Below are 121,896 nucleotides of genomic sequence, written 5' to 3' on the forward strand. Positions count from 1 at the left end.
TTACTATTCCTTGACCGCCAACACACTTAAGATATTTGGAAGTCCTCCATTGGACTCAGAGGCCTTCAGGTTGTCAGGGGCCTGGGTCTCTTCCCTCTGCCACAACTGCTCATCTTTGAGGGATTTTTTACTCATGACCTTGCTCATTAGTAAGTATTCATTCATAAGCTTGCTTCTAAAGTGTCATTATAGAATTCAACTTGCTCATGTCCTGGGGACAGTCTGACTCTAGGGCTTCTGTTATGATAGTTTGGACATTTCATAACTTTTTCTTTTATAGCTACATGATTGCAAGAACTCTCCTTAATCTGGCAGTTTTAAAACTGTAAATTAATATCAGGCATGGTGACTCATACCTATGATCCCAGCACTCAGGAAGCTGAGACAGGAGGATCACTACAAACTCAAAGCAAGCCTGGGCTGCAGAGTGAGACCCTGCCCCAGAAAAGAAACAAACAAGCTGAATGTGGTGGCACACTCCTTTAACCTCAGCAGAGGTAAGAGGATTGGTGTGAGTTTAACCTGTGTTAGAGTGAGACCCTATCTCAAAAAATAAAAATAAATAACATAAACATTCAAGAAAAAATCCTATAGAGTACATCCATTACTTTACATAGAAACTGCATTTGAGTCTAGCCACATTTATTTGGTATTACTTTTATCAGCAAGTAGCACCTGAAGACTGTAGCCTTTTCTTTTTGTAACCTCAGGGGGAGACCATTTCTAAAGCCTCACTTCTAACTCTACAATTGCATCTTCTTTACAACTTACCAAACTGTAACCTTCTTCCACAGTTGTGAGTCATTTGAACGGTGAGACAGTCTCATCCCACAGGCTCAGGACCTCTTTCATGTGCCTCCTAAGCAGCACCTCTGTGCCCTTTCCTGGGTCAGCTCTTCCTGCTAGCTTCCCAGCACCCTGAGCATCCTACCCTAGTCTTGTGCACTGATTGTGATAGCATCCACATGGCAGTGAGAGTCCCAGTCCATTGTAGCTGTGAGCTGGTAACAAAGGAAAACTATAGACTTCAGTGTATCTAAGGGACTGTGGAATGCCACCAATTTAAGGGTAAGAGCAGCTGCCTCGGAGGGCCCCAGGAAGGATATAGACAGAGAGGTTTGAAGGGTCTGCTGACTGCAGGTCTCTTCCCTTTAAGGTAGGTGGTTAAGTGGACTCAGTCCATTTTCCTCTGGAGACCTGCCTTTTTAACCCCCTCCCCTGCCCCACTACCACCATTGAACCATGGGTTTTTTTTCCCCCTCTGTTAGACTTCTGAGCTGATGGCTAACAGGAACTTTGTGATTTCAGGGCAAAGACGGCACTGCAGCAGTACCTGGCATGATGGAGCATCCCTGGGCACCTGCGAGCATCCCACATCCTTGTCTAAGGAAGTTCAGGAACTAGCCTCATTTGATTCCTTCTATTTGCACAAGTCACCTTGGACTGCAGGGAGCTGTTTTGCAAGAGCAATTTAGTAGGCTTAGAACTCAAATTCATCTTGAGAACTTTTTTCGAGGTAGTAATTTCCTCAGAGGACTGTTGTGTTTTGTTTTGTTTTTCTGAGCTACCTGGACTCTTTATTAGAACAATCATTTTCTTTTGGACCTACAATTTTTTGCCTATGCTGCAGCCACTTTGTGAGTGAGAATGAAGGGTATGTGTGTGTATGGGTGTGTGTGCGTGTGTAACATGAGTCAGAATGAATATATGTGTGGGTGAGGGATACCTCAGATTTTTCTTTTCTTATTTTGTGTGAAAATCTCTTTTCTACAGATTTTCCAGGGTTTAAGCATTGCTTGCTGTATAAAAAACTTTACTGAATTATATACAGTTTGAATGAAATGTTATTTTAAAAACAAAACAATTGTTTAGTGTTCCATAAAGGTTATGTTGAATTTTTGGTCAGATGAATATTTGTAAGTAAAAAAATATATGCATTTCTGAACCTCAACTTACATAGATTTTCTTTATAAAAAAAAAGAAAAGAAAAGAAAAAGAAAAAAAAAAAGTTGGCTATAGTTGGCCTGAATAACAGGCACTCTCCATGGTGCTGTGCAAACTAGTAAGCTAGCATCTTACTGCCGTAAATATTAGCAGGTACAAAGCCTTTTCTCTGCCTAATTTAAGAAGTTCTCAGGCTCCCAAGTCAGAGGGACAAGGTGGAATGGAGTGAAGTAAGATAACACATTCATCCAGAGGTGTTTGAAACATCAAAAGAAGTAAAAGCCTAGCTGTGACCTCGGTGGGCTACCTTTGACAGGAACTGGGGACAAGGAGCCTCCCAACTTCCCTCAGTCCTATCATTGATATGGCAATATCTCCAGGATTTAGAAACAGACTTGGAGCCTTGTGCTCAGCGTGAAAGGAAGTCTCCACTTCTTGAAACAAAGTCAGATTACTTTGCTTCCTCAACAGCATGGAGCACTGTGAAAGTAGAGTGTTCTACAGACATCTGTAGACAGACAAGAACAGGATAGTCTAGACAGCTGTCTATCTCTTAGTATCTCAGCAAATTATGTGCAGTAGCTCAGGATTGATGGTTGGTCATCTTTCATAAAATGAGATCTACAATCTTCTCCTGAAGGTTAAGAGAGGGGAAGGGAATCCTCCAAGCATGGCTGAGGATGAATGACTTCTTTTGACAGTGAGTACTGCTTAACCCTTCTACCTATGGCACCTGCTCCAATTTCTGATCCCTTCAAGGTGAACTCAACAGAGGTTGTTCTCAGCTGTTTGGAGATAGACCTGGTCTGCCTTTTCCTTAGGCTAGAATGAGACCAGAGGCATGGCAGCTGGCGCATGAGGTCTGTGTTTCAGAACATTGTGGTGAGTGTGTATCACTGACAGAGGCCCCATGCCCACCCACCAGTCACTCCTGATGGGGCTGCTCATATTGGAGCTGCCCTATCACCAACCTGCACCTTCCTCAGAAGACTTAAATATGATTGATTGAAAATGAATGTTTTAAATATGTTTGATGCAATGTTTTCTGTCCTTCAACACAACCACCCAAAATGCAAATGCAGAGACTTACAAGTTTTTGTTTTCAGATTGCTGATTTTTAAGTCTGTTACTCTAGGAACTTGGGTTTTATATAGATATCAGAGTGCTACTGTGAGAAAAATAGTTTAGAGAAAACCTATTTGTTGGGAATTAAGCCTTATTTAGGGCCCGCTCAGTCATTTCTAGTGCTGAGAAAATACCCTCAATTAGCATGTGTAACACAAAACGCTATGGTGTTGGTATAAAAAGGTACTGGGTAAATATGAAGAAACTAATAATGCATTGCTGAGACAATCTTGACCCCAATAGCATTAGAAAGAAGGCCCAATAATAACACTTTCACCCTTATAACCTGTGCATAAAGCTTGCCTGTGGGCATAAACAGTGGTCACATAAAAAGTGCTTTATGGTAATTAACTTTTCTGATTCAAATGAAGGGAAATGTATTTATTAAGACAAAGCCATTTGCTGCTTTATACAGGTGCAGTGTTCAGTCTGTAAGGAAGTGGGAAGAATGGAACATGGTCTTATGTCTACACCCAAGTTCTTAACTAAGCTTCTCGCTCTCTAATACTGCATTCTGTTTCTCCTCTTGTGCCCTGATTGTAACCCAAAATTTATGAACTAGAAAAGAATGTCCAATTTAATAAGTTGCTTTTTTTTTTTCCTTAAGCACTTTATTCAGAACAATACATGTTCTTCTGGTAGTGTTTGGATAAAATGATTTTAACAGATGCTAATAAAAGCCAGAAAACCATGGCAAATTCTAAAAAAAAAAAAAAAAAAAAAAAGAGTCTGTTTTCCAAATGTCTGGAACATTAGGAAATGGTGGAAGATAATGTGCACTGGCTTTTAAGCCTGTGATTCTCGGAAAATGAAGGGCTGGGAAGTGGCTTTGTTTGCATTGCAAAGTGGAGGTCAGTGCCCCAGGGCAGTTATGGCTCCCAGGCATCTGCAGCAGTCGGAGGGCTCCTTCCTGGCTGCCTGAAGGCCAGCAGACCCCTTTGAGTGTTCACTCCACGTCACCAACCCCTGCCCTGCCATATCCCTCTCCTCCTCTCAGCTTTGTGTCCCTTCACTCCCTACTGTCCCTCTGCAAGCGCACACAGGAGGTGTTCCTCGCTGACTTACTGTGTGCTGCCTTCTCTAGAGCCTGAGGGCAAGTGAGGGGCTGGCGGGGAAAGTGATCCTAGTGATTCTCAGAGGCCTCCTAAGGTAAGAATAGGAAGTGGGCTGGGCAGACCCCACTTTTCCCTAAGAAGATTTATTAATAAGGAGAGGAAGAGGTCATCCCACCCACCCCCAACCCCCATCTCAGTGGAAGGCAGGTAGAATGGGGTTCCTACACTGTGCCACCACGTATAGGGCTGCTGCCCAGTCCTGCCCCCTTGCACTGACATTCCCAATCACTAAGCAGAGAGGTACTTAAGTTGTTGCTCCAAGAAGGGAAGTGTTGGCCGTCCCTTTTTGCAGACCCAGATTTCTGGCTCCAGTGTTGCCAGGCAGCTCGCCTCTCACTGAGTGCAGGCCAGTTCTCGAGTGGAGTCACCACTTTGACTCTTCGTGTCAGGTTGTAGGACAAGTCTGAAAGTGCAGATACCTATCCAGAAGCCAGAGGGAGGGTCTCTACCAATGTGTGCTGTCCTCTGAGAGTGGGCTAGACTTACAGCCACTCTCAGGACCCCCTTCCCACCCTCTATTCCTTGTGCCATGAACCTGGATTCTTACAAAATAGAGGCTCTGCATTGCTAAGCCCACATCCTCCCTGAGCCACAAGTGACCGGAGGAAGCGGCATGCAGGCCATCCTCCACACTGCATTCTCCCTCCCCAGCCCTCATCCTGTGAGCTCCTTTGCCAACACAAGTACACCTCACTCAAGCAAGCTCCCCCACATGCTTTTCCTTCTCTCTCTCACTTTTGGAGGACCTGGTTTCCCATCTTTTCTCTTGCCTGAGATGAGAGACCCGTGGTATTCTGGCTTCTGCAGAGGAGCGGCAGCTGACAGTGTACAGCCTCCTTCAGGGCCATACTCGACACCTGTAGTGTGGAGGCCCAGGCTGGCAGCTGTCTGCCAGCCGTGGTGTGGGAGTCCATGCCCAAAGGGAATCTCATGGGCCCATCAGAGAGCTGGGTGCTTGGGGTTTAAAATGGTGGATCCTGCTTTTCTGAGAACTTCAGAGTCCAGAGGTGACTTGGGTCATGGAGCCTCAAACAGTAGACATCTGTGACACACCACAGTTCCCACCTCCAGGGAACCTGGTTCCTCCTTTATCATTGGAGTCAGCCCAGTGCTCAGACAGAGTGGCAGGATAGTGGAATGGAGTGCCCATGTAAAGAAACCTGAAGTCACAGGAATGTCCAGCAAGCAAAAAATAAGTACAGAGAGCACAGCCTTCTGAGAGAGGAGCATCCCTGGGCTTGCTGACAAATAAGGCCAGAGTAAATGGGTTTGAAGAGTTGGCTATTCTAAGTTGCATTTGCTGAAATCTTGCATCCCTCATAGAAATGACCACGGAGGAGCAGCTGAAGCAGAAACCTAGTAAGAGCTGAAGGCAGCCTGGACCCACAGCAATTAGCACTTAAGTCTTAGCGGGGAGGGGACTGCCAACATTTTAGATGAACTTGGCTCCACATGTAACCTGCAAGCCTCACTATGAACGTGCTCTGGGGTGTGGAGAGCTACAAACAGGTTGATCTGGCAGCATTAAGTATGGTGAGCAACACTGAAAGCCAGTTCATGCCTGTCCCCAAAACTGCAGTGTCACAGCTGTTCCAAATTACTATCATACCATCAGAAAAACAGTGATTTATTGTTGGAGAGGTCCAGTGTTCTCTGAAGTGACATAATGTTTCAAGACAGCACAATGATTCACACCCATTTAATACTTTGTAATGTCCAACGGAGGGACGGTTATTCGCTGTAAGTCCTTCAGTAAGTCAGGAAAGAATGTGCTGGTACTCAGAAGTTCTACTCTGAGGTTCCTTCTGTGCAGACAGAAGCACACAGTTCATCTTGCCTGTGGCCTTGCTCCTGGCCGTACACTCAGAAGAGCAACTCAGCTTCTCAGTCCTGTCCAGAGAGGTGAGGCACCTCTGTGGGGCCCACTTCCTCCTCTTCAGCACCTGCGGAATGACAGATGTACTGCAAGACTGAAAAGGCCATGACCTGGGCCTCCTGTGTCTACAAAACATAGGCTGAGAAAGAGCTGGTGGCTGAAGGTCAGGCTGGGTGTGTTAGCAACAAGGAGTTACAGAATTAGAGCTGGGAACACTTGCTGAGCCACCTAAGAAAGGGTTAAACACAGGCTAGAACTTTCATTTTCACAACAGATCTGTGAGGAGGAAGATTATGGAAGTATTACGTTTTGGAGATATAATCAGCCTGTTCTCTTTATGCATGAAGAAACTCAGGCCCAGCAAAGGTAAGTAACTTTCCAAAAGTTGGTTAGCTAGTAAATACTGTAGCCAGAATTTGAACTCAGGATTTTTCTCCAGAGCACTTTGGTAACAAAGTGCATGCTACTCCCCAAAGGTGCCATGATCGAGACGGCAGTGTCGGGCCGGCCTGGTGGTGAACACCAAGATCCCAGCCCCGGGGAACAGAGGCAAGAATACTGGGAAAGGCCGAGCAGCTGGGCCCAGGGAGTCTGCTTCACAGCAGGGCCTGGAGGAGCATCTGTGTTTAGTCCCAGCTGGTATCGGGGCTCAGGCCCTTTTGCTGTTTATCACCCAAAGCCCCAAAGTCAGGCGGGAGGTTTCTCAGCACTCCCTAGGATGCCCAGTGAGTTCCTAGCCAGTTCACCCTCCTGTCCAAGTCACACCTCTGTGCCCCCAATCACGCCTCCATGCGGATGGACATACACCAACACCATGGACACACAGGACTCTCTGAAGTGAGCTCTGGAAAGCTCAACCTGGCAGTGCTGCCCAACACCAAGAGCTCCCAGCAGGGGGGACCTGGACATCACGAGACAACCCAACAAGGCCGCCTTCCCCAGGGTTTCCTGAGTCACAACCCCGCTGTGCACCGTTGGTGCCGCAGCTAGCAACAGAAGGGTCCGGCACAGAACAGCTCCCTCCTCACCTTACCCGTCACCTGGCCACTTACCCTGACACGGCTGGGTTTTAGACTTCGAGACCATGGACATACCAAACATTTAGGCAGATAAATTGGTAAAAATCTAGACATTTAGACATGTAAGTTTTACTGTTTTAGAACTGTATGCAGCCTTCTTTCATGAATCCAACCCTCATATCCTTTGATTTTTTTTTTTTTTTTTTTTTTGCCTGCAATAGTGATCGTCCAGCTCTTCCCCTCTATGCTGGCTGGGGCTGGTTTCTCCTCTGGCCGGGCAACAGGCTGTTAGCATGGACTGTGGACTCCTTGGGGTTCTCACACAGACTTGGAGTAGGAGATGGTTTGGCACATCTTCCCCAGAGGCTGTGAACGCTCTCACGGCAGGGAAATCCTGAACCCTCGTCACCACTGTGTGCTGAGGGTTAGAGGCACAAGGAGCTCCAGAAAGAAGGCCCTTATATGCAAAGGCTTCTCAGCAAACCTGCTAAGGGAAAGGCCAGGGGCAGGGGCAGGACACACGGACACCAGGAAAGGACAGCTGGCTCTAAAGTAGGGTACAGAAAGTTCCTGACATTTCCTAGTTGTCTCCAGAGGGAAGCGCAAAGTGGCTTTATGATGAAAAGTGACTAAGCAGCCATAAAAATAATGAGAACTTAGCAGCGCTGAAGTTACCTGATGACCATTTGCACAATAGGACTTTATTAATTACCTAATTATTTGAGTTATAAAGAGTTATAAATTCCTCTCACACACTCAAGCGCATAATCAAATTCCTTTTCAGCCAGACCTAAAAGATCAAATCTGCTGGAGCGCTTACCACGTGGGACTTGTGTGTCTTCCCATGAGAACTGGAGGCCGGGGAACAGCAAGGCCAGCTCTCTCGCGGCGTCTTCTCTGCCGCGGCTTCCGTGCACAGCATTGAAAGGCATTTCTGTGCCATACTGGGCACGGAGACTGGAAAGATTGGCGCGATGTTAAAACAATTGCTTTGTTTGATAAGAAATGTCCTGTTCTCTGGCAACAGGATTGCCAGCTGCCAGTCCACACTGCATTTCTGTGAAGTTGCTTTCTGTTTGTGGAGTAACCATGAAGAGCAGCCGTGCCAGCAGGAACTGCTGGCGTTCTGTCATGGTGGTGGGGGCACACGGCCAGGCGCCTTAGGTACAGGATCTTAGTGCATGTCTCTCCAGCCTAACAGGGAGACGACTGCTCCTATTTTACCCACGTGAGTGATGGTATAAACACCACAGCTGCCATATTGCCCGTATTACCATCAAGGGCTAGCACCATGCCATGTGCTTGATATAGCTTGACAAGGGTAAACCTCATTGTAACCAATGACACTGATACTGCTATAAGTTGATTACTTCTCTAAATGCCTCTCCTCATGGTTATGACTGTCCCCATTTTACAGCTGAGAGAACCAGAGCTAGAAGCAACTTTCTGGCACACGTGAAGACTTTTGGTCTGCCCCGTCCAGCTTTCACTCGCCCAGCTGCCCGTGTTTGAATGTCCTTGGCCCTTACACCTACAGTGTGCCCTGTAGTTCCCTGGCAGCTTAATAAGTTTGCTGAAGTCTGAGTGTCTTGGCTTGGAAGCAAGGATGTGGGAAGAACCAGGATAAGAGTGAGAGCAGTGGGCTGTCTATGAGAGGCACTGAGACAACAGCCTTTCCAAGTTGAGGCTTTTAAAATTTCGGGAGATAGAAGCACTATGCCAAGGTGGCATAGCGGGATCTGAAGAACAAAGCAGGATGGACCATTTCTGGAGGTTCTGGGAAAAAGGGGTATGTCTGGGCACAGACTGCATGAACTAAGATGCAGAATAAGAGGCAGTGGGAGATCGAGTCTTTCATCCTTCAGTGTCTCTAAACCACTGGGCGGATGCTCTGCTGCCGCTCTGCTCTTAGATGGGACCCAGCGTATGAACCATAACGCAGGTGGGTCTGGGTTTCCCTGGCAATATGGGACTAGTCATTACTTGCCTGCCCGAACCCGGTCCCTGGGCAGCAGGGGCCTCTTTAAGTGACCACATCTGTTCTAATAGGTGGTACTGATAACTCCAGACTAGCTGTTCACAGGGCCATTGAGCAGTGCGCTGAACAGGAAGGTCAGACTCCAGAGACCCGTGGGACACCCCGTCGAGGTGGGGTTGAGTCTACACTAGTCAGTGCCACAGAGTCTGACTCAACAGGCTTGAGTGGGCTCGGGGATCTATTCTGGAAGCTCGCTGTGCCCCTCTGCCTAACAGAAGTGAATGCCTGTGGCCAACTCCAGTAGTACCCTTTAGAGGAGGGGAAGGGGAAGCCTTGGGATTATATCAGAGCACAAAGACGTCAAAATTTCCCAAATATGAGATGCCCCCTGGGCACCAGAGTGCCTGCGATGTCACTCAAATTCTGGGCCACTGTGTGGGGTATCAGCTTTGCTCTAGTGACATCACCTTTCAGGCTGCTCCCTTCTGGCCACATTGGGGTCACAGGGCCCCATGAGGGCTTGCCAGGCAGAGACCACATCTTCAGGGCCTTCGGTCCTGGTGAGGATCAGTAGACGGCTTGGCCCACTGCACATGTGGTGCACCAGCTTCTCAAATGTATCCTGGGCACAAGGAGGAAAAACAATGACTTGGATCAGGAGCCACTGGGGCTTGAGGAGGGTCAGTAAATCCAGAAGTCCCACAGGAGAGTCAGTGAGCAGCCCTGCAGCTTGCTGGAGAGCCTATGGACACTAGCCTGGCCACCTCTGCCAGTTGGGAAGCTCCAGGGAGGGGCATGGGCTGATGACCAGCCACACCCAGGGAGCCCAAGAAGGTGACTAAATTGACTCAGCTCAAGTTGGACCTGAGTGAGATGGGCATTCACATTTAAAATATAATTTATTCACTGGGTATGGTGGCACATGCCTTTAATCCCAGCACTTGAGATGCAGAGGTAGGATGATTACTGTAAATTCGAGGACACCCTGAGACTACAAGGTGAATTCCAGGTCAGCCTGGGCGAGAGCGAGACCTTGCCTTGGAAAATATATATTATTCGTAAAGTTTTGGTTACCATTATGCCTTTATAGATTTTACATTATTTTTCAAGGTAGGGTCTCACTCTCACCCAGGCTGACCTGGAATTAACTATGTAGTCTCAGGGTGGCCTCAAACTCATGGCAATCCTCCTACCTCTGCTTCCTAAGTGCTGGGATTCAGGCATGTGGCACCACGTCGGGCTTTACTCACATTTATATCCCCCATGTATACACTCTTTAGTTATTAAATGCTAAGACCCGAGTATCAGAAAGAACTGGTGATTCTGGCCTTTCTGAGTTTGGGTCACTTTACTTAAAATAATTCTTTTAGCTGGACATGGTGGCACACACCTTTAATCCCAGCACTGGGGAGGCAGAGGTAGGTGGATTGCCATGAGTTCAAGATTACCCTGAGACAACACAGTGAATTCCAGGTCAGCCTGAGCTACAGTGAGACCCTACCTCAGAAAACCAAAGGGGAAAAAAAAAGGTAATTCTTTCTAAGTCCATCCATTTTCCTGCAAATTTCATAGCTAAAGCCAGTGTAAATGAGCTGAAAGAGGGGTGAAGGGAAAGCAAACAGAAGGAGAAAGGATATTAGGGAGAAAGGGTGCTGGGAATAGGAAGGACGTGAATCAACAAAAACAGTGTATTTGAAAATGCCAAAATGAATGGTAACCAAATCTGTATGCCAACTAAAAAATAATAAGATAATATAACCGGGTATGGGTGGCACATGCCTTTAATCCCAGCCCTTGGGAGGCAGAGGTAGGAGGATTGTCATGAGTTTGAGGCCACCCTGAGACTACATAGGGAATTCCAGGTCAGCCTGGGCTACAGTGAAACCCTACCTCAAAAAAGCAAAGAAATAAGAAAATGTATGAATGCTGGCTAGCTAAAGGAAGGAATATAGTTGAGGCTCCCTCTCTTCATTCTTTTTATTTTATTTTTTGAGGTAGGGTCTCACTCTAGCCCAGGCTGACCTGGAATTCACTATGTAGTCTCAGGGTGGCCTTGAACTCACGGCGATCCTCCTTCCTCTACCTCCCGAGTGCTGGGATTAAAGGCATGCGCCACCATGCCCAGCTCCCTCTCTTCATTCTGTACAAGCCTTTATCCTCTTTCTTTAAATAAGAATACTCTGGTTTTCCTTTGGGGAAGAGCCCTACTCCATTTCATTTGGTTCTAGCTTGACAACCATGATGTTTATCCCCCAACACACCTCTAGCCCCTTGGGAAGTGGCATTCTGCTCAACTACAATCTCAAGTAGGGGACTCGTAAGCAGAAGCGAGTGGGAAAAGCACTTGAACCTGAAGTGGCAGTTAGCTAGCAGTCTTAAGTGGTACGCCTGAGGCATTGGCTTCTTAGGGCCCTCGAGCTTTCTGGTTTTGCTTCCCTCTAAGCCCTTCTTGTTAAATTATTCCTTCCGTTTCTTTCCTGAGTTCTTATGTCATGGAGCACTGTTCTGCTAAAAATCTTTCCTTAAAGTGAAAATCTTTTTCTTTACCACCATTGAACTTGACTTGATTCAGGCTACCATTCGTTCTGACAGCAAATTCATGACCTCATATTGTTCTTCAAAATACTCTTCTTTTCCTGAAAACACCTGTCAATCTATCAGCAGTGCTGGAGGAAAGAGAACTGAGCAGACGAGCGCACCTCCCCAGCTCTGTGTTGGTAGAAAAGTTTCATTTCTGCCTCTGTCATGGTTCTTTCTTCATTTGTTAGGATGTCAAATCCTGCTTCCTGGATCTGTAGAATATATGTAAGAATTCTGCAAGAGTGAATCAAGCCCAGATTTACATTTAACTAAAAGATTAAAAACATGGCTGGAGAGATAGCTTAGCAGTTAAGGAGCTTGCCTGCAAAGCCTAAGAACACATGTTCAACTCTCCAGGTCCCACATAAGCCAGATGCACAAGGTGATGCCAACATGCAAAGCTGCACATGCCCACGGGGTGCAGCATGGTCTGGAGTTGTTACAGGGGCTGGGGGCCCTGGTATGCCACTTCTCTCTCTCTCTCTCTCTCTCTCTCTCTGTCTCTGACTTTCTCCTCTCTCATTCTCTCATACAGGCATATGCTACCATGCCCAACAAAACATTAAAATTAAAAACAGACAACACTGGGCTGGAGAGATGGCTTAGCAGTTAAGGCACTTAACCTAAGGACCCAGGTTTGAGTCTCCAGAACTCATGTAAACCAGATACACATGGTGAAGCATGCATCTGTTGTTCATTTGCAGCAGCTAAAGGTCCTGGCACGCCCATCCTCTTCCTCCCCCACCCCAATAAATCAATCAATAAAATATTTTTAAAAGGCAACATTAAAATCACTGGAGATCCACATCCTCACAGTATCTATCTCAGACTTGACATTTCATTCCTTTGAATGGAATGGATTACAACTCTATATGCCTCCTTCCTCAGCGCATGACATCTGCCCCATCCCGTTTACCACAGTGGATGGAAGGAGGGGCATTGCAGGGTAAGCATCTCTCTTACCTTCATAATAATCTCATCTGTCTTTCCATGGACCACTGCATCCGGCTTAATGATTGCCAGGGTACAGGTCTGCTCTGATGACACTGGAATTAAACCAGGGGAAGCACTGTCAGATGCTGAACCTCGAGGCTCTTAGGAGGCCATGTGCAGACTCAGGACAGCCTCAGCATACCTAGTGCCAAGAACAGGTTTGAGTTCCTGGTTTCCCTCCCCTGGCCTTGTAGACTTGGTCTCTAGTGAGTGAACCAATGTGGCCTCAGGCTTTAGTTAGCAACCTCAGCCTGGTTTCAAGGGACACAACCTGACTCAGTAAATCCTGGGTAGGGGACACATAGGCAGGGGGGCTCTTGAAAGACTGGAAACAAAACCCCAGAAATAGGGTTGGAGAGATGGCTTAGAAGTTGAGGAGCTCGCCTACAAAGCCAAAAGGCCCAGGTTTGATTCCCCAGGATCCACGTAAGCTAGATGCACAAGATGCGCATGTGTTTGGAATTTGTTTGCAGTGGCTGGAGGACTTAGCATGACTATTCTATCTGCCTCTTTCTCTCTTTCAAATAAATAAAAATAAATATTTAAAGAAAAAACAACTGGGCATAGTGGCACACACCTTTAATTCCAGCTCTCAGGAGGCAGAGGTAAGAAGATCCCTGTGAGTCTGAGGCCACCCTGAGACTACATAGTGAATTCCAGGTCAGCCTGGGCTATAGTGAGACCCTACCTCAGAACAAAAGAAGAGGAAAGAAAAAACAACCAGATGAGCCCTTCTGGAGACAAGGGTGGGCAAGGGCACTGGAACTGAGGTAATGTTTTCAGCCTGTAACTGTTGTCTGCTATGCTTTCTGTTGGTGTCTTTTTTTGTTTTCAAGCAGAGAGAGACAGAGAAAATGCGAACTGTAGGGACTCCAAGCTAGTGCAAACAAACTCCAGACATATGTGCCTCCTTGTGCATCTGGGTTTACGGGGGTACTGGGGAATCAAACCTGGGCCATTAGGCTTTGCAGGCAAGCACCTTACCCACTGAACCATCTCTCCAGCCCATCTCTTGGTGTCTTTGTTTCTGGTTTTTTCTTTACCTTTCCTGCCATGTGACCAGTAACGGCTACCCCAAGCTCTGTGCCTGACTTTTCATACTTCTCAGCTTTAGCACAGGCTGCCAAGCTTATGTGTGTGGTTTTACTTATTTGCAAGGAGAGAGAGACTATGAATGAATATGGGTGTGCCAGGGCCTCTTGCCACTGTAATTGAACTCCAGATGCATGCACCACTTTGTACATCTGGCGTTATATGGATACTGGGGCATCGAACCCAGGATGTCAGGTTTTGCAAATAGGCACCTTTAGCCATTAAATCATCTCTCCAGCCCCCAAATTGCAGTCTCAGCACTCTCTCCTTCTCTCACCCCCACCCCAGTTCAAGTTCTGAAAGAAGGTCCAACTCAGCAGCTCAGGGCTTTGGGTTTTAGTTTTAGCTTTAGACTTGGCTGTTAGAGATGGAAAAAGGCTCCTCATATGCTAGGAGAGCACTCTACCACTGAGCTGCACCTCCACCCCCAGTGACAGGTTTAGTCTGAGGTTCCAGTCATAGCTCACTGGCTCATCCATTCACCAGTCACCTTTGGGTCAGTATCCACCAGTCTAGTCAACTTCCCTAGACTATACCTTCAGCCTTGTTAGGATTCAACTCCAATAGTCCTTATTATGCACATATAAAAAAAAAACAGCGTTTTGGGCAGGAGATATGGCTTAGTGGTTAAGGTATTTGCCTGGGAAGCCTAATAACCTGGGTTTGGTTCCCCAATACCCATGTAAAGCCAGATGCACAAGGTGGTGAAAGGCAGGATGGAAAATTTTAAAGTAAACTTAGTGAAGAAACAGCTAGGGGACAGCCTGAACTGTATATTCAGGAAGGAGTAAATCAAAAATAGGTTAAAAGATAGGCTGCGGGTGGCCCAAGATATGGGTTGATCGGGTCAACCTAAACTTTATGTCCTGGGAAGAGAAAAAACAAAAATACAGTTTTGAGAAAAACCAAAATAATAAAATAGTTTCCCAAGACAGCCTGACCAAGGACTTAAACTCTGGTTATGCACAAATAAGATATGTAGACATAACTGTACAAGCTTTGCAAATACCCTTGCGAAACCCCCCCACCCCTCCCTTCCTTGCTAAAAACCCTATAAAAAGAAACACCCAATAGGGCTCGGGGTCGACTCCTCTGTCTCCTGCATGAGATACGTGTCAGCCCCAGAGCCCTGGTCATCCCGAATAAAGCCTCATGCTTTTGCAGCAAGTGTGGTCTCCCGTGTGTCTTTGGGTGCGTGCTATCTCAAGACTTGAGTGAAGGTCTCCCTCTGGGGGTCTTTCAGTGGCACATGCATCTGAGGTTTGTTTGTGGTGGCCAGAGACCCTGGTGTGCTGATTCTCCCTCTATCTGCCTCTCTCTCTCTCTCCTTCTCTCTCTCTCTTTCAAATGAATAAATAAAACAGTTAAAACTATTTATAAAAAAAGAAAAGCAGTCATATAAAACTAATTAATAAAAAAAGAAAAACAGCAACAGCCTTTTATTTCATGTGATAATGATTTTAAAACCTCCTCTTTTTTTCATTTTTATTTGTTTGAGAGCAACAGAGAAAGAGGCAGATAGAAAGAGAGAGAATGGGTGCACCAGGGCCTCCAGCTACTGCAAATGAACTGCAGATGCATGTGCCCCTTTGTGCATCTGGCCAATGTGGGACCTGGGGAATCGAGCCTTGAACCGGAGTTCTTAGGCCTCACAGGCAAGCGCTTAACCAATAAACCATCTCTCCAGCCCAAACCTCCTCTTACCAGCACATCCCCTTAATTCAGCCCTGGTTCCCCTGGCATCTCAGTTGCCACCTTCCTGGCAGCAGCAGCAGCCTGTCTTATCTTCACACAGTAGGCCACACTGCTGTTCTCATAGGAGGGCTTGGAAGAGCGGTAGTGTTAGTGCATGTGAAACCTGTGATTGACAGCTGAGGAATGTGGGGGAAACAGAAGGCTACGGGGACAGATCTGAAGTTTCAGAAAGAGGCAATGAAAGAAGTGAGCTCTCTGGCATCAGTGCATTATGTCCCAGTGTCACTACCCTGCATTTTGCCTACCGAATCCTTTCCTGGTGCTCAGTGATTTCATGATGGAAACACTTGTTATTTTGAACAGCAACAGACAGCTCTTAAATGTACCCAAGATGCTTTTAAAGGGCACAAGGGCGACAGATTCAAGGCAGTTTGTTAGAAGCCAGGTGATTGCAAACAAACATTTTAGTGATCAATCTTCCCAGAGTTTCGGTTGCTCAAGAAAGTGATTGTTCACGTTTGAAATGCACATGGCATCCGTGTGTTCCTTGCTCACTGGTTCTGCACTCACCTATGTCTTCATCTTCACCAGCCTTTTCTTGGGAAAAACACTCAGCTCTGTCAGAAAGAGCCTCGTCTTTAATCTAGGACAGATTGGTCATGAATAGAAAATAGTTAGCTAGGGCTGGCGTGATGGCCCAGGGAGTAAGTGCTTGCCACAGAAGCATGAGGACCTGAGATTGTACCCTCAGAACCCACGTAAACCAGCAAGCAGCTGATGGGAGGAAAGGTTTATTTCGGCTTACAGTCTCAAAGAGAAGCTTCACTGTGGCAGGGAAAGGATGGTAGAGTAGAGGTTGGACATCCAACCTTGCCACAGTGACTGGCAGGAAGCAGCAAGAGAGTGAGCTGAGCTCCAACTGGCTTTAACACTCCTGAGCCTACCCCCAGCAACATGCGTCCAGCAAGGCTCAACCTCCAAAGTTGCCAGCAGCTGGAACGAGCATTCGGAACACCTGGGTCTATGGGGGACATCTAATTCAAACCACCACACAACGATCAAGAATAGACAGTTGTCACTGGATGATAAGTAAGGACAAATAAAGGGACAGGTCATTTTTCCCAGAGAAGACACAAAATTGGAAACACTTGCACTTTTGCTTCTTAAAGAAAATCGCTTGTATTTTTAGAAAAACGCATGATCTAAGGATTCTTTGAAAAATGGACTTGCTGTTCAAATTGATATGAAAACTTGAAAGTGAATCATGTTGAGATGTTCTTGGCAAGTGTGCAAAGCATCTGGAAATATCTCTTGTCTACCTATTGATTATTTTTAAGCTACTGTTGTAGTCTGTTTTACAGTGCTGGGATGAACATCCAAACCAGACAGTTTTATGGGAAGAACAAGATTCATTTCCACTTACAGATCCAAGGAAGTGCCATAGATGGTGGAAGAAACTGGCTGCCTAACACACAGAGAAAAACCACAGCCAGCAAAACACCAGCACACACACCAAAAAGCAGCAAGGACCCCAGCAGAGCTCACACCTCTCTGCGCACCTGTGGGCTGGACTTCAGATCTGCCCCCAGTGACACCTCCTCCTGCCAGGCAGCTGGAGACCCAAGTGCAAACCTGTTTGTTTGTTTTAGCCCAGGCTCACCTGGAATTCCCAGGTTAGTCTTAGGGTGGCCTCCAACTCACTGCAATCTTCCTCCTGAGTGCTGGGATTAAAGGTGTGCACCACCATGCACACCAAGTTACAAGCTTTAATAAAATACCTATAGGGTATATAGGTATAGAGTCTATAGGGGACATACATTCAGACCACCACAATTACCAATTATTTATGGAGAACTTTCAGTATGGGTTATTATGGAAACCATTCATCAAAATCATAAGCTACACTGATCCTGATTCTCATAGTAATGACAGAGCTTCATTTCTAAATGAAAGAAATGAACCCTCTGGGATCCCAAGTAAAACCTTTAGGAACTCGAGTGCTTGGGTCACCTGGACAGAGAGTTCCCCCTGAGGCTTGGAGGACACTCTTTCCATTCACTCGCTAAAGTCGTGTAAGTGTCCCCCAGAGGCCCATATGTTAAATACCTGGCTCTGTATTACTCTCCTCATTGCTCTCACCAAATAAATACCTGAGGAAGGAACTTAAGGAAGGAAAGGGTTTATGCTGCCTATGGCTTTGAGGAGATGCACTCCATCCTGGAGGGGAAGGCACAGCAGGAGCAGTAGGAGGCCAGCTGGTTACATGGACAGACAGGAAGCAGAGAGTGAACAGGAAGTGGGGCCAGGCTATAAAAACTCAACAAGGTCAGTCCCCAGTAACCCACTTCCTACAGCAAGTCTCTATGGCCTAGAGGTCTCCCAAACCTCCCCAAACACCACCATCATCTTGGGACCAAGTGTTTAAACACATGAAGCTATGGAGGGTATTTTCCATTCAAACTACAGCAGTCCTCAACGTGGCAAGGTGGTTGAACTGTTAAGAAATGAAGCCAAGAAGTCTTCAATCCCTGGGTGAGTAAGGGATCGTGGGACAAGGGTATTTGTTGTCTTGCTTGTCTTCCCAGCGTCCATGAAGTGAGTAGCCTCCGTCCCCGCAGGTTCCCATTATGTGTGTTGCCTCACCACAGGCTCAGATACAATGGGCCCAGCTGACCATGGCCTGAAACTTCCAAAACTGTGAGCCAAAAATAAACCTTTCCATTTCTTAAGTGGATTGTCTCAAGTATTTGTTACAGAATAGAAGCTGCCTAAACCATCACTACTCAATTCTGGATTATTAATCTCCATGGAATCACTGAGTCATGTGCAAAAAGGAAATGGATAAAAGAAGATAAAGGGCTCTGGATTTTTAAAAAGGCTTCAAAGCGGGCTGGAGAGATGGCTTAGCGGTTAAGCGCTTGCCTGTGAAGCCTAAGGACCCCGGTTCGAGGCTCGGTTCCCCAGGTCCCACGTTAGCCAGATGCACAAGGGGGTGCACGCATCTGGAGTTCGTTTGCAGAGGCTGGAAGCCCTGGCGCACCCATTCTCTCTCTCTCCCTCTATCTGTCTTTCTCTCTGTGTCTGTCGCTCTCAAATAAATAAATAAATAAAATTAAAAAAAAAAAAAAAAGGCTTCAAAGCACAGGCATCACTGTGAGTACCGGGGATTCTCCTAAGAGCCTGCATGAAGATCAGGCTGATGTGGACATGTATGAAGGTTTCTAACAGCTCCAGGAAAAGCAGGAGGGGAAGGTTTGCTTTGGGCGCACTTGTGGCTCAGCTCCTTGTAGAAGCGACCTCCATTTACCACTTTCCGTTCTCTGCCTTCAGCCAGCACCTTCTTTTCAGCCTCCAGCTGCTCAAGGATCGTCTTCTGAAGCAGTGGGGCATTTGCACCCCTGACCACGGCCACCAGCTCTCCACCCTGAAATGTGTTGCAAACATATGAAATCCTTTCCTCTCCACAGCTGTCGTTCTCTTCTAGGCGACAAAAGTGCTTAAGGGCTGGAGAGACTACTTAGAAGTTAAGGCACTTGCCTGCAAAGCCAAAGAACCCAGGTTCAATTCTCCAGTACCCCATAAACCAGATGCACAAGGTGGTGCATGGGTCTGGAGTTCATTTACAGTGGCTGGAGGCCCTGGCATGCCCATTCTCTCTCTCAAATAAATAACTAAATAAATAATTTTTTAAAGTTTTTTAAAAAAGTGTTTAAGGACTACAGAGATGGCAGTTAATGTGCTTGCCTGCAAAACCTAAGGACCCATGTTCTGTCTCTCTCCAGATCCCACATAAGCCAGATGCACAAAGGTGAGGCAAGCACAAGGTCGCACATGTGCACTAGGTGGAGCAAGTGTCTAGAGTTTGACTGTAGTGGCTGAAGCCCTGGCACACCAATTTCCCACCCCACCTTCCCCCGCACACACACTCACTAGCTCTTAAAAAATGTGTTTAAGTCTGTGCCCAAGGTTAAGGTCCACTGACCGAAGCCCACAGCTTCCACCATCCATTTCCAGGCCCTCACTTCTCCTGACCCTGGGAGTCTTTCCCTACCAAGACACTTTGAGCTCTTAGTTCCAAAATGAGTTCTCTCTGATCTCTACCTTCTACCCCATAGTCCTCTCATCAATACTTCCTTCAGGGCAACCAACAGTTGGTTTAGGAGGAACCATACACAGAAAATTACATGTGTGTTCCTTTAATCCCAGCAATTGGGAGGCAGAGGTAAATGGATCACTCTAAGTTCAAGGCCACTCTGAGAGTACATAGTGAATTCCAGGTCAGCCTGCGCTAGAAAGAGAGACCCTACTTAGAAGAAGAAGAAGGAAAGAAGGAAAGAAAGAAGGAAGGAAGGAAGGAGGAGAAGAAGATTGTATGTCAAGTATGGTTTATAATAGATGGCTTATTTTCTTAACAAATGTTTATTGTGTACTTGGTTGTGCCAAGCACCAAGGCAGAAGCAAAGAATATAATCACTAAACTGATAAGCATTACTGCCCTCAATGAACGAAGCATGCAGTAGTCATGCCAAATATGCAGTAAGGTAATTGAGAACTTATTCCTTATCTCTGTGTGGATGTGTGTGGAGGTCACAGGACAACCTCAGGGTGTTTATCCTCTCTTTTCTCCCTTCTAAGATTTTACTTTTCTGCTGCTTCTAGTGAGTTTCTGGATTCTTCCGGCCCTGCCTCCTGTTGCCATAGGCATGCTAGGATTACAGACATGTGTGCCACATTGCATCCAGCTTTACAACTTGATGCTCGTGCTGAGGAAGAATGAACTTGGGTCTGTAGGCTTTGCAAACAAGCACCTTTAACTGCTGAGCCAACTCCCAGCTGCTAATAGAATTTTTACAAGTGTGGAACATAGGACATGAATTCCCAATACTGGCTTTATAGTAAGGGAAAACTTCACAGTGGATGTGATGTGTCAGGGAGGCCTGGGGATGGAGAAACTGCTCAGTGGTTAAGGCACTTGGTTACAAAGCCTGACAGCCTGGGTTCAAGTCCCTAGTACTTATATAAAGCCAGATGTACAAAGTGGCTCATGCGTCTGGAGTTTAGTAGTGGCAAGAGGTCCTGATGTATCCATTCTCTCTTTCTCTATCTTTCTGTCTTCTTTCTGTGTCCCACTTTCTCTCCTTGCAAATAAAATATTTAAGGTGGACCTGATATTTCTGCTTTATCTTTTCCAGAAGTCTCTGCCTATTACTCACAGGGGAGTGAATATGGAGGTAGAAATCCTGGGTATGTCCATCCCTCTGTGGAACATCATAGGCTGGAGACTGTGGTCTGAGTTCCCTTACAGCTGACTATAATTTAACAATCAATCCACTGTGGTAATACTCCAACTGAGCTCTCATGTCAAGCATGGCTGGGTAGGTATGCCCATCTCTGATCTTCCCACTAACCTTTCCCTTCCCCTTAGCCATAAAGCCATCATAGATATTCAGTCTCCCTTCCAAATGCCAAAGGTCAAACAATGTTCTGCCGGTAGTTTCTAAGGTGTAACACACATGGTGCTGAAGCCAAAAGGCTGAAGTGTTTTAAGTTAAGCACCTCTGGCCTGGCTGTCAGGAGACCTGGGGGAGCAGGTCCCATGTCTCTGCCTGTACAGTGAGGAGGCCGGGCTGGGCTGGGGCAGCATACCAAATAGCTGCCTCCCAGATGTGGCAGAGATTCTCAACCTGGCAAGCCAGGTATGAACCATCAGGCCCTGTGGGGCTTCATGCCAGCCACAGGTGTCACACCCCAAATCTCCCAAGTTCACTTTCACAACATGAAACCTCTTGGCTTTGCTCAATAGGCTCGCTCATTTCTGACTGCATATAAACACATCTTCACATTGTATGGTTGAAAAGGTAAATTCAGAGCTTTTCTAAGCCATAAAGGATTATTCACTTGCTGAAAGTTCCCCTTGATGAAGGGTGGAAATCTTGAAATCCCGTGCATCTGAAGTATGTCTAAGCCAAGAAGGATTACATGCATTTAAGAGACTTCTGTTCTTTCCCAGGCAAAGCCAACCAGGAAGTCTTTGCCAGCCACCAGTGACCACTGGGAGCTGTGTCTTATACCTCCTGGGAAGCAGGGCCCATAGGCAGGACAGTGCATATCCACTCTTTAGGGAAGTTTCTTGGTGACTCCCAGAGACACCACCAGCGGGATGCTCTAAAAGACAGTACCAGTGAGATGCATCTATTTGAACACCATTAATTAGCAACCATCGAACAGTTCTATATCTGAAAATATACTTACTGCATAAAACAGAAAGGTTGGTTCACACTTCCCTCGGTATTTTTCAAGGACATCAAGACAATCTGCCTCGGCCTGAAGAAAACATGTGGGCACCCCGAGTGTAATGACTGCACAGCCCCAGGAACTCAAGACCCCCACAATCCAGCTCCCAAGATGAAGCCCAATTCACCCTCCTGCCAGTTTTTCTTTATCTAGTCTGACAGTCCTCCCAACAAACTGGTAAGGAAGAAGTGAGTTTCTCCTGCTCCCTCCCAGCTACTCCGTGGGTCCAAGGAAGTGCCACCATCTAACGTCCTTCTGAGCCAGCAAGTGGCTACAACAGACCTGCAGATCCACAGACATCACCTTCATTGTCGAATAAGCACACCTCATGGGGAAAAAACAATCGCCCAGGCAAAGAGTTCTACGATCCTCTCTCCTCCTCTCTCCCTCTCCCCCTCCCTTCCTTCTCCATCTCTCTCCCTTTCTCCTTCCCTCCCTTTATGCCTTCCTTCTTGGTATGTGTACAGTGTATGGGGGTTGTGTACATGTGTACATGTATGCAGATGCATGTGCATGTAGGTGCGTGCATCTCATGAACACACATGGAGGACAGAGGAGGAAGTAGTGTGGCCTCCTGTATCTCTCTTCCACCTCACTTTTCTGAGACCCTCACTGAACCTGGAGCTGCTTTTCTGGGTTAGACTGACTGACCACCAAGCCTTAGCAGTCCTCCTGTCTCTCCTCGCTCAGCATTGATGTTACAGGCATGTACAGCCATGCCTGGCCTTTGATGAGTGCTGGAGATTGAACTCAGGTCCTCATGCTTGCCCAGAAAGCACTCTTATTTGCTGAGTCACCTCCCCTCCTCCTCTATACACTTCCCACAGGAGCATCAAAACTGACTCCCAAGCAAGGGAGTGCTTGAAGCCTAGTCTCCTGAAAGATGGTGTTGTCATCACTGTCTAGGAACCTCATGCCCAGGCAATATGTCAGCAGTGTCCCTGACATACTTATTCCCATTTCCATACTTTTTAATCCAAACAAATGTTTGCTAAAAGTTGCCTTTTATGAAGCAAAGGATGAAAAACGAGAGGTTGTGCTCTCGTCATGACATTTCAGTCAAGAGCAAGGAGCACATGCATTTTGCATCTTAGTAACATCTGCTTCTTCCTGTCACACAGCTCAGGCCAAGGGACTTTAGGACATGGTGAGGTTGGAACCTTGGCATCTTGAGGAACTATAATGCATCAGGACAGTGGCAGCCAGAATCTACAGGTGATGCCTTTCAATGCCCTGCAAAGGGCAGCACACATTTCCTGTTCTGTTTTCAAATTTGAATTCCTTTACGGTGTGACTTGTTGCTGAGAGGAAACCTCACCAAAGCAAAGTGCAGCAAGTCCAGGCCGACCTCAGTCCTCATCTTCTGGAAGAGACTCACCACAGGTCTGCAGGGGCCACACCAGCCTTGATAGACGTCCACAACTGTGGGAGCCAAGAAGCAGGAACCTTCAGCAGGTGCCTACACCCTCCCAGGTGGTCTGTTCCCACGCCTCCACACCCCCTCAAATGGACACTGGACGAGGAATGAGCAAGGAAGTATAACTATCCCTTGTAATCGATGCAGAATTCTGGCTCGAAATAGAATGAAGACGCTGGGTGGATGGCACCTGCCTGCAACCCCAGCACTTGGGAGGTGGGGGGGGGGGTCAGGAGCACAGGTTCAATTTCATTTACATAACAGGTTTAAGGCCAGCTTACCTGAGACTTTGGGGTGGGGGGGGGAGAGAAGTGAGAGAGAGAGAGAGAGAGAGAGAGAGAGGGAGGGAGAGAGAGAGAGGGAGGGGGAAGGAAGGAAGGGAGTGATGGAAAGACAGGGAAATTAAGTATGGCAGGAATTTTTAAAAAAAATATTTTTATTAACTTGAGAGAGATACAGAGACAGAGAGAGAGAGAGAATGAATGGGAGTGCCAGGGCCTCTAACCACTGCAAACGAACTCCAGATGCATGCACCACCATGTGCATATGGCTGACATGGGTTCTGGGGAATCAAACCTGGGTACTTAGGCTTTCACAGGCAAGTACCTTAACTGTAAATCCCTCTCCAGCTCAGAAAATTATTTTTTTAAGTGGCTCTTTACCTTGGGGGGCAGTGGTCGGGGTCAGCACAAAAATGTATTCAATGAATATTTCAATTGAACTGAACTCAAACTAGTCTAAAAGGAGATGGTCACTGAGGTGACCAGGCAGCATCCAGTTGATGAGTATCTACTTAATAGTGAACACAGCTTCAGCCTTTCCCCAGAATGAATTAAAAGCCACCTCCTTGAGTAAAACAGTGCTCCCTTTACTTTGTAAAATCAACATCTTTCTCCTGGGAGGCAAACCTGATAGACAGCTAGATGCTAACTTTGATTCCTTTTTCTGTTTGGGTCCTGTTGGCAGAAGGTGTCAGGATTTTGCGGTGTCCTCCCACCCCAGACAGACTGACACAAACTACAGAGGCTTGTGAGGAAGCTGAACAGGCTAAGCTCACATGCACCCGGGTACAAGTCAGACCTGCCCAGTCCAATAAGTGGCCATGTTTTAGAGAAGCGGTCTCTGCCAGAGCGTTAGTCTGATCCTCACAGTGGTATTTCTGTTCACAGCTGAGGAGCACTGCCTGGAAAGACAGTGTAAACTAACTCATGAGTTATTGGGCTTGTGGGTTTTCATGGCATGTAACCTATGAAAGTACTTTCCCCAGAGTCACATTTTCTACCGTGACAGTGGAGTGTTCAGCACTCAGTGGTAGAAAGAATGTAAGAGCCAAAGGAAGGGCAGGACTGCTTACAATGCCACCTTCAGACAAAGTGACCTTGATATTCATGACCTCACAGTGGCTGACACTACCTACACAAGACCTTCATAATAGGAGGAAAAAAAATGACATCAGGACTGGAGAGATGGCTTAGTGGTTAAGCGCTTGCCTGTGAAGCCTAAGGACTCCGGTTCAAGGCTCGATTCCCCAGGACATATGTTAGCCAGATACACAAGGGGGCGCATGCGTCTGGAGTTTGATTGTAGTGGCTGGAGGCCCTGGCACACCCATTTTTTCTCTCTATCTGCCTCTTTGTCACTTTCAAATAAATAAATAAATAATTTAAAAAATGACATCAAAAATAGGAGAGGCTAATTGGAAAGAAGGGATTCAATGGTGGGGGGACTGGGGAGAGGGGAAAGGGTGGTGAGGGAAAGGGATTATGATCATGGTATACTATCTGCATTTATGGAAGTTAATAAAAAGTTAAAAATAAATAAATCGTTACATCTGTGCTCCTGGGAAGGAGCAAGATATGCTAATTCAGGAGTGTTGGTTGGTCCCACTGAGTAGCACAGTTTTGGAGAACGTGAGACCCAAAGTGGGTCCTGGAGGAACAAGGAAGGAAGCACAGGACAAGAGTGGAAGAGGGGAAGAAAGGAAGATCCACAGCACTTCAACAGGAAGCAGAGCTGGGCAGGGTGGCCCGCACCTTTAATCCTCATACATGGAAAACCAAATGAATAAATAAAGTAGAAACACTGGCAATGAAAGCCAAGGGAGTGTGAGAAGGATTCATCCTTTGAGACTTGCAAAGAAAAAGACCTGGGCAAGGCTGTGGAGAGATAGCTGGAGGGAGTGAGGAAAGCTAATGCCATTCTAGACAGGCTGGTGTTCCCATGACAACCAGAAAACCTATGGCAAGTGATCACACAGGCGGCACCAGACACCCCCAGGGAGAGCAGGGGCAGGAGAGAGGGCTTCGAACCTCCTATTTAAAGATGAGGCTTTGGAGTTCTTTAAGAACAAAACTTCAAGCCAGGCATGGTGGTGCATGCCTTTAATCCCAGCACTGGGAGACAGAGGTAGGAGGATGGCCGTGAGTTCAAGGACACCCTGAGGCTACACAGTAAATTCCAGGTCAGCCTGAGCCAGAGTGAGACCCTATCTGGAAAAAGCAAACAACAACAACAACAAAAGAACAAACCGTCGGACTTCCGGTTAAGATGGCGGCGTAGGTACCACACCAAAGCAGCCTAGGGGGGAAAAAAGACCAAAAAAACTCAGCAAAATACACACTTTTACTAAAAAGTGAGGTGTATAAGAAATTGAAGTGGCAGCGGAGAAGTAGGAGAGATCCAGAGCATCCAGAGCCTGCACAGGCGGGAAAAGCGGCTCCGGCAGCTCAGCCAACCGCCGCGCCCGCGGCGCACCAGAAAGCCGCCAGGCTCGGCTCCAGCCACAGGAAAAGCCAGGTGCAGGATTTTCCCCTCACACCGCGCTCTCCGCAACTCGGGAAACGTGAGGGGAGAGCGGCAGCGAGCAGCGGAGGAGTAGACCGCGAGGTAGAAGAACACGTGGAGCAGCGAGACAACCAGAGCAGCTGCGGCTCCTTCCCCTCCCCCACCGCCTGAGCCCAGCTCCAGCGAACACAGCAGCGGCCCGGGATCCAGCCACGCCAACTTGGGCTGACAGCAGGACCCAAACAGGAGCGGAGTTCGGGAGCAACATCAGTGGCTCCAGCACCGGTGCCAGCGGCCCCAGCAGCAGCAGACCCGGGAGCGGCAGCAGCGGCAGACTCGGCAGCAGCAGGTTCAGGGGGAGCAGTGGCAGTGGACACAGCAGCAGCAGCTTCAGCAGCAATGGTGGCTCCAGCAGTGGCAGCTACAGCAGCAGCAGAGGCAGCAGCAGCAGCGGGTCCAGCAGCAACACCTTCAGCAGCAGTGGCTACAGTCCCAGCAGAGGCAGCTTGAGCAGCAGCAGTTCCAGCAGCAGGGGTGCTGATCTGCAGGGCCACACTTGCCAGGCTCGGTTGGCCCCACAGGAAAAGCCAGTGCCCAGCTCCAGAAATCAGAACAGCAGCCAGACGGCCCAGGCAGCAACTTGACTGAGACCAAAATCATCCAAGGTAACTGGGATTGCACCAGGGAAGGGTCTCACTTGGTCGCAAGCTGACTTGGATCCCTCAACAGACCAGAAATCTTAACCTCTTTGTTGATAGAGGATCTGGTCGTTATAATAACTACTCTTGCATACATACTTGGGGCTGTTTTTGATTGAATGTGTACAGTGTTTAGTTAAATTTTAGAATCTACCTGTATTTTATTCCACTCAGCCTGCTTGAATACTCCTATAGCAGGGAAACTCAACCCCTAAGAACATCTTTGTAGATAATCTGAGAGTCTTAAGAGCCACACCTAACACCTTAAGGTCCTACCCTGAAAATATATTACATCAAATCAATTGATACAGCTAAGAATACACAGCTAGCTAGAAAATCCAAGCATTAACTTAATCCAAGATGCAAAAATATATACATTATAACACAAGAAACACTAAAAAGCAAGACGATATAAACCCACCTAAAAGTATTAATGCATCAGAAATGTCCTCCAGTGAGAGAGAGTTAGAGGAAATGCCTGAGAAAGAGTTCAAAAGAATGATTGTAAATATGTTCAAAGAAGTCAGAGAACAAATCAAAGGAGTCAAAGAGGAACTTAAAGAGGAAATCAAAGGAATCAAAGAAGACGCAGGACACCAATTTCATGAAATAAAGAAGGCAATACAAGACATAAATAAGGAAATAGAAATAATAAAGAAAAACCAGTCAGAATTACTAGCAATGAAAAATACAGTTAATGAAATAAAAAACTCTGTAGAAAATCTCACCAGTAGGATGGATGAGGGAGAGGACAGAATATCTAAGCTAGAAGACCAGGTGGCAGACCTAATGCAGTCCAACAAAGAGAAAGACAAACTTATAGAAAAGTATGAGTGGGAATTTCAAGATATTCGGGACACTATGAAAAGATCCAATATAAGAATTCAGGGCATAGTAGAAGGAGAAGAACTCCACTCCAGAGGCATAGTAGGCATCTTCAACAAAATCATAGAAGAAAATTTCCCCCAAATTGGGAAAGAGGTGCCAATGCAGATACAGGAAGCCTTTAGAACCCCAGCCAGACAAAACCCAGAAAGAACCTCTCCTCGCCATATTATAATCAAACTTCCAAACACACACACCAAAGAAAAAATATTGAAAGCAGTTAGAGAGAAAAATCAAGTTACCTACAAAAGCAAGCCCATCAGGATTACAGCAGATTATTCAGCACAAACTTTTAAAGCCAGAAGGGCTTGGAGTGATGTATTCCAAGTTCTGAAAGATAACAACACCAACCAAGGTTACTTTATCCTGCAAAGTTATCCATTCAAATAGATGGAGAAATAAAGACATTCCATGACAAAAGCAGGTTAAAGGAGTATTTTAAGACAAAACCAGCTCTACAGAAAATACTTGATAGAATCCTCCATGCTGAAGAAAAGGAAAAGCACACATATAAGGAACCTAGAAAAAACAAGCTATACTCAAATACCAGTTAACAGAAGAGAGCGCAGGTAGAACCAGAAACACACACACACACACAAAAATGGCAAACAAAAACACACACCTTTCAATAATATCTCTTAATATCAACGGCCTCAATGCCCCAACAAAAAGACATAGATTTGCAGACTGGGTTAAAAAGCAGGATCCTACAATTTGTTGTCTCCAAGAAACTCACCTTTCTACAAAGGATAGACATTATCTTAGGGTGAAAGGTTGGAAGATGGTGTTTCAAGCAAATGGGCCTAGAAAACAAGCAGGGGTTGCTATCCTAATATCAGACAGGGTAGACTTTAGTCTGACGTTAGTCAAGAAAGATAAGGAAGGTCACTTTATATTGATTAAGGGCACATTCCAACAGGAGGACATTACAATCCTAAACATATATGCACCTAACATGGGGGCTCCCAAATTCGTCAAACACTATTAGAACTAAGGTCACAGATAACACCAAACACAGTGGTGGTGGGTGACTTTAACACCCCACTCTCATCAATTGACAGGTCATCCCGGGAAAGAATAAACAGAGAGGCATCTGGACTAAATGAGGTCATAGAAGGAATGGACTTAACAGATATATACAGGACATTTCATCCAAAGGCTGCAGAATATACATTCTTTTCAGCAGCACATGGAACATTCTCTAAAATAGACCATATATTAGGACACAAAGCAAATCTTAACAAATTCAGGAAAATTGAAATAATTCCTTGCATTCTATCTGACCACAATGGAATTAAACTACAAATCAGTAGCAAGAAAGGCTATAGAGCATACACAAAATCATGGAAACTAAACAATACACTACTAAATGATGAGTGGGTCAATGAAGAAATCAAAAAGGAAATCAAAAAATTTATAGAGTCAAATGATAATGAGAACACAACATACCAAAATCTCTGGGACACAATGAAGGCAGTTCTAAGAGGTAAATTTATAGCCTTGAGTGCCTATATTAAGAAATTAGAAAGGTCGCAAGTAAACGACCTAATGCTTCGCCTTAAAGCCTTGGAAAAAGAAGAACAAGGCAAACCAAAAATCAGTAGACGGGAAGAAATAATAAAGATTAGGGCAGAAATTAATGAAATAGAAATAAAAAGAACAATCCAAAGAATTAATGACACAAAGAGTTGGTTCTTTGAAAGGATAAACAAGATTGATAAACCCTTAGCAAATCTGACCAAAAGAAAGAGAGAAGAGACACAAATTAATAAAATCAGAGATGAACAAGGTAACATCACAACAGATTCCAGAGAAATTCAAAAAATTATAGGGACATACTATAAAAGCATATACTCCACAAAGTATGAAAATCTGAAAGAAATGGATGATTTCCTTGATCTATATGACCTACCTAAATTAAATCAAAATGAGATTAATCACTTAAATAGACCTATAACAAACATGGAGATCCGAACAGTTATCAATAATCTCCCAACTAAAAAAAGCCCAGGCCCGGACGGATTCACTGCTGAATTTTACCAGACTTTTAAGGAAGAGCTAACACCATTGCTTCTTAAGCTTTTCCAGGAAATAGAAAAAGAAGGAATTCTACCAAACTCCTTCTATGAGGCCAGCATCACCCTGATACCAAAACCAGGCAAAGATAGAACAAAAAAAGAAAATTACAGACCAATCTCCCTCATGAACATAGATGCAAAAATTCTCAACAAAATATTGGCAAACAGAATACAAGAATATATCAAAAAGATCATTCACCCTGACCAAGTAGGCTTTATCCCAGAGATGCAGGGATGGTTCAACATATGCAAATCTATAAATGTAATACATTACATAAATGGGTTGAAGGACAAAAATCACATGATCATCTCATTAGACGCAGAGAAAGCATTTGACAAAATCCAACATCCCTTCATGATAAAAGTCCTACAGAGACTGGGAATAGAAGGAACATATCTCAATATAATAAAGGCTATTTATGATAAGCCTACAGCCAACATATTACTAAATGGGGAAAAACTGGAAGCTTTTCCACTAAAATCAGGAACAAGACAAGGGTGTCCACTGTCCCCACTTTTATTTAATATAGTTTTGGAAGTCTTAGCCATAGCAATAAGGCAAAAGACACAAATAAAAGGGATACAAATTGGAAAGGAAGAAATCAAGTTATCATTATTTGCAGATGACATGATTCTATACATAAAGGACCCTAAAGAACAAACCGTCAACACACTGCAGGTGTGTGGGCGAAGACAAGACAACACGCTAGGTCAACGCAGGAAAATGTCTCTTAAAAACTTAGCATGTTGCGGGCTGGAGAGATGGCTTAGTGGTTAAGCGCTTGCCTGTGAAGCCTAAGGACCCCGGTTCGAGGCTCGGTTCCCCAGATCCCACCTTAGCCAGATGCACAAGGGGGCGCACGCGTCTGGAGTTCGTTTGCAGAGGCTGGAAGCCCTGGCGCGCCCATTCTCTCTCTCTCCCTCGATCTGTCTTTCTCTCTGTGTCTGTCGCTCTCAAATAAATAAATTAAAAAAAAATAAAATAAAAAATAAAAAAAACTTAGCATGTTGTGCAGCTCCTCCGAGGAAAGTAAGTTCAAGCCCTAAAGGGAAACACTAGGGACAATTAATTTAAAATATCTCTGCAGTGTTTGAATTGATGACTCTCCCATCATTGCTATGGGCTTCTCGTCCCCTCTCCTCTGGACTCTGGGGAGGAGTGGTCGCAACAAAGAGTACTTCCCATGGTCGTGGGGGAGAGGGGCCCTGAAGAGAAAGGGCATAAAGAGGTTGACCTTGGGGCTGAGGTGATGGCTCAGCAGTTAAAGGCACTTGCTTGTAAAGCCTGAAGACCCCAGTTCAGTTCCCCAGTGCCCATGTAAAGCCAGACACACAAAGAGGTGGGTGTGTCTGGAGTTCATTTGCAGTGGCAAGAGGTCCTAGGGCACCTGTATCCCCTCTTTCTTTCTATGTCAAATACATAAGTAAAAATTACAAAAAAAAAAAAAAGAGGTTGACTCTGAAAGTCGGAACCCATAACAGAAGACACTAAGAAGTTGTGCGAATTGGAAGGCAAATGAAAACAAGTCAGCAGAAGTTGACACTTCCAGGATGGTGGTTGAGTTTGGAAGCCTCTCCCCCCGCCCCACTCTCTCTCTCTCTCCGTGTGTGTGTATGTGTGTGTGTGTGTGTGTGTTTCTCTTAAAGCAGATTTGGCAAGTCAGTTTTCAGGAGATATTAGCCATGATCATGCATGTGCTTAGCAGGGTAGCTGGCACATGGCACATTCTGAAATCACAGGACAATGGTTCCATCATTGCTGCTAAAGAAAGAACCACTTTTTTTTCCCAGCCTAGAGCTGTATTCTAGTTGCCTGGATCAGACACATGGGCACAACAGGGAAGCCTGGGCACCATCAAAAAGATTTTATAATCCCTTAAATAGGAGTGTGTGCCAACTCGCACCCACACAAACTGCATTGATGTGACTAGCGTTTACTCACTGTAAACTTGGCCCCAGGCTTGGGAAAGTTTGCTACAGGTGCCAGATGAAAAGCCGTCCCATTGTGTTAGGTCTTGGGGTGGCTGAAGTATGCTGGGGTGCCGGCAAAGAGAAAGGCTGTGTGGCATTCCAGGGAGCAAGAACAATGTGGACAAAGTGAAGAAGCGGGGAAACTCATGAGGCATTCAGGCAGCCATATTTCTACAGAGAACTGAACAGCAGGTTAGAGTGCAGAGATATGCAGAGAAAGAGGAGGAAGGAGTGGAGGGGGAGGGGGTAGCTTGTAAGATGGCTACCAGAACGCAGCCTCCTGGCACTCACATCATTACGGAAGCCCCAGTTCTGGAGAGTGGCATGGACTTCTAATGAGCAGACTAAAGCATGGATGTCACCTCTGAGATAACAAAAGGCTGGTTTCATCCTTTCTCTCTTCCAGAGCTCTGTAGAATGTCATGCTGTGAGGAGCCATGTGGAGAATCTGATGGCAAGAGACTGTCTCTGACCAACACTGGTCGAGGACTTGAATCCTGGCCACAGCCACCTGACTGAGCTCAGGCAGCCAACATCTATACAAAGGTGCTGGGAAGCAAATCCACCCCAAAGTGAAAATCCCTCCGTGGCTTCGTATCTGCACCCCACTGAAGCCCCTGAGCCACAGGACCCCAGCTAGGCACCAGAGAGCCCTGACCCACAGAAACTACAGGGTATTTGCCATTTTAAGGCACTACTGTGTGGGTAAACAGTTTTGTAGCAATGGGTAGTTAATACAAGGAGGTTGGGGATGAGGAGGCCTTCGGACAGTGGCTGTGCGACCTTGCCGCCCAGCCCCCTGTGATGCCTGGCTCTCCTGCCAGCCTGGGAGTGCCAATGAAACACCATTTTCCTTCTAACAACACATTCTCCCTTTTGTGACCCAAGTAGTTATTAGTTTCTGCGACTGAACATCAAACAACTCTGAGTAGAGCAATGAGCTCTAAAGCAAGAGAACTCTTGGCTATTGCCTGATGATACTGACTTACTTGCTGAATAGAGGTTACTGATGCCTAACCTAATAGAACTATGATAGTTCTATAGTTCAATAATAGTTCCCCCTCATTCTCAAGGGATATGCTCTAAGATCCCAATGGGAGGCTGAGTCTGTGGGTCGTACCAAACGTTATACTAATGCTTCAGTATTGGGACAACCAAGCTGATAAGTGAGCTGGTCTGCAAGACCAAGAATCAGGAGGCCCACAGGGCTTGGGCACATTGGACAGAAGAATAATGAATGATTCCTTAGCTGAAGAGATGGCTTAGTTGTCAAAGCATTTGCCTGTGAAGCCCAAGGGCCCAGGTTCAATTCCCCAGGCCCCATGTAAGCCACATGCCCAAGGTGGTACATGTGTCTGGAGTTCATTAACAGTGGCAGAAGCTCCTAGTATGCCCTGTCTCTTTCTCTCTCTCTCTCTAATAAATAAATAAATAAATAAGTAGAATGATTCCTGTCCCAGGTAGGATGACATGAGATTTCAGCATACTCTTCAGAATAAGTTGAAAAACTTGTGGTTTGGGGAATTTTTCCATTTCACATATTCAAACTGTGGTCAAATTCAGGCAACTGAGTCTAGAAGAGTTAAAGCACAGACAAGGGAGTCCCATTTAACACAGACATGGAGAGATGGCCTGGTTCTTTGTGAGGCTCTAGGTTGTAAGAAAACAGTGATCATGGTATCCCTTCTTGTCAGGGTTCAACACTTCAGGTAGTCATTTTGAAAACAATGAATCTGAAAAAAATATTTTAAATTACCAGTGAGTCCTTTGGAACTGAGCATTTCTTCCCAAAGTTCCTGGGTGCTGATGTTCACCTAAAGCCAAAGAGACCAAATGTAGACTCGTAGACAGCAAAGACAGGGCTCCTCCCCCAGCACTCTTCTCTCTGAAATAGTCACAATCTAATTTATGCTGTTCTTTCTACTCAATATTTTCTCCTTTCTTTCTTTTTAAAATTTTTATTTGAGGGCTGGAGGGATGGCTTAGCAGTTAAGGCATGTGCCTGCAAAGCCAAGGGACCCAAGTTCGATTCCCCAGAACCCATGTTAGCCAGATGCACAAGGGGGCATACACATCTGGAGTTCGTTTGCAGTGGCTGGAGGCCCTGGTGGGCCCATTCTCTCGCTCTCTCTCAAATAAATATAAAATATTTTTTAAAATATTTATTTGAAAGAGAGATGATGGGCCCACCAGGGCCTCCAGCCACTGCAAATGAACTCCAGACACATGTACCACCTTGTGTATCTGGCTAACATGGGTGCTGGGGAATTGAACTTGGGTCCCTTGGCTTTGCAGGCAAGTGCTTTAACCACTAAGCCATTCCTCCAGCCCTTTAGTTTCATATATATATATATATATTAAGTAGAAAGACAGAAGGAGGGGTAATAGGCACAGCTGGGCTACTTGCTACTGCAAACAACCTCCAGATGCATGCAGCACTTTGTACATCTGGCTTTATGTAGGTGCTGGGGAACTGAACTGAGGCCACCAGGCTTTGCAAACAAGTTCCTTTAACCCGTGAGCAACCTCCTCAACTTTCACCTTTCTTTCTGATTCCCTTTACAGGAAAAAGACCCCATGAACCTAAAAATCATGTTGTGGTGGTTTGATTCAGGTATCCTCCATTAAGTTAGGTGTTCTGAACGCAAAGCTCCCAGCTGATAGAGATTCGGAAATTAACGCCTTCTGGAGGGAGTGTATTGTTGGAGGCAGGCTTAAGGGTAGCATTGTTAGTTTCCCCTTGCTGGCATTTGGCACACTCTCCTGTTCCTGTTGTCCATCTAAGTTGGCCAGGAAGTGAGGTCCAGCCTCTGCTCAAGCCATTGCTTTCCCTTGCCATTGTGGTGGAGCTTTCCCTTGAGCCTGTACGCCAAAATAAACCTCTTAATTTTTCCCCACAAGCTGCTCTTGGTCGGGTGGTTTCTGCCAGCAATGTGAACCTGACTGCAACAGTGAAGTTGGTACCAGAAGTGAGGCCATTTGCTCTTAGAGCCCTGGCTGTGTGGCTTGGCCTTTTGGAGCTGATTTTCAAGAGGATTTGAAACCTTAGCCTAAGAGACATCTTGTGGTGCTGTAAGTACAGCTTGATGGGCTATTCTTGTCAGAGTTGAAAGACCTGAATGCAGTAAGAACTATGGACTGTGAGGTTTGGCTTATGAGGGTGAGTGTCAGTGGCTTCATTAGTCTGGAATGACTTTCTAGTATTTCTTTTTGTCCACAACTGTCTGGAATATTCTGGAAACTGTATGCCAATCATTTTAAAAATGGTCCCTCAGTCAGAGGTGTCTGCTCTTTCCTCTGATTAGGCCCGAGGGGGTATGTCTTTGGTTTAATTTGAAGTGCTAGAGTAGTTGCAGAGATTCCCTTTTTATTACTTTTCAGTCAGGTGATATACACTGACCCAATGGTGATTAACGTTCACTTTGATCACAAGATCAAGGTGGTTGGGACAGGGTCCTTCATTGAAGATTATTTTCTTTTTAAAAACTTTTATTTATTTATTTATTTATTTATTTATTTATTTATTTATTTATTTATTTATTTGAGAGAGGAAGAGAGAAACAGGCAGATAGAGGGAGAAGAGGGAATGGGCGTTTCAGGACCTTTAGCTGCTGCAAACAAACTCCAGAAACATACAAGCACACATGTCTATGTGCATCTGGCTTATGTGGTTCCTGGGATTAGAACCTGGGTCCTTTGACTTTGCAGGCAAGTGCCTTAACCGCTAAGCCATCCCTCCATCCCTGAAAATTATTTTCTTTTCCTTTGTAATTAGTACGTTTTCAAGGAAGGTGTTACTGTTGGATTGTGAACGATCTCCCACAGCCTCATGTGTTTGAATATTCAGTCCCAAGCTTGGGGTGCTACTTGGAAAGTTTATGGACCCACTGGGACATGAGGCAGAGCTGGTGGACATAACCCTTGCAGGACAGGTATTGACACCCCTCCTGATTTTCCCTGAAACAAGGTAAGCCGTAAGCTCCCACCACCACAGATGGAGCCACTCACTGGCCTGCCTTCCCCAGCATGATGGACCATGGACCATACCCTCTGAACAGTGAGCCAAAATAAACTCCTCCTCCCTGAAGCTGCTTCTGTCAGATCCACTTTGAGGATATACACAGGAGACCATGAAAATGACAACTTGTTCTGGATACAAGGTCTTTGTTCCTTTAACTTAGGATGCATTACCTGCAATAAGGGCCAGAAGCTGACATCTACAAATCGTCTATTACATATCTCTCTTCTTAAGGAAGCATATATGTGGGGGGGGGGGCTGTACCCATCCTTTAATGAGAGAGTTGGACTGATGTTATACTATGCCCACAGCTGCTATTCCGATGCAAGTGATAGGAGAGATTAGAAGACACTCCCACCCATTGCCCTGCTCAAGGCTCGGCTTATGTCACTGGCAACTCTGTACTCCACTGCCCGCTCTGTCCTGGAGTGAGCCACACCAACTCTAGGGCCAAGGAATCTCACCCCTACTTGCATATCATAGTATGGGAAATACTTGAACTTCCTTAAACTCCATGTTTGGAGGGAATGAACAGAGAATGTATGGTCCATTTGACCAGCATCTCTCTTGATGTCCTGTGTCTCACAGTCAGAATCTGAAATAACCATGCCAGAGAGAGAACAGGGTTCCTGGACTGGCAGCTCCTAGACATCTCTCTCTCTCTCTCTCTCTGTTTCTCTCTCTCTCCTCATTTATTTATGAGAGAGAGAGAGAAAGAGAGAATGGGCATACCAGGGTCTCCTGTCCCTGTAATTGAACTCCAGAGGCATTTACCAATTTGTGTGTCTGGCTTTGTGTGAGCACTGGGGAATTGAACCCCAGGCCAGCACACTTTGCAAACGTGTCCCCCATAAACTCATAGGATTTGAATGCTCGGTCCCCAACTGATGGCAATTTGGGAGGTGGAGCCTTACTGGAGAAGGTGTGTTGTTGAGAATGGGCTTAGAGGTGTTATAACCAGCTCCCCCTTGCCAGAGTTCAGCTCACTCTCCTACTGCTGTTTTCCACCTGCTGTGGCAGAGGTGATGTCCAGCCTCTGCTCATGCCATACTTTCCCCTGCCAGCATGGAGCTTCCCCTTGAGACTATAAGCCAAAATAACAACATTCCTCCTGTCAGCTGCTTTTGGTCAGACGCTCTGACCCACCAATGAGAAGGTAACTACAAGAACAAGCAAGCACCTTTAACCTCTGAGCCATCTCTCCAGCCCATGAGTGCTGCTTGCAAGGCATTTACTTTCTAGGAAGTAACACATAGATGCCACTTCCCTGCCTCCTTCGGCAAAATGGGACTAGTACTTCCTTTGAGAACCGCGTGGCACAGAGAGCTCTGAAGAATGACAGAAATACTAATATTGCTAACAAGTGTTATTATTCCCAACGAGGATATGGGGCATAAATAAATACATGAAATGCTAAGCATAAGGGCCCAGAATTTCAGACACCAGCAAGAACATCCAGGCCAACCCAGAACCATGTGCAGGTTATATATTAGCCTTCCTGCTCCATACACAGAAGTTGAGAGGCTAACACAGCAATCATGGGCGGGTCAGGTGCTCAGGATCCACTGCAGGTAGAAGATTCCCCAAGTCCAGAGTCTTCGAATAGCAAGGCTAGACGACCGCTCATGTGTGCTCACTCCACATGTGGGCATGTGTAGCCCAGACGTGTTGTGTGATAGATTTAAAGCCACAAAACTGACTAAAAGGAAACTCCAAAACCGTATTCTGTGTCTGTAGCCTAAGCATGTGCCTTGCTGGGTCATCTTATCCGCCCCTTATCCATGATGACACATTTTACAATTTGTTTTTAAATGCATTCATGTGGCAGATCACTGAAATGATCTCCTGATGAAAAAGTATTTTCTCCCAATGTCAGGGACCATGCTAGTATGTTTTTGTTGTTGTTGTTTGCTTTTTAAATCACTTTTCAGCCACTTACTATTTCCTATCCAGGGTCAAGAAAGTGGGTGCACACGTAAAGCCAGCGGCATGTATGTGAAATTCATTTTCAGTGGCAGGAGGTCCTGGCATGCCCATACTCTCTGTCTCTCTTCTCCCCTGTCATCCCCCCTCAAATAAAGAAATAAAAATATTTTTTAAAGGCAAAAAAAAAAAGTGGGTGCAATGGTATAATTCCAGCACTTAAGAGGTGGAGGAAGGAGGATGAAGAGTTCAAAGTTACCTTCAGTTATATAGTGAATCCAAAGCCAGTCTAGTCAGCACAAGACCCTGTCTAGAAATACCAAGAGATGAGGGGAGGAAAAGAAGGAGGAGGAGAAGGAGAAAGAGGAGAAGGAGAAGCAAAAGAAAGAAGAAGAGGAAGAGGAGGGGAAAGAGAAGAGGAGAGGGCGAGAAGTCAGGCTCTCGATATAACCAATGCTCTTCACATAATATACTTAAGGCGCATTGTTATTAGTGGATATTTACAAAAAACAGTGGTTGGAAATCTGGGTGCCACAGAGCACACAGATTCATGCCCAAGTACAAAAGGGTCTTTATCTTTATCTTTATCTAGGTGAACCGAGCTGCAATTTCGATTCAATGAAAAAGATGAGTCACAAGGAATTGTACCGTTCCTCTTGGTTTTGTAGTTTTATTTTATGCATGTTTGGATCTTATGTTTATATAAGTTCTAGAAGTATAAAACAATTGCCTAATTTTGTTTGCGTATATTGAAGTATAAAAACTTCGTCATGACTAGATGTTCAAGATAATTTCTTCTTACTTTAAGACAGAAGTGCACAACAATCAAGGTCATACATAATGTTGGCAAAGGAGAATATTCTGCACCCCACTCCCTTTCAAGCCACCCTCCCTGGCCCCCAGCCCCAACCAAGTGTGGAAGCTAGAGCCCCTTGAGGCATACCTGCAAGGCAGTTTCCTTCTTCTTGCTACCCATAGCTCTGCAAAAGGAGATCAAACTGTTACCACGGGCCTCTCCACAACCTCTCAGCAAGCCCGGAGCCCCCCCACATCTTTTTCAGGTGCTTCTCTGCTAGGCCATGAATGCATATACAGATACAAAGTGAACGCTCCCCTTCCCCCCCCACACGCACGCGCACGCAGACGGCCGGGCGGGGACCGGGCGGTGGGAGCCGAGCCAGCAGCCCCCGCCAGCCCCGCGTTCCTCTGGGGATCTGCGGTGTCCCTTGTCCACCCATAAAGAGAGACGATCCTGCGGTCCCTACTGTTCCCAAGCACTACCTGGAATCCCAGCCTCTACCTGCGACCTCCGACAGATGCAGATTCTCCTGCGCGCTCAGGGAGTCTCCGGTGGACCAAGCTGTGACCCGGCTACGGTCGTCCTAGCAACGGCTCCCAGCCGAGGGGGAGGGGAGCCCGCGGCCAGCAAGCCCCGCCCACTCGGCGCCCCGCCCCCACGCGTAGGACGGGCTGCGGGGACGCGCTCCTTGGCCGGGGCGAAGGTCGCTGTAGGCGGTGAGGCGGGGCAGGGTCTCTCGGTGTTTCGCATCGTGGGTGCAATTCCCGAGTCCCGCCGTCCTTGCCGGGGCCGCCGCGAAGCCTTTCTTCCCTTACACAGTCGCGGGGCGCGAAGAGCAGCAGCTCCCGGGTGCGTGGAGACCGCGTCTCGAGCCAGGCGCCGGCGGGAGGGACGCGGACCCGCCTCCGGCTCACCTCTGGAGCTGGGCGAGGGGAGAAGGACAGGGCTCGGCTCAGCGGGTTAAGGCGCTTGCTTGCAAAGCTTGCCGGCTGGGCTTCAATTCCCCAAGGACCCATGTAATGCCGGGTGCGCAAAGTGGCACAGGTACCCATGCATTGTCTTTTTATGTTTGATGATACAGATCTGTGATTTTATTGCCTCATCAAAAGCCAGTTCTCTTTCGCAAAGACGTCATGTTTCTGGTTAGACGTTTACCGAAGAATGTGCTCTTTATTTAATTCGTTTTGCTGTAATGCAAGATTTTCTAAGTTTATGGGTTACTGAAATTTTTCCTCCTGCAAGACATGTCTTTGCCACAAGGTGGTGGTTTGCTCAAAGGAATCCCTTCTGAGACCCAAGCTAGCCATCAAGGGTACCTTCCAAATGCTTCAGAGCTGACTGGCTCATGAGGAACCAGAACGAAACTACTCAATTGAAGAGCAAATCATAAATCTAAAGGGAACTGTGTCTTTCTCTACTTCCAGCTTATCGTCTTAGTTGATAAGGAGATACAAGCACATCTCTGTCTGACCTGACTCCTCTCTCTCAGTAATGTGTTCTGGTCCATAAGTAACATGCCCTTCCCGTGGCTTGCTCTGAGGAAGGCGGCAGGAGGCAGAACTGAGAGCTTTCCAATCAGACAGGCAGTTGGGCTGGAAGCTGCTTGACCACCTGCTGTCTGCCTGCGTGAGCCATGTCCTTCCTCAGACTCAGTTTCCAGTCTTCAATGGGGAATATAATTTCTGCCATTCGGAATGTTATGGAGAAGATACTGTGCTTCAGAGCTTCTGGACATTAACACAAGTGTTGCTGGGGCTGAGGTATTATGTCCCTCTCATGGTATAAAATATTGCTGGGGGCTGGACAGAGATGGCTTAGCGGTTGAGGCGTTTGTCTGCAAAGCCAAAGGATCCCCGTTCGATTCTCCAGGACCCATGTAAGCCAGATGCACAAGGGGGCACATGCATCTGGAGTTCTTTTGTAGTGGCTGGAGGCCTCAGAGCGCCCTTTCACTCTTCCCTCCTCTTTCTGTCTCTCTTTCTGCCTCTTTTTCTCTCTCTCAAATAAATAAATAATAAATATTGCTGGGCTGCAGCTCCACAATTAAGGACTACAGTGGCTGTCCTACCCCGCACAGTCTCTTGCACCCTGGTGAAACCACCTGATGCGTTTTCTTCAGTCAGGTTGGAAGTAATAAGTATTGCTTAAAAAAAAAAACACTTTTTGGAATGAAGAGATGGCTCAGCAGTTAGCCTGAAAAGCCTAAGGACCCATGTTTGATTCCCCAGTACCCACATAAAGCCAGATGCACAAGGTGACATGCATCTGGAATGTGGCTGGAGGCCCTGGTTCACCTATTCTCTCTCTTGCTCTTGCTCTCGCTCTCCCTCTCCCGCTCTCTCTCTCTCTCTCTCTGCTTGCAAATAAATAAAAATTAAAGAAAACTTTGTAATTTTTAAAAGTACATTTGACAATGTCATTTATGTATATACTGTATTTTGATCACGTTCACATTTCTTGTTTCCTTTTTTTTTTTTTTTGAGGTGGATTATCACCATGTAGCTCAGGTTGGACTTGAACACACAAGCCTTCCGACTGTCTCTAAATGCCATGCTTAACTTAAAGAAGTATAATGGATCAAAATTTTATGTTATGTTTATTGCATTTGTGTCCTAAGAAACAAGCAATTAATCTTATTGTCTTCTAGGAGTTATAATGTTAGGAGTCTTAAAAACATAATGAAGTTGGGCGTGGTAGTGCACGACTTTAGTCCCAGCACGTGGGAGGCAGAGGTAGGTGGATTGCCGTGAGTTCGAGGCCATCCTGAGACCACATAGTGAATTCCAGGTCAGCCTGGTCTAGAGTGAGACCCTACCTCGAAAAACAAAAACAAACAAAAAAACATAATGAAAGGAATTAGAAAGTTACCGCTACACTCAGTGCTATGGTCCATCTTGAATTTCTTTGATCCCTACCAAGTTCCTTCCTTTATTCTTCCCTCTCTTTTCTTTCCCTCATTCCTTCCTCCCTCCCTCTCTTTCCCTTCCTTCCTTCCTTCTTTCCCTCCCTCCCTGCCTCCTTTTCTTCCTCCCTTCTTCCCTCCCTCCCTTCCTTCCTGTCTGTGAAACAGAGCCATCCTCTGCTGCTCAGCCTGGTCAAATTTGTGAGCCCTGGTGATCCTTTTACCTCAGCCTATCAAGTAGCTGCGATGGCAAATGTAAATCACCCTGCCCAGCTTAAATTCATTTTTCAGTTGAAAATTTTGCTGAGATAATTGTAGATTCATACAGTTGTAGCAAATAGCACAGAGAAATTCTCTCTATGTTCTGCCCAGTTTCTCTCAATGGTAACATTTTGCAAACTGAAAGTACAGTAATGCAATTTACTCATCTTAGTTATCCCCGATTTTGTTTGCTGGTTGTGTGTGAACCCTGTGTTGCCCTTTATAGCCACACCCGTCTCCCTCCTGTGTTTCTCCTCTGGCCTCTTCCTTAACTTATGATGGCTGCTGTTTTCCTCTTTATTAGTCATTAGAAAAAGTTATATAAAAATTATACAAATGATATCATACAGCATGTAATCTTTTGGGATGAGCTTGTTCCCTCTGTGTAATTCCCTTGGAATTTGAAATACCCCCTAGATATTCATCCAAGTTGTTGCATTATCAGTAGTTTAATTCCCCTTGTATGACTATGACTCCACATTCCATGGTGTCCATGTTCCACAGTTTGTTTCAAATGAACTTTTTTTTTTAAATATTTTTTGTTCATTTTTTATTTATTTATTTGAGAGCGACAGAGAGACAAAGAGGCAGAGAGAGAGAGAGAGAATGGGCGCGCCAGGGCTTCCAGCCTCTGCAAACGAACTCCAGACGCGTGCGCCCCCTTGTGCATCTGGCTAACGTGGGACCTGGGGAACCGAGCCTCGAACCAGGGTCCTTAGGCTTCACAGGCAAGCGCTTAACCGCTAAGCCATCTCTCCAGCCCTCAAATGAACTTTTTGTGTGGGATGTGAGGTGATGGTCAAGGCTCATCTCTTTTCTCCAGAGGTACCTGTGGCTGTGCAAGCGCCAGTTGTTGAAGACAGTTGCTTTTACTACATTGCTCATTTTCATCTTTGTCAGAAATCAATTGGAGCCTGGTGTGGAGGCACACGCCTTTAATCCCAGCACTCAGGAGGCCAAGGTAGGAGGATCACCAGAAGTTCGAGGCCAGCCTGAGACTACAAAGCAAATTCCAGCTCAGCCTGAGCTAGAGTGAAATCCTACTGAAAAAAAAGAAAGAAAGAAAGAAATCATTTGGCCATACAAGTGTGTTTCTTTTAGAATTCTTTAGTTTACTTAATTGTATGATAATCAAGTTTACTTTCAAATAACATAAACTCTGCCGTCCAACTTTTATTTTTATTTATTTATTTATCTTTAATTTATTTGTTTTTTGGAGGTAGGGTCTCACTCTAGTGCAGGCTGACATGGAATTCACTATGTAATCTCAGGGTGGCCTTGAACTCACAGGCAATCCTCCTATCTCTGCCTCCCGAGTGCTGGGATTAAAGGCTTGCGCCACCACGCTTGGCTCTATTTTTTAACAGTGTATAAAATAATGAGCATCATTATGGTATTTTTATAATCTATTTTGCTTTTTGTCCCAGAATTTGTTTATTCTGATTTCTTTGATTTTTATATCAATATCAATATCAGAATCAACCTGTTAATATTCTTGAAAAATCCTGCTCAATTTGGTGAGGATTGTGTTGATTCTAAAGATTAATTTGTGGGGAATTAATGTTTGATTAATATTGCATCATCCAAACTGCAAATATGGTGTATTTTTCCAGTTTTTCTTGTTTTTATTTTATCTCCCACCCCCAGTGCTGGGATGGAGCCCAGGGGCTGCACGCGCCAGACAAGTCCTCTGCCGTTGAGTTACATTAGGGCTCAGGAGAGGGCTCAGCAGTTAACTTAAAAAGGCTCGCAAAGCCGGGCGTGGTGGCGCACGCCTTTAATCCCAGCACTTGGGAGGCAGAGGTAGGAGGATAGCTGTGAGTTCAAGGCCACCCTGAGACTCCATAGTGAATTCCAGGTTAGTCTGGGCCAGAGTGAGACCCTACCTCAAAAAAACAAACAAAAAAAAAGCTTGCAAAGCATGCCAGCCAGGGTTCGATTCCCCAGCCACCCACATAGGGCTGGAAGGGCATCTGTTTGTAGCTGCAAGAGGTCCTGGTGTGTGTGTGTGTGCACATGTGTACACACACAATTTTAAAAATCAAGTCCACTGAGTTATATCCCCAGACATTCAGTTATTTTTTAAATTTCAACAATGTTTTTTAAATTTAGTATTAAATAGAAATTTTGTATGGCCACATCATGTGTTGGCACCATCATATCCCTCCTCCATGCCCCCCTCAGTGGAGTTGCTGGTATTCACCAGGGACTTGTGGATTATGAGTTGTGAGAGCAACCGTCAATCATTGTGGGTGGGGTAACGCCTCTGGATATTCCCTCCCACCCTGGGGCTCCTAAAATCTTTCAGACTGCTCTTCCTCAAACTTCCCTGAGCCTTGGCTGGGTGTGCTTTAAGTCTACTTTAGAATTGAACTCTCAGCGGTTTCTGGATTTCTGCTTTGGTGCATTTTGAATGTCCTCCATGTCTGTCTGCATCACCCTGGACCAGGCTGTCAGGCTTGCCGTGGGAGCAAAACACTCGCTCATCCCTTCAGCCGCTCTGTGGTTTCACCTGGGCCCTGGCTGCTGTGCGAGGGGTGGTTCAAATCCTGCTTGGGAGTCAGCTCTCAATTCTTGTCTTCAACGATGTTCATTGTTGAAGAATCAGAAGTCATTTGAATTTGAACCCAGGCTGTCAGACAAATGCCTTTAAGTGCTGAGCCATTTCTCTAGCCCCTGGCTAATGCTTTTGCTTTGAGTAAGAAACCGTCCTTCATCTATGACCCAGAAGCTTCCTGTCTCCTGCTGGCATCTATGAAACTATGAGGCTAACTTATTAGTTTGCAAGTAGGATGAAATCTCCGACACTTCATAATGTTTCGGGGTGGGAATCTCACTGTTCGGCCCACCCTTGCTGGGTACTCCTGCTCTTAAGTGATCAATCCTCTTGTCTTGGCCACGCAAGTAACTGTGGCTACAGGCTTGAGCCACAGCGTTCGGCTCCCACTTCACCGCTCTTGACACCTCTAGAGGCTAATGCACTTTGCCTCTTGCCTGTGTGGCTCCTCTGGAGATTAGAGAGCATGACCTTTAACCAACTCTTACAACTCCTCATCCACCTAGGGGGCCTGACAAGCTTATGAGGCAGAGCTGTAATTCAGTCAAGCCACAGAGTCCTCATTACCAAGGACGGCATCCATCCAGTGCCTTCCCCAAGCTTCCTAAGTGCTCCTGAATGGCTGCCTCTGAGTTGAAGGCTTCATGCTAAACAGACTTCTGGGAATCTCTAAACTTCACTAATCATCTCAAAGATTATGTGCATTTTGAAATACTATATACCTTACTTAGATTTGTTTTACCGTAGAAGTAATGTTTCAAAACTTTTTTTTTTTTGTCAATGGGAGAGACGCTATTGGATTTCAGAAAATTGGTCTAAATTGAACTAAATAGGCCTTGAATGTCAAGTTAAACATCCTAGCAACTTTTTTTGTGTGACTTGGTATATCAAGTGCTAAGAGTCCTGAAGACATAAATGGTGATTGTATTTTTCCCATTTCACTGCGAGTACTAAGAAGAGGTGCAGGAAGCCCATCCCCGGCTGTGGGCTGAAGTGTCATCTGTCTAGAGACTAGGGTCTCTTGCTTCTTGCTCATGTGGCCGGAAGTGACTCTCAGCCCAGCTCAGATTCTTATCTGCTTCCACAAAGTGCTCATTAAGGATCTTCTTTTCCAATGAAGAAATATATCTGATGCTTTAAAAATATTGCTTAACAATAAAGGAGAATTCTAATGTGCTCTCGAAGGCCCAGGGAAGATTGCAGAAAAGGTATGGAAAGACTGTAAGAGCCACGGGGTGGGAAGTCACACGGTGTGGGACACTGTCCCTCCAACACAAACTAACTGGTGCGTTCATGACCCCACAGTGATTACTGATATCCCACTGAGGAGGGCTCCCTGTGGAGTGGGGGCGGGGGAGAGGGACAAAAGACAATATCGTGATGAGACGGAAGAATACAACTAATTTGCAGTGTGTTCATAAAGTTTCCCATAAAATTCTCACAAAAGGTATTGCTCGGTCTCAGCACTGTCATTTTCTCTTCTTTTCTTATCTTTTCAAGGTAGGGTCTCAGTGTAGCCCAGGCTGAATTCACTATGTAGTCGTAGGTGGCCTCGAACTCACAGCGATCCTCTTACCTCAGCTTCCCAAATGCTGGGATTAAAGGCGTGCGCCACCACGCCCGGTAGCACTATCATTTTCATCAACTCTGTGTTATGGAAGTTGTAAGTTTTTCAAAAGACTCATGCTCGTCTTTACCTGACTCCCAAGGCTTGGAAAAAATAAACAGACAATATACTTTTAGTTCAGAAGATATCAAATTTGCCATCCAAAGCCTCCCTCTGGCCCCAGTACCGCACTAGTATGGGCCAGAGACATCAGCAGTATCCATCCGCCCGCCATCCTCCAGTCCCGCACCAGGTCCCTTTACTTGGTTATGTCTACTGAATCAATACCAGCAAATTCCCAAGGAGCCAAAGCCCCAGGTTATCACCTCTCTCACTGGATGTTAACACCCTAGGAGTCCATGAAAAATGGGAGACCAGCTGAGAGAGAAGCAGGAGGCTCAGATGTGGTTGCACCTGCACTAACAATTGTCAGCCTGTGACTGGGCCCACATCTTCCCCATAGCTCTGCTGCAGACCCCAGAGGAGGCCTGGAGGCTCCTGGGCCTGCCGTTGTCTGCCCTGGCCCCTGCTGTAAGTCATTTAGTTACCAGCTTACCACTTCAAACCTAGTGGTCATTATTAAAACGTAAGTCCACCTTAGTGGCTGGGTCTGGGTCATGCGCCAAGTATGTTCCAATTTTTAAGCCTCTTAGAGAAACACTGACCTTTTTTTTTTTATTGTTTCTATAGCTTTACCTTTCAAGAATATCACGTAGTTGGAATCATCCAGTATGTAGCCTTTTAAAGACTGGCATCTTCCACGTGATAAGACTTGAGAAGTTCATAACTATTTTAGCACTGAGTAACATTTCACTGTCTAGATGCGTCTGTTTACTCACTGGCCTCGTGAAGGGCATCTTCATTGGTTCTAAGCTGTGGACATTATGGATAACACTACCAAAAACATCCATGTGTACAGTTTTGAGTGGTCATAAGTTTTCATCTTCTTCAGGTAAATACCAAGGAGTACAATTTCTGGATCACATGGGAAGAGTACTTTCAGCTTTGTAAGAAACTGCCAAACCGTCTCCCAAAAGCAGCTGCTCCATTTTGCATTCCAGCCAGCAAGAAACGAGAAATCCTGTTTTCCACACCCACTGGTGTTACCGGTGTTTTGGAGCTCAGTCACTCTGAAGGTGTGCAGTGGCACCTCGCTGCTGTTTTACTTTTCATTGACCTGATGACACATGATGCAGACAATTTATTTGGCTTCGGAGGCGCCCCTAGTGATGCTTGTGGATGCAGACGTGCCCTTTTCCTTGCCCTTCTGTGAATGCTACGAGGTGCTCTGGCCCATTCGCACACATCCTCCTGTGACTGTTTTCCCCTTTCCCCATGCCACGAGGCTTGGGGATTCTGGGAAACACATCACCCTTGAAAACGCTGCTACAGAGGCACACCTCCTACTGGTGCTTGGGTCCACCTAACCTTCCCAGAGTTCTGTCATTTCCTCTGCTCTTTTTCAGCACGTCCCAAATCCAATCAGGAAGCAGCTGGTCGCCCCGTGGTGGTTATGCCACTGGTGCACCGTGGAACACCATTTTCTTGGCAGTGGGAACACCGCTGGATGGGCATGGATGATTTTTCTTCCCCAGAAGCCTGCACAACACCTTCTGGCATGATGACTGCTAGCCAGTAGGGACAAAGTTTCTAGTTCGGTTCCAGCTTGATTTCTCTTTATCCTGCACCCAGAGAGTATGGAATCTTCAGCAATAGGGTCTTACTGTTCAGTTCTGGTACTCAACCAAGAGCACCCGCCATGGCCTGTGTTGTTCTGGGGACCTCCGGAGCATTCCCGACCAATAATTCACAGGGAGGCATCCCACACCTAGCTCTATTATTTTCATTGACTAAATAACTCTTGGGTCCTAAGAGCAGATCATGTATTCATGCACGGTATCTTTATTAATTCTTCTATTTTAAATTATATTTTAAATCATTCACAAGGTATTAGGTTTTCATATGGCTTTTTCGTATCTCCTAAATTTTGTTTAATCTCCCTCCACTTCCGTCTTACTCTTCCCTACTTCATCTCTGCTTAATTCTTTCTTTCTCCAGTACTACCCTTAGTACCTAACCCTTTTCAATCTCCTGGTCACTCTATGTACTCCAAGTGAAACATCTATATCTGGAGTGTTGAATTTAGGGTCCAACACAAGTGAGAACATGCAGCATGTCTTCTTGTACCTGGGTTACCTCACTCAGAATAGTATTTTCTGGGCTGGAGAAATGGCTTAGTGGTTAAGGCACCTGTCTACAAAGCCAAAGGACCCAGGTCAATACCTCAGGACTCACATAAGCCATATGCATGGGGGAGGGGGGCATGCATCTGGAGCTCATTTGCAGTGGCTGGAGGCCCTGGAGTGCCCATTCTCTCTCTCTTTTCCTGCCTATTTCTCTCTCAGATAAAGTAAAAAAAAAAAATTAAAAAGAATAATATTTCCCAGTTCTATTCATTTCCCTACAAATTTCATAATGTCATTTTTCTTTATAGCTGAACAAAATTCCATTTTGCACATGTGCCACATTTTCATTACCCATTTATTGGCTGATGGACATCTAGGCTGGTTCCATTTCCTAGCTATTGTGAATAGAGCAGTGATGAACATGGATGTGCAAATTTCTTTGTAGTATAATGTAGAAGCTTTAGGCATATGCCTAGGAGTGGTATAGGTTATAGGGAAAGGTCACTTTTAGCTTTTTGAGGAATTACCATACAAATAAGCACCAAAAATCAGTAGACTATCTACATATGACAAACATACTGAGAAAGAAATCAAGGAAACAATCCTGTTCATATTATTCTCAAAAATATAAAATACCTCAGAATAAGCCATGCCAAAAAAGTGAAGGACTTCTACAAAGAAAATTTTAGAACATGGAAGAAAGAAATTGATGATCTGGGAACATGGCTCAGTGTTTTCAAAGCCTGCCAGCCACTGTGCAATTCCCCAGCACCCACTCAAAGCGAGATGCAAAATGGTACATGTATCTGTGATTTCCAATGACTTATGGCAATGGCAGACGGAGCCAACAGAATCCAAAGCTCAGGGACCTGCTAGTCTTACGTTCATTTGCAGTCTGGCAATTTGTTTGCAGTGGCAAAAGACCCTGTCTCAAAGAAGGTGGAGCACAGACATCTCAAAACTGTCCTCTACCCTCCACACACATGCTGTGGCACACTCATTTCCCCACATACACACAAACACAAATCGATCATTTATCTATTATCCACTAACACTTAAAAAAAGAAGTTGAAGAAAGACACTAGAAGGTAGAAAGGTTTCCATACTCATGGATTGCAAGAATTAGTATCATGAGGCTGGAGAAATACTTAGTGGTTAAGGTGCTTGCTTACAAAGCATAACAACCCGGGTTCTATTCCCCAGTACCCACACAAACCAGATGCACAACATTTGGAGTTCATTTGCAGAGGCTGGAAGCTTGGGTGCACCCATCTTTCTTTGTCTGTCTGTCTCTCTGCTTGCAAACAAATAAATAAAATATATTTAAACAAAGAGAATCAGTATTGTGACAATGGCCATTCTACCAAAAGCCATCTACTAATTCAAAGTAATCCCAATCAAAATTCTGGCATTTTGTACAGAAATAGAAAAATATCTTAAAATTCAAATGGAAACACAAATGTCCCTAAATAGCCAAAGCAAGCTTAAGCAAAAAGAACACTGCTAGAGGCAGTCCCATACCAGATTTCCAGTTATACTACAGAGCCATAAGAACAAAAGCAGCATGGTACTGGCACAAAGACAGACACAGATCAATAGATAAGAATAGAGGAGTGATTAAGGTGCTTGTCTGCAAAGCCTAATGACCCAGTTCAGTTCACCAGGGCCCACTTAGAGCCAGATGCACAAGGTGGCACATGTCTCTGGAGTTCATTTGCAATGGCTAGAAGCCCTGATGCTTCAATTCTCTCCCCCCCTCTCTCTCTCTTTCTCTCTCTTCCCCCCCCCCTCACCCCCAGGCATGGTGGGACACACATCTTTAATGACAGCACTTGGGAGACAGGGGTCGGAAGATTGCTGTGAGTTCAAGGCCAGCCTGAGACTACATAGCAATTTCCAGGTCAGCCTGAGCTAGACAGACACTCTGCCTCAATAAAATAAAATAAAATAAAATAAAATAAAATAAAATAAAATAAAAACAGAAGAAGAGGAGGAGGAGAAGGAAGAGGAAGAAAGAAGGACAACAACAACAGAGGACTCAAGAGTTGAAAAATACCACTATGGCTATATGATATAACCTACACATAACCTATGTCAAATATGGCATTTTAAATAATATTAGAATAGAAGAACAACAGAATAGAAAGAATAGAATAGAATATAACAGAATAGGATAATAGAACAAAAAAGTAGAACAGAACAGAACATAATGGAATAGTCGGAGGGCATCACACACTGTGAAGTTAAATATTGTTCCATGAACCTTGTGCACGTGTGAGTGTGTGTTCTGGTTTGTGATGCAAAGCTTGTGCATTCCTATGGAAGAAATGCCAAGGAAGACAAAAACCTTAGAAACAAACACATACATGTATACATACACTATGATCATAATCTACCACTCCGCTTTCCCCTCTCTAATCAGTCCTCCACTTAATCTCTTCTTTCCAACTAGATTCCCCACCAGTGAGAGCTCAGGACCCCAGAGCTGCTTTATCTCCAGGGACCACACTGGGGCTTGATGTCTAGAGGGAAGCTGGGCGGTGAGGACCTGGCTGATGTCCAGCTCTGGAGTTCCCAGGCCGCTCGAGATTGCTCCCTCAGCCACTACGCACCAGCATTCAGCAAGCCTTGGGACAGAGGCAAACACAGTTCCCACTGTAGGGATGAAGAATATTTGCTTTGCCACCAATTAGGGAAGTCCCACAGGGTCAACCCAGCAGCTTTGACCTTTGTTCTGCTGGGGGGGGGGGGTGGAATTGGTTCCTGACCCACTGGCTGGCTTTGGACCTCAGGGCATGGAATCCAGTCTGGGCTTTTTCTGGGTCTTGGCCAGAAGTCTGGAGAGCCATGCTGCAGCACACCTGAAGATCCATGCAGACCTGCTGGGACATTCGGAAGGACTTTAGCTCAGGAGTGACTAAGTACACAAGCTCTGTCTGCCTGGCTGGTAGACAGGCTGTCATCAACTGTCACTTGTCCCCTCTGTACCTTGAGTTAGGTGCTCTCTTCCTCTGAACTCCCATCATCCTCTGTGCTTCTCGCTCCCTTTGGTGGGCATTCATTTTGCTGGAGGCAATACCCAGCAAACCCCAATGCCCAACACGCAGTGGATGTGGTCAGAATTTACAATATGAAAAAGTCCAAACCCAGAGCTTGCTTTGCTGCTTAGCTGCCTTGTTCTCTAAAGGGTCTGTTTGCTAGAAACTGTGTTTTGTGTTTTTTGTTTGTTTGTTTTTGAGGTAGGTCTCCCAGGCTGACCTGGAATTCACTATGTAGACTCAGGGTGGCCTTGAACTCACAGCAATCCTCCTACCTATGGCTCCCAAGTGCTGGGATTAAACAAACGCATTTACCACCATGCCCGGCTTCTAGAAACTAAGTTTTATTTCAGGATTCAAAGAACTGAGAAGGTAGCCCAAATGAGATAGTCCATTCCTGGTCACTCCGGAAGGCTTTAATAGTACTGTTGGAGAATCCCAGGAATCTGGATAGAAATGCCATGCTGCGGAAGTTCCTTTTCTGGGGAGACATATTATGAAAGATTTCTGTATGAAAGCAAAATAAAGACACCCTTAGACTGCTATGTAGATGTTGTCTCAGCTGTGTCAGTGAAGGCCCAGGAAAGAGGGTATCTCCTGATAGAAACGCGAGGGCCAGCCAGACAGACAGAATGCTTTCCCCAGGGCCTGTGGTAAACAAAAAGAGGAGGAAAAGCCAGTTCCAGGGCAAGATCCAGCCAGTCAAGGTTAACTTCTGTCTCTCAAGCCCCCCCCCCCAAAAAATACTTTTTATCTCTCTACTGCCAAGATAAGATACCTCCTGGTCTGCTTTCCTACCCCAGGCCTCTTAGGGACCACCTGAGCCCTGAGAGTAGCAGAGGGGAGGGCGGATGTGAGGAGTGGGGGATAAACGGCTGTCACATGATGGGATTTATTTTATTTTATTTGCTGCTATGACAAAATATCTGACAAGAAGCAACCTTTTTATTTTCTTTTCTTTTTTGGGGTAGGATCTCCCTCTAGCCGAGGCTGACCTGGAATTCACTGTGTAGCCTCAGAGTGGCCTCGAACTCACGGCGATCCTCCTGGCAATGTCCAGCCGCTGCTCATGCCATGTTTTCCTCTGCCATCATGCAGCTTCCCCTTGAGACTGTCAGCCTACATTACAAATAAAACCTGTCTTCCTCTGCTTTGGGTTGGGTGCTTTGTCTCAGCAAAGAGAAGTTAACTACCACAGAAAGAATCAAAACAAGATGCTACTTCCTTGCCAGTAGATGGCTATAATAAGAAAAAAAAGACCCATAAGGCTGGAGAGATGCCTTAGTGGTTAAGGTGCTTGCCTGAATAGCCTAAGGACCCACGTTCAGTTCCCCCAAATCCACATAACCCAGGTGCGCAGGCGGTGCACTCACACAGGTGACACCTGTGCACTAGGTGGCAGAAGCCTCTGGAGTTCGCTTGCAGTGTCCGGAGGCCCTGGAGCACCAACTCCCTCTCTCCTCTCTCCTCTCTCATAAAGTAGATTGAAAAGAAAAACTAAACACAACAAAAGGACACACAGGGCTGGAGAGATGGCTTAGTGGTTAAGTCAATTGCCTGCGAAGCCTAAGGATCCAGGTTTGACTCCTCAGAACCCACCCTTAAGCCAGATGTACAAGGGGTTTATGCGTCTAGAGTTTGTTTGCAGTGGCTGGAGGCCCTGGTGAGCCCATTCTCTCTCCCTCTCTCTCTCTCTCTCCCTCTCTCCCGCCGGCCCTCTCTCTCTCTCTCTCTCTCTCTCTCTCTCTCTCTCACACACACACACACACACACACACACATACACACACATAAATAAATAATAAAAGTTTAAAAGACACATAATAACAAGTGTTGGCAAGAATGTGGAGACCATTGTGGGGACGTAAAATAGCACAGCTGCTGTGGAAAAGTTTAGTGTTTTGCCAAAAAAATGTTACCCATGTGATCTGGCAATTCCACTCTGAAGTATAGCCAAGAAAAATGAAAACGTATTGTTACATAAAGATCCCTATGACAATGTTCACAGTCGCTTTATTCACAAGAGCCCTCAAGGCTGAACCCTAAATGTCCATCGACAGATGAATGGCCCAAACAAACTGTACACGCTGCTGCACCCGCATGCAAGAGGAGCTCTTTGGGTCAGGGAGGGCCCGAGGGGCTGTTACACTGGGCCGCTTACAGGCACCGTGAAAACTGTTCACAAGAGGGACCACCCGTTGTCTGACTCCACTTACAGGAAATGTCCTGAATCCATGGAGACTGAAAAGTAGATTACAGGTTTCCAGAGACTGGGGGAAGGGATCGAGTACTCACACACATTTTTTTTTTTTAAATTTGTGCACTGTGTGTGTGTGTGTGGGGGGGTGAGTAGTGATAAAATTGTTGTAGAGTTAGATCATAACTGCAGTGGTACAACTTTGTGAATGTACCAAAACCTCCCGAACTGTACACTTGAAAAATGGGGGCGGGGTAGGGTAATGCGGCTAATATATCAATTCTTTTAAGATAGGGAGAAAATGACGCCAATGGAGTGGAAGTAGGCCAACAGAAACATCGAAGTGGTGGGTGACGGTCGCCTATCCAAAAGAACTTTGGGGCCTGGAAGGATGCACCCAGACATCTGGGGTCCCCGGAAAGGCTTCTGAGGATCTGGCTGTGGGTGGGGTGGCTGACCTATGAGTGCAGAAGCTTCGAAGTTTGCCCCGGCCAGGGCACTTAAGCTGGTTCCCATTCAAGCTGTCCGGGTCAGTGCTCTTGGCTCCGGGGCTGCCCGCTGCCCTGCCCTGCCCTGCGGGGGAGCGCGGCGGGGCCGGCGGGCCGGCGAGGATGCCCGTGGGGGCGGCGGGGCCCTGCGCTCTATTTTTAGCAGGCGCTGGAAGGAATGCGCGGCGCGGGGCGCTCGGGATGCGCGCCGGCTGCGCGGTCGCTTTAAGGCGGCGCCGGGGCGGGGACGGGCGGAGCGGCCCGCGGGGCTCGCTGGCGCGGAGCCGCCAGTCGACGGCGCGGGGCCCGGCGGGCGGGCGCGGCGCTGCCTCCTCCTCCCCTCCCTCCTCCTCCTCCTCCTCCGGGCGAGTGTGGAGGAGGCGGCCCGAGGGCCGGAGCCGAGCCCGGGCTGGAGCGCGCGGTGAGTGGTCCCCGGCCGCCTTGGAGGGAGGAGGCCCGGGAGGACGCTTTGTTCCGGGGCTTGGAGGTGTGGCCGTCCCCGGGCTCCGCCGCGCTCTCCACGCACCCGGGGCGCCCTGGGACTGGCTGTGCGTGGCCTCTCGCCTCCATCACGGGTCCGGCGTAACGCTGAGCCGTGCAGACATCGCTCACGACCGAGACGGCAGGGGCGAGGGCCCGCTCACCTCTCCGGAGACCCTTGGATGGTAATGACCCCGGGGGTTTTCCACCGCTGCCCTGGAAGGGCCCCGGCGGGGAGGCGGGCGGCGAGATGGGGGTGCTCTTTCTCCACCACCCCCTTTAAAATGGCGTTAACGGGGACAGGGGGCGGGAGGGGGGTGTTGGTACACCCACGTGAATAAAGAAAAGCAGCCTGCTTCATAAACAAGTCTTTGCTGAGCCCCCCCCCCACCACCCCGGGATGGGGAGCCGGGGCTCTGATCCCCATGGGGGCACTTAGGGGGTGCTGCGCTCACACACCACTGACGCGGGCGGGTGCCCAGCATGTGTCAGGCGCAGTGCCAACTCCTGGCCCGCGGGGAAGGCAGGGGCACGGAATTGAGTGACAGCCCAGCGTGGTCAGCAGGAGTTCTCCGGGGCTCCCTCCTCTAGAGTGGAAGGTCAGGGAGGTGATGCTGGAAGCTGCGTGGATCTCGGACACCCAGATAGACTGTAGAGCAGAGGTGCTTGTTGGCTTGGGGCAAAGTGCAGGCTGGAGGGGTGGGGGGGGGGGCAAAGACCACTTCACCTGGGCTCTGGTCGGTGCTCTGTGATAGCCCCAGCTGGTGGGAACCTCCTGGGACTACTACAGTGGGTTTTACACCTCCAGGACTCACAAACTGTCCTAGACCAGACTAGAGATGGATGCGGTTCAGAATTCAGATTGAGACGTGAAGTTCTGCTATAGTAACAGCGAGGAGTTCAAAGACCAAACGACACAGATTTGCTCATCATTCGACAGGTCGCCTCCGGAAAAGGTTTTATTATTATCCCGGTATGCAGATGGGTTTCGCGAGTGTCAACAACTTGCCCAAGACCCTATCTAAAGTCCATGCTTTTGCCCATGTGTTCTAGCTCCTGGTTGTGAAGACCTGGCAGTGCTGGGCTCCGAGGCTGGTGCAAGCCCGCACTGGTGGGTTGAAGTATGAGCTGGTGACTGAATATTAATAACTGGCACATGTCAAGGCTTAGCGGTGAACAATGCGCTTTCACTGGGGCCGTTCTTACAGCTTCTCCTGCTTTTCCCAGAGAAGAAACTCGAGCTGCTAACATTCCATAAACCTCCTAATTTCCTGTAAATTGCACATCCCTGCTGACTGGAGCTGAAAATGTTTTGGGCCATGGTCTTTACCCATGGGTCTTTTCACGCTGCCCAGTAGGCAGTTAGCATCTCTCTATGGTGTGTGGCGTAGTTTGGCTGTTTTCTGCCAGGGTAGGAGGCATGGGGCTCTGATGCCCCTGGGGTTTCAACATCAAGTCTTTTGGGGTGTGTGTATGCACGGGGTGAGGGGGTGAGCAAGCCTAGTGCTCAGGTGCAAATTGCCATCCCAAGATGTGACCTTGACATTTCTTTATGTTAGAGGGGAGGCCCAGAGGTCTTGTGGAGAGGGAGATCACTGTTTTCTATGGCTGTCAGTTAGCTTTACATAAAGGAGTTTCCATTTTCCACTCTCATGTTTTCAGCTAGAACATGACACTTTTGTGATAGGTGTAACTTTTATTATTAGCTTTAGTCACAGACATTTCTAATTTTGTTATAAAGTGACAAGTCACTTTCCCTCAGGGTTGATCTCTGAGCACCAGCTATCATCTGAACTGGGAAGGACTCCGATAAATTGAGCCCTGTGAGTGACTGGTCTAACACCAGTCAATTCCCCCCCCCCCCCCGTGTGTGTGTGTATGTGTGTGTGTGTGTGTGTGTGTGTGTGAGATTTTTTTTTTTTTTTCAGTGCTGAGGACAGACCCTAGGGCTCATCTACTGAGCTAATCCCCAGGCCCCTAACACCAGTCAGAATCACACACATGCTGACCAGCCTTCTGGAACTAGTGATTTCTCTCAGGGCCCCCATTCCGTGTTCCATACCTGTTGTACTCTTCTGCTGTGAAATGTCCCAAGTGGGGTGCCTCCCTGAAAGTACCTGGAAGCATTCCACTCTCCATGAGCATTGTTTAGTTTGCACAAAACAAACTTGGGTGAGCTAAGTGGGAAATAGGTTCTTGAGCAAATCCGGGATGATCTCAAGTACCTGAATGGTACGCACCAACTTCTAGAGGCTTTGTTCCTGCCTATGCTGGAAAGGCATGAAGCAGCTGTGAGGCATGGTTCCATTTGTCTCAAGATGGGAAAAATGCAAGAGTTGCTTTGAGCTCCTTATGACCTGGAACATCTAATAAATACCCATTGTCTAGGTGTGAAAAATCAGAGAATTTTGATTTTTACTTATTTATTTTTAAAATTTTTGTTTATTTTTATTTATTTATTTGATAGTGACAGACAGAGAGAGGAAGAGGAAGAGGCAGAAAGAGAGAATGGGCGCACTAGGGCCTCCAGCCACTGCAAACAAACTCCAGATGTGTGTGCCCCCTTGTGCATCTGGCTAACGTGGGTCCTGGAGAATCGAGCCTCGAACCAGGGTCCTTAGGCTTCACAGGCAAGCGCTTAACCGCTAAGCCATCTCTCCAGCCCGAATTTTGATTTAAAAAAATATTTTATTTTTAATTAATTAATTTTTAAACTTTTTTGTTTATTTTTATTTATTTATTTGAGAGTGACAGAGAGAGAAAGAGGCAGATAGATAGAAAATGGGCAGGGCCTCCAGCCACTGCAAAAGAACTCCAGATGCATGCAACCCCTTGTGTATCTGGCTTACATGGGACCTGGGGAATTGAGCCTTGAACTGGGGTCCTTAGGCTTCATAGGCAAGCACTTAACAGCTAAGCCATCTCTCCAGCCCTAATTTATGTATTTATTATAGAGGAAGGGGGTAGAATAGGCACACTAGGGCCTCTAACTATTACGGATGATTTCCAGGTGCGTGTGTCATATGTTCACTGGCGTATGTAGGTCCTGGGGAATCAAATCTGGGTCTTTAGGCTTCACGGGTAAGGCCTTGACTGCTAAGCCATCTCTCTAGCTTTAAAAAAAAATTTTCCCCAGATCTTGTTTTTAATGTATTTTTCTCTTTCCCTTTTACCTTCCCCCACTCCCCTTCTGTTTTTTGAGGTAGGGTTTCAACTCTAGTCCATGCTGATCTGGAACTCACTATGCAGTCTCAAGGTGGCTTGGAACTCTCAGCGGTCTTTCTACCTCTGCCTTCCAAGTGCTAGGATTAAAGGCGTGGACCACCATGCCTGACCCTTTTACCTTTTTTTGTCTTCCTTCCTTCCCCTTTTCTACTGAATTCCTTCTTTCCATCTAGTCTTTTCATTTTGATGTCTTCTCCCCCTTCTCTTTCTCTCTTTTGCCTTCCTCCATCATTCATGATGAAACGCTGATGGTCCCAATAATACGCAGGCCTTATGCAGAATAACTGTCCGTGAGGTAAAAAAGAAACAAAAAATTGCAATGGCCACTTCATGTCCGGAAAACAGTGTTGCAAATCACCAGAAGAATTTTGTTGCTGGACTCTGAGACCTTGTCCTCACAGCCTTGGATAATGCCTCTGGGCCTAAGTAGGGATGCTTTCGGTTGCAGGCAACAAAACTCAACAATAGCTGAAGCAGCATTCCAATATCCCAGAGACGTTCTCAGCTCTTCTGAGATCACTGTATTTTTACGCATTGTTACATGAGACAAGTAGCCAAGAAGGCTGAGGCTCTGGAGTTCAGGGTAATACATAGATTTTTTAATTTGAAAGCGACAGACAGACAGATAGAGAAAAAAGGGAGTGGGGGGAGGCGTGAGAATGGGCATTCCAGGGCCTCCAGCCACTGTAAATGAACTCCAGATGCATGCACCACCTTGTGTATCTGGTTTACGTGGGTCCTGGGGAATGGAGCCTTGAACTGGGGTCCTTACACTTCACAGGCAAGCACTTAGCCACTAAGCCATCTCTCCAGCCCCTCAGGGTAATGGTTTTGATGATCTTGAGACACAGGTTTTTAAATATACAAGTGAGAAATCTAATTGATATATAGGACTGGAGAGATTGATTGCTCAGTGGTTAAAATTGCCTCCAGGTATTTGACATGCAAAGTTAAGCTTGGTTACCTTTCTTATGACAAAAGACCTGGCAAAAGCAAACTAAGGAAGGAGGGGTTTATTTGGGTTCACAGTTTGGGGTACAGTCTACCATGGCAGCAAGAACCACACTGGCTAGAGAGATGGCTTAGCAGTTAAGGCATTTGCTTGTGAAGCTTAAGGACCCAGGTTTGATTCTCCAGTTCCCACGTAAGACAGATGTACAAGGTGGCCCAAGCAGCTGCAGTTTGTTTGCAGTGGCTAGAGGTACTGACACAGCCATTCTCTCTTGCTCTTTCTCTGTCTCAAATTAAAAAAAAAAAAAATTTTAAAGAAGGCAAAGAAATAGCAATCAATGTTGGTGATCTACTCCCTTTCTCTCTCTCTCTTTTAAAATATTTTTATTTATTTGCAAACAGAGAGGTAGAAGAAATACAGAGAGAATGGGTACAACAGGGTCTCCAGCCGCTGCAAATGAACTCCAGATGTATGTGCCACTTTGTTCATCTGCCTTTATGTGGGTACTGGCGAATCAAACCTGGGTCACTAGGCTTTGCAGGAAGCCATTTCTTGGGTTTATTTTCTCTTTGTTGTCAGTCCAAAACCCCGTCCCATGGGATGGTGCCACCCACATTCAGGTCAGGGCTTCCCTCCTTAATTAAACTTCTCTGAAAACATCCTCACAGACATGTCCAGAGGTCTGCTTTCTGTGTCATTCTGAATTGGGTCAAGGTGACAGGATTAACCATCACAGCATATAGCTCAGAGGAGTCATGGATTTTTGAAAATGAGTCCTGAATCCCAGGCTAACCATCCTTGGTCTAATGCTCCATTGCTTCATTAATATTTTAAAAAATATTTTTACTTACTTATTTGTGAGGAGAGAGAGAGAGAGAGAGAGAGAGACAGACAGACAGACAGACAGACAGACAGCACAGGCATGCCAGGGCCTCCCGCCACTGCAAATGATCTCCATATGCATGTGCCACTTGTGCATCTGGTTTTCCAGGCACTGGGAAATCAAACCCAGACCATCAGCCTTCGCAAGCAAATACCTTTAACCACTGAGCCACCTCTCCAGCCATCTATATGAGGATTTTCTGGGTGGCCCTGTTGTGCCAGGCACACCATGGTGCTGCTCCAAAGCAGCCTGCGAGGGCAGAGGTAGTGGTGGTAGTCCACACAGAGACCGAGGTGGTTACTGTTGCCCGGGCTGAGAGAAGACTTGTGCAATCTGCAGGCTGCCTAAGGGGCTCTGAAAAATGGGGGATGGCATTGCCAGTGCCAAGACAAAGGCCAGGTTGAACTCCTTGGTACCTGCTGTGAAGTCCATGGTGCTCTCTCCTGCCCTCCGGGTAGAATTCTTATTCCTTGAGCGTATCACCCACCTGGCCCTGCTTAGCCTCCTCCCTCCCCAGACGTCTTTTAGCTGCTCAGTGATCTAAGGCAGCTTTCTGCAAGCAGCTCTCTCATGGGAGTCATGGAGCAGCCTTGTGAATTTAGTTTCTCTTCTTTCTTGTTTCTTCAAGATTTAGAGAGGCTTTATTATCAAGAAAGTACAGTAAGTTACCTTCCATGTGGAAGGTAGGAGAGGGTAAAGAGACCAACTGGGAGAAGGGGGCCCCCCGCTCGGCTGGGCTGAGACAAGGGGGGTTCTTACCAGAGCAGGGACCTGGAAGTTCAGGAAAGATGGACAGCCACAGAGAGTGTGACTTTAGTTTCCAATGTCCCTGTCGTTGTCCTTTAACATTCCTCGCAGTTTCATTAGATGGACCTGCTGATGGCCAGATGGCTAAAAGACAATACGGGTCACCCCCAGCTGCTGCGGTGACGCTCTCAGTCGCTCTCTGTCTGGAGAGCTTGTGGCACGAGGCCACTTCAATAGATAAATGTCACCATTCACATTTGAGTTGTTCTGCTATGAGATTTGGGAGAGCATGAGGGATGAGGGTAGTTCATATCATGGAGGGGTGGCCTCTGAACTCAGTCCTGTCCTCTGTGACTGTCTTCTATAGGGCCAAGGTGGGACCTGGGCCATGCAAGCCCAGGCTCCATATGTGGCTTCTCTGGACAGTTCTCAGACTTGTCATGGTCATCAGATATATGCTGGGAGACCAGACAGGGTCGCAAGCATAAAAACGTTATCGGATCCTAGCCACCTCACATACCAGAATCCAGACCCAGCAGGGGCCCTCCAGTTATTTGGCCTAGGGTCACAGCCAGCAGAGCAATTTCTTACCATGATGGGAGAGGTGGTTTAAGGTGTGAGACAGACAGCATCTCCCACATGCATAGTTACATACTTATTAATGTGTTATAAAAAATATGGCGGCTCGGGAGGTGGCTCAGTGGTTTTAGGTGCTTGCTTGCAAAGTCTACCAGCTCAGGTTCAATTCCTCAGCACCCATGTAAGTCCAGATGCAAAAAGAAGTGCCAAAAAGTGGTTCGAGCATCTGGTGTTCATTTGTAGTAGCAAGAGATTTTAGCATACCACCCCCCCAACATGTGCAAATAAATACATAAAATATTTTAAGCTGGGCATGTTGGTGCACCCATATAATCCTAGAATTTGGGAGGCTGAGGTAGGAGGATTGCTATGCATTTGAGCCAGCCTGGAGCTACAGAGTGAGTTCCAGATTGGTCTGGGCTAGAGTGAAACCTTACCTCAAAAAACCAAAATAAATAAATAAAATATTTTTAAACACTCACACATGGGCATTATAGCAGTCCAGATTTTAAATGACAATTTAGCTGGGCATGGTGGTACACACCTTTAATCCCAACACTGGGGAGGCTGAGGTAGGAGAATTGCCAAGAGTTTGAGGCCAGTCTGAGGCTATAGAGTGAGTTCCAAGTCAGTCTGAGGCAGACTGAGCCACTACCTCAAATAAAATAAAATAAGAGTCTATTGAATTTCGATTAAAGTTTAATAAAAAGTTTAGAGCCAGACATGGTAGGCTATGCCTGTAATCAAAGTGCTTTTGAGGTGGAGGAAGATCGGGAGTTCAAGGTCATCCTCAGCTACATAGCAAGTTTGAGGCTATCTTGAGCTGCATGAGACCTTGTCTTACAAATAAAAAGAATGAATAAAGAAACATAGTGATTTTAAAAAATATTTTCAACATTTATTTAAAAATTTTTTTTAATTATTTAAACAAGTTGATTCTCAACTAGAAAGGCTTGTAGTTCATCACTCTTTTTTATTTAGTTATTTACTTATTTATTTGAGAGCAACAGACACAGAGAGAAAGACAGACAGAGAGAGAGAGAGAGAATGGGCGCGCCAGGGCTTCCAGCCTCTGCAAACGAACTCCAGACGCGTGCGCCCCCTCGTGCATCTGGCTAATGTGGGACCTGGGGAACCGAGCCTTGAACCGAGGTCCTTAGGCTTCACAGGCAAGCGCTTAACCGCTAAGCCATCTCTCCAGCCCTCAACATTTATTTTAGAGAGAGAGGTGCATCAGGGTCACCTACCACTGCAACTTAGTGACAGATACATGCAACCTTCTGTGCCTCTGGCTTTACATGAATGCTGAGGAATTGAACCCAGGCTGTCAGACTTTGCAAGCAAATGCCTTTAACTATTGAGCTATCTCTTCAGTCCATGTTTTTTTTTTTTTAATATAGTAAATTTGAGGTAAAGATTAAGCTATAACAATATAATAGCAATGTAGCTATTATAATACTAAGCTATAACAAGATTAACAATATATAGTAGCAGTATTTCAGTAGACACATAGGGCCCCAATGGGAAATTACCTGCTCAGCACAGGCTGGAAGGATCTCCACAGAGGAGTCCCTTGTTTCTCAGCAGCTGCTAGCGGTACAGCCTGGGCTTCAGCTGGACCCTTCTAGAAACAGGGCACATGCTGCTCTTCAACCAGTTCACTCCATTGGGGAATCTGTACATCTTTGCAAAGTTCTTTGCTTTCTCCCCTTGTGGTGGTTTGATTCAGGTGTTCCCCATAAACTTAGGTGGTCTCAATGCTAGGTTCCCAGATGATGGAGGTTTGGGAATTAATGCCTCCTGGAGGCAATGTTGGTGGCGGGCTTATGGGTGTTATAGCCAGTTTCCCCTTGCCAGTGTTTGGCACACTCTCCAGTTGCTATGGTCCACCTTATGTTGGCCAGGGGGTGATGTCCACCCTCTGTTCATGCCACCGTTTTCCCCTGCCATTGTGGAGCTTCCCCTCTAGCCTGTAAGCCAAAATAAACCTCCTTTTCCCACAAGCTGCTCTTGATTGGGTGATTTCTACCAGCAATGCGAACCTGATTGCAGTAAAGTGGTACCGAGGAGTGGAATTGCTGCTAGACACCTGGCTGTGTGCCTTTGGCCTTTTGGAGCTGATTTTCAAGAGGAAAGTGGAAGGAGTTGAAACCTTGGCCTAAGAGACACCTTGCAGTGCTGTAAGTACAGCTTGATGGACTATTCTGGTCAGAGTTGAAAGACCTGAATGCAATAAGAACTATGGACTGGGAGGTTTGGCTTATGAGGGCGAGAAAGAGCTTTGCCTGGACTGGGCTAGCAGTTTGTGTGGGAAGCTTGCTGTTGTGCCCAGGTACTGAGAAGTTGTGCAGGGTTGCTTTGCATAGAAATGAATTGGTTTGAACAGAGGGATATGGCACAGAAAAAAAATGAAATCTTTGGGCCTAAACTGCTGCCCATTCAGCTGCAATTGAGAGATTACAACCTTTGAGATTGGGCCAGCTGACCTGCTCTGGGGCAACAGGAAGAATGTAGACTCTTTTGAAGGGGCTTGAGTGCTCAAGGAGTGTCCTGTTCTTCCAAGTCTGCTTTATTCCCCCTGGATTAACAAATTGGCACCCTTTTGTGGAGTATAAGAAATGCAGGAAAGAAAAGATCATGAGTTGAGTTTGCAACATGGCCTTGTGTTTTGGAAATTGCCATGGGCAGTGTGAAGCAGGTTTTCTGGTTGCCTGCATGGAGACCCCATGGGACCATGAGGATGAACCGTGGGTTGCAGTGGAGACCCAGTGGAGATGCTGGGGCCATGAGATGGCTGCTTAGGAAAGCTGCCAGACCCCGATGAAGTTTTCCAGGACTGTGAGTAGCCTAGCTGGAGTGATGGAATTGGGTTCCAGAGATTTGTTGTTGGTTAGAATGATTGAACTTGGAGATTTGTCATTGAGTTAGAGTTTGATGTTTGCCCTGTTTAATTCTTGTATTGGCTGAATGTTTCTTTGCTATGCCCAATGCCATCTTTTGCAGTATGAATGTTATTTCTGTGTCATTATGGGGTTTTTTTTGAGGTTATTTTTTGGTATTATGGCTCAGTTAAAAGATCTTGGCCTATGGGGATGTATGAACATCATTGGAATTGATAAAAAACTATGGGGACTTCAAATTTTTTTGTTTATTTATTTGAGAGTGAGAGGCAGAGAGAGAGAGAGAATGGATGTGTCAGGGCCTCCCAGCCACTGCAAACAAAATCCAGATCCATGTGCCACCTTGTACATCTTGCTTTTGTGGGTCCTAGGGAACCGAGCCTCAAACTGGGGTCCTTAGGTTTCACAGGTGAGCCCTTAACCGCTAAGCCATCTCTCCAGCTTACTATGGGGACTTTTACAGTTGGACTCAACCATACATGGTGTAAAATGCAAATGCATTATCAGTTTATGGGGCCAGGGGCAGAATGTGGTGGTTTGATTCAGGTGCCCCCCATAAACTTAGGTGTTCTCAATGCTAGGTTCCCAGCTGATGGAGATTTGGGAATTAGCACCTCCAGGAGGCAGTGTATTGTTGGGGGCCGGCTTATGGATATTATAGCCAGTGTCCCCTTGTCGGTGTTTGACACACTCTCCAGTTGCTATTTTCCACCTTGTGTTGACCAAGGGGTGATGTCTACACTCTGCTCATGCCATCTTTTTCCCCTGCCATCATGGAGCTTCCCTTCAAACCTGTAAACCAAAATAAACCTCTCTTTTCCACAAGCTTGGTTGGGTGATTTCTACCAGCAATGCGAACCTGACTGCAATACCCCTTATCCTGTTCCACACAAATTGTTGACAATCTTGCTTTTCCTAGAATGAGCAACTTTGCGCTCTTCAACTGCTCAGTCATGTGCTTTAATGATATCTTCTCAGACTGGAGAGATGGCTTAGTTAAGGCGCATGCCTGTGAAGCCTAAGGACCCAGGTTCGATTCTCCAGGTCCCACATAAGCCGGATGTACATGGTGGCACATACATCTTGAGTTCGTTTGCAGTAGAGGCCCTGGAATGCCCCTTCTCTCCCCTGTCTAATAAATAAATAAATAAACTTAATATAGTCTTTAAAAATGAAAAAAATAAAGATATCTTCTCTGTATGGCTATCCTTCCATCTGTCCATCCATCCATCCATCCATCTTTCCTTCAGCAAGGACCTGTGGGCTTGCCCTGTCCTGTACACTGTATATATCCACTCTCTCCGAGCCTCACAGCAGTGTGGCTGGGTGCCCTTAGCCTTCTAATGGACATGGAAACGGAGGTTCAGGAAGGTTGAAGTCTCCACAGGGATGATCTGGGAGGAGCAGTTCTAGGAAGGAGTCTGAGCAAGTGCTGTGACAAATGCTCCTTCTGCTGCACCTGCTGTCTCAGATCTGGAAGACCCAAGCAGCATGGTCCCCGCTGTGACACACACTTACACGTAATTGGCGCTGTGGGGCAGGGACCAGAGGACAAGCCACCTGCGCGTGAAGACAGCGTAGGAAGCCGACTCATGAAGGCGAGTGCTAACTGGCAATGGGAAGAGAGGGCTGGTAGCCATTCAGCCTACTCCATTAACCTTCTAGTTGCCCATGAATCCCTAAATACTTGATTTATTTTCTAAATTTTGAAATAATATAAATAACTTAATAAACACCATGCAACCATAACCCAGAATGAACAGATGAACACGTAGGGCAGGACATGAAAACAGATCTCTTGTTGGGCAAAGTGGCACACAACTTTAATCCCAGGACATACTTGAGAAGCAGAGCTAGGAGGATTACTGTGGGTTCAAGGCCAGCCTGAGACTACATAAGCTCCCGATCAGCCTGGGCTAGAGCGAGACCCTACCTCAAAAAACAAACAAAATCAGATCTCTTGTTATTTGGTCTGCCTAGTTTGGGTCCATTCGGAGTCTGTGGTGGGCTTCGGGACCGTACCCTGAGTTTCTGTGGCTCTCTTTGCTAATGCACTGAAAATGCCAACAAGGCCTCCACTGAGGGTATTGATAGAAGTTCCTTTTGCTGTCATGACTGTGCTGGAAAGTAGGATGAAAATGCATTTTTGGCTTTGACCTTTTTCAAAGACATTCATCCACCCTCACAAACACCTGCCTTGATCATTGGAATTTCAGAGCATGGTTTAGTCACAGCTGCTCCAACCAAACTGTGGTTTAAATGGAAAGTGGAAGGCGTACTTGGAAAAGACAGAGAAGCTGTGATTCGCTTTCTATACTTTGCCGATAATGATGTGTTAAGCTGCCCGGCTTAATCAGTTATTGACAAAGCACATTGTATACTCTAAAATATAGGACTAAGCCAGGTGTGGTGGTGCATGCCTATAATTCCGGCACTCAGAAGGTGGAAGCAGGAGGGTCAGGAGGTCAAGGTCATACCCAGCAACATAGTGCTTTAAGGCCAGCTTGTGTACTACATGAAACTCTTGTCTCAGAAACAAAACAAAACGAAAACCCTCGTTTAAAGCAAGAAGTTAAATCCAGTGAGGGTATTTTTTTTTTTTGGTCCCCAACTCTACCTCTTCCTTCCTTTCTCCCTTCTTCCCTCCCTCCTTTCCTTCCTTCCTTTTTTTAAAATTTTTATTTATTTATTTATTTATTTGAGAGCGACAGACACAGAGAGAAAGACAGATAGAGGGAGAGAGAGAGAATGGGCGCGCCAGGGCTTCCAGCCTCTGCAAACGAACTCCAGACGCGTGCGCCCCCTTGTGCATCTGGCTAACGTGGGACCTGGGGAACTGAGCCTTGAACCGGGGTCCTTAGGCTTCACAGGCAAGCGCTTAACCGCTAAGCCATCTCTCCAGCCCTCCTTCCTTTCTTTTATTTGTGTGTGTGTGTGGGCGGGGGGGTGTTGAGGTAGGGTCTCACTCTAGCCCAGGTTGACCAGACCAGGAATTCGCTGTGTAATCTCAGGCTGGCCTCAACCTCATAGCGATACTCCTACCTAGGCCTCCCATTAAAGGTGTGTACTACCTACCATGCCTGACTAAGACATCATTTATTTATTTATTTATTTGAGAAAAAGAGAGAGAGAATGAATATATGGGCATGCCAAAGTCTCTCGCCACTGCACACAAACTCCAGATGCATGCTTCATTTTGTGCACCTGGCTTTACATGGGTACTGGAGAACTGAACCTGGCCCTCAGGCTTTGCAAACAAGCACCTTTAACATCTGAGCCATCTCTCAAGCCCCTAGTTTTCCTTTCAAACTGGCCCCAGGTGCTTGGTAGAGGTCTCCTGTCTGCCAAGTAGGCACAACTAGCTCCCTGGCTGCAGAGGATGGAAGCTTCTGGTGACAACTGGAAGCAGTTTCTCACCCAACTGTTTGCAGCCTTCTTTCCACCCACTGACTGGCTCCCAAGCTGGAGCCTGGCATGATCCTGTGCGAACGCACCTTAGGTTTGAGTTAGAACAGTGAACAGAGTGCTGCCTTTTAAAGCTGCCTAGCCAAGACTCAAAATACTTCTGGAAAGGCCCTCCTTATCCGGCAGATCTTTTTTTCCAGTGAGTCCCTACTGGGGGTGAAAATTTGAACTAGTTTTATATTATGCCATAGGGTCCTGAAGTAGTCCCCAAGTCCTCATTATGAAGTGAAGATGAGGTGGTTTTTTTCGGTGTGGGGGGAGAAGGGTCTTTGATTGTCAGTAAGGAATCGTGCTGAATGCCTTGTCCACCGATGGAAATGCGGCAAAAGTCAGCAGGGCTGGGAGCGGAGACCTTGGAAGGACCTGCTTTGCTAGGCTCTCGCTATAGCAGTGGCACCAATCCAAGTAGTTATGCACGCTGTGAAGCCAACTTCTGCCTTATTTACACAAATATCCGGGTGTGTTGTATTTACAGTCCCACTTTCGAAAGAAAAGTTGGGAGTTGCAAGAATCTTCAGCACGTATTTTCGATTGCCCATAGAACTGAGGCTAAAAGTGTCTGTAGGCCTGTGGAGCTGTGTGGAGATTGCTGGAATCTCCAGTAGTTGTGAGGGAGGCTGGGAGGCATACCCACCCCTTTAGGAGCTGATTATTCTGAGAGAAATAGGGAAATTGCCTCCCCAAAAGCATTATATTCATTTCAAAAACAAAACTAATTTTGACCCGGTTTTTTACTTTTTTTTTCCTGCATTTTATCCTTTAGAATTCCCCTTTTAGATTACCCACCAATTCACCTCTTCATATTTTTAACTCCACTGGAAACAGAGGCCCGAAGGAGGAGGTAGAGGCGAGCACATCTTTCTCAGACTGTGCCATTCTCTCACAAGTCAGCCTGGAAACTCAAAATAGCCTCTCTCCAGTTCTTCTCTCAATGTCTGCTTTATTGGAACTGGAGATGAGGGAAGAGGGTGGAGGCACTGTCCCAAAGCCTTAGGGGCATATATATATATTTTAAAAAACTTGTGTGGGATATATCTTCTCAGCCATCCCTCCACACCCACATTCCTCAGGTTGAGATTCTTGGCAAAGAGGTGGAAAGCCTGGCACTCCTCACACCAAGTCTTCCTGCTGAGGAAGTCGGGTGTCTCCGAGGTCAGGTGCCCTGGTGGCAGCTAAGGCCAGCTGGCCTCCTGTCTACCCCACTCACCGACCCCGCCGCCCCACCCACCGTTGGTAGACAGCGGCTTGAGTCCACTTATCTGGGGCTGGGTGGGTGTTTCCTGCATGTTTGAGATTTTATGGAGGAAATCAAAATAAAGACACAAAGCCTTTGTTTTATTTCGGAACTCCAGCTAGGGATGGCTAGATGGGAAGGGGCTAAGGGGCTGGCCACCTCTACAAAATAACCGTTCTGTTAGAACAGCTCCCAGGGATTTTTCTATTTAGAGTTGGTGTGTGTGAATAGGACAGAGGAACAGAGGGCGGGGAGAGTGCCTTTGTGGGGGTGGAGTGTGGTGGGAGAGGGTGAGGTGGCCTGCACCTCGGATGCCCGGTGTTCAGGCAGGGGTCTGGGGCCACCAAGCTGGGCTGCACAGCTGACAACCACCCGGGGGCAGGAGCTTCGAAACCCTCTGGTCCCTCTTCATGGAGGAAGCCTCTGGTCCAGTTTCAGCTCATTCTCTGGCCACTCCTTGTGTGAGCCCCCCATTTCTGCAAATCTCTGCTCCAGCTGCCCCTGGTCCACCCACCTTTCTTCATTCCAGTGAGTCAGGACTTCCTTCCACTTATGAGGGGAGGTGGGCTCCTCAGTATTTCCTAATTCTTCCCAAAGACTTTGTGTTAGAAGTGCTTTGAGGAGGGCCAGAGAGATGGCTTTGCTGTTAAGGCATTTGTCTGCAAAGCCACAGGACCAAGGTTCAATTCCCCAGGACCCATGTAAGCCACATGCACAAGGAGGTGCATGCGTCTGGAGTTGGTGTGCAGTGGCTGGAGGCCCTGGTGTGCCCATTCTCTCCCTCTCTCTTTCTCTTTCTTTCTCTCTCTCTCTCTCTCTCTCTCTTTGTGTGTGTGTGTCTTTCTCAAATAAATAAATAAAAGAAGTGCTTTGAGGATAGCATCTTTCTTTTTCCTTTTAAAGTTGCCTATGGGGCTGGAGAGATTGTTCAGTGGTTAAAGGCACTTACTTGCAAAGCTTGACTCCCTGGGTTTGATTCCCCAGTAGCCACATAAAGGCAGCTGCACAAAGAAGCCCATGTGTCTGGAGTTCCTTTGCAGTGGCAGGAAGCCCTGGCACACCCATGCTTACTCTCTCCCCTCCCCCTCTCTCTTGTCAATAAATAAATATGTAAAATTACCCAAGTGCCAGGTGTTGTGGCATGTGTCTGTAATCCCAGGGCTGGGGTTGCTCCCTGGCACCTGTTGGTTAGCTCGTGTAGCTGACTTGGAGAGCTCTGGGCTTAGTGAGAGACCCTGTCTCCAAAATAAGGGGGGGAGCAGTTGAGGAAGACATTCCATGTTGACCTCTGGCCTCCACATGCACGTACGTGTATACCCACTCACAATCATGTGCCCACATATGAACACATACAAGTGCAAAAAATTGCCCAAGTATTAAAAACCAGCACGCAGTGTTTCTGAGGACTTGAGGGTGGGTACTATGCTGGCTGGCCGGCTTCAGGGATCAGCTGACTCGCTTGCCCCACATATGTACAATAACCTTGATTTCTTCATTCCCTAAGCCTCGCCAAAGGCTCAGAAGAAAGGAGGTTGCCCGGGCCTTAGAGCGAAACAGAAGTTAAAGTTGAGCATCAGACATCCTCCTCTGGCTTGGTCTCGCTCCTGGAGAATTCCCCCCTGGCTGTCTCTCTCCTCAGACCTGGTTTAGTGCCATTTTCCAAGGATCAATTTTCCTGGACACTTTCCCCAGACCTTCTGAAAAGTCCACGTTTCCATCACTTTGGACAGCAGAGCAGAGATGACAGTATATTCTAGAATATGCTGTGGGTTTTAACTTTTACATCTGGAAAGGTCTATTAAAGATCACCTCTAAATCAGGATTATGCATACTAGATCTATAATAAGAACTGGGAAGCTATGGGATTCTTACCGTCAGTAGGGCCAGGGCTAGCTCCGATTTTTAACTCAGACCATCTCTCCTAATGACCAGAACAAACCTAGCTGTTATTTTTTTTTTAATTTTTTTTAATTTATTCTTTATTTATTTGAGAGCGACAGACACAGAGAGAAAGACAGGTAGAGGGAGAGAGAGAGAATGGGCGCGCCAGGGCTTCCAGCCTCTGCAAACAAACTCCAGACGCGTGCGCCCCCTTGTGCATCTGGCTAACGTGGGACCTGGGGAACCGAGCCTCGAACTGGGGTCCTTAGGCTTCACAGGCAAGCGCTTAACCGCTAAGCCATCTCTCCAGCCCCCTAGCTGTTATTTTTTGTTGTTGTTATTTCCAATTAGAATAGCTTTTAGAGTAGCTGTGAAGAGTAGAGTTGATGTAGACCAAGTATTGATCAGGCTTCGTGCAGGCGCGTGCACTAGCCGTCTGGTGGGGAAGGCAATCATATCGTAAATGTTAACAAGCATTAAGTGTCAGCGTCAAACTGTGGTCAAGGCAGACATGGAGTGCTTTGGGAGAACATGACAGTAATCTCACCTAATCTGGGGTCCTCTGCTGGTCAGGGAAGTATATTATGGAGCTTAGATGTGGTCAGGGCTCAATAACCAGGCATTATGATGATCACCCCGACCACGGGACTTGGCCTCATGGTTCTACTTCTGGCTGGTTGTGGCTATAACCCACCAACAATGGTTTTCAGTGAGTTTTAAGTTTGCCCAAGGTTGTACAGCTAGCAGAGGTTCAAGTGCTGAGATTCATGACTTAGTTCTTGTTTTAAAAAGCATTTTATTTATTTATTTTAGAGAGGGAGGGAGGGGGGAGAGAGAGAGAGAGAGAAAGAGACAGAGAGAGAGAGAGAGACTGGATACACCAGGGCCTCTAGCCACGGCAAATGAACTCCAGATGCTTGCGCCACCTTGTGCATCTTGCTTTAGGTAGGTCCTGGGGAATCACCCGGGTCCTTAGGCTCAAAGGCAAGCGCCTTAACTGCTGAACCATTTCTGCAGCTTGACTTATTTGGTTTGTTTTTTTTTTGAGACAGGATCTCAGGTAGCCCCCAAGTTAGCCTCAAACTTCCTGTGTATCTGAAACTAACCTTGAACTTTTAATGATCCTGTCTCCACCTTCCAAATACTGGGGTTTTAGGTGAGCACTACCATGCCTGGTTTATGCAGTGCTGGAACTTGAACCCAGGGCTTTGTGCATCCTAGCCAAACACTTTACCAACTGATCTCCTAGACTGGTGACTTTTTGTTAATTGAATTTATTTGTTTATTTATTTTGGTTTTCTGAGGTAGGGTCTCACTCTAGTCCAGGCTGATCTGGAATTCACTCTGTAGTCTCAGGGTGGCTTCGAACTCACAGTGATCCTCCTACCTCTGCCTCCCAAGTGCTGGGATTAAAGGCATGAGCCACCATGCCTGGGATTAAATTTATTTTTTTATTGACAACTTCCATAATTATAGACAATAACCCATCGTAATTCCCTCCCTCCTCCCACTTTCCCCTTTGCAACCTCACTTTCCATCATACCCCCTCCCACTCAATCAGTCTCTTTCATTTTGATGTCATCATCTTATCCTCCTATTATGATGGTCTTGTGTAGGTAGTATCAGCCACTGTGTGGTCATGGACAACCAGGCCATTTTGTCTAGACTTGTAACTATTAAAACATACTTTTTGTAAGGCCGGGCGTGGTGGTGCACACTTTAAATCCCAGCACTCGGGAGGCAGAGGTAGGAGGATAACCGTGAGTTTGAGGCCACACTGAGCATACAGAGTGAATTCCAGATCAGCCTGGACTAGAGTGAGACCCTACCTCAAAAAAAAAAAGGTTTTTATATCTTATTTTATAAATATTAAATTTTTAAACATTGTATTTATTTATTCGAGAGAGAATAAGAGAGAGAATGGGTGCACCAGGGCCTTCAACTGCTGAAAATGAACTCCAGACACATGTGCCACCTTGTGCATCTGGCTTCCATGGGTCCTGGGGACTCAAACCTGGGTCCTTTGGCTTTGCAGCCACGTGCCTTAACTACTAAGCCATCTCTCCAGGCCATACCTTATATATATATTTTAAATTATTTTATTTATTTATTTGAAAGTGACAGACAGAGAAAGAAGCAGATAGAGAGAGAGAATGGGCGCGCCAGGGCCTCCAGCTACTGCAAAGGAACTCCAGACGCGTGCGCCCCCTTGTGCATCTGGCTAACGTGGGTCCTGGGGAATCGAGCCTTGAACCGGGGTCCTTAGGCTTCACAGGCAAGTGCTTAACCACTAAGCCATCTCTTCAGCCCCATATCTTATATTTTTATTTGAGAGAGAAAGAGAGAGAGATACATATATAGAGAGACAATGGTGTGCCAGGGCTTCCAGCCACTGCAAACAAACTCCAGATGCATGCACCACCTTGTGCATCTGGCTTAGTGAGTACTGGAGAATCGAACCTGGGTCCTTAGGCTTCGCAGGCAAGCCCCTTAACCACTAAGCCATCACTCCACCCCCTAGATTGGAGACTTTTAATGAAGTGCTATGTGTAGAAAGCAGAGGGGTGGGAGGCTGGCCCCCAAGCCAGAATTAACTTTAGGGTGAGCCTTGCCCTTGGGAATGAATGGATCAGTCTGCCCAGTGTCCTTCAGTTTCCACACTCCAGCTGCCTGGTTAGGAAGGCACTGGAAACAAAAGCAGAAAAACACAGAGTTTGATGGAGAGAGATGTGAAGAGTGGCCTCCTGCCTCTCCAGCTAAAAGGACTTGAACCCCTGCATCTGGAAGGGTCCCCGAGAAGCCTGCAGCCCTCGCGGATGCTTAGAGCCAGGCAGCTTGGTCCTCGGTGTCCTGTACAGAGGAAAATCCCACTGGCCGGCTCATTGCCATGCCCCACTCGTTTGCAGGAAGTTTCTCTCTTATTTGCCCATCCATCTGGTTACTCTTTAAAAATGGAGATTGGATTGCCTCACCCCACCTCAGGGAAGAGCATATGCCTCATTTCTCTCTCTGTTTTGGTCAAGCATTAAAAAAAAAAAAAGTTCACATATTTCACTAACAGCATTTTATGTTTTGAATATAATTGATGGAAACAAATCAAAGCAATGTCCTTTGTCATGTGCCCTGTGCCCTCCACCCTTTGCCCTCCGCCCTCCTCCCCACATCTGACCTACTGGGGGGGGGCAGCTATGTGCCCTCCCCTCCTCGCAGGGAATACTGTTCTGGAAATTTCCTTCAGGCAGCGGAGCCCCACTTTCCTCGGGGTCAGTTCCATGGCCTTTCATCTCTTGCCTCTTTGCAGCCAGAGCCAGGCCAGAGCAGTGAGAAGAGTCCACAGGCTCAGGCAGCCACGGAACCAAAAAGCCACAAAGGCAGCCAGTGACCTGGGTGATTTGTTTCGCTTATATAATGTTAAAAGGAGAAGAGATGCCCAGTGAGCAGAGGGCTCAGCTGGGCCCCAGTGGGGTGTGGAAGGACTGCAGGCTGCCCGGCCGTGGTGCAGACAGGCTCTCAGGCTGGGGATCCCCAGGGTCAGAGGCAGGCCCTCCTTGTGGATTTGACCGGGAGCGTGACCTTCCCAGGCACAGGCAGATTCCTATGGAAGGCTGATGAAATGCTGCCCGTTAGCTACAGGTGAGACTGCTCCAGCACTAGGAAATTATTAATTGACCCCCAGGGACTGAGAACAACAAGGCTTTAGAAATAAAGCCACTTCCTCCCTCTCCCTCGGCTGCTTCTCACAGAAGCTGTGAGTGGAAAGGGGCAGTCCTGCCCGTGTGTGCTGGACCTTGTTTCTCAGCCTCAGATTGAGGTCCTCTCATGTCTCCTGTCTTTGGTGAGGCCCTGGGGACACGTTGTGAGGCAGGGGCAGGATCGTAGAAGCCCAGTATTCCGTGAAGGTATATGTGGACCCTCAGATGCAGGCAGCCCTTTAGTCCTTCAGCTTTAGGAGCCTAGAGACCCACCAGGCTTGGTAGAATAGCTGAGTGGTAAGTGGGACAGAATTTTAGTTTTGCAATCTGCCAGGGCTTGGGACTAAAACTCAACTTCTTGCTTTACTAAAGTGGGTCTTGGGCTGGAGGGATGGCTCAGCAGTTAAGGCACTTGCCTGCAAAGCCAAAGGACCCAGGTTTGATTCCCCAGGACCCATTTTTAAAAAGTAGCCAGAAATCTGAAAACTCCTGATTTTTAAACCCTACCCACTAATTTTAAACGTTTTAAATTTTAAACTAATTTTAAACGTTGTATGAGTGAAATAAATCACCCAGGTCACTGGCTGCCTTTGTGGCCTTTTGGTTCCGTGGCTGCCTGGGCCTGAGGACTCCTAACTGCTCTGGCCTGGCCTGGCTCTGGCTGCAAAGAGGCAAGAGATGAAAGGCCATGGAACTGACCCCGAGGAAAGCCGGGATCCTCCACCTGAAGGAAATTTCCAGAATAGCATTCTCTGCGGGGAGGGGAAGGCACATAGCCCCCCTCCAGGAGTAGGGCAGATGCGGGGTGTGGGGTGAATGGCAAAGGGCACACAAGAAAGGACTTTGATTTGTTTCCATCAATTATATTCAAAACATAAAATGCTGTTAGTGAAATATGTGAACTTTTTTTTTTTTAATGCTTGACCAAAACAGAGAGAGAAATGAGGCATATGCTCTTCCCTGAGGTGGGGTGAGGCAATCCAATCTCCATTTTTAAAGAGTAACCAGATGGATGGGCAAATAAGAGAGAAACTTCCTGCAAACGAGTGGGGCATGGCAATGAGCCGGCCAGTGGGATTTTCCTCTGTACAGGACACCGAGGACCAAGCTGCCTGGCTCTAAGCATCCGTGAGGGCTGCAGGCTTCTCGGGGACCCTTCCAGATGCAGGGGTTCAAGTCCTTTTAGCTGGAGAGGCAGGAGGCTACTCTTCACATCTCTCTCCATCAAACTCTGTGTTTTTCTGCTTTTGTTTCCAGTGCCTTCCTAACCAGGCAGCTGGAGTGTGGAAACTGAAGGACACTGGGCAGACTGATCCATTCATTCCCAAGGGCAAGACTCACCCTAAACTTAATTCTGGCTTGGGGGCCAGCCTCCCACCCCTCTGCTTTCTACACATAGCACTTCATTAAAAGTCTCCAATCTAGGGGGTGGAGTGATGGCTTAGTGGTTAAGGGGCTTGCCTGCGAAGCCTAAGGACCCAGGTTCGATTCTCCAGTACTCACTAAGCCAGATGCACAAGGTGGCGCATGTGTAGGGAGTTAGTTTGCAGTGGCTGGACTCCCTGGCACACCCATTCTCTCTCTATATATGTATATCTGTCTTTCTCTCTCTCAAATAAACATATCAGATATGGGTTGGAGATATGATGGATTAGCAGTTAAGGCACTTGCCTGCAAAGCCACAGGACCCAGGTTTGAGTTCCTACGACACATGTAAGCCTGATGTACAAGGTGGCACATGTGTCTGGAGTTCATTTGCAGCAGATGGAGGCCTTGGTGCATCCATTCTCTTTCTCTCTATCTGCCTGTTTCTCTTTCTCAAATAAATAAGTAAATAAAATGTTAAAAACATTTAAAATACTTTTGAAATAAGATGTAAAAAGTATTTTTAAAAAGGTTCCCACTCTAGACATAATGTCCTGGATATCCATGACCTCACAGTGCCTGACACTACCTACACAAGACCATCATAATAGCAGGAAAAGATGATGACATCAAAATAAAAGAGACTGATTGAGAGGGGGAAGGGGTATGATGGAGAGTGAGTTGCAAAGGGGAGAGTGGGAGGGAGGGAATTACCATGGGTTATTGTTTATGATTATGGAAGTTGTCAGTAAAAATAAATTTAATAACAAGTCACCAGTCTAGGAGATCAGTTGGTAAAGTGTTTGGCTAGGATGCACAAAGCCCTGGGTTCGGGTTCCAGCACTGCATAAACCAGGCATGGTAGTGCTCACCTAAAACCCCAGTATTTGGAAGGTGGAGACAGGGTCATTCAAAGTTCAAGGTTAACTTCAGATGTACAGGGCTAACTTGGGGGCTACATGAGAGCCTGTCTTAAAAAGAAAAGCCAAGTCAGGTTGGAGGAATGGCTCAGTGGTTAAGGCGCTTGCTTTCACAGCCTAAGGACCTGGGTTTGATTCCCCAGGGCCCACCTAAAGCAAGATGCACAAGGTGGCTCATGCATCTGGCATTCGTTTGCAGTGGCTGAAGACCCTGGCATGCCCAGTCTCTCTCTCTCTCTCTCTCTCTCTCTCCCTATCTATCTATCTATCTAACTGCCTCTTTCTCTCTCTCTCAAGTAAAATTTTTTTTTGGAAAACTAATGTCATGAATCTTAGCACTTGTCCCCCTATGGGTAGAGGCACTCTTGAATGCCTCCCTCACTAGCAATGCGCTCTGCAAGTAAGCAAGCGCGCATCGCCTGCATCCCTGGGGACATTTTGAAGCAGGCATGGTTCTGGTCTGGGAGGCGCTTACCTCTCACCCATCAACCAGTCCGCAAGCACTTGGGAGCTTCCTGGGATGTTGCTGTAGGGACCAAGACACGCTGGGACAGGTGCCACCCTCCAGAGTAGATTCAGGAGCCGGAAGCCTGTGCAGACTGGTAAGAGGGACCCCAGGGAGGGGCTGCGCTGTGTGGAGCTGTCCTTAGTGGAACCGTCGGTTTGCAGGGAATTCCCTGAGCTCAGGAAGGGCCTTCCTGCGGGAGGAGGGCTTGGGATGGAATTTGAAGAAGAATGTTGACGATCCTGACAGCCGGATGCCTGTGAGGGAATTACTGTCTGCTAGAAACTAGGCCAAACGAACACATGTCACCTTTCCTAGCACCATGGGGCCAAGTGCTGCTGCTGTCCCGCTGTTCTGAGTCCAAAGACTTGCCCGAGGTCACAGGCGTCTGATTCTATAGCTCTAGTTCCTTGGTCAGGAATTCCAGGGGAAGGACAGCCCTCTGCTGGGTAGGGAGCCGTGTCTGTGTAGGGTTATAAGCAGACGAGCTGAGGTGGGGTGGACGTGAGGTCTCAGAGCTGCCTGCTTCCCCTGCTTCTCTAGTCCACCGGTGGGGTCCATCTGCTGGGACCAGACCTGTGTCCTGGTCAGTAGTCTTTGCCTGAGTCAGGATCTGGGGTGTCAAGTCTCCTGTCCTCACCTACCCCACTCTTCCATGGGTGCCAGTGATCTGGCCTTGGTGACCTCCCAACTTTGCCACCACCTCCTTGACCGGCTCCTGCTCTGTCCCGACATTCCTGGACCTGCTGCCCCTGCCCTGGCCTGACTTCACACACACACACACACACACTCACCAGCACCACCAGCCACACACTGCCAGCCATGGGAGGATGCCCAGCATGGTGGGCTGCGGCAGTCAATGGAACTGTGTGGGTTCAGAACCTGGCACTACCCCTTTCTAGCTGTGTAATCTTCGAAAAGTTACTTTACTTTTCTGTGTCTCAGTTCTTTCCTTCTTCCTTCTGTCCATCCCTCCCTCTCTCCCTTTCTTCTTTCCTTCCTTCCAAGTCAGAGGACAATGTTCAGGTGTTGGTCTTTACCTTTTACCTCGTTTGACACAGGGTGTCTCACTGTGTACTGCTCAGCTCGCCACGCTAGCTGGCCCGTGAGCTTCTGGCAGATTCTCCTGCTTGTGCCCCATTTTGTCACAGTCATGCTAGGGTGACAGGTGCCTGCTGCAACATCCAGCCTTTACATCAGACCGAAGGAGGCTAACTTCTGCTCGCCATAAGTGCGTCATCCACTGAGCTAGCTCCACAGCCTGAGTCTCACGCTGCTGCTTCTTTTTTTTTTCCTCAGCTGAAAAAATGGTGTTAATCGAATCATTGACAGTGAAATGAGATACTGGCCACTATTCAGGGATGCAGAGTGCCTGGTGGTAGACGGCTGGCCCAGGCTTTGTCCATAGGCATCCCACACTTGGGGGAAAGACCCAGGTGTTAGCAGTTGTGACATAAGAATCTCCATGTGAAGGGTGAATAAATGCACTGTGACCCTCTCCTGTCTTGTTTCCCTTTGCCTGGGGCTCTAGCTCTTGACTGAGCCTTTCTGCCCAGCTGCCCATAAGCAGAGAAGATACTGGGAAAAGATGTTGGCAGAAAAGCAGGGGCTCATGGGTTACAGAAGACAGGTTGTAGACTCTTCCAAAGATGACCAAGGAGGCTACTGAACTTTCTCAAGGACAAGAACAGCCACAGAGTGGGGTGCTTGGGAGGGAACAAGAAGGGCAGTGAGCTAGATCTGGGATGAAAAATATGTTTACTGCCTGTGCCAGTCACCATATTTCTGGCTATCAAAAGCGCTGTGTTGAAAAGGATTCTAGAATAAGCAAGGAAGAGGCCCACGATCAGCCCGCGGCATCTGCCCCACTCTGGGAATGGGAGGAGCAGCCCCCGCACCACGCGCTTGCCATCTGGACTTGGTGTTTAAGGGTTTAGGTTACATTCACAGCCAGGTGGGTAGTTAACTCTCAGAAAGGAGGGGAGTACTATAGTGGGGGCTTCCTAAAGGAGGTGAGTGGTCCAGTGACAGTGTTGGTGTGAATTGGCACAGATGTGAAGCAAAGGGTGGGGTGGAGTCTTGGGGAGGGATGCCAAATGCCCTAGACCCCTTACCACTTCTGCATAACCTGGAAGTCAACAGCTCTGGGGACACTGCCCATTTCTGGGAATTGTGCAGAAGGGAAGGGCAGCTGATGGAATGCAGAGCCATTTCCTCCACATGGGTTGGGCCACTCCCCACAGTGTGTCCTCACCCCCTCAACCCTCACCGCCCCCCCAGCACTGGGCACACCCAGACATCACAGAGATTAGATTAGCTTCCTAGGACCGATCCAGTGTCATGTGAATTCACTCTCAAAGGAGATCTGTTCATAATGAATGTGTTCTCTTCTCCCAGTCTTACCTAGAAAACCGTGCAGCTTAACTGATGGGCTTGCAGGGAATCCTGAAAATAGAATAGAGAGGCAAAAGGACAGTGACGACCAAGCGTTTGTGGAAATTGGAGGCATCTTTGTGGGGAGGGCTCTGACCCACTGCCGGGACCTCCTAATACTCTGGCCTTACAGTCAGGACAGGCAGCCAGCCGGAGAACGCTCCACTGGGGCTGTGAATCATGATGACAGGTAAACTTGTGTGAGGCTGCCAGAGAACTGCCAGTCAATTGACAAAAGTCCAGGAGGCAACGTGGTGTGACACTTCCAAGAATAACCGTTGGCATCTGTCCAGTCTACAGTAGAGGTCCGCTAAAGGGTGGTGGTTGTGACTGCTGGCACCTGCTGTGGGCATCATGGGCTGTGGCCAGCGCTGTCAGGCACGGCTTTGTGGTGGTGCTTGGTGGGGTTGGGGAGCAGCCGTGAGCGCCACTTCTTTCACATGCGCTGCTCACTTGGAGCAGTGGAAAGTGGTCTGGGGCCATGACTTTAGGAAACAAGCTCTATAGAAGCCTGGGAACCTGGGAAGAAAGGGGAAAACTGCTGTTTTGGGGGGCAGGGATGCCGAGCTCACTACCATCTTAAGGCATTTGTATCTGTGACCACTTGGGTCTTCCCTTAGCTCCACCTGGCCATGTGGTGTGGAAGGGAGAGCAGGACACGGTGAATTTCCTGGTCAGTGCACACATGCCTTTGCTCAGGAACGCTCCATGTTATTTTCACTACGCTACAGCCTTATTCTCCTGTTGTTGTTTTTTTAATTTTTATTATTATTATTATTATTATTATTATTTTGGTTTTTAGTTGGGGAAATCCAGCTCCAAGAAGTTAAGAAGCTTGTCCCAAGTCACACAGGAAGTCCATATGAGCGGTGCAAACAGCCCGTGTAGTGGCCAACACGTGTAATCCCAGTACTCAGGAGGCTGAGGCAGATAAGTCAACATGAGCTCAAGGCCGGCCTGGCCTGTATAGTAAGTTCAGGACAGTGTGGTCTACAGACTAAGATATGTCCCAAAAACAAGTTGAAAAAAAAAAAAGCAGCATGATTGGAGCACAACCTACCTGGCTGTAGAGTCGAAGCTGTTACCCACTAGGCTGCCCCAACCAGGCAGTGGGCATGATCTCGTTGCCAGAAGGTTTAGAACCACCCACCATACTTTGAATTTGCTGAGTAGCAAGGTTATGTGGGGTTCCCCAGCCCACGCAAGTACTCTACTTGCTAGGGGTATGAACTGACCCCTTTTGAAGACTGGGCATTATGGCCCTACCTCTTGGCACAAAGGAGGGCAGAGTGGTGGGAGACTGTTGGGGCAGGACTGACTCATCACTTGTACACAGACAGCATGCCCCTGTGTGCTGCGCCCCTCCTGGGCCTGTGCCATGCAGGCGTGAGAGGCTGTGGCTCTTGGCCTCGTGTTGCTTATGATCTGCTTGGGGAGGTGATTTGGACATTTAGGGAACAACTTCTTGCAAGATGCCGGCATGCATGGGCTGGAGAGATGGCTCAGTGGTTAAGGCGCTTGCCTGAAAAGCCTAAGAACTCAGGTTTGATTCCCCAGTACCCACGTAAGCCAGATGCACAGGATACCGCATGCATCTGGAGTTTCAGTGGCTAGAGGCCTGAGCATGCCCATTCTCTCTCTCCCTCCCTCCCTCTCTCCTTCCCTCTCTCTCTTTATGTCTAACCTTCAAATAAATAAATAAATGAAAAGATGCTGGTGCTGACTATGGGCACAGAAAGAACAGAAACCAGACAACAACCAAACCAGCTTACTTCTCAATTTAAAGATGCCTGAGGTTTTTCTATACGTATCATTAAAATCATTGAAGAAGCAATATTGCCTGTTAGGCAGAAGTTTCCAGTATGAGCAATGGCTTAGGTTGCTGGGACAGCCTATGGGCTGGGCAGGGCTCTGGGAGCAGTGGTTGCCATAGGAACCAGCTCAGCTGCTTCCATTGCCAAATGGCTGTTGTTCCAAAAGTTGGTTTCTCCGTGGAGGGGGGCTGCCTGGAACCGCAGAGTCATTTCCCATGGAAACAATGCCTGAAATGATGGGTGATGTTCCCACACAGGCCTATTTCATCTGTACGTGACGGAGCTCAGGTGGCAGTGGAGCTTCTGATGAGGGGGGAGGAGGCGGCAGAGAGTCATGGAACATCAGCACGGCGCCATGAGAGGGAGAGAGAGAGAGAGAGAGAGAAACTGACTGCAAGTAGGATGTTCTCTTCTGGGAGAAGCATTTGGGCACATTCTCAGACTTGGGCATATTTAATACATTTTTTGAGGTAGGTTCTCTGTAGTCCAGGATATCCTGTAATCCTGTCTGGAATCCCAGGCTGCTCTTGAACTCTCAGCAATCTTCTTACCTCTGCCTCAAGTGCTGGGATTAAAGATGTGTGCCACCATGCCTGGCTTTAATACACTTTTGATTTCATGCTTAGAGCAATCCTGCTAAAACCGGTTCTCTTACTAACTCTACTTATAATAAAATATTGAGGCCATGGAAGGTAACATATCCAGTGTCCCTCATGTGGTCACTAGGACATCATCCACCACAGAAAATGAATAGGAAACTCTCGTATCAGGCTTACTTCATACCACCTCCCCACCTCAATCACACCATCCATGAATCACAGGAGTGAAGAGCCAACATTCTAGAATGATCTCTGAGGTCCCTCTAGCTGAGAAGGCTGAACAGGGGCAGGGTACTGTGAATGTAAGTAGTTTATTTCTTAACCAATAAGCCACTAATTTTCTCCTCATAAAATCCTTCTCATCATAGCCTGTGAACAGCTTTTAAGAATCTCTTCCTGTGCACCACACAAGACCAGCTTGTTTTGAAGAAGGCAAGAAGTGTTGTCATTTCAGCGACCCTTTCCATTTACCAAAACATCACTTGGTTCCAGGAATTTTCTGGGTGGGGACTGTGCCCCTCAGAATAACATTGCCCTTCTGAACTCAAAGCTCTATGGGCTCATTCTCCTGCCCCGGAAGCCTCCTCTTCTTTCAGTGTTACATTTGTCCCAGAGGAGTGTTATCTGAGGGACTGGACTGATCTCTTAGAGGTGGTCTCAGCTCCTAGCGGAGAGTTTCCCCTGTGTGCCGAGGCCAGCTTTGTGGCTAACAGGTGACCTGACTTGCTTTGAAAGGCCAGTGTTGAGCCCTGTTCATTCGGCCTGCTCCGTGCCAGGTTCTGAGGGACAAGGACAAATAAGATGTGGCCCCTGCCCTTGGGTGCACAATAAACTTACGCCAAAGGTTCTAAGCTTGATGGTGGCCTCTGAACGAGGGCTCTGAGGCTCCCGGGAGAGGGGGGAGGTTTTGTCTCCCTGGGAGGTGATTCCTGGGTCTGGGCTGACTTGGGAAGAGGTGTGTGACTACAAGGTGTACGAGGAGAACCGAGGTCATTTGGGGTACAGGTAGCGTGAGAGGCTGGTTCCTGGATGACTAGGGCCGCTGGTGAGAGGCGTTCAACCTCCAAAGAAGGAGTCTCCATTTGACTCATCAGCTGTGGGTGGTACAAAAACGGTTTCAACCTGATCTCGTGTGGTCTGTTCCACTGAAGCTCCGAGTATAACGAGATGTTGACTCGATGTGACTCTCTGTGGCCTGCGGAGCCTCAACCTTAAGATCAGGAGGCTGTAAGGAGGCCAGCCTCAACTGGCCATTTCTTACCTACCACTCCAGCAAGTGGAGGGCTGTTTACAGAACGTTTCCAGGAGATTTTGCTGTGTAGGCGCTGTCAGCTCTGACTCGGAGGTTCGGGTCATGTCCTCTTACTTTTGCTAGCGTGTGTCTTACCTTGCTTTCTTTTTTTTTTTTAATTTTATTTTTATTTATTTTTTACTTTATTTGAGTGGCCTTGAGCCACTGTGAACAAACTCCAGAAGCATGCACCACCTCATGCATCTGGTGTATGTGGGTCCTGGGGAATCAAATCTGGATCCTTTGGCTTTGTAGGCAAATGCCTTAACCACTAAGCCATCTCTCCAGCCCTTACCTTGCTTTCTTTCAAGAGGAGAATCAATGGATAGGTTTTTTTTTTTTTTTTTTTTTTTTTTTTTTTTAAAGAAATAATTAGTATGGATACATCATGTGTTGGAACCGTCCTGTTCCTCGTCCCCATTCTTTTCCATCCACGTAGTGCTACTTACTCATGTGGCTGCCAGCAGGGAGTGGAAAACTGCCTCTCTCACCAGCAAACCCACCTCAGCTCCAGCACACACCATTGTTCGCTGGGGCAAGAGCGGCGGTGGTTCATGAGGGGCAGTGACGCCGGGCTCTGCTGGCCTGAGAGGCAGAGGGGAGAAGCGGTTATCCCTTCCTGTCCCCATTTCCGTTGCTCTGCAACTCCCCCGTGGCCCCTCTGGGTGGTGGCTGGGCTGATGGAAGTGGCAGTTTATCTCCGTCTTTGTGGGGAAATGCAGAAACCAGCTTCTGGGGCTACAGCCAACCCAGGCCTTGCCCTGCTCCAGAGGAGCTAAAAGGAAAGAAACAACCATCTTCAGATGGCATGAACCTTGTATTCTGAGGAACGTTTTAATGTTGTCAGACTTTCTCAGCACACAAGTCTTTTACAGCCATCTCTTGGTATCCAAGGGACAATGGTTCCAACACTTTTGACAGGTACCAAAATCTGCAGGCGTTGGAGTCCCTAATATAAAATGACATAGTATTTGTATATAGTACTTTCCCACATATATGAAATAATGTCTACATTACTTAAATGCCCAGAGCAATATAAATGATATGTAAATGCTTTATTATTTATTAGTATTATTCCACTATTAAGTAATAGCGATTAAAAAATAAGTATGCATTAGTGAAAATACAATTTTTAAAAATATTTTTATTATTTATTTATTAGAGTATGTGAGAACAGGCGTGCCAGGTCCTCTAGCCACTGCACGCGAACCCCAGACGCATGCACCATCATGTGCATCTGGCTTATGTGGGACCTGGAGAATCGAACCTGGGTCCTTAGGCTTCTCAGGCAAGGGCCTTAACTGCTAAGCCATCTACCCAGCCCAAAGTACAATTTTTTACACATGCATGTGTGGTGTGTGTGATGTGTAGTATGTGTACCTGTTTGTGCAGATGAGTGTACCCCAGGTCTGTGTGCAGAGACCAGAGGAGGGTGTTGGTGTCCTCTTGTTGCTCATCTACATGTTACCTTTGGATGGGAGAGTCTCTCTTTCAACTTGGTGCTTCTGTCTGTCAGCAAATCCTAGTGATTCTCAGGTCTCCAGCCTTCAGCCATGAGGCCCTCATGCTTAATTAAGTGTCAAGCAGTAAGCACTCTTAACTTCTGAGCCATCGCCCTAGGTAGAGTCTCATTCTAGGCCAGGCTGACCAGGAACTCACTGTGCAGCCTAGGCTGGCCTCAAACTTATGGCCATCCTCCTACCTCAGCCTGCAGAGTTCTGGGATTAAGGGCATGTGCCACCATGCCCTTAATTAAAAAAATAAAAATAAAAAAAAAGATAAAAGAAGCTGGGCGTGGTGGCACATGCCTTTAATCCCAGCACTTGGGGGGCAGAGGCAGGAGGATGGCTGTGAGTTCGATAACAGCCTGAGACTCCATAGTGAACTCCATGTCAGTCCGAGGTAGAGTGAGAGCCTACCTTGAAAAACAAAACAAAAAAAAGAAAGAAGAAGATACAAAAAAGTTTTTTAATTAAAAAAATTTAAATGATTTAAAAAATAGTTTTATTTATTTATTTATTTATTGGCGAGAGAGAGAGAATGGGTGCACCAGGGCTTCCAGCCTCTGCAAGCGACCTCCAGACACATGCCCCCCCTTGTGCATCTGGCTTCCATGGGTCCTGGGGAATCGAACTTGGGTCCTTAAGGCTTTGCAGGCAAGCACCTTAATCGCTAAGCCATCCTCCATCCCCACAAATACAATTTTTAGAAATACTCTCAAATGATGGTTTATTGACTCTATAGATGCAAATCCCGTGGGCAAGGAGGGTGAACTGCACACGACTGTTGTGGAAGGTGGAGACACTGCGCAAATCAAAGTGTCCTGCTGTCCTCTGGTCCAGAGACAACCACCTCTCAAAGCTCTGGGGCTAGGCTCCACCCTGGGCATCTGCATTCATGTGTGGCTGCTTCCCCAGAAGGACCATACACATTTGCCATGAGAAAATCTAGTACTTTTCCTTCATGCATAATTTCAACTCTCTAGGTTTTTAAATTTTTTTAATTTTAAAATCATTATTATTATTGAGAAAGGTATTTGCTATGTAATACAGGATGGCTTGAAATCATGATCCTCCTGAATAACACACACACAACTTTTTTCTTTATCTTCCTCCCAACATTTAAAATCTTTCCACCCTTCCCCTACATTCTTTTTAAGAAAATATTTATATATTCATTTATTTATTTGAGAGAGAGAGAGAGGGGAGGGGAGGAGAGAAAGCATGCGCACACTAGGGCCTCTGTCCACTGCAAACAAACTCCAGACACATGCACCACCTTGTGAATCTGGCCTTACGTGGTTACTGGGGAATTGAACTCAGGTCAGGCTGTGCAGGCCAGAGCCTTAACCACTGAGCAGTCTCTCCAGCCCTTCCCCTCCATTCTTAACATCTTTGTATATTCCTTGTTTTTCTCCTTGGAATAAAATCTCATATGTGGCAAAGCTGTGAGTGAGTGTGTCCATTTCTAATTTATTTATGCCAGCATATTACCAGCCCAGCCTGAACAGATTTATACTCCCCCTGAATATAATAGCAAAAACGTATGTGCTTCCCCCATACTGGGGAAGTCCTAAATGTCAACATCTGACTTCAGAGACTATGAAGGATGATGGCCTGTGGCCTCATGCAAATCAGCCCGGCCACATAACCCCCATTTTGGCTAACGCCCCTTTCGTCAGAACGTACAGTTGAAGACTCTTGTATTGCTGAAGACAACAGTAATTATCTCCTCAGTGGACTCTGCGGTCTGATAGGAAAGGTCACTGTAGCTCAGAGAGATCAGTGGTCTTCCCAGCTAGCAGTGGCACGAGGGACCCCTGGTCCCTGGTCCTCCAGAGTACACTGCCTCTCCCCTGTGTGCAGGCCTAGATGTCCCTGATCCAGCCATGTCACAGGGCTGTGTTCTTTTCTTCTGCACTCCCTCAGTTTAGGATTGGTCTGCCAGCCCAAGACCTGGCTTCTGCCTGGCAGGGCCGTAGTGAGTGGCTTTTGTCCCTGCCAGTATCCTTAATTGTTCTTTAGGTATCTCCCCCCTTCCCTTCACCCAGTGTGTGACTCTGGTGCTGCCAGCCTCCTCCTAGAGACTGATGACACCCCACTGTGTTCCTTCCATGACCCCTGCAGGCCTCCCTTCCCCTGTCACTTTGTGACAGTATCTCCCGCAAGCACTTCCCCTGTCCGCTCTCGTCTCTTCACGCTCAGCCAGTTCCTGTGAAGGCCACACTCCTCTTCCGAGCCCCTGGCCCACATTTCCAGCTCCCGCCCATCACTTCAGCTCAGCAGCTCTGACTGTTCTTTGCCCTGGAGGGCGGCCCCGTGCTCTGCAGCATCCCTGGCTCCTGCTCACTAGGTGCCAATGATGTCCACTCAGTTTTGACAACTGAACTGTCTCCAGAAATCGAGATACCTGGGGACAGGGAAGAAAACTGCCTCTGACTGACTAAGAACCACCGTCTTAAGGAGACTTACCATCACAGAGCTCTACCTGATCCTTCCCCTCCTTTGTCTCAGCTTACACAGGGTGGGTGAGATGCCCTAACTCAGAGTGGGGAGGGGTCTTCCCCAACACAAATGTGCTACGCTCACAGGACCCCTTTTGCCTCAGCTCAACGGCCTCCGAGTTCCTGGGCATATAGCATCCCAATTGATAAGAGATGTCACAGTCGAGAAGAGTCAATGTGAAAGGTGAATCTTGTGTCATCCGTGCTCAGCCCAAAGCCCTGATGTTTCTCTGTGTCATTCTGGGGCAGCAGCTAGCGGTGGAGGGACTCCGTGGACATGTCTTTTAGAACTGGTATCTTAACACTGAGCCATCGAACCCATGAACACAGTAGCGCTTTCCATTTACTTAGGTCTTATTTTAGTTCGTCTCATCAATTTTTTTCATAGTTTTGAATGCATAGGTCTTTGTCAGTTTTCACATGTGCATCTGGTAGGGTATGTGTAAGACCCAGCATGGCATGTAGTTGGTGTTCAATAAATGATGGTGTAATAAATAAGTCATTTGAACACTGATTGGGTGGTAGGACCACCATAGATGACATACTTCTTGTTTCTGTATTTCTTCATATTTAAATCTGCTTTTCTTGGAGGGGGTAGGTAATTGTTGCTTTATAAAAGAATCAAACCCACAACTGTTTCCCCCCTAATGCAGAAAGAAGCCCCATGAAAATACCCCTAATGAAGCCCTCGCCTCATTTCCCATGTCTTTCTTCTGCAGGCCTGATCCATCGGAAACATGGCGACCAGCGCGGTTCCCAGTGACAATCTTCCCACGTACAAACTGGTGGTGGTGGGGGATGGAGGTGTGGGCAAGAGTGCCCTCACCATCCAGTTTTTCCAGAAGATCTTTGTGCCTGACTATGATCCAACCATTGAAGACTCCTACCTGAAACATACTGAGATTGACAATCAATGGGCCATCTTGGACGGTGAGATGTGGGGGATACCCCTATGTGGGGCGGGGCATTAGATGAAGAGGGTGAGGGAAATTTGAAAGACTTCAGTGGGGCCAAATGCCTTCCTGCTTGCCATTGTTATGGGGTAGTTGGGAAAAAGCAGTGTGTAGCTTCCAGGGAGAATTCTGAACAGGGATGGCCTTTGTAGAAGGCTTGAAGAATTTTGTGGAAACCCAACTGACATTGAGCAAAGAGGCAAGACCAGCTAGAATCATGCCAACTGAGGGATGTCGTGTTTGTTGTTACTTGATCAAGACCTCTGTGTTACCATTACAGATGTGGCTAACTGATGGAAAGGGGAAGAATTATTATTATTATTGGCTTTTCAAGGTAGGGTCTCACTCTAGCCTAGGCTGATTTGGGGTTCACTATGTAGTCTCAAGGTGGCCTTGAACTCATGGTTATCCTCCTACCTCTGCCTCCTGAGTGCTGGGATCAAAGGCGTGCACCACCACACCCCGCTGGGAAAAATTATTTCTTAATAAGCATAGATTATTTAGTAATTGTCCCTTTGTTCTTGTACCCATCTTATTGTATTTCTACTTTAGTTATAATTAGTAATTCTCAAAGTGTGGTAGCCAGGGAACTAACTAGAACTGCACATTCTTGGGCCCTTTCTGATTCTGAAACTCTGAGGTTGGGGCTCAACAGTGTGTTTTTTTTCATACCCTCCAGGCATGGCTGGTTAGAGACCTCTGCTCTAGACTAACTGATTCCTGGTGTCTGAATTTCTCTGCGAAACAAAGACCCATTAATCACAGAGTTGGTCTAGGAGGGGAGCTTTGAAATCTGCTGATGGATGAGTTCTCTATCAGATATGTCCTTTGCAAACATTTTTCCAGTCTGTAGCTTGTTTTTCATTCTTTTAACTGTTTCGTTCAATGACCAGAGTTCTTAAGGTTCATGAAGTCTAGTGTGTTTTTTTGTTGTTGTTTGGTTGGTTGATTGGTTTATTGAGGTAGGGTCTTGCCGAAGCCCAGGGACCTGGATGGAATTCACTATGTAGACTCAGGGTGGCCTTGAACCCATGGCGATCCTCCTACCTCTGCCTCTAGAATGCTGGAATTAAAGGTGTGCACCACCATGCCCGGCTTGAAGTCTAGTTTATTACTTTGTCCTTTTATAGATTGTGCTTCTGGTACTTTGCCTAAGAAATCTTTGCTTAACCTAAGGTCACAAGTTTTATTTTTTCTGTTTTCTCCTAGAAGTTCAATGATTTAGGCTGTGAAATTTAGGTTTGTTATCTACCCTGAGATAACTTTTGCATATGGCATGAGAGTGGAACAAACTTATTTTTCTGTACCTAGAAATGCAGTTGTTCTAACACTATTTATTGAAAAGATTGTCCTGTCTCCACCAAATTGCTTTGTCCCTCTGTTGAAAATCAGTTCTTCATATAATCTGTATCTTTGATCTGTTTGTCTGTTTTTAAAGACCAATAATACATGACCTTTATAATTTCAATTTTATAATAAATCTTGAACTCAAAATAAAAGAATAAATCCCAAACTTTGTTCTTTCTCAAAGGTGTTTTGGCTACTTTAAATCATGGGTATTTTCATATGAATTTTAGTTTCATTAAAATTCTTCATTTTGATTTGGGATTGTGTTAAATCTATAGATCAGCCAGGTGTGGTGGCACATGCCTTTAATCCCAGCATTCGGGAGGCAGAGGTAGGAGGATTGCCATGAGTTCGAGGCCACCCTGAGACTCCATAGTGAAATCCAGGTCAGCCTGGGCTAGAGTGAGACCCTACCTCAAAAAACCAAAAAATAAAAAAAATAAATAAATCTATAGATCAACGTGAAGGAATTGACTTTTGTTGTATATGTAGTGCTCAGTATTGAACCCTGAATATGGCATATGCTGGGCAAGTGTTCTACCCTGGGGCCACATCCCACTGTGCCATGACCAATACTCAGCCATCAACTCAGAAATGCCCACTCACTGAGGCCTTCTTCAGTTCTTCTCATCGTCATTGTTTGGTAATTTTGAATGTATACATATACATAATATAATATAAATATTATATATATAATTATAATCATATATATATATATTTCCAGGTGTAATTCTCCAGTACCCACATAAAGCCTGTTGCACAAAGGAGTACCTGCATCTGGAGTTCATTGGCAGTGGCAAAAGACTCTGGTGTATTCTCTCTCTCCCTGCTGTCTTCCCACAAATGAAGAATTAAATTTTTTTGTTTAGAATTTTTACATTTGTGGTTTTGGGGGATATTGGCCTGTATTTTTCTTATGTATTATCTGATTTTGGTATCAATGCAATGCTGGTCGTCTTACAGTGAGTTCTGAATTGTCCTCTTGTCAATTTTATAGATGAGTTTAAGTAGTAGTATTATCATTTCTTCCAAAAATGTTTAGTAGAACTCATTAACAAGCCTATCTCAACTTGGAGTTTTCTTTTTTTTTTTTTTTTAATTTATTTATTTGAGAGCGGCAGACACAGAGAGAAAGACAGATAGAGGGAGAGAAAGAGAATGGGCGCGCCAGGGCTTCCAGCCTCTGCAAACGAACTCCAGACGCGTGCGCCCCTTTGTGCATCTGGCTAACGTGGGTCCTGGGGAACCGAGCCTCGAACTGGGGTCCTTAGGCTTCACAGGCAAGCGCTTAACCACTAAGCCATCTCTCCAGCCCGGAGTTTTCTTTATTTAAAAAAAAAAATTATTTACAACCTCTGTACATGTAGACAATGTACTGTGATCATAGTCCCCACTCACCGTCCTCCCTTTCCCGCCTCATTAAGCTCTTCTCCACTAAATCCCTTCTTTCCAAGCTAGTCTCTCTTCTCCCTTAATGTCATCACTTTTCCCTCTGTTATGAGGTCTTGTGTAGGTAGTGTCAGCCCCTGTGAGGTCATGAGTGCCATGGCCACTTTGCATTAGCCTGAAGTTTTCTTTGGGAGAATTTTTTAAATTGAAAGAGAGAGAGAGGGAGAGAGAGAGTGTGTAGGCTGACCAGCAATACTCAACAGTTCTCCTGCCTCCACCCTCTTCAGCATTACAGGCATGGCCACACTGGGCTTCTTATGTGAGTGCTGGAGATTGCAATCAGGACTTCATATTTGCACAGCAAATTCCCTTACCACTGGGCCATCTCCTCAGGCTCATGATGTCTTCAATTACAAGTTGATGTCATTGATTTGAGACATTCTCAATATATTCATTTGGTGCCACGAAGCTCCCTTAACTAATCATATAGCTGTAGCCCACACATTTAAAATTTTCTATTTTTATTTGAAACAAAAGGAGAGGGAGAGAGACAGAATGGGCACACCAGGGCCTCTAGCCTACTGCAACAAACTCTAGATGCATGTGCCCCCTTGTGCATCTGGCTTACATGGGACCTGGAGAATTGAACCTGGTCCTTAGGCTTCACAGGCAAGTGCCTTAACTGCTAAGCCATCTCTCCAGCCCAGCCCACACATTTTAGTATGTTGTGTTTTCATTTTCATTCAGTTCGAATTCTTCCTAATTTCTCTTTAGACGTCTTCCTTGACCCATAGGTTATTTAGAAGTATATTACATAGTTTTCAAGTATCTAGGAGTTTGCTGGAGCTCTCCCTGTTCTTGTTCTCTAATTCCATTGTGTCAGAGAACATGCAGTGCACTATTTGAAGTCTTTAAAATGTATTAAGTCTTGTCTTAGTGCCCAGAACATAAATGTTCTGTGTACACATGGAAAGAGCTTGTATTCTGCTGTTGTTGGGTGCAGTGTTCAATGAGTGCCTCTCAGGTCACACTAGCCAATAATTTAAGTCTTCTTGGTCTTGGTTGGTTTTCCAAATCCTTTTTCTGTCAGCTATAGAGAGGAGTGCAGCATTTCAGAAAATAATTGAGGATGTCCTTTTTCTTTCCCTTCAGATCTATCAATTTTTGTTTCCTGGATTTTAGCACTGTTAAGCATGCAAATATTTATGACTGATCTATCCTCCTGATGACTTGTCCCTTTAATTATAATAAGGTGACTTTCATTATTCCTGTTTGTCCTCCCTGCATGGCAGCCTGGAACTTTGCATGGCTGTGAGCTGAGCCTTTGTAGCTCATCTCTCCAGGGATCCTCACCTTCCTTGTCTGTGTCGGATGTCCTGCGGAACATTGTCACATCGGTTTTGTTTGCTTTTGGTTGTCCAGCTGGAAAAGTAAATCTGGTCCCTGTTATTCCATCTTGATCAGAGGCAGAACCGAATTGTCACTTTAAAGAAATCAGCCTTGGGCTGGTGGAATGGCTCAGCGGGTAAGAGTGCTGGCTGCAAGCACGAGGGTCCGAGACTACCTGAGGTGATTTCCCTGGCATTCCCATCAACATCTGGGTATGGCTAATGCATGCTTCTAACCCCAGTCCTGCAGGGAACAGAGACTGGAGAATTACTGAGGATTGTGGGAAAACCACATCTCCACATTCAGAGAAACGCTCCATTTCAAGGAAATAAGTGGATGAGTGATTGGATAAGTATACCTGACATTCTCTGGCCTCCAAGTGCCTTTACGTACATGTGAATATACCACACACACACACACACCCCATCACCACCATCACCGGTATTCAATACTACATACTCAGAAGAATATAAAGAAAAATAAAAGGAAATGGAGCCTTGTTTACATACTAAAAAACAACACTGAACTTTGTACTTCAAGGGGATGAATATTATGGTGTGTGGATCATATCTCGGGCTTGTTGGCAGCCTCATCCTCTGTTCAGTTCCAGCAGATGCCAGGTGCATTTCCGCTTTGGGAACTCTGCACGGGCTCTCTTTCTGCATAGAAGGCTCTTCCTATAGGAACCCTTCATTAGGTCTCAGCTCCAATATCACTTCCCTGACTGAGCCTTATGCACTCGTATCAACCCACTCCTGCCATTTCTTTTCTTCTTTAATTTGTATTTGTTTATGAGAGAGACAGAGAATGAGAATATGGGTGTGCCAGGCCTTCAGCCATTGCAAACGAACTCCAGAGGCATGTGCCACCTTGTGCATCTGGCTTATGTGGGTACTAGGGAATCCAACCCTGGTCATTTGGCTTTGCAGGTAAGTGCCTTACCCACTAAGCCATCTCTCCAGCCCTACCCCTGCCATTTCTGTTGTTAAATATATTTTTAAACTTAAAAAAAATTATTTATTTATTTGAGAGAGAAAAAAAGAGAGGAGGGAGAGAGAGAATGGGCACGTCAGGGCTCCAGCCACTGCAAACAAACTCCAGATGCATGTGCTCCCTTTTGCATCTGGCCTACATGGGTCCTGGATAATCATACTGGGGCCCTTTGGCTTTGCAGGCAAACACCTTAACCGCTAAGCCATCGCTCCAGCCCCTCTGTTGGTAAATATTTGTGGAATGAGTCCATACATACTGTTCTAAACACTACATGGACACTAACACATTTGATGGACTGACTACATTATGTTCTTGTTTTCCTAACTCATATTGAAAATGTGTAACTACTCAAATCAAATTTTTATATTTATGTACTTTCTAAAACAATTTTATACATCACCCATTAGGATACATACACTTCAAGGTATACTGAATTAAATAGGGGTAAGAAAGTTTCTTTACTGTAGACCTAATAAAAATGTTTAATATACAAAGATGTATTAGAAGGATGTTTTGTCATTAGGATTTCCCAAAAGAGCCCCTTTTTTTCCACATCATTCAGGGCTGATTTCCACAGAAAACATTTATAAAGCTATTGCATAATACATGCAGAGAATAACACCCTGCCTGGTACACTTTGTAGCTCAGTCAATATTATTTCTGCTTGCAGCCACATGAGCTTCTCTAATGTTTTTCTAAGTAATTTTGGACATTTGGTTCTCAGAAAAAAGGCTTCCTCAAGGATGCTGTTTTGATTTTATGATCATGTTCTTAGCAGTACTTGCAGACAGGGGAGACATGGCCATGGCGTCTCTGTAGAGGCATGAATTTGCAAAACCAGGTCTAACTTAGCTTAGGGCACTGCCCACCCATACCTTCTCAAGAGTAGATAATGGATGCCAAGACTAGTTCATCCTACTGAATAAGGTCCTCTATTATGAAAGGAAGGTGAGCTGGGTGTGGTGGTGCACGCCTTTAATCCCAGCACTCAGGAGGCAGAGGTAAGTGGATTGCTGTGAGTTCAGGGCCACCCTGAGACTACACGGTGAATTTCAGGTCAGCCTGGGCCACAGCAAGGTCCTATTTCAACCCCCCCCCAAAAAAAAAGAAGGAAGGAAGGTAGGTGGGCTGGAGAGATGCCTCAGTGTTTAAGGGTGTTTCCTGCTCAATCAAAAGTTCGAATCTCCAGAACCCACATAAATACCTAGGCATGGCCACATGGGCCTGGAACGCCAGGCGTACAGTAGAGCAGAGAGCTCATGAGTCGCAGAAGCTCATGGAAAAAAGCAACGTCTGGTATCAGTAAGAGACTCTTGCTCAAAAGAATGGACAGAAATGCTGTGCTTGGGCAACACACAGGGAAGGTGAGTGCACGGGGCTGCCTCCCACGCACAACCCTCCTACACACGAGCCGAAAAAAGATGAAGGCTTAAAACATTTCGGCTAAGTGTGGCCTTTAAAAGGGGCCCCACACTTCAGGAACTCTAATCAAAGGCTAGTTATATTTAGACCTGAGTATAACCCTGAATCTTTCAGGGCCCATCCTTTTTCCAAGGCGATTTGCATTTGTGGGGTGGCCAAGGCATTCTTTGGGTATCCCATGCCCTGAGGTTCTGCCTCCCTCCTGGCCACTATCTAAGGAGGTGCCAAGGCTAGAGGTAGGTGTCCTCAGTTGTCCCACACTCATGGGTTCTCTTCTTTCAAACCCAGGAAGGGTAAAGCATGGTGACATGATGTGGTGGTGGTGGTGGAAGGGACTATGGTTAGGAAGAGCAGGACAGTTATCCCAGTGGTAATGACATCCCTGGTCTTACGTTACTGCATTGAAGGTCCGTGCTCAGCACTTTGAATACACTCCCTTCAATTCCTTTTTTTTATATTTCTCTCTCTCTCTCTCGTGTGTGTGTGTGTGTGTGTGTGTGTGTGTGTGTGTGTGTGTGTGTGTAAGTGTGGGTACAGGTGTGATACTGTGTATATTTGGAGGTCAGAAGATACCTTTTGGGTCCATCTCATTTGAGACAGGGTTTATGGCTCTGGATTCTCACCCTATTTTCTCTACTCTGCTGGTCTGTCTTGGCCTCCATCTTGCCCTCACCAGTAGCACCAATCTTCTGGGATAACAGAAGCCCACCACAGCTGCTGGCTTTTTAAAAATACATTTATTTATTTATTAAGTTGCAAGCAGACAGGGAGGCAGAGAGAAAGAGAGAGAGAGTGTGTGTTAGTGTGAATTAGTAAGGGCACACCAGGGCCTCTTGACACTACAAATGCATATGCATGTGCCACGTCGTGCATGTGGCTTTACATGAGTACTGGGGAATTGAACCCATCCAGCAGGCTTGTCAAGCGAGTGTCTTTACCTACTGAGCCAACTCTTCAGCCTAGACTTGGCTAATGATGTGGGGCCTGGGGGTCGAACTTGAGAACTCCAGCTTGAGTGGTGAGTACATTATCTACTAACCCATTCCCCACCCTCCCTTTAATTCTTTCACATCTCGTTGTATGTCTGCTGTCTTCACCCCTGTGTTGTAGATGGAAACAGCGACGCTGAATCTTGTGCTTCGAATCTGAATGTGGCTCCATCCCCGCCAGGCTCACGGGCTGAATGCTTGGTCTCGGCTAGTGGCGCTGTTTCAGGAGGCGGGGAACTCTTAGGAGGTCGGGCCCAGTGGGAAGAAGTAGGTCACTGGGAACACGCTTTGAAGGTTATACCTGGTCTGCATTTCCTTTCTTTTTAAAAAAAATTATTATTTATTTATTAGAGACAAAGGGAGAGACAGGTAGGGTTGGCACGCCAGAGCCTCTACCCACTGCAAAAGAACTCCAGATGTATGTGCCACCATGTGCGTCTGGCTTACATGGGACCTGGAGAAATGAACCAGGGTGCTTAGGATTCATTGGCATGTGCCATAGCCACTAAGCCATCTCTCCAGCCCTCAATTTCCTTTCTTGCTTTCTGCTTCTTGTCTGGGATGTGAATAGTCTCATCCTCCACACATTCCTGCCACCGTGTTGTTCAGCGTCACCAAGGCCTTGTTGAGTCTCTGAAATTATGAACCAAAACCAATCGTTGTACGTTTTAAGTTAGTTTTCTCAGTTATTTGGTCACAGCAGTGATATAACTGACCGGCATGTTGAGTTTCAGACAGCCAGCACTGGGATTGAACTCCCTTTGTCCCTCACACACTGCAGAACTGGTTGGGTAGAACATTTTTCTTTAATGTGATAGCCACTCCCAGTGTCCCTTGAGAATGGGGGCTGAATTCCCAGGGGGAAGGCATGCAGCTGAACTGTCAAGATTCTAGCTGGTTCCCAGCCCTTCTTCCTGAGTTCCTGCCCATGTGCCCGGGGTTCAGTGCTGGGGACGTCTCCTCAGCATGGTCTAGCCCACCCTCTGCCGTGGGGTTGGTCGCCACAGCGTGTGCCCCTCCTCCTTCTCTGGCTCTCTCTTCTGGTCTCAGCCTTTGGACTCCGTCCCCCCTCAGTCTGGCTGACAGCTGTGTGGCTCCCGTCATCCCCGTTCTGTCACTTCGTGAATTGGGAACTCCTAAACCCTCAGCAAAGTCTTCGTGTTTTATGTTCAGGGACTTGTATCGTTATGGTAAATATATATAGGGTAGAATCTAGCACCGAAGCCATGATTGTGTTCAGTTCCATGTCATTCAGCATATGCGCCTAGTTCTGCACCCACATCCACTTCCAGAACCTTCTCATCTTCCCCAGCAGAAACTCTGCATTCATGAAACACCGATTCCTCCATTCTCCACTTAGTCCTTCACAGCCACCATTCCACGTGCCACCTCGATTACTTTGGTGACCCTAGATGCCTTATAACACATGCTAGGGATGATTGCCATCATCAAGATTTGTCCCTTCAAGACTGGCTTATTTTACTCGACACACAATCTTTAAGTTCCACCCCTGTTGTGGTCTATGTCTGAACTTCCTTCCTTTTGATACATTCTTATTTATTTATTTGCAGAGAGACAGACAGACAGACAAAGAATGGGCAAGTGAGGTCGTCGTCTTACTGCAAATAAATTCCAGGTGCATACACCACCTTGTGCATCTGGTTTTACATGGGTACTAGAAACTGAACCCAGTTTGACAGGCTTTATAAGCAAGTGCCTTTAACCACTGAGCCGTCTTACCAGCCCTGACTCTCCTCCTTTTACCACCTTCCATTTTATTTATGTACCACGTGTTCAGTGTCTTTGCCTCTACTGATAGACATCTGATTGGTTTGCTTCATTTGGCTATTGTGAATGGTGCTGTTAGGCATGCAATTTAGAAATCTCTCTTTGGGCTCTGGCATTTACCTCTCTTGTCTTAGAGATGGTATGTGCCGCTGGATCTGGGCTAGGGATGGGGGGCTACTGAGCTCATGCTGTCAGTCAACCTAGGAGGCCAAAGTGCAGATGGGGATGTGACTTGCCTGGAGGCACCCTGGCCAGTGGTGGAACCAGGCCCCAGTCTCCTGACCCTATCAAGCAGGCTCTCATCCGCTCACACTGACTCCTTCAGCCCAAGCTTCGGTCACACACACTGCTGTCCACTTACAAGAGAAGCAAGCATTTCTGGCCTGCCTTCCTCACGGGGTTCCAAGCCTACCTTCCACCCAGCCGGCCTCTGGAGCTGGAGCCTGGCTTCCTTCAGCAAAGAATAGCAGTGGGCTGTTCTCCAGACTCCTCTTCCCACCCAGGAGCTCTCAGGCCCATCCCCACAGCCTCTAGTCCCCTGTCTCCCCAGCAAGGCTTCAGTCTTCGCCAAGAGCTAAAGCCTGGCTATCCTCTGGCACCCTCAGAAGCAGGGATATTTCCACCCTGGCTTCTGCCCAAACCTAGACACAAGTGCTCTTGTCTTCTGTGAGGGGCCTGGACCTAGCTTTTCCCTGAACACTTGAGCCTACATTCTTTCTGGGGACTAGGAGGAGAGGGGGCATTGGAAGGCCAGAGAGGAACTAGAACGTTTATTGAAGCTTTTTCTGAGTTCAGCCTTTACCCGCTGGTCATTTGTGCTGAGCAGCTCTCAGGTCAACATCAGAACGAACACTTCCATAGCCGGGCGTGGTGGCGCACCCCAGCACCCGGGAGCCAGAGGTAGGAGGATCACCATGAGTTCAACTGCACCCTGAGACTACATAGTGAATTCCAGGTCAGCCTGGACTAGACTAGAGTGAAACTCTACCTTAAAAAGAAAAAAGTAAAGAATGAACACTTCCCAATGACCCAAACTGAGAATGGGGTACAGGCAGAGTTGGTCCGTCCCTCTGCCCCTTGTCCCCTCTCCCACACACTTGCATGTGGGCCGCCTGAGGACTTTCCCCCTCTTTCCCTGTGGGAGTGAGCGTGGCTGCTGGCCTGAGGTGACGAGTCCAGCCTTGCAGACCTGCGTCTGGTCCTGTCTTCTGGCTGTGTAAGCTGGTGGACAATTCCAGTAACCTGGAGCCCGCTGTTTCCCAGAGTGGCAGGGGCGGGGCTTGCTGGTGGACCCCACCCCCACCCCCACAGGGGGATTTCCTGACAAGCCTCTCACTGGTACTGGGCACTCAGGACTCTGTCAGCAGCTGCTACTGACCAGACTTCTTGCTGACTACAGCCCATGCCAAGGGCTTTGTAAGGATGCCTTCTTTAAATCCTTAATGCTTGTGCTATGGTGAGAACAATGGGACACAAGGAAGTAAAGGGCGAGACGAACTCACCTTACTGCCCACATAGCGTCTGTCGGTGGGCACTAGGTCAGCCAGCCAAGGTGAGAACAGTCTACCCCTCTGTACCTTCGAAAACTGCGGCTCTACCCACCCTACGCCTGAGGATGTGGGAGCCCATACCTCCTTCCCTAGCACCTGCCCAGCAGCCCGTCTGGGTCCCTGGAAGTGGGGGAACTGCGACTCAGAGATGAAGTAGCATGTTCTAGCCCACACAGCTCATTTCAGCCCTATTCCCCTTGCCCCCAGAGCCAGGGCTCTCAGTCCTGTTCTGTGCCCACCTTCGCCCGGGACCGAAGGACCTGCCACCTGCCGCTGGCCTGAGTTAGCTTATGAGGCCCAGACTCACGGCTGAGATGTGCGCGGAGGGGTGTGGCTACCCCTGAGTTTTTGGCAAGGCCGAGAGAGAGACTTCCCAGCTTGTCTGCCTGCTGCGCTCCCGATGCTGTTCCCCTCCTACACCAGCAGACAGGTCCAGCTCTGCAGTAAGTGTGGAGCTGAGCTCTGATTTTAGAGCTTCATATTAAAAGTCTGCTCAGGCATATGGTCAGTTTGGCCAAACACTGAGGGACAAGTCAGTTGGAGGTCTCACCTACCTGCCCTTCAGTTGGCTGATCCCTACCAGCTCTGGGCCACAGAGTTGCCTCTGGTTAGCGTGTGTTCACCAGCCCATGTCTAGGCCAGGCCCTTCGGGCAGAGTGAGCCTCTGGGAAAGACCTTGTCCTCTCCTGGATGGGTTCTGTATCCACACAGAAGATGTTTCACAGTTGTTGCAAAGAATAAGTGAAGTGACACAAATTGGCAACTTCTCTAGGCATCAGACTCTGTCCTTTGCCCACGATTGTGCCTCTGATCCAAGCATTGTGATAAAATATCTGATATAAAGAGATTAACAGAGGGAAGATGTCATCCTTTCAAATACTTTAGTCAATGGTCATTTGGCTGTTCCTAGGGAATGTAGAGAACATATGGCAGAGCAGAGCTGTCACTTTACAGTGGACGGGAGGCAGAGCCAGTGTTGGGATGAGCCGTGACCTCACAGTGGACGGGAGGCAGAGCCAGTGTTGGGATGAGCCGTGACCCCACAGTGGACGGGAGGCAGAGCCAGTGTTGGGATGAGTAGTGACCTCACAGTGGACGGGAGGCAGAGCCAGTGGCGGGATGAGCCGTGACCTCACAGTGGACGGGAGGCAGAGCCAGTGGCGGGATGAGTAGTGACCTCACAGTGGACGGGAGGCAGAGCCAGTGTTGGGATGAGCCGTGACCTCACAGTGGACGGGAGGCAGATCCAGTGGTGGGATGAGCTGTGACCTCACAGTGGACGGGAGGCAGAGCCAGTGTTGGGATGAGTAGTGACCTCACAGTGGACGGGAGGCAGAGCCAGTGTTGGGATGAGCAGTGACCTCACAGTGGACGGGAGGCAGAGCCAGTGGCGGGATGAGCCGTGACCTCACAGTGGACGGGAGGCAGAGCCAGTGTTGGGATGAGTAGTGACCTCACAGTGGACGGGAGGCAGAGCCAGTGGCGGGATGAGCCGTGACCTCACAGTGGACGGGAGGCAGAGCCAGTGGCGGGATGAGCCGTGACCTCACAGTGGACGGGAGGCAGATCCAGTGTTGGGATGAGTAGTGACCTCACAGTGGACGGGAGGCAGAGCCAGTGTTGGGATGAGCCGTGACCTCACAGTGGACGGGAGGCAGAGCCAGTGGCGGGATGAGCCGTGACCTCACAGTGGACGGGAGGCAGAGCCAGTGGCGGGATGAGCCGTGACCTCACAGTGGACGGGAGGCAGATCCAGTGTTGGGATGAGCCGTGACCTCACAGTGGACGGGAGGCAGAGCCAGTGTTGGGATGAGCTGTGACCTCACAGTGGACGGGAGGCAGAGCCAGTGGCGGGATGAGCCGTGACCTCACAGTGGACGGGAGGCAGAGCCAGTGTTGGGATGAGTAGTGACCTCACAGTGGACGGGAGGCAGAGCCAGTGTTGGGATGAGCAGTGACCTCACAGTGGACGGGAGGCAGAGCCAGTGGCGGGATGAGCCGTGACCTCACAGTGGACGGGAGGCAGAGCCAGTGGCGGGATGAGCCGTGACCTCACAGTGGACGGGAGGCAGAGCCAGTGGCGGGATGAGCCGTGACCTCACAGTGGACGGGAGGCAGAGCCAGTGTTGGGATGAGTAGTGACCTCACAGTGGACGGGAGGCAGAGCCAGTGTTGGGATGAGCCGTGACCTCACAGTGGACGGGAGGCAGAGCCAGTGGCGGGATGAGCCGTGACCTCACAGTGGACGGGAGGCAGAGCCAGTGGCGGGATGAGCCGTGACCTCACAGTGGACGGGAGGCAGAGCCAGTGGCGGGATGAGCCGTGACCTCACAGTGGACGGGAGGCAGAGCCAGTGTTGGGATGAGTAGTGACCTCACAGTGGACGGGAGGCAGAGCCAGTGTTGGGATGAGCCGTGACCTCACAGTGGACGGGAGGCAGAGCCAGTGGCGGGATGAGCCGTGACCTCACAGTGGACGGGAGGCAGAGCCAGTGGCGGGATGAGCCGTGACCTCACAGTGGACGGGAGGCAGATCCAGTGTTGGGATGAGCCGTGACCTCACAGTGGACGGGAGGCAGAGCCAGTGTTGGGATGAGCTGTGACCTCACAGTGGACGGGAGGCAGAGCCAGTGGCGGGATGAGCCGTGACCTCACAGTGGACGGGAGGCAGAGCCAGTGTTGGGATGAGTAGTGACCTCACAGTGGACGGGAGGCAGAGCCAGTGTTGGGATGAGCAGTGACCTCACAGTGGACGGGAGGCAGAGCCAGTGTTGGGATGAGCTGTGACCTCACAGTGGACGGGAGGCAGAGCCAGTGTTGGGATGAGTAGTGACCTCACAGTGGACGGGAGGCAGATCCAGTGTTGGGATGAGCTGTGACCTCACAGTGGACGGGAGGCAGAGCCAGTGGCGGGATGAGCCGTGACCTCACAGTGGACGGGAGGCAGAGCCAGTGGCGGGATGAGCCGTGACCTCACAGTGGACGGGAGGCAGAGCCAGTGTTGGGATGAGTAGTGACCTCACAGTGGACGGGAGGCAGAGCCAGTGTTGGGATGAGCAGTGACCTCACAGTGGACGGGAGGCAGAGCCAGTGTTGGGATGAGCCGTGTCCTGACAGTGGACGGGAGGCAGATCCAGTGTTGGGATGAGCCGTGACCTCACAGTGGACGGGAGGCAGAGCCAGTGTTGGGATGAGCCGTGACCTCACAGTGGACGGGAGGCAGAGCCAGTGTTGGGATGAGTAGTGACCTCACAGTGGACGGGAGGCAGAGCCAGTGTTGGGATGAGTAGTGACCTCACAGTGGATGGGAGGCAGAGCCAGTGTTGGGATGAGCCGTGACCTCACAGTGGACGGGAGGCAGAGCCAGTGTTGGGATGAGTAGTGACCTCACAGTGGACGGGAGGCAGATCCAGTGTTGGGATGAGTAGTGACCTCACAGTGGACGGGAGGCAGAGCCAGTGGTGGGATGAGCCGTGACCTCACAGTGGACGGGAGGCAGAGCCAGTGTTGGGATGAGTAGTGACCTCACAGTGGACGGGAGGCAGAGCCAGTGTTGGGATGAGCCGTGACCTCACAGTGGACGGGAGGCAGAGCCAGTGTTGGGATGAGTAGTGACCTCACAGTGGACGGGAGGCAGATCCAGTGTTGGGATGAGCCGTGACCTCACAGTGGACGGGAGGCAGAGCCAGTGTTGGGATGAGCCGTGACCTCACAGTGGACGGGAGGCAGATCCAGTGTTGGGATGAGTAGTGACCTCACAGTGGACGGGAGGCAGAGCCAGTGTTGGGATGAGCCGTGACCTCACAGTGGACGGGAGGTAGAGCCAGTGTTGGGATGAGCCGTGACCTCACAGTGGACGGGAGGCAGAGCCAGTGTTGGGATGAGCCGTGACCTCACAGTGGACGGGAGGCAGATCCAGTGTTGGGATGAGTAGTGACCTCACAGTGGACGGGAGGCAGAGCCAGTGTTGGGATGAGTAGTGACCTCACAGTGGATGGGAGGCAGAGCCAGTGTTGGGATGAGTAGTGACCTCATAGTGGACGGGAGGCAGATCCAGTGTTGGGATGAGCCGTGACCTCACAGTGGATGGGAGGCAGATCCAGTGTTGGGCTGAGCCGTGACCTCACAGTGGACGGGAGGCAGAGCCAGTGGCGGGATGAGCCGTGTCCTGACAGAGGACGGGAGGCAGATCCAGTGTTGGGATGAGCCGTGTCCTGACAGTGGACGGGAGGCAGAGCCAGTGTTGGGATGAGTAGTGACCTCATAGTGGACGGGAGGCAGATCCAGTGTTGGGATGAGCCGTGACCTCACAGTGGACGGGAGGCAGAGCCAGTGGCGGGATGAGCCGTGTCCTGACAGTGGACGGGAGGCAGATCCAGTGTTGGGATGAGCCGTGACCTCACAGTGGACGGGAGGCAGAACCAGTGTTGGGATGAGTAGTGACCTCACAGTGGACGGGAGGCAGAGCCAGTGTTGGGATGAGTAGTGACCTCACAGTGGACGGGAGGCAGAACCAGTGTTGGGATGAGTAGTGACCTCACAGTGGACGGGAGGCAGAGCCAGTGTTGGGATGAGTAGTGACCTCACAGTGGACGGGAGGCAGATCCAGTGTTGGGATGAGTAGTGACCTCACAGTGGACGGGAGGCAGAGCCAGTGTTGGGATGAGCTGTGACCTCACAGTGGACGGGAGGCAGATCCAGTGTTGGGATGAGTAGTGACCTCACAGTGGACGGGAGGCAGAGCCAGTGTTGGGATGAGCTGTGACCTCACAGTGGACGGGAGGCAGATCCAGTGTTGGGATGAGTAGTGACCTCACAGTGGACGGGAGGCAGAGCCAGTGTTGGGATGAGTAGTGACCTCACAGTGGACGGGAGGCAGATCCAGTGTTGGGATGAGTAGTGACCTTCTGCCTCCAACCAAGATGCAACCCCTACTTTCCACCTCTCCCAATTAATCCATTATCAAGTCAGTATCCTTATGATTAGATCATGTCTCAAAAGATTGGCTTCACCAGTTGTCAACCACCCTGTGTTACATGAGCCTGTGGGGGAATAATTTATATCCAAACTATAAAAGCATCTTTTAGGGACCAATTATTGCCAGTTGGGCAAGTGAAGGGACAAAGCACTCTCTAAGGATCTTGCTACAGAGTAAGCCCCAGTACTAAGTGTTGCTACAATTGCTCAAACAAATTATTCTTGGGGGGAGGGGAGTGGCTGGAGAGATTGCTTAGTGGTAAAGGCACTTGTCCATAAAGCCTAAAGACCTGGGTTTGATTCCCCAGTATCCACATAAAGCCAGATGCACTGGAGTTTGTAGTGGCTGGAGGCCCTGGAGCAGCCATCGTCCCTCCCTCCCTCCCTCCATTTCTCTCTCTCTCTCTCTCACAAATAAAAAAAGGTTTTTTTGAGACAGATCTCCCAGACTGGTCTCCAACTCCCTGTGCAGTGATGATGATTTGAACTCCTGATTCTCCTATCTCTACCTCCCAAGTGCTCAGATTATCAGCATGCACCACCATGCTCAGTCTGTGAGGTGATGGGGATCCAACCCAGGGCTCTGTACATGAGAGGCATGTACCCTGTCAACTGAGCTACATCCCAGCCCTCAAATAGGACTCATTATTTTTTTCCATAAAGGTGGTTTTCAGAATAGGGCTCATCATTGAATATGCAAATGAGCGTCACTGACCCACACCTCTGTGTCCGGGAAGCCATGGAGTGAGGCCTCCGTCCATGACCTAGTATCCTACCTTGCCTCACAGTGAGGGGTGGGTTCCTGAGTTTTGGGTACCTGAGTGTGCTTATTAATTCATTCAGCACGTACTTCTGAGTTCTACTGTGTATCCAGCTCTCTTTCAGGCTCTGAGGACACTACAGTTAGCAAAACAAAGACCCTACTCTCACGAAAATAGTGTTACATTGTTGGGGAGGGGTGGCAGAGCATAAAAAAGTGTGTACGGTGTCAAGCAGTAATTCATGCTAAGGAGGAGAATCTTTGTCTCTTAAATAAATAAATAAATATTTAAAAAAAAATAAGGTCAGTAGGGGCTGGAGAGATGGCTTAGTGGTTAAGGTGCTTGCCTGCAAAGTCTAAGCACCCATGTTCAATTCTCCAGGTTCCATGTAAACCAAACACACAAAGTGACACAAGTGTACAAGGCCACACGTGTGCACAAGGTAGTGCACACGTCTGGAGTTTGATTGTAGTGGCTGGAGATCCTGGTGTGCCAATTCTCTCTCTCTCTCTTTCTCTCTCTTACATAAAAAAAGGGCCAGCCTTTTGGGCTTGCCTCAAAATAAATAAATAGATATCAGTGGTTTCTAGTGTATTCAACAAAGTTGTGTTACTAGAAACTAGTAACTAATTCACAAACTAGTAATCACTGGAATTACGACCATCAAGTCCTGATTTTCTGTCAATTCCTCTTCCCTCCTGCCCCAGTCCCTGAACACTCCATCTACACTCTGCATTTGTGGATTTCCCTGTTCTGGGCATTTTATATGAATGACATCGTATAGCTAGAAGTCCTTTGTTTTAAGTTTATTTTTATTTTTATTTATTTATTTCAGAGAGAGAGAGAGAGAGAATGGGCACTCCAGGGCTTCTAGCCACTGCAAAGGGACTCCAGACACATGTGCCACCTTGTGCATCTGGCTTACATGAATGCTGGGGAATCAAACCTGGGTGCTTGGTCTTTGCAGGCAAGGGTCTTAATTGCTATGCCATCTGTCCAGCCCTAGAACTCTTTTATGACTGGCTTTTTTCACTTAACATGGTGTTCGGATGGTTCTTCATTGTAGTATATGTTCAAATCTTCCTTCCCTTTTACGTGTGCCTGACATCACAGATGCACCTCTTTGTTGTTTCTTTTACAGGTTAATAGGCATAAGCTGTCTCCACTTCCTGACTCTAATGAATTGTATTGCCAAGTTGAGGTAGTAGGATCACCATGAATTCAAGGCCAGTCTGGGTCAACAGTCTGGGTCCAGATCTGCCTGAGCCACACTGAAACCCTGCCTTGAAAAAACAGAAATGAAATAAACGAGAGACACCTTTCCAGAGCATGCCCCCGGTGATCTATTTCCTCCAGCCAGGCTTACCTCCTAAAGTTCCCACCGTGTCTCAATATAGGGCCAGTAGCTGGGGACCAAGCCTTCCATACATTTTATATCCAAACCATAACACTGTGCTTCCCTGACAGTATCATTTGAGGAAGACCGTCTTCCTGACTCCTCTTAAGAACCACAAAGCCAGGGACGTGCAAGTTTGCACACCAGCCCAGGGGATGTAGGACCTAGTGTAAATGTATCCCACAGCCTTCTTACTCCATGCTGGATAGCTATAGCAGTGGGACATCAAGAAAGGGCATCCCTGGTTCTAGTGGCTGTCACCTCTCCCTTGCTGTCATCCGGGAGCCATCACGCTGAGGAGGCAGGGCTGCTGCTGCAACTGAAGCTCCTGTCCAACTGTCAGCTCCCTCCCTGGAGGCAGTCCTGGCTGGCCAGGCTTTCACAGCCTGCCAGAGCCTTGAAGAAGCTGAAGCAAGCAGCCCTGTTGTGGGAACAGTGCCCAGTCGGTCCTGTTCCTGGCACCCAGACCCAGAGAGGGAGCTCAGGTTAGGGTGGAAGGAAGAAGAGCTCTCATCACTGTTCGGACTCGGCCAGGTGACATTATTTTGTACCAACCCATTTCTAGGAAGACACAGGTTTCCCCACCTGCCTTGTCCATAAAAGAGGGAGATCATCCCTCGTTCCCATGGTGGACCTGCAGATTATAGACAGGTAGAAAATTCTAGGTGTCATCTTTGGAGGTATATTATCTGTAGAAACCATTGTCTCCTTGTTTCAGATTCTGGAATCCTTGATTTCCCCTGAAGAACACACTGTGAAAGTTGAAGTCAGTTTTACATGGTTTTTATTTATTTATTTTAAAATTTTAGAGACACAAAGAGAGAGAATTGGCACCCAGAGCCTCAGCCACTGCAATCAAACCCCATACACTTGCGCCACCTGTGGGCATGTGCGACCTTGCACTGGCCTCACCTTGTGTGACTGGCTTATGTGTGATCTGGAGAGTTGAACATGTCCTTAGGCTTGGCAGACAAGCGCCTTAATCCCTAAGCCCTCTCTCCAGCTCTGAAGTCACTTTTAATGTCTTCTCCTACGGCTGGGTAGGACGTTTCAACATGGATACAGCTCTTTCTGCAGCATGCTTCTGTGTGCCTTTTTGAGCCCTCATTGGAAACTGCAGTTTAAGGGGGCCCAGGGCAACAAATGCTAGTGCCTGCTGGGGGTCTCCTCTGTAAAGGGGCTCCAGGTTAGCCTGGGTTAGAGCGAGACCCAATCTTGTTGCGGGGAGAACCAAGCAGGTCAACTCCATGCTGGCTACCTGCCTGTCCTGGACCTCACGCAATGCTAGCGTGTGAGGGTTTACTTCTAAAATCCACAAAATCCCAGAGGCGATTCGTTGAATTGAATTCATTCATTGGATCCTCCTGGGTGTCTCTGCTGGCCCTCACCCCAGTGGGAGGACGAGGGCAGGGCAGGTGGACTTCGGCTCTGATGCTGTCTGGCTCCAGAACCTCTTTCCTCCCTCTTGTCTGTCCTCAGCCTCCCTTGGGAAAATGCTTCTTTTCCTCTAGTGACTAATACTTTCTGTCCCTGAGCCCTTCTGCCTCCATGCCATCAGGCATGGGGAATGCAGGTCAAATCATACTTTCCCACCAGTACAGCCCCAGCACCTCCAGCCTCTAGGAAGCTTTGATGACAGAACTGCAAACCAGAGGCCTGTCCCCAGTGTTTCGAGGTATGGGGAGGGGAGGCTGCCCAGCTCAGTCCCACCTCCTCCTCTAGGCTTCCCTTAGGGATTTTTGTCTCTTTGAGTTTTGTCTCTCTTAAATTTCGTGTGCAGTTATTGGTGTATCGAGTTTTATGTATTTTCCTGAGCCAAATTTGAACATTTATAGTTTCCTATATAGTTATTTAAGTTTTATTAGCATATGCTGATTGTACAAAATAATGGGTTTCATTATAGCATTTTGAATGTTTTAATATTTTATTTTTATTTATTTATTTATTTGAGAGAGAGAGGCAAAGGGAGAGAAAGAGAATGGGTACACCAGGACCTCCAGCCACTGCAAACGGACACAACAGCCACCATGTGCATGTGGCTTATGTGGGTCCTAGGGACCACACAACCTGGGTCCTTTAGCTTTGCAGTCAAGAACTTTAACCACTAAGCCATCTCTCCAACCCTCATTATTCATATTTTCATACATGTTTACAATGTACTTTGATCATAATTATCACCCTTATCTCCCCTCCTCATCCCCTTCCTCTTCAAAAATAGTTCTCGCTGGTATTTTCACATCTTTAAAAAAAAAATCTAGATTCCATATATGAAAGAACACACAACTTTTGTCTTTCTGAGCCTGGCTTATTTCTTTTAGCATGCTGATCTCCACTCCCATTTTTCTGCACACAACAGAATTCCACTCCTCTTTGTGGCTGAATATTACTCCAATATGTACAAATACAATATATTTTATCCATCCACCCATCCTTGAGCACCTATGTTGATTCCACGCCTTGACTGTTGTGAATAGTGCCACAATAAATATGGGTGGGCAGGTTCGCTATTGTGTACTGACTTAGATTCCTTCACTTACATACCAGGAGTGGTTTATCTGGGTCCTATAGTAGTTCAATGTTTAGCTTTCTCAGAAACCTCCACACTGACTTTCACAGTGGCTGTCACCAGCAGTGCCTAAGGTTCCTCTTTTCCAGAAGTTGTCATTTGTTTTCTTGCTGATGACCATTCTACCCTGAGTAAGAAAGCTTTGATTTGCACTTTCCTCAGTGCTAAAGATAATGAACATTTTCATGTATTTATTGGCCATTTTTTTTCCTTTGTCATTTGCCTATGAATTGCTCATTCTGTTTTATAGCTTGTTTTGAGACAGGGTCTTGCTGACTGGCTTTGAACTTGCTATGCACAGTAGGCAGGCCATGAGCCTCCTGCGTCTGCCTCCCAATATCTGGGATTACATTTATGAGCTACCACACCTGGGGGCTATTTGTTCTTTATGTGTTGGCTATTAGTCTGTGGTCACATAAAGCACTGGCAAAGGGGCTAGAGAGATGGTTCAGCGGTTAAGGCATTTGCCTGCAAAGCCTAATGACCCAGGTTCAATTGCCCAGTATCCACAGAGCCAGATGTGCAACGTGGCACATGCATCTCGAGTTCATGTGCAGTGGCTGGAGGCTCTAGCACACCCATTCTCTCCGCCTCTCTCTCTTCTGTCGCTCTCTGCTCCCAAATAAATAAACAATTTTTAATTTTTTATCATTTTATCTATTTATTTATTACAGACAGAGAGATGGTGGGGGGGGGAGAGAGAGAGAGAGAGTAAGAGAATGGGCACACCAGGGCTTCTAGCCACTGCAAACAAACTCCAGATGCATGCATCATGATGGGCGCCTGGCCAGTGTGGGACCTGGAGAATCAAACCTAGGTTCTTAGGCTTTGTTGGCAAGTGACTTAACCACTCAGCAATCTCTCCAGCCCATAAATAAACAGTTTTCTTTTTCTTTCTTTTTTTTTTTTAAAAAAGAGCTGACAGGATTTTCTTCCATTCTGAAGGCTATTTCTTCACACCCCTGTTTCCTTTGCTGTGCAGAACCTTTTTAATTTCATGCACTCTCATTAGTCAATTCTTTTTTTTTTTTTTTTTTTTTTTTTTGTGGTTGGGTTTTGATCTTGCTCAGGATGACTTGGAATTCACTATGTAGTCTCAGGGTGGCCTCAAACTTACAGTGATCCTCCTACTTCTGCCTCCCTAGTGCTTGGATTAAAGGCATCTGCCACCGTGCCTGGCATTCAATTCTTAACTATTATTTCCACACACACACACAATCTTAGCCAAAAGGCTGAGAAGTGGTAATTCTTGCTGTTATTTCCTGAGCTATTGGAGATCTATTCAGACAGTCACTGTCCTTGCCTACTTGAAATGTTACCCCTATGTTTTCGTCTAACAGTTTCCAAGTTTCAAGTCTGACATTAAGGTCTTTAATCTATTTCGAGTTGATTTTTTTTTTTTTTTTTTTTTTGGTACAGGATGAGAGGTAGGGATCAAGTTTCAGTCTTCTACATGTGGATATCCAAGTTTTCTAGCACCATTTTTAAAGAGGCAGGGCAGGGCTTTCCCCGCCCCGGCGCCCCCCCCCCCCAAGGTAGGGTCTCATTGTAGCCCAAACTGACCTGGAATTCACTATGGAGTCTCTGGCTGGCCTCAAACTCACAGCAATCCTCCTACCTCTACCTCCCCAGTGTTAGGATTAAAGTCATGCACCACCACACCTGGCATGAGGTAAGGCTTTTCACCAACATTCTTTGGCCCCTTTGCTGAACATCATGAGATGGCTGTGCCTATTTGTTTATTTCTGGTTTCTCTATTATTCCATTTCACGTGCCTGCTTTGTTACCATGTCTGTGAACTATAATTTGAAAGCAGACATCATGATACCTCCAGGTTACTATTTTGGGTCTTACATTCTTTTTTTCAAGGTCTATGAAGATTGTCATTGGAATTTGTGTAGATTTATCTCTGCTAATTTGTTTCATATGCACTTTTTATTATGTTTGATTATTATTATTATTGTTATTATTATTTTGGTCTTTCAAGGTAGAGTCTCACTCTAGCTCAGGCTAACCTGGAATTCACTATGTAATCTCAGGGTGGCCTTAAATTCATGGTGATCCTCCTACCTCTGCCTCCCAAGTGCTGGGATTAAAGGTGTGCGCCACCACCCCCGGGTGTTTGATTATTTTTGTTAGGTTTAATTTTTACCTTATTTTTTTTAATTGGCCCTATTTACTTTGTTCTGCTTTTCTCTCTTCTGTGAATTAGGAAGTTGGGGTTTTATTGCTGCTCTTCACGTGGTTATGCTATTTGCAAAAACATACACATACTTGCATTTTTCTTTTTTAATATTTTTTTACTTATTTGAGAGAGAGAGAGAGAGAGAAAGAGGCAGAAAGAGAGAGAATGGGTGTTCCAGACCTCTAGTCACTGCAAGCAAACTCCAAATACATGCACTACCTTGTGCATCTGGCTGACATGAGTCCTGAGTCCTTAGGCTTTGCTGGCAAGCGCCTTAACCACTAAACCATCTTTCCAGTCCATATTTTCCATCAGCATCAGGATATAATCAGGATCTGAGCCCTCTTCCCAAATGAAGCAAGGTTTTCAGTCAGGGTTGAATATCCTTATCCAATACCAGTATTCTGGCATAATATTAGGAACAGAACTGTGTCAGATTTTAGAGATTTTTAGATTTTGGAATATTGACTTTACCAATTAGGTACCCTGACCCAAACATCAAAAATGTTTCCATATCCAAATCTTTTGAACATAATATGGCTACATAAAATGTTTCAAATTTCAGAGCACTTGAGATTTTTAAAAAATATTTTTATTGGGGCATGGAGAGATGGATTATCACTTAAGGTGCTTGCCTACTCAGCCAAATGACCAAGGTTCAGTTCCCTAGGACCCACGTAAGCCAGATACTGTGTAACGCATGTGTCTGGATTTTGTTTGCAGTGGCTGAAGGTCCTGGCGCTTGCTCTCTCTCTCTCTTCCTGCCTCTCTCAAATAAATAAAATAAATTAAAAATAATTTTATTTATTTGAACGCAGAGAGAGATAGAGATAGAGAGACAGACAGACAGACAGACAGACAAAGAGTGGATGCTCCAGGGCTGCTAGCCACTGCAGAACTACGGATATATGTGCCACTGTGTATTTGGCTTTATGTGGGTCCTGGGGAACTGAACTCCAGTCATTATTGTTAAGGTTTGCAGGCAAGCACCTTAACCATTGAGCCCTCTCTTCAGCCCCTGCTTCTGATTTTGAATTTGAAGCTTAGGAAACTATCATCAATTACTTTTGCCTGGCTCTGTCCCTCAGCCATGGATCATCCTATATTTTGGTTCTAACTTGTCATCCATTCTCACATTTTCCTTCTCTTCTTTTTCTCTTGGGTTAAGGGATCTAAGAATTGAAGCTAGGGCCTCACACTTGCTAGGTAAGTGCTCTGCTGCTGAGCTAGCTCCCCAGACTCCTTTTTTACCTTTTATTTTGAGACAGGGTCTTGATAAGTTGCCCAGGTTGGCTTTGAACTTTAAATCCTCTTGCCGCAGCCTCCTGGGTAGCTGGGGGATGGAGCTGCCATCAGGCTCAGTTCTCCATTGTCTTCTAATTGAATTTTTTTTACTGTCGTGAACTTTATTCTACAAGAATTCTTTCAGGGGCTGGAGAGATGGCTTAATGGCTAGGGCACTTGCCTGCAAAGCCAAAGGACCCAGGTTCAATTCCCCAGGACCCATGTAAGCCAGATAAACAAGTTGGCACATGCATCTGGAGTTGGTGTGTAGTGGCTGGAGGCCCTGTCGTGCCCACTGTCTTTCTGTGTCTCTATCTGCCTCTTTCTTGCCATCTCTCTCCGAAATTAATTAAAAAATTAAAATTAACAATATTGCTGAGTGTGATGGTGCACGCTTTTAATCCCAGCACTTGGGAGGCAGAGGTAGGAGGATTGCTGTGAGTTCAAGGCCACTCTGAGATTTCATAGTGAATTCTTGGTCAGCCTAGGCTAGAGTGAAACCCTACCTCAAAAAAAAAAAAATTCTTTCAGGAAGCCTGGTTAATATAATTTCTATGTCCTTCAATTTGAAAAGAAATATTTTCCTTTCCACACTATGTGGGGGTTTTGTTTGTTTTTCAAGAAGGGGTCTCATGAATCCCAGGCTGGCCTCAAAGTTACTATATAACAAAGAGTGACCTTGAGGCTGGAGAGATGGCTTAGCAGTTAAGGTGCTTGCCTGCAAAGATTAAGGACCCATGTTTGACTCTCCAGATCCCACATAAGCCAGATGCACAAAGGTGAGGCAAGCGCAAGGTTGCACAAGCATTTGACATTCCATTGCAGGGACTGAGGCCCTGGAGTACCAATTTTCTTTCTCTCTCTCTCTCTGTCTGTCTATCTGTGTTTGTCTCTTTGTCTCCCTAAAAAAAAAATAATAAAAAGAATGACCTTGAACTGACCATCCTGCCTCTAACTCCCCCAAGGGTTCAGTTTATAGGGTGTCATAATGCTTGGTCTCAGAGGTGTCCATTTTTTAATTTTCAGATTGTTATTAAGTTTTAAACCTTTTTCAATGATCACTTTTTTTTTTTTTGAGGTAGGGTCGCACTGTGGCCCAGGCTGATCTGGAATTCACTATGGAGTCTCAGGGTGGCCTTGAACTCATGGCAATCCTCCTACTTCTGTCTCCCGAGTGCTGGGATTAAAGGCGTGCGCCACCACGCCCAGCAATGATCCCATTTTTAAATATCTTAAATCTGTAGTTTTGTTTTAAATCATATATACATTCAAAATCTATGAATATATTAATTTCACCATTATTATGATGACTCCTCCATAATTCATATTTTCCCATGCACACTTTGCCAAGTCTATGTCATTTTCCTGGGGGCTTTCAGGCTGACCAGCTGTGTCAGAAACAGCCCCGCAGGCCCTGTCCTCTTCCTTTGCCTTCCTCACCTGTGGCGCTCAAGCCAGAGCCCAGCACATGCTCAGCACAGCTGTCATAGCAGGTGGCCAGCACCACCCCCTGCCCGGCCTTGGACGGCAGCCGCCCCATGTCTGGTCTGTGTTATCCACGCACCTCCTAACTAGTCTGCTGCTTCCACTCGTGGCCTCCTCCCCGCTACTGCTAGGAACCAGAGTGGATTATTCAGAGCAAATCCTCTAGATCGTGTCATTCTTTCCCCCACACTCTCCAGGATGAGGCAAAGCTCAGACATGGCAGCAGGTCCCCAAGGCTTGCCCTACCGTGCCCTTTCTCCTGTCCCGCAGCCCACGAGATGCTGGCCTCACCTCCTCCCATGAGTGTGCGTCGTGTTGTCTCTACCTGGAATGCTGTTCCCCGAGTCACAGGGGTCTCTCCCTTCCTGCATTTAGTCATTGCTCAAAGGTTACCTCCTGAGAATTGGCCTTCTTCCCTATCCAAAATGACTCTGCCTGACTACGTGGACTTTCATACTACGTGCCTACCTCCTGCTAAAGTGATGCCAGCCATTCAACAGTTTGTCATCTTATAATAACAAGGATTTTGCTTCACTTGCCCTGTAACACAGGGCCCACTGCCTGCCTGGCATATAGAAAGCATTCAAATATTTCTTTTTTTTTTAAAATTATTTATTTATTTATTTGAGAGCGACAGACACAGAGAGAAAGGCAGATAGAGGGAGAGAGAGAGAATGGGCGTGCCAGGGCTTCCAGCCACTGCAAACGAACTCCAGACGCGTGTGCCCCCTTGTGCATCTGGCTAACGTGGGACCTGGGGAACCGAGCCTCGAACCGGGGTCCTTAGGCTTCACAGGCAAGCGCTTAACCGCTAAGCCATCTCTCCAGCCCTCAAATATTTCTTGAGTGAATGAATAGAATTACTTAGACTCACATTGATTCCGGTACTTTTGTACTAGGTCTCAACTAGACAGGACTCACACGGGCCAGGTTTCTGGCCAGCAGGAAGCAAGGAGAGCATCAAGGAAGGGTGGGTGCAGAGCAGGGAGAACCCCTGGTACTCAGGCAGCAGAATGCTGCATTGGCCAAGGCCAGGGAAGAAGAGCCGAGGAGCCTGGGCTGCAGAGACCCCAGGTGGGAGAGCAGACCTCAGTGACGAGGCTCAAAACCAAGCGGTACTCTTGGGCATCATGCGCATGCACACAGACACCCCTGTCATCCTGCTGTAGGAATCAGGGGTTCAGAGCAGTGAGCCTGCCCAGCGTCCCGCCTTCCAAGTGAGGAGGCAGACTGAGCCCAGGGGTCTGAAACTGTTCCTGCAGATTCCCTGGCTGCCCCTGAGGACAGGGAGAAGTTAGGTCTGCTCTGTGGGAAGATGGAAGGCAGGCAGGTTGAGGAGCAAGGTGGAGGACATTGTGGAGTACAGACTCTGGCCCCCATAAGACCAAGTAGTCATGCTTGCCACAGGGAGGACCCAGACATGTGTGAGACCTCCCCAAGAAAGACTGAGGGTGTGCACTGTGTCTCAGGGACGGGAAAGTGAGCACCAGAGGTCTGAGCATGGGAGAAGGCGGGGAGGAGGGGTGGTGGGAAAGAAGGGCTTCTTCCAGTGGTCCTCCTTAGCTGCTCCTCCCCCACTTCCCTCCTAGGAGGTAAAAGACCCCGCTGATATGAGATGCTCTTCCCCAGCGCCTGCCTGGTGTGCCCCACACACAGGGGGGCTGCACAGGGCCCCCCGGCCACCAGCTTCTTTGGCGGGTCCCCGGGGCTTCTCCATAAGCCCACTCTCCTCCCCGCAGCTGTCCTCTCCCGGGAGCTGTGAGGTCCAGGCCTTGTTGCAACTGTGTGGAGAAGGAAATAAATGGAGGCTTAGCGAGTTAGGCACTTTCCCAAGAACCTCAGCTTGTAAGGCCTGCATTGGGGCTTCAAGCGCAACTCTGGGGACCGCCCCCCCACCCCCGGAGGGACTCAAGACAGCTGGTGGCCGATTTTATGAGACTTGCCTGTGGATCAGAGGTCTAGTGAACTTCGGGCTTGAAATGAGCCAGTAAAAGCCTCGCACTGAAGCAGCCTCTGAGGTGCCTGGGGGACTTGCGCAGCCTCCTGGGGGACAGCTGGGACCAAGCCACGGTGGGGACAGCAGCAGCTGCTGAGTGTCCTCATCTCTCCCCAGTGCTGGACACAGCTGGGCAGGAGGAGTTCAGCGCCATGCGGGAGCAGTACATGCGCACCGGGGACGGCTTCCTCATCGTCTTCTCGGTCACCGACAAGGCCAGCTTTGAGCACGTGGACCGCTTCCACCAGCTCATCCTGCGCGTCAAGGACAGGTGAGGGCAGCAGCCAGGGCCTCTGCTCCTGCTCCGGCTTGTAGGAGGCACTTGTAGATGGTCCTCCATCTCCCTCCCCTTCTTCCCTTTCCTCCCAAAGATCTCCCTTCCTAATATCTTCCCCAATTCTTTCTTTGAGAATAAAACTGCCTCCAAGATCCCAAGGCACTTCCAGCTGCCTTCCATCTTCATAAACCCTTCAATTAAGGAATCAAGGTTGCATCTTTGTTTTCATCTCCAGTGTAACCAAATTACATTATAGTCAAAGAAAAGTGAATTCTCTCTCCAGAATACATTGACGTTAGTTAAATTGCATTTGGCTGCAAGCTGCATAAGTCCCTGGCTAAAGGTTCAGCTTTTTTTTTCTTCTTGGCACTATATACAATAAATCACCTGGAGTTTGTTTTAAATACAACTGAAATTGTCTCTCAGTTGGCTCTCAAAGAAACAACCTAAAGAAAATACCAAGTTTTGACTACATCTCAATAAAGATGGAAATACCCAGTTAGCACCTACTCCAAAGGAAGAAAGGTTGGTAACAAACAGGCCGTTTTTTGTGTGCAGCATCAAACAAGCTGCAATCAATGAAGGTGAGTTAAACCCATGAACATATGAACCTCAAAAGAGATAGCATATATGACTCTGTTGGAGCAAAATATTTAATTTTTGTGCCAATTGAAGAAATGATACTATACCATTTTCATGTATCAAATTGTAATTTTAAAAATTACTTATTTATTTATTTGAGTGAGAGAGACAGAATATGTGCACCAGGGCCTCCAGCCACTGCAAATGAATTCCAGATGCATGTGCCTACCTTGTGCATCTGGCTTATGTGGATCCTGGGGAATTGAACCTGGGTCCTTTGGCAAGCACTTTAACCATTAAGCCATTAAGCTGGAGGCCCCTCAAATTGTGGTTTTTAATGAAAATTGCCAAAGAGGCTGTGAGGTTGACATTTAGTCTGGCAGCAGTCTGTTCACACATAAGAATGCTTAGGGGACACGCTTCTTGATCCTACACTTCCTCTTCTGGGAGCCATCCTCATTTTGCAGCTGTCATACATGGAGTGCCAGGACATGCCCACCTCCGTGCCTGGTGCTCTTCTTGAGTCTTTGCTGAGGCCTGCAGCCATCCTACTTGTTGGCATAACAGAATAATGAAGAGGTGGAAAGCAGGTCTAGGAAGCCAGACCACACACTTGTGTCCCTAGGCCAGCCTCAACACTGGCCTTGCAACAGGCCTGAACATTCAGACCAAGAGAACCAGCAGCCCCAGGCCCCTTTGGCCCAAGCTCTTCTCTCATTCTGGAGAGGAGGCCCATTAGGAAGGGGCTGTGGTTAGGCCATGCCCACCGTTTGGCTCCCCCACTTTGACCTGGTGGAGCAGGATAGGAACCTAACATGGATGTTGTTCCTTTATTTCACAGGGAGTCATTCCCAATGATCCTCGTGGCCAACAAGGTCGATTTGATGCACCTGAGGAAAATCACCAGAGAGCAAGGAAAAGAAATGGCGACCAAACATAATGTAGGGTGTGTGTGTGATGTGATGTGATGTGATGTCATGTCATGTCATGATGTGATGTGAGGAGGGCCCAGGGAGTGTGACTATCTATATGCCATTCCTCCTAAAGTGCTGATCTATGGAAATGGGAATGGGTCCTCTTAGGAAGCAGCTGGGCTTCACAGAGGGTTGTTGAGAGGGGACATCTTTGAAGCAAGTCAGTAAGCCTGAGGGAAAATACCCTCTACATCCTTAGAAGTTCTGCTGGGGAGCCCAGTTCCCTGCAAAGATGCTCAGAGGCCGTAGTGTTTAGCCTCTGAGCTGTTCAACCCCAGGCATGACTGGGCTGTATGGGGGATGCCTCTGTCCATTGTCAGCCAACACCTGGTTATGCTGAATCACCGAGGTCAGCTCTGTTTATTTAGCTTGCCTTGTGCCCAACATTGTACCAGAGAAGCATGGGCACCAAGTAATCTGCCAATCACAGCTGCACCGTGCCACAGGCATCATTACTCCCACTCACCGAGTGATCACACAGAGGTTGCCCAGGCCACACTGTATGGAACCAGCATCTTAGCATTGCTAGTTTGTTGCCCTGAGTGTCCCTTTGCCCTCTGTACGGTGCTAGGTGAGATCCCTGGGCTCCCCTTCTATCTCTACCCCACCCCTACATTTGCATAGTCCATGCCTTGGCCTGCTTGGATCTGTTTTGCAGAAGTCTGCGCTGCCTGCCAGGAAAAGTTGCTCCTCCCCTCTGCTCACCAGCCCACTCTACATGCGGAGGAATGGCACGCTGGGAGTCAGCTTTGCCTCTCTGCTTTTGGTGTTCTTATGCTTCTTCATTCCATCACTGTAGAGCCCAGGGCACAATAATTCCCTGTCTCTTGATGCTTCCCTTTAATGATGGGGACAGACAATAAATGACGCCAGTTACAGTGCATCCAATGCATGCTACAGAGAGGAGGTGCCTTTACAAACAAGGTGGGGCCCATTAAGGAGGCAGGTGAATGACCAGGCAGATATTTGAGGAAAGGACATTCTAGAAGAAGAAATAATTGGTGCAGAGGCCTTCAGTTTGGAGTTTGTAAGACAGGAAGGAGGCCAGCATCGCTGAGCAGGTAGCAGGGAGGGGCTGGTGGGTAGGAGAAGGGAAAGGCAGGAAGGCGGCTTAAGATCTTGTGTGCTCTGACGGTGAGTGAGGAGGGTGGTCACTGGAGGACTGAGCTCTGTGTGACAGTCAGTGTGACTGACCTGCTTCTCCCAGGACCATGTAGGTAGTAGTCTCCTGGGGGCAGAGGGAGAACAGAGAGGCACAGCAGAGCCTGTCCTAGTGGCCTACGTCAGGCTGACTTGCACCAGAAGGTATTCGGGAGGGTGGTGAGAGGTGCTGGTGTTCAGGCCATACTTCTGAAAGCCAGCAGCCTTGGTCCAAAGACTGGATATGGGCTGAGAGTCAGAAAGGTTGGTCCATAGGCAGTAAACCGGGCCTTACTGAGCTGCCAGGAGTGTGCGATGCCCAGGGGCTTCCCTTTGGGGTGAGCACAGGGTGGCCCGGTGTCCCCTTCATCCACAGGGGCCTTATAGGGCCCTGTCAGGTACTTATCAGGGATGCCTACTGTACCTGGCCATGGATGGAAACCAGCCCAGGAGAGTCTCCAAAGCTGACCTCAGCACACACCAGGCAGGGAAGTGGCAGGTGTCCTGGATTTATACCTTAATTCTCTGCTGGTCACAGAGAGCTCTGACAGGCATAGCCCTCTGAGCACAGTCTCTCCCATGCAGGATGGGACACTCACTTGCCTCAAAGGGTTAATTTGATGAGGGCAGGAATGAGGAAACCTGAAAACCCAAACACCTATCCTACAAGATAACAACCTACTGTCCTTTCAGTATTAACAGAGACTCAGATGAAAATGTCCGAGGCCTGAGGCTAGGCCATGCGCGCGTGCGTGCGTGCTTGTGTGCGTGTGTGTGCGCACGTGCACACGCATGCTACAATAAGCTGCCTCTGTTGAAGCCACCACAGTGTGAGGATGCGTGACCTCACACGATGGTAACTGGTGGGCAAGCTTCCTGTTGGCTCCTGCAGAACAGCAGCTTGCTGTGGTACACGCCTCCACGCATTTATTTATTTTCCCACTGCATTTTTCTTCCTCAGTGACATTGTAATGAAAGGCACTACTTTTGCAATCAAAAGAAAGGTTGACGAAAATGACCAAATGCTTCAGTTTCACCTCAGTCAGCTTATTTCCTTCTCATCCAGGGAGGCTGATGTGTGCTTTCCCGACATGTGTGGGCATGAGCATTTCCGGCTTCTCGGGGGCTCCCTGTTGTGGCTGGACATGAGCACCTGGGAGTATATCCTGACTTCTGCCAGCCCAAGGCTTGGTGGGGAGTTGGCCCACAGGGTCTCCTTGGCCTCAGCTCCCATGTGTTACTGCTTTTCAGCCAAGAGACCACCCTAGCATTCCCCACGCGTAAACATGGCAGAGCTCCCAGGCTCCCAGATACACAGCAAACAGGAGTTGGCCTGGGCTGGAGTGCCGGGGTAGGGCAAGGCTCACCCCAGTTCAGAGACCCGCTCACGGCACACCTCACAGACTTTTCTACTGGTGTCCACTCTGGAGGAGACCAGAGAGAAGGTCAGAAGTCACCTCAAGGTTGAGAATAGAATCAGAACATATCTTACTGTGGAAAAGGAAAGACTTTGATTTCAAAAGATCTTTTTGATTCTATTTTAGGGAGCTATTAAGTATCTGTGACTAGAGAACGAGAGGGAATTAGAAAAGCCATTAGTAAAACTCTCCAGCCATGCGGGACTAGAACCTCTGGAGGCTGAAGGCTGGCGCATCCCGTGGGTTGGGCAGCTCCGAGGACGGGCATCTTAAAGGGTGGGTCTCGGCGCCTCTTTGACCAAGCTGAGCTTTGCCTTCCAGATTCCATACATCGAAACCAGTGCCAAGGACCCGCCTCTCAACGTGGACAAAGCCTTCCATGACCTCGTTAGAGTGATTAGGTGAGCACTGTCCCTTTCCCATAGCTGTGCACCTGTGGGACACTGTGGCTGAGGGGGACAGGCTCTGCTGTGGCAGGAGAGCAGGAAGAAAACAGCTCCTGGGCGGTTTCAAGTCCGGGTTACTGTTTCTTACACCTCCTTGCATTTTGTCCCCTGCCATTTCCACCCACCCCCTGCTCTGCCCACCAGAGCAGGGTGATCGACGGGCAGTGCTTTCTGCTGAGGGAGCCCTCCCAACCCTGGGGTCCACACACCCACAATAACACGGGGGGCCCTCTCCTCTTCCCTGCCCTGAGGTTAGAATGTACAACCCCCAGTGTGATTCCGGGGCTCACTTTCTGGAGGGTTGTGTGTGTCCCCTCAGACTCACAGGACACGGGCCTGCAAGTGCTGTCAGCAGCCCCACAGGACCGTCCCCGAACCTTCCTTGGCAGAGTCAGGGTGCAGAGCTCACCCCCTGTGGGGTGGCTGAAACCGCTTCCTGACTGTTCCCTGCTTCCCACCCCTTTGACACTGCTGCAGCCCAGCCCAGCTGCCAACACCCCGCATTGCTGACTCGGAAGGCTGCGGGTCAGCTCTGGATCAGGCCTGACGTCCCTTGTCTGTCACTTCTCAGGCCTCTGCCCTGATCACACCCCTACATGCTCCCACCCCCATTCTCTCACCATCCCCCAGTGGACTTTGCTTTAGGCTTTTTAGGCAGCTCTGCGTGCCGCAGGTGGATGTGCGCCCCTGGGTGCTGGTTTTCTGCCGTGGCTTATGGACCCGTGACTCCAAGGACGGCTTTTACACATAGGGAACATTATCAGGGAACATGTAAAAAGGCCTCTGCTCCCAGCAGGCCAGTCATGCTATAGAAGACACGAAACTTAGAAATAGGCCAGCACTGCAAAGCCTAAAATATGACGGATTTATTATTTGAATACATGTCGGCATGTCCTCATAGCACTAATGCACACAGTAGGGTAATTCGGGCTTTTCCCTCCCTTTCCTCCCCAGTTCTCCTGACTGAATGCTATCTAGCCAGGCCTCCTGTGTGGCTGTGGCCGGGACAGCAGCATCCTCAATCTGTCCCTCCCCACCATGCCCATCAAAATAGTCCCCTCTGCCCCCAGCAAGGGGCCTGGGGGAAGCAAAGCTCACTCTTTGTCTTTCTGTTCTTCATTGTTCAAAAGGCAACAGATTCCAGAGAAAAGCCAGAAGAAGAAGAAGAAAACCAAATGGCGGGGAGACCGGGCCACTGGCACCCATAAACTGCAGTGTGTGATCTTGTGACAGCCTGGGTGGCCCTGGGCATAGCAACCATGAACTGCCAGCCCTCAGGACCCAACCACTCCCTAACTGCACTGAAAACCATTTCTAATCACAACCCTTGGCCCGGGCCTGGGCATGGGAAGGGAGCCAGGGTGGGTGGGCAGGAGCTGACAGGGTCTGGCTTTGCCGTCTCTCCTGGGAGACAAGGAAGCCACCGTTAACAGCAGCAGCATCCAAGCCCATCATGTGTTGATTCAGCCTGGTTTCCCATCTCTTGGTGGGTGTGTTGTGTCTTTTAACTACATCGAGCTGGTTTGGTGTGGAAGTGTTTATCCACGTACAAAGTACCAGACAAGCCATGAACAACCTTCCTCTCCTTAACCCTATCCATGGTGTCTGAGCTCAGATGTCTTTTGTAGATTTTTAAATTATTGGAGTAATGATTATTTTATTAAATGGGTCTGTGCTCACTGCCTGGTGGAGCCCCAGGTCTTTGGCAGACCTCTCTGATAAGGTGTAGAATACTCTGTTGTCTCCTCAACTGAGGCTTCCCAGGAGTGCCAATTCCACCCAGGGTGAAAGTAGACTGACTGAGGGAACGGAAGTTAATGAGACCTTAGCAGGGGTCTTGGGCTGTGGGTCAAACTGGGGAAGGAAACAGACCCTAGAAATGGGGAGGAAGTGGGTTTTATTTACCTGTCAGGCTTTGCTGTGGTGTTGAGGATGGAGAGATTAGAGAGCAGAATTTTATTTTAACAGGGGAGTGGCTGGCACAAGCGTGCCACTTATAAAAAAGGTTTCCAGTATCTGAAAACATGTGAAGTGAACTGATGAGCTTTGCAAGAATGCTCTTGCCTTTTTCCAACAGAGGATAAGTTCCGTGTTCCTCCCACAC

At 47.4% G+C, this 121,896-nt stretch overlaps 3 protein-coding genes across 8 annotated transcripts in view; 2 read left to right on the forward strand and 1 right to left on the reverse strand.

The window, feature by feature from the left end:
- Armc8 (armadillo repeat containing 8) overlaps nucleotides 1-1,826 on the forward strand; it is a 123,751-nt gene extending 121,925 nt beyond the window's left edge. For all 3 annotated transcript variants that reach the window (XM_045136454.1, XM_045136453.1, XM_045136455.1), the window contains one exon: nucleotides 1,309-1,826. In XM_045136454.1, the coding sequence (XP_044992389.1) occupies nucleotides 1,309-1,342 (34 nt within the window). In that variant the 3' untranslated portion in view covers nucleotides 1,343-1,826. The remainder of the gene's footprint in view (nucleotides 1-1,308) is intronic.
- Nucleotides 1,827-5,790: 3,964 nt separating this feature from the next.
- Nucleotides 5,791-38,872, reverse strand: Nme9 (NME/NM23 family member 9). 2 transcript variants are annotated; one of them, XM_045136457.1, is made up of 12 exons: nucleotides 38,786-38,872; nucleotides 38,429-38,465; nucleotides 33,301-33,358; nucleotides 23,030-23,133; nucleotides 21,670-21,741; nucleotides 18,725-18,841; nucleotides 15,988-16,060; nucleotides 12,601-12,683; nucleotides 11,757-11,849; nucleotides 9,525-9,679; nucleotides 7,900-8,036; nucleotides 5,791-6,127 (listed from the first exon to the last, which is right to left on the reverse strand). In XM_045136457.1, the coding sequence occupies exons 2-12, from the start codon at nucleotides 38,459-38,461 to the stop codon at nucleotides 6,069-6,071; spliced, it is 984 nt and encodes a 327-aa protein (XP_044992392.1). In that variant the 5' UTR covers nucleotides 38,462-38,465; nucleotides 38,786-38,872; the 3' UTR covers nucleotides 5,791-6,068. The 2 variants fall into 2 exon arrangements, with proteins under 2 accessions (XP_044992392.1, XP_044992393.1); XM_045136458.1 differs by lacking the exon at nucleotides 5,791-6,127 and adding an exon at nucleotides 6,179-6,288.
- A 14,969-nt stretch (nucleotides 38,873-53,841) lies between these two features.
- Nucleotides 53,842-121,514, forward strand: Mras (muscle RAS oncogene homolog). 3 transcript variants are annotated; one of them, XM_045136523.1, is made up of 6 exons: nucleotides 53,842-53,939; nucleotides 87,206-87,416; nucleotides 115,073-115,226; nucleotides 116,656-116,755; nucleotides 119,668-119,747; nucleotides 120,923-121,514. In XM_045136523.1, exons 2-6 carry the CDS (start codon nucleotides 87,224-87,226, stop codon nucleotides 121,020-121,022), a joined length of 627 nt encoding a protein of 208 aa, XP_044992458.1. In that variant the 5' UTR covers nucleotides 53,842-53,939; nucleotides 87,206-87,223; the 3' UTR covers nucleotides 121,023-121,514. The 3 variants fall into 3 exon arrangements, with proteins under 3 accessions (XP_044992458.1, XP_044992459.1, XP_044992457.1); XM_045136524.1 differs by lacking the exon at nucleotides 53,842-53,939 and adding an exon at nucleotides 53,952-54,183 and having other exon boundaries at nucleotides 116,656-116,760; XM_045136522.1 differs by lacking the exon at nucleotides 53,842-53,939 and adding an exon at nucleotides 53,956-54,183.
- The last annotated feature ends 382 nt before the right edge of the window (nucleotides 121,515-121,896 follow it).

The sequence above is a fragment of the Jaculus jaculus genome, chromosome 17, assembly GCF_020740685.1.
Source record: "Jaculus jaculus isolate mJacJac1 chromosome 17, mJacJac1.mat.Y.cur, whole genome shotgun sequence".
NCBI classification, from domain to species: Eukaryota; Metazoa; Chordata; class Mammalia; order Rodentia; family Dipodidae; genus Jaculus; species Jaculus jaculus.

Bases quoted from the DNA above. Each gene is read 5' to 3' on its own strand.
- Nme9 (XM_045136457.1), bottom strand. From the start codon at position 38,461: ATGGGTAGCAAGAAGAAGGAAACTGCCTTGCAG. The intron at 21,742-23,029 runs GTGAGGTTTCCT...TGTTTTCTTCAG, and splicing joins ACTTGCTGCACTTTGCTTTG to GCCGAGGCAGATTGTCTTGA. The intron at 12,684-15,987 runs GTGAGTGCAGAA...GTTTAATTCCAG, and splicing joins TGGTGAAGATGAAGACATAG to TGTCATCAGAGCAGACCTGT.
- Mras (XM_045136523.1), top strand. From the start codon at position 87,224: ATGGCGACCAGCGCGGTTCCCAGTGACAATCTTCCCACGTACAAACTG. The intron at 87,417-115,072 runs GTGAGATGTGGG...ATCTCTCCCCAG, and splicing joins TCAATGGGCCATCTTGGACG to TGCTGGACACAGCTGGGCAG. The intron at 116,756-119,667 runs GTAGGGTGTGTG...TTTGCCTTCCAG, and splicing joins AAATGGCGACCAAACATAAT to ATTCCATACATCGAAACCAG.